This window comes from Boleophthalmus pectinirostris, unplaced genomic scaffold, assembly GCF_026225935.1.
Source record: "Boleophthalmus pectinirostris isolate CB_2022bp ecotype Guang Dong unplaced genomic scaffold, ASM2622593v1 HiC_scaffold_5, whole genome shotgun sequence".
Classification (NCBI taxonomy): Eukaryota; Metazoa; Chordata; class Actinopteri; order Gobiiformes; family Gobiidae; genus Boleophthalmus; species Boleophthalmus pectinirostris.
This window is the reverse complement of record NW_026571404.1, coordinates 25,328,757-25,469,287: the sequence shown is the minus strand read 5'-3', so window position 1 is coordinate 25,469,287 and position 140,531 is coordinate 25,328,757. Positions and strand designations below refer to the sequence as shown.

At 39.3% G+C, this 140,531-nt stretch overlaps 15 protein-coding genes across 22 annotated transcripts in view; 7 read left to right on the top strand and 8 right to left on the bottom strand.

Annotated features, from left to right (window-relative positions):
* Positions 1-16,732, bottom strand: part of LOC110157145 (serine protease HTRA1A-like) — a 28,669-nt gene extending 11,937 nt beyond the window's left edge. Inside the window, exons 1-3 of the mRNA XM_055162630.1 lie at positions 16,152-16,732; positions 11,855-11,954; positions 10,969-11,173 (exon numbers count right to left, since the gene is read on the bottom strand). Coding sequence (XP_055018605.1) covers positions 10,969-11,173; positions 11,855-11,954; positions 16,152-16,617 — 771 coding nt within the window. The 5' untranslated portion in view covers positions 16,618-16,732. The remainder of the gene's footprint in view (positions 1-10,968; positions 11,174-11,854; positions 11,955-16,151) is intronic.
* A 5,723-nt stretch (positions 16,733-22,455) lies between these two features.
* LOC110156942 (pleckstrin homology domain-containing family A member 1-like) lies at positions 22,456-40,926 on the bottom strand. Of its 5 annotated transcripts, XM_055162639.1 has the most exons (14): positions 40,780-40,926; positions 33,979-34,154; positions 32,813-32,869; positions 32,366-32,411; positions 28,407-28,504; positions 28,209-28,340; positions 27,508-27,648; positions 27,358-27,426; positions 26,869-26,933; positions 26,680-26,743; positions 26,509-26,598; positions 25,577-25,650; positions 24,933-25,007; positions 23,830-24,191 (listed from the first exon to the last, which is right to left on the bottom strand). In XM_055162639.1, the coding sequence occupies exons 2-14, from the start codon at positions 34,117-34,119 to the stop codon at positions 23,981-23,983; spliced, it is 1,263 nt and encodes a 420-aa protein (XP_055018614.1). In that variant the 5' UTR covers positions 34,120-34,154; positions 40,780-40,926; the 3' UTR covers positions 23,830-23,980. The 5 variants fall into 5 exon arrangements, with proteins under 5 accessions (XP_020776832.1, XP_020776833.1, XP_055018614.1 ...); XM_020921176.2 differs by lacking the exon at positions 24,933-25,007; XM_055162638.1 differs by lacking the exon at positions 24,933-25,007 and having other exon boundaries at positions 25,610-25,650.
* Positions 40,927-43,138: 2,212 nt separating this feature from the next.
* LOC110157208 (heterogeneous nuclear ribonucleoprotein L-like) lies at positions 43,139-48,066 on the top strand. The gene is made up of 12 exons (XM_055162723.1): positions 43,139-43,248; positions 44,041-44,168; positions 44,241-44,336; positions 44,411-44,500; positions 45,032-45,104; positions 46,373-46,444; positions 46,516-46,733; positions 47,076-47,197; positions 47,274-47,475; positions 47,590-47,647; positions 47,744-47,842; positions 47,920-48,066. Exons 1-12 carry the CDS (start codon positions 43,146-43,148, stop codon positions 47,973-47,975), a joined length of 1,317 nt encoding a protein of 438 aa, XP_055018698.1. The 5' UTR covers positions 43,139-43,145; the 3' UTR covers positions 47,976-48,066.
* Positions 48,067-50,408: 2,342 nt separating this feature from the next.
* cdk1 (cyclin-dependent kinase 1) lies at positions 50,409-53,335 on the top strand. The gene is made up of 8 exons (XM_020921033.2): positions 50,409-50,536; positions 50,752-50,794; positions 51,022-51,178; positions 51,428-51,551; positions 51,707-51,877; positions 51,949-52,112; positions 52,206-52,347; positions 53,115-53,335. The coding sequence occupies exons 2-8, from the start codon at positions 50,758-50,760 to the stop codon at positions 53,229-53,231; spliced, it is 912 nt and encodes a 303-aa protein (XP_020776692.1). The 5' UTR covers positions 50,409-50,536; positions 50,752-50,757; the 3' UTR covers positions 53,232-53,335.
* ctu2 (cytosolic thiouridylase subunit 2 homolog (S. pombe)) lies at positions 53,330-57,228 on the bottom strand. Its single transcript, XM_055162891.1, has 16 exons — positions 57,035-57,228; positions 56,718-56,792; positions 56,558-56,636; positions 56,426-56,485; positions 56,292-56,352; positions 56,107-56,216; positions 55,626-55,861; positions 55,185-55,320; positions 54,977-55,108; positions 54,822-54,913; positions 54,496-54,593; positions 54,166-54,255; positions 53,908-53,977; positions 53,740-53,806; positions 53,560-53,618; positions 53,330-53,493 (listed from the first exon to the last, which is right to left on the bottom strand). Exons 1-16 carry the CDS (start codon positions 57,088-57,090, stop codon positions 53,442-53,444), a joined length of 1,473 nt encoding a protein of 490 aa, XP_055018866.1. The 5' UTR covers positions 57,091-57,228; the 3' UTR covers positions 53,330-53,441.
* A 303-nt stretch (positions 57,229-57,531) lies between these two features.
* LOC110157284 (E3 ubiquitin-protein ligase RNF166) lies at positions 57,532-62,655 on the top strand. Its single transcript, XM_020921575.2, has 6 exons — positions 57,532-58,057; positions 58,445-58,601; positions 58,901-59,013; positions 59,186-59,300; positions 60,716-60,823; positions 60,912-62,655. The coding sequence occupies exons 1-6, from the start codon at positions 57,843-57,845 to the stop codon at positions 60,975-60,977; spliced, it is 774 nt and encodes a 257-aa protein (XP_020777234.1). The 5' UTR covers positions 57,532-57,842; the 3' UTR covers positions 60,978-62,655.
* Positions 62,656-62,818: 163 nt separating this feature from the next.
* Positions 62,819-71,803, top strand: nt5c2a (5'-nucleotidase, cytosolic IIa). Of its 2 annotated transcripts, XM_055162890.1 has the most exons (19): positions 62,819-62,976; positions 63,449-63,562; positions 64,528-64,560; positions 64,796-64,869; positions 65,647-65,764; positions 65,840-65,935; positions 66,472-66,563; positions 66,814-66,871; positions 67,122-67,215; positions 67,291-67,344; positions 67,556-67,639; positions 67,721-67,762; positions 68,321-68,428; positions 68,514-68,580; positions 68,953-69,123; positions 69,204-69,255; positions 69,746-69,806; positions 69,877-70,053; positions 70,866-71,803. In XM_055162890.1, exons 2-19 carry the CDS (start codon positions 63,462-63,464, stop codon positions 71,088-71,090), a joined length of 1,707 nt encoding a protein of 568 aa, XP_055018865.1. In that variant the 5' UTR covers positions 62,819-62,976; positions 63,449-63,461; the 3' UTR covers positions 71,091-71,803. The 2 variants fall into 2 exon arrangements, with proteins under 2 accessions (XP_055018865.1, XP_020777232.1); XM_020921573.2 differs by lacking the exon at positions 64,528-64,560.
* On the bottom strand, positions 71,802-74,388 carry borcs7 (BLOC-1 related complex subunit 7). The gene is made up of 6 exons (XM_020921577.2): positions 74,180-74,388; positions 73,167-73,319; positions 72,795-72,857; positions 72,633-72,676; positions 72,532-72,552; positions 71,802-72,463 (listed from the first exon to the last, which is right to left on the bottom strand). Exons 2-6 carry the CDS (start codon positions 73,299-73,301, stop codon positions 72,412-72,414), a joined length of 315 nt encoding a protein of 104 aa, XP_020777236.1. The 5' UTR covers positions 73,302-73,319; positions 74,180-74,388; the 3' UTR covers positions 71,802-72,411.
* Positions 74,389-75,716: 1,328 nt separating this feature from the next.
* Positions 75,717-79,502, top strand: LOC110156961 (steroid 17-alpha-hydroxylase/17,20 lyase). The gene is made up of 8 exons (XM_020921194.2): positions 75,717-76,022; positions 76,287-76,425; positions 76,844-77,079; positions 77,471-77,557; positions 77,659-77,877; positions 77,963-78,132; positions 78,584-78,687; positions 79,225-79,502. Exons 1-8 carry the CDS (start codon positions 75,717-75,719, stop codon positions 79,500-79,502), a joined length of 1,539 nt encoding a protein of 512 aa, XP_020776853.1.
* A 2,602-nt stretch (positions 79,503-82,104) lies between these two features.
* Positions 82,105-101,321, bottom strand: fbxw4 (F-box and WD repeat domain containing 4). Of its 2 annotated transcripts, XM_020921228.2 has the most exons (9): positions 101,014-101,321; positions 100,592-100,687; positions 99,717-99,902; positions 98,863-98,995; positions 97,005-97,090; positions 88,893-88,958; positions 85,676-85,816; positions 83,918-84,059; positions 82,105-83,726 (listed from the first exon to the last, which is right to left on the bottom strand). In XM_020921228.2, exons 1-9 carry the CDS (start codon positions 101,196-101,198, stop codon positions 83,592-83,594), a joined length of 1,170 nt encoding a protein of 389 aa, XP_020776887.1. In that variant the 5' UTR covers positions 101,199-101,321; the 3' UTR covers positions 82,105-83,591. The 2 variants fall into 2 exon arrangements, with proteins under 2 accessions (XP_020776887.1, XP_055018599.1); XM_055162624.1 differs by lacking the exons at positions 82,105-83,726; positions 83,918-84,059 and adding an exon at positions 84,093-85,321.
* Positions 101,322-105,044: 3,723 nt separating this feature from the next.
* Positions 105,045-119,057, bottom strand: fgf8a (fibroblast growth factor 8a). 2 transcript variants are annotated; one of them, XM_055162407.1, is made up of 5 exons: positions 108,474-119,057; positions 108,340-108,376; positions 107,754-107,901; positions 107,205-107,311; positions 105,045-106,336 (listed from the first exon to the last, which is right to left on the bottom strand). In XM_055162407.1, the coding sequence occupies exons 1-5, from the start codon at positions 108,503-108,505 to the stop codon at positions 106,052-106,054; spliced, it is 609 nt and encodes a 202-aa protein (XP_055018382.1). In that variant the 5' UTR covers positions 108,506-119,057; the 3' UTR covers positions 105,045-106,051. The 2 variants fall into 2 exon arrangements, with proteins under 2 accessions (XP_055018382.1, XP_020776952.1); XM_020921293.2 differs by having other exon boundaries at positions 105,046-106,336; positions 107,754-107,934.
* Positions 119,058-119,205: 148 nt separating this feature from the next.
* On the bottom strand, positions 119,206-124,604 carry galm (galactose mutarotase). The gene is made up of 9 exons (XM_020921344.2): positions 124,446-124,604; positions 123,754-123,943; positions 122,914-123,068; positions 122,637-122,750; positions 122,461-122,553; positions 120,425-120,506; positions 120,048-120,198; positions 119,782-119,956; positions 119,206-119,384 (listed from the first exon to the last, which is right to left on the bottom strand). The coding sequence occupies exons 2-9, from the start codon at positions 123,941-123,943 to the stop codon at positions 119,307-119,309; spliced, it is 1,038 nt and encodes a 345-aa protein (XP_020777003.2). The 5' UTR covers positions 124,446-124,604; the 3' UTR covers positions 119,206-119,306.
* A 374-nt stretch (positions 124,605-124,978) lies between these two features.
* On the bottom strand, positions 124,979-128,618 carry si:dkey-191g9.5 (rap1 GTPase-GDP dissociation stimulator 1). The gene is made up of 12 exons (XM_055162406.1): positions 128,496-128,618; positions 128,265-128,390; positions 127,250-127,378; positions 126,958-127,083; positions 126,614-126,757; positions 126,366-126,497; positions 126,084-126,218; positions 125,885-126,010; positions 125,644-125,783; positions 125,453-125,579; positions 125,242-125,370; positions 124,979-125,123 (listed from the first exon to the last, which is right to left on the bottom strand). Exons 1-12 carry the CDS (start codon positions 128,506-128,508, stop codon positions 124,996-124,998), a joined length of 1,455 nt encoding a protein of 484 aa, XP_055018381.1. The 5' UTR covers positions 128,509-128,618; the 3' UTR covers positions 124,979-124,995.
* A 6,415-nt stretch (positions 128,619-135,033) lies between these two features.
* On the top strand, positions 135,034-138,403 carry chchd1 (coiled-coil-helix-coiled-coil-helix domain containing 1). Its single transcript, XM_020921542.2, has 3 exons — positions 135,034-135,315; positions 135,637-135,755; positions 138,143-138,403. Exons 1-3 carry the CDS (start codon positions 135,180-135,182, stop codon positions 138,251-138,253), a joined length of 366 nt encoding a protein of 121 aa, XP_020777201.1. The 5' UTR covers positions 135,034-135,179; the 3' UTR covers positions 138,254-138,403.
* A 1,402-nt stretch (positions 138,404-139,805) lies between these two features.
* si:ch211-51a6.2 (neurotrypsin) overlaps positions 139,806-140,531 on the top strand; it is a 9,358-nt gene continuing 8,632 nt past the window's right edge. The window contains exon 1 of the mRNA XM_020921367.2: positions 139,806-139,953. Coding sequence (XP_020777026.2) covers positions 139,873-139,953 — 81 coding nt within the window. The 5' untranslated portion in view covers positions 139,806-139,872. The remainder of the gene's footprint in view (positions 139,954-140,531) is intronic.

The window sequence follows — 140,531 nt, the reverse complement described above, 5'->3', positions numbered from 1 at the left end:
ACCCTCATGTAGACATGAAAAAAGTCCTATATTCTGGGCACTGAAGTTGGTAAATCTAAGCCAATGTGTACACTGTCATATTTTAGATTCAAAGAAGAATAGAAGAGACAGACTCTTACAGTCAAAGAGACACTGAGCCACTCTGGTCAGCTTAGTAAAGTGGCCTAAAAAGCTAAAGTCTTAACTCAGTCACTTATACTCTCCAGTTTCCTTCACTTTCCCACTTCAAAGCAGGGAACACTTAAAAGGTTTCGCCAGTGGATTTCCTGAGTTGTATATATGTTAGTGATCTCGGATGGCTTTGCAGATAAAAAGGTGCAGGACTGAACTTGCTCCTAGACAACTTCAGCTGTATCAGAAGATCAAGCCAAGAAGAGATAATGTATGTGTATGTGTGTGTATGTATGAGCTATATAGAACAAAGTCACTTATCTGTTGAAACACTGTGTGAATTAGTATGGGTTTGCAAATACACTGTGCACAGCAACTCTGCATGCAATACAACATAATCACATTAATATATTCAGATAGCAGTGCCACTGGAAGGAACAGATGTGTTTTGTAAATGATATAGCTGATATAGTTGAGATCAATACCGAGATACTAATAAATACTTAAACTAGATTCAAAACCAGAAATATCGTTACTGACAAAATCACATAAATAATGCAAAACTTTCCTTAAAGATCCATAAAGTTTTTTTTCTGGTAGAGAGTCCATCAACTGCTTGTCTAATGAAAATGATTTGCTGAACTGTTCCAAAGTATGAACTATGAACTATATTAAATTTATTCAATTTCAGGATTTTTTATAGTTAAAAGAAACTTGGAGATTGCAAAGTGTTGTGTCGAAACATTGTGGAACATTTTATGAAAAACTGCATCTCCACAGAGAAAAAAAGTTTCAGTGCCTCCACCTAAAAACGTAACACACCTTTAATAGTTTCAGAATACCATTAATATATCAGAACTAGAAAAAGACCAACAGTATATATATATATATATATATATACTGCCATTGCTCTAAAATTTGCTGGATCATATATCAACTTCTAAATATTGTTTCAGTTGATATCCTGCTTGGACATATTGATGAAATTAGTGGTCAGTTGGCCTAGAAAGTCTTTTATTTAGAGAAAGTTGTTCTGTTGTTACTTGAGAGATAAATAACAGCCACATGACACATGTGGATCACTTTTATCTTTGTTTTAAGAAAATAAATGCTGTTTTCAGTCTCTGCACTGGTATCAGTTTATAAAGCTACAGAATCAGAATTGGTATCAGAACTGAAAAAAAAAAAACGCTGGATCGCTGCATCCCTAGTCATTATTATGTATCATCTAATACAGCTGGATTTACATTTCTTTACATGCGATTTGTGCAAAGACTGGGTTACATTTTATTATTTTTTTCACATTTCACTCATTGTCCTTGGATTTTATGGTAAGCAGTAAATTCATTTAAAAAAAATCATAACGCAATTTTACTGGTGGCACTCCCTCCAATAAAACACACTTAATCAAACCACAGCCATTGTCAACACATCTTTGCAATCCACTGATTTGCTCCTCAGCATGGGTAACATCAACAAATGAGAATCACACAGAGTCAGCCGTATCCTTAGTGACACCAGTGCGGAAGTCAATATAGCTTCCATATGCTGTTGTGGAGGTCTTGCTGGCTATAAGAGCTAACACATGTCTCCAGCCTCATGGTGTGTACGTTACACCAGAGAAGCACGAGAGTTTGAGGGAAGACTCGTGGGCGACTTGGCTCTCAGTAACTGACCGCAGCACTTTGAACCACACGTTTCATGCCAATGCCATGAGGTCTTACTAGAAACATTCCCTTTACCTGATCTGAACAATATGCTTTAGAGTAATGGAATTGTATGAAACTATGACCCAGAAATGACAATAACATTTATTCATATATATTTTACTAGTCAGAGGAGGCTTGCTGATCTAGTCTAGACTGTTTTAAAGGGGCTTGTGTAACTTTTGTGGTGGAGGGTCCGTCAAATGCTTTTTTCCATGGAGATGTTATTTCTTTGCCTTTTGCCTGGTATTAAACCTTTTTATCTTCATGGAGATCAAACCAGTCCAAGTTGGAGGTCAGATCTGTGGAAAGGCAATCCCTTTCAGAGTCAGAATGCCTGTTCTTCTAGGTATTTTTGAGCTATAAATCCAGCTGTAATTAAATAAATGTAAAGTAGATTTGTTTAATGCCATACTGTGGAATATTCCATCCAGAGCATTTCCATAGAAACAAGCATGTGATGGACCCCCAGCCAAAAAGTTACATAGTGCACCTTTCATATGAGGATACCTAAAGCAGATTTGAAAGTGGGTATAGATTTAGCATTCCACAGTGTTATTATAAATTATCTCTAAAGCTAACTGCCAAGCCTTAATTTGAACATTGAGGGTTGGCCTGGATACAATGAACAATTAGATGAATGGGATTTTCAGTAGATAAGGCAATTATACAATTAAAAACTTAACTGGCAGTCGATGTAATTCTAGGTTTAACGGTGCCAAGATGCTGGGTGTGATCATACTTGGAGATCGTAACATTTAGGCTGAGGAGCAAAAGGTCAAGTTGTATTTTATGTATTTTACGCTTTTATGTATTTAACGAGAGACGATATCCAAGTAACTGTATACAAAGGGTATGAGAGCACTATCAAGAAGGTCAAATTGGGTTTGTGTTTTTAAAATGTTAATTCTCATATACATTTTCATACACATTTTCTGTGTTATTAGTTCGTATGACTAATGGTGCATTTTAAAGGTGCACTACTTTTCTGGTGGAGGGTCTGCAAACTGATAGTCTCGATGGAGATGTTATTGCTTTGCTTGGAAAGTTTCAGATGTCAGATGATGCTACCAGACAAAATTACGAATTAGGTCTCTGGAGAGGCAACCCCACTCACAGTAAGAATACAAGTTTTTGAATGTATTTTTGAGCACCAACATCCATAATTGAACAAATGTAAGAAACATAAGTCTAATGTCATACTGTGAAACATGCAAAGCAATAGCACCGAAACAAGCAGATGGTGAACCTTCTACCAGAAAAGTTACACAGTGCACCTTTAAGTGTAGCCTAACTTGAATGGTTTAATCCTGGTTCAGAGACAGTTTTGAGATCCTCCTCCAAGTGAATGAAATATGCTTTTAAGAGATTTGCAGATGATTGCCTTCGGTTATACAAATTATGTTGAGAGCTTGGTATGTAGGTCATATTTTAACAGTAAAAAAAGTCTATGTTTCTTTCCTTTTTATTGCTAAATTAATGTTAACAGGCAGGATGAGTCACCTTATGCGTCCAATATGGTTTCCTGTAACAAAGACACAGTTTGTCTCTGCGTTGCCCATCACCACTGAAAATTAACGGCCTCAAACCATTTTTTCTCTGGGACGCCTGCCTGACGCTGGTTTGGACGAGTCAGCTATTGGCATATGTCTGATGAGTGGAGCTCTGTGGGGAAAAGAAATTAATGTGTGGGCTAAATTGTTAATTCATTTGAGGAGAAACTCTGACTTTATTATGAAAATATTTTTGTTTTATATGTTAAACCTATTATTTAAAGGTCCTGTGCCCATTTTTTCCCTCATGTATTTGAGCAGTTTGTCTTGCTCTAGTACAGATATAAGGTATATATTGTGTATAGTTTTTATTGGCCGATAATCATTGTGTTAGCATGCTAGTTGTTGTTAGCTTCACTGTCATGGCAAAACTTTGCTTCTGCGAGTTGTGAAAAGTGCTTCTAATCTCATTGCTGTGAATGGAGCTCAACAGTGATAGCTCGCTCAAGTACCGGAAGTAAAATTTCCATCCATTTTCCCCACAGACCTTTCAAAAAATTAAAATAAGAGTTCAAAGACATAATAGACACTAAGAAGCTAACTGCTGACCAATATCCATAACACAGTTGTTTAAGTCTAAAAACACTGTTGTGTAACACTGTAAAATGTAATATTTCACAAAGTTTTGAAACTTTACAGTTTCAAGCTTCAAAAACAAACTTTAAATACAATTATTGGTCTTGTAGTCATTAGTTATCACATAACTGATAAGCTCTGAGCAGGGTTTCAGACTCTTAATATTTTATTTAATATTTATTTTTATTTATTTATTTATTTATTTTTAAGGAAAGTCTGAGTGGTCACTGTTGAGCTCTGTAACACGATGCTCAGAATGCTTAAGGTAAGTCTGGCATAACACTGCACCACTGCAAATAGTTTAAAATGAACTAGTTCTGTTTTTCATGTTTTTAAAGTAGCACAAATCAGGTACAGCGCCTGTAATTTAGCAGTGTGATATACTGTTGAAGAAAATATACACAAACTGCAATAAATAAACAGCGGAATGAATGTAGTTTGTGTCTAATGAATCATAGATGTTATGTATTCAATCCTCCACAACTCAAATCTAATTGTAGAATGGAAAAATAACCAAAAAATTCTCAACTAGTGCTAAGAAAATGTAGCCACGATAAACACTGGCCCCCAAAAATATTGTTCGACTTAACATATACTGAACAATAAATCCATATAGTAATTATCATGACAGGCCTATGCTACAGTCATCCTTGAAGCAAAGAAGAAAGGATATTAATAATTTCCATTTGTTTCCTGGCCTATACTTTCCCTTCATCCCATGTCTGTGCAAGAAAACTGGTTCCCATGCCTGAAGATGCAGTTTAATGGAAACAAGCCAAAGAAAATACACACTCTCTCCTCTCTCCTTGTTGGGTCAAAAGGCACATTTCGTTGGCCTACATTTGTGCTTGCATTTTGTAATCGAGTGGGACAGCCAGCAGTGTGAGCCAGAAGGCATGCTTAGTGTTAGCTTTGTGAGAAATTACGTCAGATACTGTACATATACTAGATTACAAGTATTTACTCAGAAGCAGAGGATTATACTGAGATTTTAAAGCGCCCATATTGTGCTTTTTTGTGATCTATGTTATAATGTTGTTTCCTCATCAAAAACATACCTGGAGTTGTGTTTTGTTTCATTCACACATGTTTAACACACAAATTCTGCATATTTAGGCTGAGTTCTTCTCTCAAACAGAAAACACTCTGTCCCACCTTGTGATGTCATGTGTTAATCCCGGAAGTGCTCCACTGTGTAAACTGCATACAACTTCAGCCAAATTAAAGCTCTGGAGTTGCTCTACTGAATAAAAGGTAAACGGTAGCTGTTAACTTGAAAACTACCACTACATGACATCACAAGTTGGGACAGAGCATTTTGATCTTTGGAGATGTAGACTAAGAATTAAGAGTTACTCAAACATGTGTGAATGAAACAAAACATAACTCTGTTTTTGATGAGGTAACATTGTAACACTGCTATAAGCTCACAAGAGTCTTTTTTTTAATTTTGTTTTCTCAGAGTGGGAGGCACATTAGAAATAGGAGTTAATCTGTGCTATCCATATAATTCATGTAGTGATCCTATAGCAAAATAGGAATGCATAAACAACTTCAAGATAAATCAAATACAGTTATTGTTTATACATTGTTATTAATCAGTTAAAATGTAAACTAATTAAAATGTTTGAAAGACACATGCTTTTGAGTGTTTTTTTGTTTTGTTTCCTTTTTGCCTCACATCTTCCGACATAGTAAACAACACCACGGTTGACTCACATGCATTCATCATCATATCCAGGCCTAACATGTGTTCCACACCGAGGGGCCCATGAAACCAAGGTCCCCACAACCTCCAGATACTGTCATAAAATGATTCAGTATCATATGGAAATTTTCTCCCGTTGTAAATCGGAGAGTTTTGAAGTTGTTTCCAAGACATTATGACTTCTTCTGTGGCTCCAAGGGTCAGCGTGATCATGTCTATTTCAAACTCCTTCCAGGTTAGAGTTTCCAATTCTCCTCTGAGTGAAAGAGACTGTGGCCAGATCATGAGAAGCAGAGAGAGGTTAATGTAGGTCTGTCACGATAATTACTGTATCGATTTATGTTTCAATATAAGAAAAAAGACACAATATTTGGGGGGGCAATATTTATAGTGGGTAATTTTTCAGTGGACTACTGCGAAATTTTTGAAGATGTAAAAGGTTGATTTACTAACATCTATGACTCATTACAGATGCAAAGTTCTAGTGTTTCCAGCTGCTCTGTATTTATTGCAGCTCAGTATTGTAGATTTAGACTAGTTTTTGTGGTTTAAAGGTGCACTGTGTAATTTTTCTGGTCTGGTGGAAAGTCTCCATGGAGATATTACTGTTGTGCCCTGAATATTTCACAGTATGGAAATAAACTTGGTGATCACAATGGAGAAAGGTTAATGGTCAGATCTATGGAGAAATAAGCCTGCAACTGGTAAGAATTAATGTTTTTTACACTATTTTTGAGCTATAAAACACCTCTAATTGAACAAGTGCATCCAAGATATGTTTAATGCCCTACTGTAGAACATTCCAGACAAAGCAATAACTTACGAGAAAAGCAAGTTACACAATGCACCTTTAAATCTGCTTCAGGGTTATTGTGTAATTGGCATACATTAACTTCAATATTATTGTTATCGTCTATATTTACTTCAGCAATATATCACGCTTCACCTTGTTACCGTGGTGACAGGCCTAGGTTAATAAAAGGCCAACCGAATGCTTACTCAAGACCAGAGCTATCACAACCGCACAGTGAACCCGTTAGCTTATTAGCTCATTGACATATGGATCAATTTTCCACGCCTGGACCGCGACTATGTCCTCTGTTCTCCTCTTCTATGCACGGGGACGAGGGAGAGCAGCTCTTTCCTCTTGGGCCCTGCTCCTCTGAAGTCCCAGCTGCTGTGGATGGATTAATGCGTTCCCCAGAGCTGAAGGGTGGACTATAACTATAACTGCTACCAGTAGACTCCACTTTCACACACAGGCACAATACAAAGGAACCCATAATCCTAACCTCACCACTTTCCCACTCATAAAACACATAATTGTTTGTGAATTGTTGCGAATTCACTTGTTGTGCAACTATTCCAGTTCCATGATGTTGCTATTTTATTTTGGTGAGAGTGAGTATAAAAAAATGCATCTATAAATAAACCCATACACCATAAAATCAAATTGCTCTTTTTCATCCTTTTGCCATTTTTAGGGCCCATACTAGGCTATTTTCTGATATAATACGTTATAATGGTGTTTCCTCATCACAAACATACCTGCAGTTGTGTCACATTTCATTCACACGTTTTTAACACACAAATCCTGTATGTTTAGAGTGAGTTCTCTGAAACAGAAAAGACTCTGTTCCACCTTGTGATGTCGTGGTAATACGGGAAGCATTCTGTTGTGTTTTTAAATTCCACACACCTTCACTAGAACGATTTGGAAAATTTCAGCCCTGGAATTATCAATCTCCACTGAACAAAAGGTAAAAGGTAGCTGTTAACTGAAAACTACTGCTTCATCACAAAGTGGAACAAAGCATTTTAAGCTTTGGAGATATAGATAGACTGATAATAAAGGATTACTCAAACATGTTTGAATGAAACAAAACACAACTGTGGGTAGGTTTTTGATGAGGTAACAACATTATATCATGGTTTAAAGAGTGAATTTTGCACAATATAGGACCTTTAATATCCAATAACTATCCAAATCCCCTAAGTAGTTCTTTTTCATGTAAAAACGCAGCAATTTGTGCATGTGAGCTATGGCTCTATGATACAGTGTGGTAATGGTCTAAGTTCATGGTATGCACACAGAAATTAAAAACATGAACAGATATAAAACACAATATTTCAAGTATTTTTGGACATTTGAAATAAGTTCGTTAATACATAGCTATCAGTGAATTCATTTTTTTCAAAGGTTCATAACACAATTTTCACAACTCTTTCGTGTGTGGGGTAATAAAATGTTACAACCCTGGAGCTGCCTGTACTTTCCCTCCAAATCCAAAATGACAACGTTAGCTTGCGTTAAGTTCTACCCTCTCATTATAAACCACTCTTCTTCTCATTTCCCTTCATATTAGCCCTCACTAGTCACACGTGTCTTCCACTTCCGCACGGCAACCAAATGATCCTGCTCCAAAAACGTCTTCACTAGCAGAGTTTGTCTATCAGCTACTGGGCGTCCTCATCGACCCACTGCATTTTATTAACTATCAACATCTGGAGTTGTGTTTTGTTTCATTCACACATGATTAGCACACAAATCCTGCATATTTAGGCTGAGTTCTTCCCTCAAATGGAAAACACTCTGTTCCAGCTTATGATCTTATGTGGTAATAAAAAAGTGCCCCACTGTGTTTTTAAATTTCATGCACCTTCACTACAATAATTTTGATTATTTCAGCCCTGGAGTTGCCATTCTCTGCTAAACTAAAAGTAAAAGGTAGCTGTTGTCTTGAAAACTACCACTTCATGACATCACAAAATGGAACAGAGCATTTTGAGCTTTGAAGATGAGGAGACTAATAATAAAGGATTACTCAAACATGTGCAAATGAAACAAAACTCAGGGTATGTTTTTGATGAGGTAACAGTATTTTAACATTTCTTAAAGCTAACAAGAGTTAATTTGGTGTAATATAGTGCCTTTAAGCACTGAGCCACTTTATGACATTCACCTGTTGTTTACAAAACAACAAATGCACCCCATAGCACTAAAATTAACAAGACACTCATGCCATGTTAGCTTAATACTGTCCATATGGGAAAAATCTCTGCAATTGCACAAACAAAGTCACATTTGCCGTGAGCATGCCAGTGACTGAAGCCTATTCCAGCAACTATAGGTCTCAAGTTAGACACTGTACACAATGTACATAATCATAGGTTCTTATACAACCATTCAGTTTCAAGTCACCAATAGAGAGAGAAGTAACACGAGAACACACAAACTTCACCCAGTGAGACCTCTGCATCCAAACAATTCAATCATAGGGTATGTTTCTGGTCTAAATCATAGACTGTATATATAAATGGATAATGCTAACTCGCCGGCTGCCACATTCTGAATAAGAAGTGTTCATGGTGACACTTCTGACTCCATGAACTCTGTTTCCAATTGACTTTACATTGAAAAATTGTCTCCCCTCTCTCTGTAACTGCTGCTGCGAGCCTCATCATTTTGGTCTTAAAATGTTCATATTAACCCGCTCTACATGATCCTGGTGTTTTTATTTTGCTACTTTGTATGTAAATAAATTCCTCTGCATATATGGACCTGGCTCTAAATTCGCCCCATTGCTGTTATCATTGTGAGCTTCACTTGACTGGAGCCTATGCTAGCACTATGGGTGACGTCACTCTTAAGTCCACTTCTTTATACAGTCTATGGCCTAAATACAACTTTATGGTACATAATGATTCAATAATACAGAAAAACTGGTATACTTTTTGTGCCAAGTCTTTACAAATTGCTGTATACCTAATAAAGGCATATTATTTGCTGTAGCACACTCAGAATCAAAAGAGTTATGAAAAAGTCAATTTCTAACCAAAAGCTTTGAAGTGAGCATGCATTACAAACAAGCACAAGGAAACCCCACTACATGAATACTAAGCTATCATCAGCTCAGAAAACAGTCTCTATGATAGGATGCACAAAAACAAAGCGTCTGTCACTGCTCTTTTCCGCACTCTTCTCCCACATTGTATCTGGGAACAAAACCTGAATGTTTCTAAAGTCCTTTCAGAAGCTCCTGTCTTTGTGAGTTACCTCGCGCTGCTGTCATGAGCATCTATTCAGCCGTGTCACTCATCCATGAGTGAGAGCACCATAATGTCCCATAATGCACTTGGCACTCGAGTCACTCCCAGTCAATGAGGCCTGGCTCCACGCTCACATTCCTTCAGAAGACTGGTGGCGGAGATCAACTGGAATGAGTGTCTCCCTGGATCAGTGTATGAGTTGATGTGAAAGAAGTACAAATAGGAACGTGGCCAGTGTTTAATGAAGCAGGGGGAACGGCGATGCTTCAGTGGCTCTGAGTTTTGATACAGGCGTCAGTGGTGCATGGGAGAAAAGCCATGTAAGATCAGTGTCATGTCACTGGTTTGTTTTTCTTTACTTAGAAGGATGTGAACAGGCAAGTCAGCTGTCATTAAAGGTCTCATGTGGCTGCACCTGCAGTCTCACTACAGGTTTATAGACAAGCCATATAATCCTCAAGATTTAAGGATCTTTCAAGGAAGATCCCACTTGTCACTGTTGTTGAGATGAGAGGTTTTGGTTGACCAATTCAAAATTTGAGCAAGAAACATTACAGCTATCATTATAGGACATATAGGACTCGATTTTGAGACATTTAATTGTTAAAATTAGAAAAGAGATTTGACATCAGACAATAAGTCATGCACAGGTTCAATCCTGTCTGAGTCGAATATTGGAATTTAATTTAACCTGAAGTACATGGATTAACCAAGTTGCCAAAACGAGATGATTTGTATGATGCCTTGATGCAGAACTTTAAAGGTGCATTGTGTAATTTTAATGATGGAGGGTCCATCAAATGTTTTTCTCCATAGAGATGTTATTGCTTCATCTGGAATGTTTCGCACTATGATATTAAACATTTCAATCTTCATGGAGAACAAACCAAACCAAGTTAAAGGTCAGATCTGTAGAGAGGCAACCCCGCTCATAGTCAGAATACCTGTTTTTCTTGGCATTTTTGAGCTATAAAACCAACTGTAATTGAATAAATGTAAGGCAGAGCCATTTAACATTATACTGTGGTGTGGAACATTCCAGGAAGAGCAATGACAATCCATAAAAACAAGCCAGTGATGGACCCCCAACAAAAAAGTTACATAGTGCACCGTAGTGGATAGTAGTAGTAGTGAAATAGTGTCATGACTGAGCTCTTAAAAAGACTGCATCCTAAGATAGTTAAAAGGCTAATTTTTTTTTTCATAACACATCAATTTAATTAAACTGTCTGAGTTTCTGCATAATAAAAAGAAACTGACTAACCGGTGCATCGATCTTAATGAGTGCGATGTCCGATTTCTCATCTACATCTTTGATCTTCGCATCGTAGGAGGCCCCACTCTTCAGCTCCACCTTCACTCGATGCTTATTGGCCACCACATGCGCATTGGTCACGATCTGTCCATCTTCTGAAACCACAAACCCAGATCCACTGGCCACTGCCACCTCCCGTTTGGAATAGGTCATTCTGCAAAGAGAAGTATAGGGTTGGAATAGAAAAATGCATTCTCACTCCGTAATTTCAACAGTTTAGTGCAATTTGAAAAATCTGGAGTACAAGCATTTGAACACATCATGCTCAGCTAATAATAAATCGCAAAAGTGAGAGAACTTTGCAGGTGATAAAACAGGAAATGAAAAAGTTTTTAAAGGTGCATTGTGCAACTTTTCTGGTAGAGGGTCCATCACCTGCTTGTCTTCATGGAGATGTTATTACTTTGTCCAGAATGTTCCACAGTAGGGATTATCTATCTCAACGGAGACAACTATAGGCTACATTACAGGTCTGATCTGTGGAGAAGGGACCCTATTCAAAGAGAAAACGATTGTATCTTTGAGCAATAAAAACACTCATAATGAATAAATGCTAGATAGCTGTGTCTAAAGTCATACCATGGAACATATCAAAGCACATAACATCTGCATGGAGACAAGCAGGTGACAGATGCTCCACCAGAGAAGTTGCCTTTAAAAGACTGCAATGAATGAAGGTGCTTTACCAGCTGGAGTGGTCTGGCTACACACACACACACGCACACGGGCGCACACACACAAACACACACACACACCAGCTGTAAATGTTGTGTTTCTATTCATTAGCTTTTGCACTTGGACATCATCAAACACACAGGTGCTAAACGACTCTTACTTGCGGTAAAGTTCAATGTGAACCACAGAAGGTGCAATTTTCTCCACCACGTCAGCGATGAAGTTGTACTTGTGTCTTGGGCTGTCTGGATTGTCCTGGGCTGGAAATAAATATACAACGCACAGAAATAGTTAGCTGTGAGAGTGGGAAGAGAAAGCAAAAACCTTAAGTATATGACGTTCTGTCTTGTATCAAAACAACAGGGAAAAGAGGAAAGATGACAGCTTGTGTGTATGGGAAAGTTAGCATCATACATAACCCAAGCCACATCACACACAGCTAAACTCTGACCCTAATTCAGTTATTTAGTGAGTCTAGGCAAATGTTTAAAGGTTTTAAAACACTATTATGTCCAATGATGAAATATTGGCCATAATTACCCACCCTTTCTCTGGGGACAAGTCAGGAAATGTTGACTTATTTCATTGCTAATTAAATCATATGCAGAAATCAGATCAGCCCAAACTGTAAATCACCAGGCACTGTTCCAACTTCATTCATTGAGTTTATATTACTTGGACTGTACACGAAAGACTTTGAATTGGCTCAAAACCTAGTTAAATGCAAAAAAGAAAATGGCTGTATCACAGAAAGCTTCTGATGTACGTCTTAGTATACCCTTTAGTATTACTTGGCGTATGTTACAATATGCATACCAGTATAGTTCTCACATCTTAAATGCCTTGGTTTTAATACAAAGTGAGTCTTCGTAATAGGGACAGTGCAGTGGAAGAATAAGCAGTGGAAGAAGTACATATAGTCACAGCAGCAGAAATGATAGAAAAAAGCCAGAAAGACATGTAATCCTGAGGATAACAGAAATTGTTGTGGAGAGATTTTCCGCTTGAGTTGCAGCTAAGCTAAGTTAAGCATGGAATGAGCACCATCATGCCATAACGAATGCCTCTAAATTATACTGTAAAAGAGACAGTTTCTGAGCCTTGAGGGGAAAATTCGTGTATTCACTGGTCACCCAGTCAATGATGACTCTATGTTTCTGTCCAATCAGCAGTGGCTGTATCAGTCTACGGTTCCCAAGGCCAAAACATGAGATAGAGATTGCCTGGATGGACTTTCTGTACTGTCACAGGTGCCCTGTCCACAGTCCTATCACATAGGCCTGTTACAATAACAATTTTTCAAGTGCGATACATTGTTGAAGAAAATATAGGTGATAAATGATAATATTAAAACCAAATTATAAAGCAGAATTATCCCTCAAAATATATTCTAGAGGAGAGGATTAAATAAGGTCAATATTGAATAAAGTCATAAACGTATTGCTGTTTTACTTGTGAATGTGACATAAAGTCTTACATATTATTCCATCTTACACTCAGTATTTGGTCTAGAGTCAGTCAGATGCTGAAGCTCTCCTCCAGATTCTGAACAATCTCCCCCACAAGGGTCTTTTTTTTCCTCATTTTTCCCATACATACTTCCTGCTGTTTTTCTGGCAACCACAAACGGATGTAATTCTCATTTTTCTCTCAGAAGAAAAAAAAACTCAACTCAAGAGTTTGGGCTTTTTGTCTGATGCATGTGCTATAAGCATTTAAATAGTTTGAATACAGTTGTGTAATTATTTAACACAATACTGGTCAATAATTATGTATGCATTACTTATTAGTAATTACAAATAATTTCTGAAATTTCTCTCCAATGTTTGTCTGAAAATAAAAGAGAACATTTGATCTATTCAGACTAGACATAGATAAACTGGGCAGTTCAATTCAGAACTTTAGCTTCAAAATGTTTTGCTGTCATTGTAACCACAGTTTCAGGAGGTATAAGTCTTGCTGACTTACCAAACTAAATGGAAACACATCAGGGGAATATCAAAATTTCCTGCACATGTGCACAATTCTTTGCCATTTTTGTCTTGCAAACTCATGTCTCATCTTCTATGAGGGAACTTTCTCAAGCAAGTTTTTATATATTAATGGACATTTATAAATGACAGTTTATTTAGTACTTCACCGTTAGTTATTTATTATTACTGTATACTGCTATGCCCCTTGCTGAGTGTGGCTTTACTGTTGATACTGACCCATTTGAAACCAATCCCATCTCAAAGTCACAGTCACACTTGACCTAATTTTCCTAGTCCAGACATAAATGACATCATGAGAAGTGCAGAACCATGTGTTTTCGTAATGCCTTACAAAATGGGGAGTCTGTTTTTCCTTGCAGTCCTGTCTAAACCTATAGCCCTAATCACTAGTCACTACTGTAGGCAGCTTTGTCCACTAACAGCTCACACTGGGGCCGAATGAAACACGACGCGTTTTATTGCCCATAATGGAAATTTTCAGCAGGCAAATCAATGGCGTTTTGCAGACGTGGTAATTTCTTGCCAGGATGTGTGACTTGGGTTGCTTACATGAGTGACTAACAAATGCAGCAAATACTGTCAATCCAGTGCATTGCTAATATACACGTTAACCTCAAAATATGGGTTTGGTGTTTTTGCTGTCTCCGGCCTGTTGTGAACTGTCTTCCTACTGAAAAGGAATTGTGGTTTTGAATCAGAGCCAAAGATGTGACTGTTAAAGGGTGATTTATAGATGACAACAGAAGGAGAAAAGAAGAGTGGAGATCACAGTAGAAAGTAGTACATATTGAAGTTCCAAGCCTTGAGGAGAAATATTGAAACCTGAATGAACAGGTGTTGGGTTGGATTCATTCAGAGGATGAAGGGCCAGAAGATAGATCATTCTCAGGTGGAGGAGTTAAATGAAATCCCCCACAAGATACTGGCCCAAACATCGTACTGGTGAATACATACTGATAAAACTTTACCCTACAAACCTAAGAGCAAAGTACATAAAGTTACACTTAAAAAAAAACAGCCTTGTTACTAATACTATTTAATTTGGCTATTATTATACCTGTGAGAACTTAGGACCCATATCACGATATTTTCTGATCTATGTTATAATGTTGTTTCCTCATCAAAAACATGCCTGGAGTTTTATTTTATTTAATTCACTAATGTTTAACGCACAAACCTGCATATATAGAGTTCTTCTCTCAAACAGAAAAACACTCCCTTCCACCTTGTGATGTTATGTGGTGATGCAAGAAGAACTAGAATCATTTGGATAATCTCAGCCCTGGAATTTCCCATCTCTACTGATCTAAAGGTAAAAGTTAGCTGTTAACTTGAAAACTACCACTACATGACATCACAAGGTGGAACAGAGCATTTTGAGCTTAAGACATGTAGACAGACTAATCAGACTAACAATAGAGGGTTACTCAAACATGTGTGAAAACAAACAACTCCACAAAACACAACTCCACGTATGTTTTTGGTGAGATAACAGCATTCTAACTCAGCTTAAAGCTCACAAGAGTCAATTTTGTGTATTAGAGGACCTTTAAGAATATTGCCACTTTGAAAAAAACTTCCTCAAATGGAAGTAAGAGCAGTTAAAACACTACTGCCAATTTTAAACAACTGTAATTACTGCCACAGCCACATGTCTTCTAATAGAATTAGGCTACTTTTTCCTGTCCCAGAGTGTGAAGATTTTGGTTTACGTGTTCTACTCAAATTGTAAAAACTAATTTAAGTCTTGGTATTAACTTGATGTTATTTAACATATAGTATGTAATCATTTTCATAGCTAGAATCAGTGCTATTAATATTCAATTACAAAAATGAATCTTTGTTTTGCTACAGAATACTTAACCAAATCACTGCCCCGTGACTTATAAATTAACCAGTGGCCCAATTGGAGTTTCCAATTTGGACTGTAGAAAAATTATTGGTCTTATCAAGTCTAACTGTGAGTCGAAAATAAAACCATTGGGACAGCTGTCAATAGAGCCTCTTGTTTTCCAGACACAAGGGCATTGTTGTCAGTGCTGCAGCTGTATGGAGTGTGAAACCAAATGGGAATTTTAAAGGGGTCACGGTCAAGGAGTGATGGAAAGTCAAGGTGGGTCTCAAAGGCAGTTTTATAGACATGCTTCAATGGCTCAAACTGTTCAGGCCAAAAGATGAAATCAAACGGTTTCCACAGACTCTTCCACACTGACAGTGATACAGGGCTATGAATTTGATTTGTGAAATATTTGATTCATAACTAGGCGACATCTTTTGCAGCAGAGTTTTGTTAAAATCGTTAAAACATGAGAGTAACTTTAGAATACGTGGTTATTGTCAGGTATATAGTCATTAGATTTTGAATACTTTTTGGCTCTACTCTTACTGGATGGTTTTAACAGGCTGCTTGGCAGGTACCCTTTGCTGTCATTTCAGGCATAGCGCTGTACGGCATGACCTCACCTTTACCGCAGGCTCCTCTCTGGATGAAGAGGACAGGTGGCTGCTGGAGCTTCTGCGCTCGGTAACTGACTTTCTTCAGCTCGCAGATATTCCGGTAGGACACTCCGTCGCTTCCACAGACAGGCTCCGTGGTTTTGCACACACAGAGTCCGCTCTTGCTTCTCCTTCTGACCGTAGAGGTGAAAGACACGCCGCCCCCAGGCACGGAGCACTCCAGACCTTCTCCACACACCGGGTCTCCCAGTTTACCACTGCCGCCGCAAGACTCGCCTTCCCCGGACGCACACACCTGGCAGCAGCCGCATGCGTCCAGAGTGTGCCCCGTGGAGCAGTCTGCCGCTATCCGGGGACACATGGACTTATCGCAGCGAGCGGGACATCCGATAACAAAGCGGTTGGTAGTTTGTCCATCAGACGGGAGAGAAAGAAAAGCTACAATAGCACAGAAAAGTGACCGGGTCAGCATGACTACAGCTAATCAAAAGATCATATAAAGTAAATATGTAAGTGGGGAATAAGTAGTGAAGTGCTCGCTGCCTGGCTGCAGTGCAGAGGGATGAGAGAGCTCAGTAGTGCAGAAAGGGTAGTGAGTCCAGCAGAAGCATTTTACTCGTCTCCACTTTACGTGGGCTGGCGCGCATCAGCACAGTGTGCGTGCGAACAACGACAACAAGGCGCGTGATTGGTCCGGTTCTGTGACGAGGCAACGTGGAGCACGAGCATGCAAAAATAAATAAAAAGGCAGGGATAGAGTGTAGACCTGCTGTGCATACTCTGACATATCATTGACTGCAATTTTATATGTTGATAGGCAATCAGGGTCGTGTCTGACTTCATGTGTGGGCCCTGCACACGTTGCTTCTTAACGATCCAGAGATGGCTACCTATTACCATGTCCATGCCAGAACCTTATTTCACAAGCAAAGCAAAGCAAAAATAAAAAATAAAATAAAATAATAATTAATGTATTATTAATAATAAGTATACTTAATTTTAGTACGAATGTTAATTAAAAAAAAAAAAAAACAATAAACAAACAATTCATAATGATCCATTCTTAATGTAGTCAAAAAAAACATTGCATTATTTGGACATCTGGTGTTTTCTTGATGATAAAGGTTTTTTTCTGGACATGCAGGCTATAAACAAATGGACTATATTTTGTATTCACAGTGCTGTATTTATTGATTAATTAGAAGTAAACTATTAGTCAGTTTGTAACATTTAGCCTATAAAGTAAAGCATAGTCTATATAAAATCCTATAAAATGGATATTATAAATAGATATTATATAGGCTATAGGCAGCTGTACATGAGCCCGCCTAGCAGTAAATGGTGCCCTATACGTTCCGCCTATGCCACTATAATTGAGCACACTGCTCTGAATTACAATTATGCTTGGTTAAATAGCAAACATAATTATAACCTTAAATGAATGCTTTAAATATTTTTTAATCATATAGCTCATGCTAACCATCCCATAACTCTTGTCTTGCATGACTAACCTAAATTCCTATATCAGCCATGTTCACCTCAGGACACCTCTGTCCTGTGTGAACAAATAGTCCTTTGAAAACGTGTGTTAGTTTTCGCTGAGAAACCTTCTGCAGTTGCCTCTCTCATGTGAACTTAAGGTCAGATCCATCTTAGGTGTGTGTGGCTGACTCATTTAAAGCTGCAGATGCCTTTCCCTGCTGTAATCATCACGACCAATTAGAAACAATAAAACAGTAGTGCTGTTTATACACTGCAGAGTCCTATGTGTCCTGCAGGCCTCTTTCCAGCATGGGTTTTACTGCCCATATGCATTAGTCATAGCTGGAATGGCATTCAGCTTAGCTGTGGACATGAAGCTAATTAGAAAACTCGGTTATGGAAAAACTAGTGGTTTAACTTCAGACCAAAGAGAGTTAATGCAGCATGTTTACACTGCCCAATTTGTTTTAGAGACAAATAACTGTAACATAATTCAATTTATCTATTTTAATTTGTTGCCGTTCAGCAAATGAGATTGGATAAAGATAATCTCACATTGTCCCAATGTAAATCAACTGTCCAAAGTGGAAAGTGTATTTTTATTGACATAATAAGAACATCACTATCATTGTTATAATGTTGTCTAACGGCTACAAAATCAAAACCAAATCATCGTGGTTTTGATTTTGCAGAGGGTTAGTTCTAATGCTGTAAGAATGTTGTAATCTCACTTTTACAAAAATAAATATTTAACTATGCAATTCCTTTAACAAAATGTAGTCAAAGTCTTAAGTTTGAATCCAATAAGCATTGCTGACACTACTGGTGCTAAGGGAGACTTCACAGTTATGTGACTTTTACTTAACTATTGGTGAAGAGGTGAACAATCAGGCCCTGTTAAGTTTACACGTCTGCAGTGAGCTGTTAAAATACGTCCATAAAACGTCTGGAGACAAAGTAATTGATTATGGGACAGGGCAATTTAAGTGACTCTTGCTTTAAATGCAGTTGCTGAAAAGAGTGGATATTAACTTAGGCACCCTGGGATGCTCAGAGTAACAGGAAGCAGAGCCCAGGCTGAGAGTTTGCCACTTCAGCAAACAGAAGCAAGCTGTGTTTTCATGGATAATACCAGGGTGTAAAAGGTTTCTGTCTTTATGAACAGAGTGAGTGAATAAATCAGAATGAGATGTTTCTGTGGAGCATTGGGACACCAGGAGGGAAATGGTGGGAAAGTATGTGGATGATCAACCAGAGGAACACCCATTCTGAGGCTGAGGCCTGAGTGCAGCAGAGATGAGCTGCTATAAAAGGTCTGTGATCTCTGGAGCTCTGCTGTGTCTGAGGCCTGAGAACCATAACCAGACTGGTTTCCACAGTTCAGTCCTAATGAGAGGCTGCAGCACAGTGTGCCAGTCTGTGTGACTGTAGAGAGAGCAAAGTACAGTTACACAAGTGAATGAAAATATAAATAAAACATTCATCAATAAGCCTGGCTGAAAGTGATTAAATCCCCACACACATTATAAAAGGGCAATGTTGGGAAGGTTACTTTTAAAATGTATTCCCTTACAGATTACAGATTACAGATTATAGATTACATACCCCAAAATGTAGTTTGTAAAGTAATCCATTAAATTACTTAAAGTGAGTAATGTAATCTGATTACTTTGGATTACTTGATATTGTCATGCTTTTTAAAACAACGTGAATGTAGCAACCACATCCTCAAAATTCTTGTTTGTTCTCTTCAAATTGTCTGTTGAGCCCAAATCTCTATGAATAAGCAACTGTTTGCTGTAGAGAAGCAAAGACAAGGATATTTTAACATAAGATGTTTTGTCTGCTAAAAGAAAATAACAAGATCAGTTTTCCTTAACCAGATTAAAAAATATTATTGATAGAGAAATTATGTTTATATCAGATCACCTTAAATTATTAAAGTCTAACCTACTGTTAGGTGTCATATTGTTTATACCTGGTTTAGTCCTGGTTTTAGTCCTGGTTTAGTCCTGGTTTTAGTCCTGGTTTAGTCCTGAATTTAGACCTGGTTTAGTCCTGATTTTAGTCCTGGTTTAGTCCTGATTTTAGACCTGGTTTAGTTCTGGTTTAGTCCTGGTTTAGTCTAGTCCTGATTTTAGACCTGGTTAGTTCTGGTTTAGTCCTGGTTTAGACCTGGTTTAGTCCTAGTTTAGTCCTGGACTGGTTTAGTCCTGGTTTTAGAGGCTCACAGGAGGGAGCGCGATCTACGCAGCGTACACGAGAAAATATGGTCCGCACGCGGCGCACGGGAGCACGTCGGTGTCCGCGCAGTAACTACGGAAGGAGACGTGACCCGCGTGTTCTCAGGCTGATGACGATGATGAAGGTGTGTGTTTGTGTGCGTCCCCTCGTGTGGCAGGTGACTATAGGACAGTAGTGCAGATATCATGAGCCTATGCAGTTTATTTATATACACTGTTGGGCAAGTTACTTTAAAACTGTAATGCGTTATTTATTAGTTATTACTGTCATTTCAAAGTAATTCGTTACATTACAATATTACTGCATTTAAAATGTAAGGCATTACATTACTATTGCATTACTTTAAGTTACTCTCACCAAAATAACTGCGAAAAAGCTGAACTTTTGAGCCGTATATGGACTGAACCAGGACTAAACAAGGTCTAAACCAGGACTAAACCAGAGCTGAACCAGGACTAAACCAGGACTATAACAGGACTAACCTCAGACTGATTCCAGGACTGAAGAGGAGGACTAAACCAGAACTGAACTAGGACTAAAACAGGACTCACTGTCAGGATGGGCTCGAAGGTGACCGCAGGAGAAAGGACCGGCTTTGCTCCGCACCTCATGGAGGTAAAAGCTGCTGTCGCCTGATCGCTCTTTATGGACCCTGCTGCTCAGGCTCACGGTCCTGATTTCAGCAACTATTTGCGGGTACAAGACCCGGTGCAAAACTCTGCTACAGCACGTAACTTCTACCTTCCTTCAACGTGTCCAGAAGTCCAACTTTTTGTGCAATGGTTTGCATCGTCCTCTGTCTTTTGGGTGCGAGCGCAGGAGACTTTGTCGGTGCAGAACATTTCGTCAACGTTGTGGATTTTGTCGGAGAGAAAACTTGCAGACATACAGCACTTCAGAAGCACACTGCTAGAGATTGAACATTTATTTAAATTTGGCAGCTGAACATATTCTGTACTGTACTGTTCAGGAGACAGGAGTCCCTTAACCGATCAGGACACAGCGGGAGGAACGCAATACGTGTTCATACACTAAAAACAAAAGGCATGCAAAATTGCACAAAAAAAAAATTCTAAAAAATCAGCGAAACAGCGAGACCGCGAAAAGTGAATCGCGTTAGAGCGAGGGACGACTGTAAGCCAGGTCTAAACCAGAAGTGACTCAGGTCTAAACCAGGTCTAAACAGCGTAGAGTTCTGGGTCGGTCCTTTCACCCGCGGTTAACTGAAGGTCTATCCGACCGCGTCTGCCACTTTTTAAACCCCATGAAAAAAGCATTTACACTCGTCTTATTGTAATGGAGGAACCAAGACAAAATACGCATTCATACAATGTCAAAAAAAACAGGGGCATGCAAAATTGCACAAAAAATAAAAAATAAATAAAAATCTGCGAGACAGCGAAAAGTGAACTGCGATAGAGGGAGGGACGAGTGTAAACCAGGTCTAAACCAGAACTGACCCAGGTCTAAACCAGGTCTAAACAGCGTGGAGTTCTTTGTCAGTCCTTTCGCCCGCGGTTACCTGAAGGTCTATGAGGGCGCATCTCCGGCGTTTCACCGCTGCTGATATCGAGGTGATTTTAGCGAATTTGTATGAAGAAAAACCCACCACTTCAATCCAGGTTAAAAAAACACTGTAACGCGCGTTACTCACATTTGTATCGAGTAAAATATTACTATTTTTTCCCCTGTAATGCCTTACATTACTGCGTTACAGCAAAAAGTAATTACTGCATTACTGTAATTCGTTACTTTTATAACGCGTTACTCCCAACACTGCTCCTGGTGCATGACAAAGCCTAACCACACTTGGTAAGAGATTACACGGCGCACACTGATGAAGACATTGGTACCATTTGTCTGGACACCCATGCTCCCTGACCTGACCTATATCCTAAAGAACGCATCTGGGCCGTTTGGGCCCTTCTGTGCTAAACTGGACCAATGTGACACCTCAGAATCCCCAGCGGTCTCATCTGACACAAGCTTCTCTATTGTAAGGAAGCATAGAGGGACCATACAAACAACTGAGCAGCATTTTGGGCTGATGGGATGAAATTTCATTAGAGTTGCTGATATATTGTTTTCTCTGATTTTGGGGCTTCTTCAAATTTAGTCCCCAGTGAAGATTTAGTTTTAATTTTCAGACAATGTAGACAACGATTCAAATATAACTTCAAGGTTTTGGCTCAAATTAAATCTCCTTTGAAATTTTGTGCCTTTTCCCTGCCTGCCCAGCCAGTCCCTGTGGTTTTGGTTTGTAATATATGTGAAAAGCAATATATACACTGATTGAAATAGCATAAAGAAAAGCGTACAATGTCAAAATGTGGACCATAATCTTCATTATAAAAACATCTAAAAATCTTGGCGCCCATAAAATGGGGAGGAAAGAAAAAAAAACTCACCACAAGGGGGCAGAGGAGGTCAGAATGAGATAAACTGTTTAGACTGAGAGCCATTTTAAGCAGTAAATGGCACCGTGATTGTAGTCCTGTCCTGGGCACTTTGGTAATGTCTCGTTTTGTGTCCACAGTCTGCTTGGGCTCTGAGACAGTGTTTAGTTCAATACAGCAAACGGTGACACATTTGCAGTGTTTATTTCTTTCAAGTCATCCATAAAATAAATAGACACAGATCCAAAGAATGACATCAGATTGGACAGAGATGCTGTTGCGTAGCTTTGATTATTTAGTTAAAGAAAAGCAGACGCTAAAATGATAAAACAAAGAGAAATTCAGTGGGACAAATGAAGCTGCCTGCTACTGGGTAAACAGTGAATAAAAAGTAAAAGTACACAATGTTAATTTCCACACATCTTACAAGGTAACAAAAAGTGGTATATTTATACAACACACATTTGATTGAGCATAACTATTAGGTTGTACAAAAAAACCAAAAAAAAACCATTAGCTTCCATCATTTATCTGTATCTATTCTGTACAAGTTCAAAAAGGCTACAAGGATGTTTGTTTTGCAGAGCATTTTCACATCTCTACCACCAGAGGACAAAAACGCCAAGGTGTATGCTACTTTACACACTTACACACACTGTTGTTTTAAATATTAAGATACTGTTGGCATTTTTATTCACACGCAGAAAGTGTACTCTCTATTACTCTGTCAGACCTGACTTAATGACTTTTAATTAGCACTGAAAAACAACTGCTGGTCAGAATTTTATGTGGAGCCCCAGTTAGGCCTGTCACGATGACAAATGTTGAAGTGTAATATACTGCTTAAGTAAATGTAGACGATAAATGATAATATTAAAACCAAACCATAAAGCAAAATTATCCACAATAAACTATTCTAAATGTGCAGTATTGTTCAAAAACATGACCTGCAACTAAATAGGAGAATACCAAAATACCAGAATGTAATACTTTAAATTGTGTAGTTTTAGTTCATAATTCAACCATCTACATCTCAAATCTTATCATACTGCTGAAAAATTCCCTCTAGTACAAATTAAAATGATAAATATTGACTCCCAAAAATTATTGTTCCATCCATTATATACTGAACGATAAGTCAATATAGTATTTATCGTGACAGGCCTACAAACAGCATATTAGTGGGGTGGTATGTGTGTGTTTGTGGCAACTTGCATAAAAATACATTAGGTCCCTCTATTTCACAAAGAATAAGTGGATTATTAAAATATCCCTTAATGGAAAACGTGGTTTAAAAGTCTCTGGAGCACATGAATTGTTTAAGAGATTTTTGTTTGTGCTAAAACAAAATACAATGATGCACTGAATTCCCATGGCACATGTAAATAAAAGATTAAAACAACATTAAGTAGGGTAATAAATACACTGTTTTCAACATAGAGGACAGGCAAAGTGATGAGTGGGTTGCACAGTTCAGATGCTTTTCTTGAGGACTTTCCAAATGGAGTATAGTGTACAGTTCAAAATATACGCACCAGTAATTCAATAGGTAAAGACTCTGCTACAAGGCTCAGACCAGACTCACGGGCAGGTCAGCGTCATCGAGATTTAAGGGAAGTTCAGGCATTATGGGCTCAAAGCTGCTCCTCCGTCGCCATGGTGACTCCTCACATTCGGCGGTTACTGTGGTAGAGGTGGTGGATGATTGGCAGGTCACTTTGCTAGGTGCGTCTCTTGCAGGGACAGGCGCGCTGGCACATGGCTGGGCCGAGGCAGCAGGCTCATGAAGTGCTCGCTGTCCCAGGCCAGGCTGTGGGCGTGACCCCCAGTCTGGGAAACATGGTGGCACGGCAGATATGGGCGAGCGAGGGAGGGGGGGGCCCGCGGGTGTACGGTAGAATGCAGTGGTGCGGCCGCTGTTTTCCTAAATATGAAATAACACACATCAGTCAAAGGGGAAAGGGGTAAAACAAACTCTGTCCTGAAATGAAAGACTACAGACTTGGGTTAGCACCAGCGTCAAAGGCCTGACGGGCTTTAGTAGTGCTGATTCTGAAGCCTGAAGTGGAGACAGTTGGAGGTGAAGAGGTTAGCGGAGGAGGAGATGGTGCTAGCAGTGGTAGTAACAGTAGAAGTAGAAGCAGAATTATTAGAGGTAGTAATAGGAGTAGTTGTAGTGTGTCAGCAGGTTTTAGGATTGGATTCTCAAAAGGTTGCAATGGTCGTAAGAAGCAGTGGTGGATTGATGCGTGCTCATCATTTCACAGCTTTTCATTGTCACATTTTAATCTCTGAAACAGAAAACAGCATGCCACACAGAAAAAAAGAAGTAGAGCAGAGGCACAGATGCAGTGGTTAGTAAACTTGTGTTGGTTAAACAACATGTTATGCATTTTTAGAATCATATCATATCTTTCTTTTTTTCACTTTGCAGTCAATATTGATGACTGTGGCAAAAGTTAGTTACCGAGACAAGTATGAGAATAAAAGAACTGCCGTTCATAATCTGACTTATGATGTAATATTTGCTACACAATATACACCTTGCTACACAAGGTAAATTTTTTCCATTCCATTTTACCATGCATTTCAAAGGTATTGCACACAAGGCCATAATAAGTTCAGGTATTTAACAAGTGTAAAGAATGAGAAGAGAGAAACATACAGACTGCGGAGAGGAGGAAGGAGGAGAGATAAGCAGGATGTCACACATCTAAGACAGGTACACAGCTGCAGCAGACTGCAGAGACAGGGCACCACACAGAAGACACATGGACAGGTCAGACACAGGTTAACATTTATACAATGCTTCAATGGCCATGCAAAACGTAAAACTCATATGCGCTTTTAGATCTTGCTGTTGCTATGATGGGAAAATGATATGGGTGAAGTAACAATGCTTTAAGAATAAAGGCACATTTTGTCCGATGTTGAAGATAATTCTGCATTGAGCATCAGCATGACTGGACTCTTTGAAATATACTTGATTTATAGAGGGCTTTTGTCACACACAAAAGTGTATAAATCAAGCACCCCTTTGTTACTAATGCGAAAAGAACAGAGAGAATATTCCCATCAAAATGTAAGCAGAGAATGGTAATGCATTGGGGCAATGATGAAGAAACTGAAGCCACAGGAGAGGTGGGGGAGCACATTTGTGGTTATCACAGCCAAAGTCAGGGTGGTTATTGGAAATAGGAGCATCAGATGTGCATCTGATTGGCTCATATTGTCTGTACAGCCACAGCAGAGTCAGCGAGTGGGAAAGGTGGGCTTTAGTTTAAAGGGGTCTCAGAGTTGCTGACATACGTGCTGCTGCACTCCCCGATTCGGGACGTATACCTCTGTAAACAGGGGTTCGACAGCCGTCTGGCCTGCCGCATCTGCAACAACACAGTGCAAAGCAGGATTAGAGCCGGTGTCCGCCCATCAGAGGAGAAGGAGGGGGAAGACTGGGACAATGACACAGAGAAAAGAGTCCAACTGAGGAAGAAGGTGAGGAGAGAGAGGAGAGACAAGCCAGAAGTGGAGAAGAAGCCACTGATAAACACCTGTGAAGGTGAAGGCCAGGTGTTCAGTGGTATCTGCAGTCAGTACTGTTGCATCAGTGCACATTATAGGCTACTACTGGTTTGACCCATGGAGGCAAAATAAGACAAATGTTGATCTACAGTGTGAGTGATGAATAAAATACACTACAAACCAAAGACAGTGAGGTGAGTGAAAACTGGCCATAGAGACACAAACATGCAGACTCTGGCTGATTAGATCCAACTCGAACTATATTATAATCTGTGTGCTTCTTCATTAAACCTCATTTTCAGACATTCAGCAGATATACAGACACGTTTAGTTGTGCTCTACTGCTTTTGTCACTTCCATTTGTCCAGAATTACACTAAGTAATATTGGACAAAATACAAAAATAAATAAACATAACATTGACAGACACTGGATCAATTTTGTTCACAGGGCTGAGAGTGTTTCAGGTTGTGATCCCGCATGTCTTGATAATGTGCTAATGTACAATACCACAGTAGTCCTAAAGTAGTGTTCCCAGATCATAGACAGTTATAGTCTATGGTTCAGACCCATCAGAGCGTGACAACAAGGAAGAACATCAGTGTTTGCTGAACCAAACATGGCAAGAATGTGTTAGATAAACAAATTATACTTGGATTGTATTTGGGGAGTAGAACTCATGAATTGTAATGACAAGTCTGTAAGCATTTTAATACATACTGTTGCAGCAGATCTTCCAGGTCCTCTTTGGGCTACAATAGCCCCTGACACAGCCTTGATCCAGCTATGCATCTCCTCTGGACTGTCAGCCTGAAGAAGTACAGATAAAAAAAATAAAATAAAATATTCATTAATATTTAAAATAATTTGACCAGTTTACCAAGATCCTACCTGTATGTAAAAAGTCCTAGTTGTGGTGACGACTTCAAACAGATTATCTCGCATCATGATATCACTACAGTGAAGAAGGAAAAAGTTATCTTGTCACAGTTCAGACCAGGTTAAATCAAAGCGCAACAACAATATGCCAAACAAAAGGCATTCATGCACAATAAGAATCTGTTAAGACATGTTTAATACCTCTGTTTACACTCTTGGACTTTGTGAACTTCTTTTAGTGGAATCATTCGGAGGGGTTCCTTTTCCTAACAATACAATACACATTTTGATTTACAACATACAGCATGAGCCAGGACATGCATTATATCTGTATTACTAGAAACAAGCTAAATCTAGGTTTACTATAATGATCTTGTCATTTGACATTACAAACAGTTTTGTGTGTCTTTGGACTCAGATTATAGTATAGCCAACATGGTTAGAGGCATCACAGGAGAGCACTGAGTCGGATGTCCTGCACAATGAAGGACAGTCTGTGTTAAGACTCAAAGAGGCCAAGAAGGCCAACCAGACATGCAAAGACATGTATTGTGAATGCAAAGAATTCCACTGAATTAAACCTGTCGCAGCTTGCATACACTAGATTAACGTGAATTGCTTCTGAACATATTTCAACACAAACTGAAAATTAAGTTAAATTGAAAAAAAAAAAAAAATTTGCATTATTACCAAGTCAGATTTAAAGTAGCTCATAGCATTTTCTTCCAGGAGGAAGTAGCGTCTTTTCCAGTTTCTCATCTGGAACGTAATAACAAGACATGAATGTATTCAAAAGTACAGACCTAAACACACAGGAATTATTAGTTTTCAGTATTGTACCACAGCTCCTTGCTTCACACAGTATCCAGATTTGATGACTGTGTGTTCCTGAGAAGGCCTCCCCAGGAAGTACGGCAGCTGGCTGTGGGAGCGCTGCATGGCCTCGCGGTCGCCTTTTTCTGCTCCATCTGCCCCTTCCTGCTGGAGAAATATTCAGCCCACCACATTAATACCACTGTTCTACACAAAGTTTTATTTTTACATAAATAGACAAGACTAAGATTTTGAACTGCAATTGCGTAATTTATGAAAATCTAAGGCAAGCTCTTTTAACCATGTAATCAGCATTTGATAGACACACTGTACAATCGGTGTACTGCAATAATCAATATTTCACTTGAAGTTCAACAATCTGCAATCTTTATTTTAAAAGGTATAGTGTGTAACTTTCTGGATGCCATGGAAATATACAGTTAAAACCATACACATACACAAGCTCATAGCCAAATGACAAACCTATTTTTGTTGAGTATCTTTGGCAAAAAAAAAGTTACATGCTGTTGCTGTACTTGTTAACTTCTACTTGTACAACAGTGAGTACGTTTTCTTGCCATACCATAAATTAGTACCCAAAAAAGATTCAGGGTGAGAAATAAATACAGTATCACCAAATAAAGCATCACATTATACCAGGTTTCTGTAGTTACACTCCTATTGGCTAGAGATCTAGTTATTTAAAAAGAAGAAAGTCTTTTTTTTACTTGTGTCTGTGTAACTATGGGGACTCCTCCGATGATCTCTGTCCTATATGAGACTTGTTTCTTGGTTCCTACAACATCTGGCAAGCTTCTCTGGTTCTCTGAGTTGTGTTGGGCATCAGACGACTTTGGCACCTGAAAATATGGGCACACATAATGATACTTATGTTTGTATGTACTAGTATATATGTGTGCACTCACAGTGATCTTGGTAGCTTTGTTCAGAGCATTGACCCAGTCCACCAGGTCCTGCTGATCATTGGCTTGAAGGAAGAACTTCCTCATTCCAGCATTGATCACTAACAGATTGCAAAACAGAAGAGAACATCCGTTTTAAATTAATCTAAAATAGGCAACGTTTTAGCGTCATGGAGAGGTTTGTGGCTTTTCAAAGTTGATATCAGTTGACAGAAAGTGTATTGTATGCAACATGTAACCTCACTGTTTGACATAAATCGGTTGCTTTCAGTGTTGGGGAGGAACTGAATACATGTACCTAAAATAGGGATTCTGAATTCTAATTTTCTTTTTTTTTTAATTTGGTAGCATTCCGTTACTTTCCTAAAAATCAAAGAAAAAGATGGCACTACTTAAGCACACAAGTTTGAATTCAAAACTGTGAAAAAATAGAAAACACTGCTCTTGTGGTGAGAGCATATGTGATCTTTTTTTCTTCTCCAAATTAGTGATAGGAAATGCAGAACAAACAGCGAAACAAAAGAATTGTTTTTAATCACATTTTATAGTGTATTGTTCTTATACAATGCAGCTTGGTGTATCCCAAGTATTCAGTAATCTGACTGGACCACTTAACAGGACACTTACCAAAATATATGTGAATGCAGGTATTCAGTATTCTGCAACTAAATACATTTTCAAAATATTCCTCCCATCACTGGTTGCGTTCACGTAACATCACAACATTTTGGAATGAAAATTTTAAATGGAGGTGGAGGGCAGGTCAGAAATATATGAGAATTTGATATGCAACAGTTACATTGTAGATATGTTGACCTGCAATCTTTAATTAATAGTAATCCATACAAAACAAAAACTTAAAAAGTTCTTCTCTTTTTGTCAGTGTCTTATTTTTACACAATAGCTTCAGAAATTGGTACCATTATTCAGCTCTGAAGAAGTGATAACTATTGAGTGAAAAGACATTAGGGCCCTTATCACGCCATTTTCAAATCTATGTGAAAATGTAGTTTTCTCATCAAAAGTATACCTGGAGTTGTGCTATGTTTTATTCACAAATGTTTAACACACAATTATAATTATAATTTTATATAATATATATATATATAATTATTATCATTATATTTAGTTCTTCTCTCAAACAGAAAACACTTTAGAAAACCTCCATACACCTTTAACTCGGATCATTTGTATGATTTCAGCCCATGATTTGCCAATCTCTACTGAACTAAAAGGTAAAGGGTAGCTTTTAACTTGAAAGATACTGCTTCATAACATCACAAGGTGAAAGAGCGTATTTTGAGCTTTGGAGATGTAAACCGACTAACAAAGAGAAACGTGTGTGAATGAATCAAAACTTGATAGTATGTTTTTGATGAGGTAACAACATTCTAAGATGGCACACAAGCTCACAAGAGTCAATTTATTTATTACATATGCTGCCTGCACTCTGTATGAAATTACATTATCATCAAATTCTAAAACATGACCACCCACATTAGACTAGATTGCCACACCAGAATCTTAACTACTCCGTAATATGACTTTGGTTGCACTAAATGTTTCTACATTTGCACACTCATGTTGCACGCCCCCTGAATAAGAGCAACAAGATGAACGTAGATCTTTAGTCAGACAAAGAATATGTAAGGGTGAGACACTCTTCAGATGTCTCAGTTTTAGAAGCTTAAACCGCCTCTGTGTCTTCATCATTTCCTGTCAATGCTGTGGGAATACACAACATGAAACGATGACATGTAAATCTGGTGGGAGTGAGCTGCATATATGACTAAACGCATCGCTCGTGGTACAGTGGAGCTCATTCTTCTGTGTCCTGACTGTGTGTCTGGTGGGTGGGCACATGAAAAAGCGCTTTTTGAAATACTGTAATAGTCTAGTCTCATTAGAAACACCACTGGAAGTATTTTGTTGATATTTTTTGTGTTTAGTTAAAGTGCATTTCACAGATCAAAGGTCCTATATTACACAAAATGGATTCTTGTGAGCTTTAATCTACGTTATAATGCTGTTACCTCATCAAAAACGTACCTGGAGTTGTTTTTTTGTTTCATTCACATCCTTCACACCTTTTATAAGTTTTTGCTAGGGATGTAACAATAACCGAAATATCATGATATCATATTGTCAAAGTTCTCACAATAATATCGTGGACCATCACAATATATCAAATTACAAGTCACTTTGCTTAAATTAAGAGTTATGGTGCAGCGACAGCTAAAAAAAAGACAGCGGGAACTACATAGACCATGATTCTTTGCTCCATTTCAGTGCAGACTACAAGAAGAAATAACAGTTCTAAGCACTTTTAAGTCTTAGTTCTTTAGATTAAGTCTTAAAAGTAGCATATTAACAAAAAATATTACAATAAATATCGTACTGTGAGATGTATATTGTGAAAATATCATACCGAGAGATATGGATATCATTACATCTCTAATTGTGAGCCTCCCCACCATATCATGAGCTTTCCCACCATATTGCAATAAATATCGTACCGTGAGGTTCATACCGTGACAATATTGTATCGTGAGACTTGGATATCGTTACACCCCTAGTTTGTACACAAGTGGTAGTCTTCATGTTAACAACTACCTTTTATTTTTAGTTCAGTGGAGATTGAGAATTCCAGGGCTGAAATTATTAAAGTTTATGGAGTTTAAAAACACAGTAAAGCATTTTGTATTGCTACATGACATCATCACAAGGTGGAACAGAGTGTTTTTTGCTTGGTAGAGAAACTCACCCTAAATATTCTGGGTTGATGCGTGAATGAAACAAAGGACAACTCCAGGTATATTTTTGATGAGGAAACGTACAACAATAGAACATAGATCAGAAAATAGCGTAATATGGGCCCTTTAATATAATTTCCTAATTATTACAATGTTTGATGGGATAATACCTGTGGTAAATATTCAACATAATTTTACATCAGGGAAGTCATAGTGATGAAAAGTAAAAGCAAAAAGTTGTAAAATATAGGAAATAGCTGTGGCTTCTAAAGAGAAATCCCATTTCGATGTCATCAGCTGTCATTAATCCCATCCAAAATGCAGAGACAATTTATGTGCAATGAAGGCATTTTTCTGAGAATTGAAACATTTATTTAACAAAAGAAATGTGTTGTCATTTAGTTTTATTTGTCAAATCATAACTATTGTGTAATTTAGGCAAGTTTTGGCCCTTGATATCATTATGGATGCTAGGTAACATACCTCTACGCATGCCATATTAGCTGCCTGTGCCCAATCAGAAAGTCAAATATAACCTTCACTAAAATTACAAAACAAAAAGGACTAGGTAAAACAAATAAATCAATAAAAATTAACCCTTTTTAAGTGTCTGTACTAGAGTGTTGTGAAGTGAACTCAGGATAGTGGATGCATACGTTAGGAAGCATTACAACAATGCTGCTGCACAACTGTGGCCTCTTGTCTTGTGACTGCCATTCTTGTTATTAAATGTTTATCTCGTAAATTAAAACAAGCTCCATATTATGCAATTGTATCATTGCTTATGAATTCTAGTCACAATTTGCTGCTAAAATGTTTTTCTAAAGGTCCACTGTGAAACGTTTTTGGTGCAGGGTCCATCAAATGCTTTTCTTGGAGATGTTATTGCTTTGTCTGAAATGTTTCACAGTATGGTATTAAACTTTTCTATCTCCATGGAGACCAAACTAGGCCAAACTGCAGGTCAGATCTGTGAAGAGGCAACACAGTTCACAGTCAGAATGCCTGTTTTTATATTTTTGAGCTATAAAACCACCTATAATTAAATACATTTAAGGTAGAGCTGTTTAATGTCATACTGTGGAACATTCCAAGCAGAGCATAGACATATTCATAGAAACAAGGAAGTGACAGTCCCCAACCAAAAAGACAATGCGCCTTTAAAAAAATATCACCTTTACTGTAACATGAATATTTTGGGGATCTTACCAAAGCAGAATTCTGCCTTGGGCCTCAGCTTAGTGGCATCGCTGACCTGACAGAGAAAGTAAAGAGTTAGAAACACAGCAAAGGATTATATTACACTAGGGCTGCACAATATTGGTAAGTATGTTAAAAGATTCTGTTCAAATGCACATTGTAAAAACTCCAAAAGCTGTATCATGTGAGCAAAGACTGAAATATGAACTGATAAAACAATGTAAGAATCCCAAGAATCTCAGAACATTTTTGTAGAGGTCTAAACTACAGGTATAACGTGATTTTTCTGTTCTGACAGGATACTCTGTTCTTTGGAAAGGACATTCTATTAAATAACTGCAGTTGTTGGTATTTTATGATCCAACTTGCCTATTGAAATTTCCAACTTCGATTTGATTGTGATGTTGTGCAGCCCTATATTTATTACACCATAACCAACGCCATTCACTCCTTTACCTTGGAGATGTATGTGAGTTTGAGGGACCCAACACACGCCGCTCCCACAGGCAAGTTCTAGAAGACAAAAAATATGTTAATAAAACAAATTAATTCAAGCTAGAAAAGAGTTTGAATTGAATAATGCATCTTAATATTCAAAGAAAGCTTTTAGATGTGCACTACATTTGGTTTGGACTTTCAGACAAGCTTACTTTTACAAATATAAAATTAACTCTAAAAAGTAAATATTAGTACTTTATTCTACCCTAATTGTACCACTACAACTTCATATTTGGTGAAAGTAGAGGCAGATTTAAAGGTGCATTGTGTAACTTTTCTGGTGGAGGGTGCATCAAATGCTTTTCTCTGTGGAGATATTATTGCTTTGTATGGAATGTTTCACAGTATGGCATTAAGCCTATCTATCTTCATGGAGATGAAACAAGACCAAGTTACAGGTCAGATCTGTTGAGAGGCCATTCACAGTCAAAATGCCTATTTTGGTAGGTATTTTTGAGCTAAAAAAAAACTAACAACAACACCTGTAATAACCACCTTTAATAAATGTAAGGTAGAGCTGTTTAATGTCATACTGTGGAACATTCCAGGCAGAACAATGACATCACCATAGAAACAGGCAGGTGACAAATCTCCAACCAGAAAGTTACACAGTGCACCTGTAACTAAATTCACTTTTATAATCTATAAAAGCAACAAACATTAATTATGTTAACAATCTCCAGAGTACTTTGTTTCTAAAAACTTCAGGTAAGCGCATATTACTACATTTAAATATTATTAAATGAAGTACAGGGAACAAGCAACAGTGACAGTCAACTGCAAAAAATAAAAAAAACTGTACAAGGTTAATGAACACAAGAACAGTGAATGAATAAATCTTTTTTTTTTCTTTTAAACTTTGTATTTTTTCCAATTTTGAAATTATGTGAACAAAAACAAAAATAGACAAAAACAAACAAACAAACAAAAAAAAAAACCTACCACACCCCACCCCTCTCTTCATACTCACACAAAAAACACAAACGACAAATGTCAGTCAGGTCCAGTCCTATCAAAATGTTCAATAAAGGTGTCCAGGTGAATGAATAAATCTACTCAAGTGTTCATTGCATCAGTTTGACCTTTAATTAAAACTTGATGAGACCTTTGTCATTTGAATCTACCTGTGGGTTGTCCATGAACCAGACCAGGCTCCCCTGTTGTGTGTCCAGTATGAAGTAGCGACGCAGGAACTTGCCACTGTTCTCATTTTCCTCGATGTCCAGGAAACCACAGATGCGGTTCTGCCGGTCCACGTAAGGCATGGGTGGGTGTGGGGGGCTCTGACCGCAAACTATTCCTAAAGTCAAAATGGAGAGATTAGTTATGGCAGAAAGAATATTATTGACATGTTAACTGTATTGCATCTTTTGTGAGGTTTGGGCAATTCGTATAGGTTAAAACCATAGACTGTATAAAGAAGTGGACTAAGGAAGAGTGAGTCACCCATAACATTCAGATCTAGTCAAATGAAACTTACGAGGCTAGCAGTTATAAGAGTGAATTTTGGATCTGATCTGATCTGAATTTGGATCTGAGTTCTATATTAGAATTGGATCTTTTGGGATCTTTTAGGATTGGATCTTTTGGATCTGAGTTCTATATTAGGAATAGAAATGTATTTACAGACAAAACAGCTAAATAAAAACACCAGCATCATGTAGAGCGGGTTAATACAAACATTTTTAAGATGGTAAGCTATGTCAGTTTATATAGAGTCCATGGTTAAAACTAATTTAACCATATTATCAACACCTAAAGGGTCACTTTTAAATCAATAATCAGGAACATTTCAGGTATAACATAAAGACAAAACTGAAAGTAAAGTGCATTCAGTTTTTAGTTTCTTCTGTTGGTGGGTTTCAGATGGCAACACAGTGGTATATATGCTAATATGATTTAATATAGACAGGGGGCAGCTAAACTGAAATATTGTTCAAATAAGTTCTTGGCTCTAGTCACTGATAGAAATGAGCAGGTTCAGCATTTGTGAATTTACCTTTTGGATTTTTTATGGTCAAGTATGTTGTTACCAATAGAAGAAAGTGGCCCTTACCCCCCATCTAAAAGTATGACATCATCACAATCAAGAATCTGAAAACCACCAACTGGGGTTACATAGAGTTGCTCGTGCATGCATTCTTATGTTGCTCTATGCCAGTGCTTCTCAAATAGTGGGGCGCGCCCCCCAAGGGGGGCGCGTTTGACCTCGGGGAGCATGCTTTTTTATTTTTTTATTTTTATTTTTTTTTACTGTCTTAAGGGCCGTTCGCACCAAAGCGTCAAAAAACGCCTTGTCGCCTCTATTTGGAGCCTTTGCATTTTGAGTTTAGACGCCCCCGACGCGCATCTTTGACGCCGTGGACGAACGGGACAAAAATACTTGACGCGCGTCCGTTGCCCTGGAAACAAGAGCCCGGTCCCGCTCTTTTCCCGAAACAATGTCAGACCAGACTGAGAGAGTGTTTTTATGACATAAAACATCAAAGGAGGAGATCGGGTCGACGACTGGGGCGTGTTTATATTTACACTCCGCTAATGACACTGGATCAGTCCCGGTCTAGTCCTGGTCTAATACCGGTCTAGTCCGGTCTAGTCCTTGTTTAGTCTCGGTCTAGTCTCGGTCTAGTCCTTGTTTAGTCTCGGTCTAGTCCTGGTTTGGTCCTGGTCCGGTCCTGGTGTAGTCCTCGCGATCGGCTCGGTGATTGTGGCGTATATATTTATTCTCCGTTCATGTTTGTGGTTCTCGTTCTGGTTCTCGGGTCTTTCTTCCTGGTAATAACGTCGATGCGTCACTGGATACTCGTCCCTGATTGATTGACGCGGCGCGTCTGACGCGAAAAGTTCAGCATTTTCAACTTCTTGACGCTGACGCCTTGGACGCGCGTCTTGGCCGCTGACGCCAAAACGCTGAAGACGCGCTGCGCTGACGCCAGATTCGCGCCGCGCTGACGCCGAAAACGCGCCGCAAAAACGCAGGACGCTCTAGTCGCGCGTCCACATAGACTTTACATAGAAAGTGGACGCTTTGACGCTTTGGTCTGAACGGGCCTTTAGAATAAAGTGCAATTGCACTTCCACTACATTAGGGGGCAGTGGCGCTCTCATTGGCAGAGTGTGCGCAGGGAGCATTCGCTCGGTGGTGTAGGAGTTTTGTTTGCACTGCGCATGCGCGCTTTGCACACAGCACAGAGTTTGAGTATGAAGTGTAGACACGAAGTGTAGCAGACCCTCAAGTGACACCATGAAAAAATATTTAACAGGGATGAGAAGACAGACGGGGAGAGACGGAGATAAAGAGACAAACGAAAATCTACCGAAAGCTAAGACGAGGAAATATGACGAAGCGTATGTAGCGCTTGGCTTCACTGTGACTACGGTGGGAGACGAGGAAAGACCGGTGTGCTTACTGTGTCTAAAAATGTTGGCAGCCGACAGCATGAAGCCCAATAAATTAAGGCGTCACTTAAATACATTACACCCCAATCACTCTGATAAGCCGCGAGTTTTTTCAGCGAAAACGTGCCGAATATTGCCGACAATCATCCCGCTTTGTGACTGCTACTTCAGTAAACCAGCGAGCGTTGTTGGCGTCATAGAAGGTGGCAGTGTTACGCACAGGTGCACTTATAACAATTTTATAGACAAATGATACTATCTATAGTCACGCGGGGGGGGCGCGAGATGTTTTATTCGTCCTAGGGGGGGCATGACAGAAAATAATTGAGAAGCACTGCTCTATGCCAATGTCTGACCATATGCCAAATGACAACACAGCCCATTTCTATTTATAAATGCTTTCTCTGTTTCCATTTTGCCACATCATCCCCTCTTCTTTCACCTACAAAACTGCTTGCTTTGTGTCTCTCTACCTCTATCTGTCCCTGTATGCCATGATTCTCCCTTTCTCTCCCTGCCTGTCTGTGCCACCTCCCCCCTGCCCCTGAGATCCCATTTGGCAAGCCTCTGGCCGGCCCCCTCTATCTCCTCCTCCTGCCCTCACAGCTGAGCATCCTCTGAAGCTCTTTCAGTGCAAAAGGCTACTAAAACAAGACTCAAATTCATCCCAAAAAGGCCAGTCATCACCATTACAGCGTATCAACATGTAGGCTTGTCACAAAAAATGCTATATCGACTTATTGTTCAATATATGAAAGATGGAACAATATATTTTGGGGCTCAATATTTATTGTGAGTACATCTTATTTGCAATAGTGGGGAGATCTTAGACAGTGTTTCAATACTATGATCTGAGCTGTTGGCTGCAGAATAAATAACTTCTCTGGCTAATTATTGGTTTCTTCTGCTATTTATATGTTGCAGCTTAGGCCTTATAATGATACTGTCTATTTAAAGATGGTTTACAGGGATTATCCTGCTTTGTGTCAGTGGCATAAAGTGGCTTCAGTATTAATGTTTATAGCAGTAGTTGATGAACTGTAGCAGAGTCATTCCATGCCATTTCACCAAATGGCCCATGCACTTCGATCTCAAAAATGTTTGAAAATTGAAGGAGCTTCATAAAATACATATGCTTGGTACCATATGAAAGGTCTTGTTCTGGTCTTTCAAACAAAAATTATTCAAAAATTTTTCATCACTACCCACATGCCATAAATTACATGTGAAAATCGGACCATGTTGCGTTTTCTTGTTTTTAACAGGACCCTCACACATAACCTATTTCAAATTTTCAACATTTGGTGATTTCTTTTAACAGTCCTAGTACATACCTTGATTCTCAAAAAAATGTAGGGGTCTATTACACCTACAGGTAGGTTTACAAAGGGGCTAAAAATGGTACGCCATGGAAATTAACGAATCTTTTTCATTTTTAAGTTCATATAAAATGACAATGAGTTGAGATACCAAACTTTCGATAGATGTTATTTGAACACAGAGTAGAGGAGCACAAGCCTACAAAGTTCAGCCCTCTGTGTGTGATAGGGCTGAGAAAAAATGACAAAAATGACACGATTTTGGGCCCGTAAATTGACACATACTCCCCTCATAAAATGAGCTATAACTTAAAAAGTATTGATTGAAAATGACTAAAAATTCACAGGGTTGGTACATGATAGTAAGGGACCAGCTGGTAATTTTTTCAAATAAAAAAAAAAACATGATGCGTGAGATTTTTGGGAAATTTTATGAAATGGCGTGGAATGACCCAGCAGTGAAATATATAGTATAGTGGTTGAAAATTTGTTATCATGTAGGCCAATCAACTGATACTGTGATACTAGCAGTGAAAGATGGTACATTTATACACACTGCATGATAATCCACTTTCAATCAAACCAAAGGAGTGAGAACATAGATGATATCCATTTTTAATTGGCATATCTTCAGAATAACATGCATATGTTTAATACCACTGGTTTAAGGACTACTTCCTTAATTCAGTGCATGTTTATGCTCATTTAAATTATAGAAAACAGTTAAAGAGGGGGTATTATGCAAAATATTTTTTTAAGCTTTCTACCATGTTATAATGTTGTTCCCTCAGCAAAAATATGTCTGTTATAGATGAATGCATGTTTGAGTATTTTAGATCTCTCCTGGGCCCTTACGGTTAGCTGAGAGATTCTGTGTAATGCTCTGCCCACAAGCCTACACCAATTTTCCCACACAGCAATTCACCATAAATATACAAAAACATGATGCAAAACCAAACACAGCAACTTTAGGGGGAGTGACTTAGCACAGAGAGCAAAAGGAGGGAAGACTCAGAGCGTGGAATGTTGTTTTCGGTGAAGATAGCATTTTCAAAACAATAAAATGTAATATGGTGATCTAAAAATGTTATGCAGCCAGTAGCAAGCCCCACTAAACCCTCTAGAAAGCTGCATTTGCTCACTACATTGCTGTAATCTGCAGTGAGTTGATTCATGTACAAGCTAGATTGTTATTCCTGTCATGTTGAGAAGAAGTAAAAATTTGTGAGTGAGAACGTCTGCTGGTAAGGCCAGATAAAGGCGCTCTTTCTGCAGGCCTCTGTGTGGGTGGATCGGGCAAGGATGGGACAAAAGGGCTGCTTGTTGTTGTGTATGGACTCTGGGTTGAGAGCAGTACTGTCCTGGGACATCCTATATAACACATAGGCACGTTAATGCTCTGTCAAAAGCAGCTCTCTCCATAATGTACAAATACACATGATTGTACATTTCAGTGCTGACATGGTTCTGGCACCAATCTATTCTAGTGGTAAAAGGTCACACATTCAATGCAGTCAAAGCATTTTACATCAAGAGACATTTCACTCATTCACAGATACACCAGTGTAAACAGAGACTGGGGGCAAGAAGGCTTAACTGACAGCAATGGCCTGAGGGAGCTAAGATCAAACCGCCACCCCAGTGGATCTGCCCACTCTACCAACAGTGGCTGATTATTATAAATGTGATTTCTGGACCTTCCTTCCTTGAATCCTAAAATGACATACAAATTACAAAATATGATGAGCATAATCAAAGGGACCCTAATTTATTTTTTTTATTTTAGTGTTTATACAACATTTTAATAGTCTTATAACTCAAAAAGTTTTATGATATTCAGATTTAGACTTTACACTTTTAACTGCAGCCAATGTTTATGCCAGGAGTGTCATTCAAACCACCAACCATCAGAGGGCGAACACTAAACCAACTGAGGTGCAGGCACCCCATTATCAAAAATAGATGGCTTTTAGGACAGGCAGAGAGCTAAAAATATTCAACTACATATAAAACATTAATTAATTATTATTCACAAATATACACAATATTTTGTACAGTTTAAGAATCCCAAGCCTATCAAAACTAAGGGTACAGAGGGTGGTGATTTACTATGGAACCCCAATTGCAGAAAAGATGAGCAGATGTTGCTCCTTGGAATAAACATTAGTTCAGCACACTTGATCTCTAATGGATAAGAATACAGAGTCCAGCTGTGTACAGGCCAGTGAGTGAAATACATTACTTATTTGTTCACTACTCGGTAAATGTAGGTTACACTTTGCCATGTGAATACGTACATAGTTTGTCTGGTTGGTAGAGTACATTGTTACAGTGTCAGGTTACTTTCACACTGCATGATTATTAGGATCACATATCAGCACGTTAGCTTTGTCAGCTGTTGACAATAGTTACATGGCCCCACTTCATGGTGTGAATGTACTGGCACTCATTAATTTATTAGTCAGTCCAGTGGCCATAGTTTACTATAACATTAAGGATGTATTATTACAAATCAAGTCTACATACAAAGTATAATGTAGCAAGATAAAAGTCTAATCTTGAGTTTAGAAAGTGTTGCTCTAAAATATAAGGGCACTGTGTCCATCTGCTTGGGGTTCTGCCTGTCATCACGTGCAGACAACTGGCTTCACAGTGGACAGGCCATAAAACAGAAAGGGCCAGCTGGCCATCATGATGGTACAGAATCTCAACTCATCAACAACTCTTCAAATACTAAAGTGATTAGACGCCACAACAACAGTGTTAATATATGTCAGTTAATAGCCCATATGTGTCCAAGGTTTTAAATGCACTTAAACAAAATATCGGGCATGTCAGTTTACAAGTCAGTACCATGAAGTATAGTACCACACAGTTAGCAGCATCAGTCTTATGAGCTGCTAGCCCACTGCCAAAGAGAAGGACGAATGCTAAACACTGGCGGACTAAATACTGGGTCAGTGTTCCTTTACAGAATAAACTAATCATTTGGGCCATTTAAAACATGGACACGAGTTATTTACTACCATAAACTAGTTGTTACGCCCCATTTCAAGTGTTCAGACAAACCATTTAAGTTGAGTTAACGCTAAGCTAACACCGCGCTGATGCTCATTGCGACCTAATATTTACAGGCTTTCACTGTAAACGCAGCGGTACGTATCACTGTTTAATAAGTGCTTTTTAAACGGCCCGTATCAGACTTACCCAACTCCTGCCTTTTCGGAGATATATGTGCTTTGAGGTGCGCAGCCCTCAGCCCATCTCCACCATGATCCCGAGCTCACACAGCAGCGCTCGGCTCAGCCTGGTGCGCCCTGCTGGTGGGTGTGAAGCACAGCTCGTCTATGCTACAGATGTTTAACTTCATCTGACTCTTTTACTTATGTTTTAGTTAAGACTTATATGTGTGACTGTGTGCGTAAAATGTGAATGTGGAGAGAAAACGTAGCGTAAAAATACTGCAAAGTATAATTCTAGAAATAAGCCCACCCTCTATTGACTGGATCCTTTCGCCTGCCCTATGTATGGAAGTAGATCCATGGCCCTATGCCATCAGACCATAGACTATGCACCAGACTTTAATTAATCTTCTTGAAGCGGGATTAGGGTGCTATTTGTGATTTTAATTGAGCATGTCCGCGTGTAGCCTAGTGAGAGGTCTTCGTGTATTTTCTGTAACTCAAAGTAGGTCTATAGTTTTGGACATATGGAAAGTGTGCTTTGCGCCATCTAGTGTGTGTATACTGTCTCGTCGAGCCCGTCGCCACAGATGAACCAATCTGCACATTTTTAGATAAATTAGTCCTGCCGAAATGCCACAAAATCAAGAAAGGGCTGGAGTCTGGAATATCCAGACCTACCACTGCACATTTTCTCCATTCTTGTGGCCCAAAATGTTCCCTGGCCATAATAGTCTTAATGGTCTTCGTTGGGGCCTCTAGGAAGGTGTCCAGGTGGCGGATGGGATAAGTCCGCCCGTCACTGAGGAGCAGCAGCTCTACTCTGAGTTCATCTTTAGTCAATGGATAGCCCTGTTTGGCCTATTGGATATGGGTACGTATGACAGCCATAAGTCTATTGTATTCTTATTTTGTATTCTTATTTTTTTATATGCCTACATATATTCTAATGCACCGTGATGCATGCTTTATTTCAGGTCAAAGTAAGCTATTAGTTTGAATTCTTGAGAAAAGCTAATGGGATGCCTGATACAGGACTACCTTTCACGCTCAAGATAACATGTAGGCAGTAGGCCTTTTTACGACAGTGCGCATCCATCATTCTGCTCCATAATTCTGCTGCAGAACGTGCTTTTGTTGACGCATTTCCTCTGACCAATTAAATTACAGTTTTGTGGGATTCGACAATGGACTAACCAACCAGAATTGGAGGCGGGAGTCATTTGGCGCACTCAGACCCACGCACGCAAAATCACAGGCGTTTTTCATACAGCAGTTGTCGGAATTTGGATCATACAGACAGGTGGCGGTCAGCATTCAGTGTGGAGATAACATAAAGGCAGAGCAGTTTGGTCGAATCCTGCATTTACTGATATGAAGGTGTGAGTGGGCCCAGGTCCCGGCGCATCAGCATGTCCAAGGTGGACTTAGCCGTTGAATATGAGCACGCAGAATACGCCAGGCCCTCAAAACGGCTTAAGACCGAACGGTATGAAAAGCGAGATAGAGCAGCCAGAGATGGGGAGAAGGATGGAGAGGAGCTGGAGGAGGGGGAGGATTCTGACTCCGGCTCTGCGCCCGCTACCGTGGAGACTGCAGCAGACGGCCGGGGCCGCTGGACAGCTACCCCTCGTGGAGCAACGCACAAGGTGACAATATGCATCACGTTCACATGACATCACTGTTTGCTCTGTGTAGGGGCACGTGTTCATGTCCACGATGTATTGGAATGAAGAAGAACAGAGGTAGCAGGATAGACTCAGAGCCAGCAGGGACATATCACAATATTCTTATCTTATGATTTCCAACCATCATTAGACACCCTGAAAGAGAAGCCAGCATATGTTGGCCTTATAGATTTATTTTGGTTAAAGTAAATTGTTTATTTACTACATCCTTGATTGTAGGATAATGGAGAAGACTTGCACCGCCTCTCTCCTAGTCCCGTGGTCCATGTCAGGGGGTTGTGTGAGGCCGTGGTGGAGGCAGACCTTATTGATGCCCTGCAGAAGTTTGGCTCCATATGGTGAGTGTCAACACCAACAAATGTCATGTGGTCATAAAGCAGTATATACAAAAATTATAAGTATTATATACAAAAATATGATAGGAAATAAAGGAGTATATACACAAAAAGTCATGGTATAAACATTTAAGTTTTTTATGCTTCCTGTAGTAGCCTATTGAGTGACCCATTTTTTTTTATACTGGAGCTACTTATTTTTATATTTTACTTACAAATCTATTTAGTAACCTATGTGTAGACTTTTAGCTTGACGGTATCAGACAATAACTATGTGAAGTTCTAATACTGTGTCCATAAAAACTAAGCTGCTATTAGTTTGTAAATCGTGAAAGCACCAATGTGGTTATTTATGTAACAGCTATGTGATGATGATGCCATTCAAACGCCAGGCCCTGGTGGAATTCTCTGATGTGGAGAGTGCTAACCAATGTGTATCCTGTGGAGCCAAGAAAACAGTGTACATTGCAGGTGAGTTTTTAGTTTCCTAAGTAAGATTATCAACCTAAAACTAAAGCTGTAAACACCAGACACAGAGCACTCATTTTAATTCATGCAAATTTTGAGACATCCATGAATGCAATATTATATATTAGGGAGTTAAATGAAAACAACTGGACTTACTTCGCTTGTTTTAAGCCAACATTTTGCTACCACCTAGATGAGGTTCAGGGCTTGTGTAGGTGACTGAGACGTGGATGGTGACGTTTTAGTGGCGTTACCAAAAAAGACTCAGGGCATCCTTTGTACAGCTCTGTCCCAGGTATGAGAAAGGTGGAAGCGCAGTCCTTTGTGTCTGTATAGGGCCGTATCGAAGATTTTCCATGCATGGCCTCTTTCACCCTCTTTCAAACTACCAAGACTCTGTGATTTATTTATTTGATAGGGACACTGTATATATTAATAAACATTTGTAATTACAGTGTAAATATACACACAGCAGTTACACAGAGACATAACACAGAACAGTAAAAGGACAGACTTTCACAGACTTGGTTATCTTTCATCCACAGTTAAAGATGCAGTTTGAATGTAGATAGAGATGTACTTTCTCTTATTGTAAGTGGTGCCATCCCACTCACAATATTTAGTTTTATAAAGTTCTTTAAAGGAGGAAGAGCAAAAGAAGTGTGAGTCACAGTCACCTACACAAGCCCTGATGAAGCTGTCTGGTTGGTAGCGAAACACTCACTTCAAAACAGCTTAGTCCAGTTGTTTTTGTTGAGCTTGCTAATAACAGTGTTCATTTTGTACTTTTATTAGGTCAGCAAGCTTATTTTAACTACTCCACATCCAAGAGAATTACCAGACCAACCAATGCAGATGACCCAAGCAGTGGAAACAAAGTCCTGCTCCTTTCTATTCAGAACCCTCTGTACCCCATCACCACGGTAACAAGACTACCACACTTTCTCCACAGTGTGACGTGTTGGTATTGGACTGTTTCTGCTTTCACTTTGCAGGATGTCTTGTACAAAGTGTGCAATCCAATAGGAAATGTGCTCCGAATTGTCATTTTTAAAAGGAACGGGATCCAGGCTATGGTGGAATATCCTTCTGTAGCAGAAATTTGTGTGTGGGTGTGTTGGAGAATACAGAGACATCTCCTTGACTGCAACATTTCAGGTTTGAGTCGGTACAGTGTGCACAGAAAGTTAAGGCAGCACTGAATGGAGCAGATATATATGCAGGCTGTTGTACCCTCAAGATTGAGTATGCACGGGTGAGTAGAGGTAGCTGTTACAGAAATAAATCAGTTTGCAGTGCTGTGGGAATTCTCTTGTCTAGGCCTGTCACAATAATTACTATATTGACTTATGGTTCAGTATATGACAGATGGAACAATAATTTTGGTGGGACAGTATTTATTGTGTGTGCCTTCTCTTTTTTTCTGCAATATGATAAGAATTGAACTGAAGGTTGAATTGTGAACTAAATATATTATATAATATATAATAATATGACTTTAACTAATAATATTATAAACTAATTACTCAAGCATTGCTTTCGACTGTTTATTTGGAGCAGCTAAACAATATTTAACAATGATAGATTTAAGGTACTGCAGTGTTATAGTTTGGTTTCAGCATTATTGTTTATTCTCTCTATTCACTTCACCAATATATCACACTTCAAAATGACAGGCCTACTCTTGTCTTCATCAAATAGTTGTTTACATAAATGTTCTAAATAACCTCACCTCTGCTGAAATAATTTCCATTTCTGCTTTTTCATTTGTTATTTTGTGTCCCAGCCAACACGTTTGAATGTAATCAAGAATGACAATGAGAGCTGGGATTACACAAAACCCTACCTGGTCAGAAGAGGTAAGTAAGTCTTTGTGGATATAGAACAATGTTGTGTCAAACCCAGACTCCTGCACCTCTGTCCTTCTCCAATCAAACACTCTCATCAGTTAGCCCCAAACCACTCACCAGCAGCCTGCGTTCACCCCTGCTGTCCCAAGCTTTACAGACAAGATCCTGCCTCAGACTGTCCCACTCGCAACTGCCCCAACACCCTGGGCCTCTGTAGTCTATTAGGTGGCACGTTTTGTATGCAGTTTCAAAATATCAAATTTAACTCTGCAACACGCTTACAAGTAAAATCCGTTTTAACGACTCCTCGGTCTCCACTTTGTCAGGACGCAGTTTGAGTGACAGCAGCTGAAAAATGGCTGCAGTTCAGTGGAGTATGCGTCAAAAGTGTTACAGGTAATGTCTGCTTCTTTGTTGCCACCGCCATCGACATTTTTTACAGTATAAATCTGACAGTATTACGCATTATATTTTATTTTTGACACACACAGGTGAGCATCACAAAGTAATTATTCCACTACTTCCTAAACTGAGATGAAGCAAAACAGTCCCCTTTTGGTTATCTGTATGTACTGGCAGTTTTTATGTTCCGTTTTATTTTTGTTTAACTTCTATCATAACATAATTTTTTTTGGACTTCTAAAACACTTTCAGTCTTTTTAATTTACTTATGTTTAATGGAACAAACAGGGGGCATATGTTGATAAAAGGCAAAGCACACATGTCCCACTCTGGGCCACCAGAGGACAGTCAAAATCCCAATAGTGAGTGTGTATTGACACTTTACATGCCATAATCCAGGTGACGGTTTATCTATCCAGCACTGTTTTTGTCCCTCGACATCCCTAGTGAGGATTGAATGGAGTATAGTATTCCTTTTTGAAAACAACTACAAGTATGGGAATCCTAACAAATGATCTCATATGAAAAGGAGAGGAGAAAATTATTACCAACATTAAAAGTTTGAAGATTGAGCGAAACTAATCCATGTGTATGACAAATACAAATAGTAAAGATTAATGCTATAAATGCCAACCCACCCAAAGATAAAACGGTGCACATTCATGCCTGCTATTGCTTTTACTCCTGGATTCTAAAATTATAATCATTTCAATTCCAGTGTTACTGGCCCCTGACAGGGAAACTGTGACCTTATGATGAGAGAGTTTTGGGGAATACATTCTGCTTGAAATTAATCTCTACTCAACTACTTTTGACAGACTCCCTTAAGTGTAGGTCTAATTCTATGTTTACTGACTTGCTATTGTGTTTTACAGAACGTGGAAAGGGTCGACAACGACAGGCCATATTAGGAGAACACCCGTTATCCTACAGTGATAGTAGTTATGGTAAAAATGGTACATTTGAATTCTTACCTGTGTTATATGAACCTATGATTGTGAAAAGTCTATTTGTGCAGGTCCACTAGGCTCTCTGTTGCCTCTGCCCAGTAATGGTAGATACAAGCTCACTCCAGTGGATGTTCCAGATATGGTGTCTTACCCTCTGCCTCAGACATCCAGCCTGTTCTCTGGTCAGCCCCCCAGTTCAGTTGCCATGGTGAGCGGATTGCATCCGACTAAAATGAACTGTACGCGTATCTTTAACCTCTTCTGCCTTTATGGAAACATTGAAAAGGTAAGTGTGGATTTCAGTATTATCTTACAATTACCATGTGAATATTATTGGATAGTCTAACCAACTTTTTAAAGGCTATTGTGCTTAGGGCAAAAATAAAATCTGATTATATTATATCATCATGATTTAGCTTTTAAAATGCAGCTTCATGTTCAACATAGACACCTTTTCCCACTCATACCTATCTATCAGCATCTAATATGCTCAGGTGGATTAAACCAATCATAGCAAAGTGCGAATTCTGGCACAACATACTAACTGCATGAATGCAAATCATGATATTGTCATATTTCCCACCCCTTGATTTGAAGTGAACATGTTCTGTGTGTATTATCACTGTAGGTGAAGTTTATGAAGAGTGTTCCTGGGACTGCACTGGTTGAGATGGGAGATGAGTATGCTGTCGACAGAGCCATCACTCATCTTAATAGCATTAAAGTGTTTGGCAAAAGACTCAATGTCTGGTAATACACTTTACTTTTTGTAAATTTATCTGAAAAGATTGGGTAAGCTAATATGGTATAATATGGTTGTGAACAGTGTGTCAAAGCAGCATGCAGTTATCCCGAGTCAGGTCTTTGAACTGGAGGACAACAGCAGCAGCTACAAGGATTTTGCAATGACTCGAAACAATCGCTTCAGCAGTGTTGGACAGGCCTCCAAGAACATCATCCAGCCTCCGTCTGCTGTGCTGCACTACTACAACGTTCCCCCATGCATCTCCCAGGACTACCTACTCAAGGTCTGCACCGCAGTCTTGATGTAGTTTAGTTGGGACACATTTTTCTGTAGACAGAGCTGTTACTGTTGCAGTGTAATAAGTTGTTACAATCCTCCTCTATTATTGCTATTCCAGCTCTGTACCGAGCACAGTGTGCCATGCTTTGTTAAATTCAAGGTCTTTGATGCCAAACGTAAGTGTCACATAAGCGTAAAATTATAGGGTTGTAGATTTGTTCAAATAAATGTGAACAAATTTGCATTTTCCTAAATGAGTTTCTCTGTTTCAGCTTCTTCTAAAACCATATCAGGACTGTTGGAATTTGAGAGTAAAACTGATGCAGTGGAGGCGCTTACCGTGCTCAACCATTACCAGATCAGGATTCCCAGTGAGCCACACACACACACACAACTTGTATAGTAGTCAGACTTTATTACCATGTAATTATTAAAAAATGTGTTTCAGATGGCTCTAATCCCTACACCCTGAAGCTGTGTTTTTCCACTTCATCTCATCTGTAATGAGCAGACCATAATTATCTGTATCATGGATCACAGGTATGCAGCCAGCTGAACTGATGAAACTGGAAACTAAGTCCACATTAGAGACATTTATGCTGAGTAAAATTATTTGAATCTCTTACATTTTACAATTTCCTTTAACAAGAGTACAATCCTGTATTGGCCTTGAAGTCAAGTTTGAGAGGTGTTTCCCAGTTTTAAAAAATTACCCTGACTCAAACGGTTTCAATCATGCTTTTAATGTACCATCTGTTATTAGGTTGGCCGACATGCCATTGTTTTCTCACATGTCACCACTAGATGCTATCTACATCTACAAGAAGATCAGAGAACATAGGTGAGCTTTGGCAAAAGCCAGGTGAGGGGGAATAGGCTTTACATCTGCCATTTACTGTTGAAAAAACAATCTACCAAACTCCCGGATGGTTGCTTTAAAGGTTCACACTTAGTTTGGCCCTGGTTGCAGCCAGTTTAGCCTTGTTCTACAGTAGTCCTGGTTTGATTCTGGCTGTTTCCCCAGTAAATTCTGTATTTAATCCTCATTTAATTCCAAATATCAATTTTGTGCAAGTGTGAACATACCATTAGATTAAACCAGACAAAGGACTGTGGAAACATAGGGGTTCTCAACATTCTTGAAAAGAAGAATGAATGATATAGTAGATTGTGTTTTTTTCCCCACAAAGCTATACTTCTATATGTTGCTATGCTTTACAACAAAAATCTCTAATGGCTATTAAAACTATTGAAATCATTCTATTGTTTAGGGCAGTGGTTCTCAGCCTTTTTCTTTCGCAACCCCCATAATAACAACTGAAGGCTAATGTCTGATTTTACATTCAGGACATAGGCTTAGATAAAATAATATAGCAGGCCAACTAATATGAACATTTAAATTACCACTGCAAATTTTACTGTAGACTAATTGCAGTCATCGTCAATTTTTCCCCATGTCATCCAGGCACACCCTGAAATCATTTCCCGACCTGACCAGGATGAACCCAGGCTGAGAACCACTGTTCTAATGATGTGCAGTTAGCCTTAATGCACTTTTAACTAAAGGACAAACAATGTCTGATTGTTATGTCTAATTGTTGTGTGGTGTAGAAATCTGACTTTATTTCATTATTCTTTTTTTTGTAACAGAGCTACACCTTCCTGTGGTTTTATATATATATATATATATATATATATATATATATATATATATATATATATATATATATATATATATATATATATATATATATATATATATTTTTTTTTTTTTTTTTTTTTTTTTTTTTTTTTTTTTACATATAGGATCCCTAGCTGCTATAATTTCAGTATTAAAATCTCATAGGCATACAGTTGTCCCAAAGGTCAGACAATCGTTCTTTGACTTTTAAAGTTTGAATTGTGTGAATTGTGTATATGGGTATGGTATATGTGTGATTTTAACCAATGTAAACACACACACACACACACAGTATAACACACAGTATAATCTATCACACCATGTTACATCTGCTGTATTACAACTACTGTGCACTACTGTTGCTATTTTCGCTGTAAATGTGTAATGTGTAATATAATAAAGCCTCTACTGCGCTGCTTAATTTCTGCCCTGCTTTGCGTAATTTCTAAACAACTAGATTAAAATCTAAAAAGCTTTCTAACAATAAAAATAACCTTTATATATATAGATGCAATAACTATAATACAGCCAAGTGAATCTACCTGTCTGTCAGTGAGTGTCTTTGTCTTTTGAACATATTAGCCTATGCAAAGTGAAAAACAAATGTTATCTTAAACGGGAGATTATTTATTAACAAGAACCACAGGCGGGTTTCCTCGTCAAGAGGCCCAGATGCTTTTTTGTTGTTGTTTATACAGGCAGCAGAGGGCGCACTTTACTGCAATCATGCCGCAACATACTTACTGTATCTGCTACTGTGTTGCTTATATCTGTGTTGCTTGTATAGTTGTTTGCACGTTTTACTTGCCTTTAATTAATATGTATATTTTTATTTGTCACATGATGTAGATCATAGATGTAGACCAGTGAATGCGGAGGAGAAAACAGGGTCAACTTCATTAAAATCTGTGAATGCGTCACGAGGAATCATGTGGATAGATAAGCAAATTTACAAAAGCAACGAGGAATCGTTTGATGTTTCACGTTTGCGAGATTAAAAGGATTAGCTTTCCGATATCATGAGGAATGTTGTGTTAGGCTGTATGGACTGTGGGCGTGTGTTTTTTTTACAGTTTATGGCTGTACCTTTTCTAAGTGTATCGTTTATTGACAGTAACAATCACGTATTTTAACATGTAAGTTTAAAAAAAAAAAAATGTCCGGCGCTCTTTCTCCCGCTCAGTTCACGTGACTATATCCTGCGCTCTGATTGGAGGATTTTAAAAACATAGAGGCTGCTGATTGGTCCGTTTTGAACCACTGCAGTAATGCGGTTCTTTCAAAACGTTCAGTAACATTGTTCAGTGGCTGTGACAGACCCACAGTCAAGCTCCGATCCACCCGACAGATCTCTACAAATACGACTGGGCTGTTTGGTCTTTCCGTAAGTGTACTTACAGCTATTGAACAAGCTTCAGTAAACAATTAGTCTGTAGTCTTTGCATTAGCAGATAAATGGAGTTGTTTTCTATCGGTAAAAGACCATTGCTCATATGTTAGCAGGCGTTAGGCTAACGTAGTGATCACAGATCGTTATGTGCTTTTGCTCTCGCCGTTTTACTGTACATAAAAAAGATCTTTTTTGTTTGTTTGTTTCAGACAACGATGGAGAATTACTTAAAGATAGAAAAAATTGGTGAAGGTATGTCTAGTTAAATCATTGTGTACTTTGTGGAACACTTCTTGGGTGTGCATTTGTGTAACATTACTTGAACAAGTGAATATTCCCATGACAGTAGTCTATTTTATAATTTCTGTCCAGATATTTTGAACCGCTTTAAGAACAAGGCACATATTCAGTTGCCTCAAAAAGAGAAAATATGCAGCCTTTTAGATCGGCCTCAGTTGAAAAGTCCTGGGTTTCCACAGGTACATATGGAGTGGTATACAAGGGTAAAAACAAAGCCACCGGACAAGTTGTGGCCATGAAGAAGATCCGCCTGGAGAGTGAGGATGAAGGGGTCCCCAGCACTGCTGTCAGAGAGGTGGCCCTTCTGCAGGAGCTGAAGCACCCTAATGTAGTCAGGTATGTGAAGCAACATTAATATCATTATCATTGGAGAGAACTGTCTGTGGGATCCAAAACCAAGATAAAGTTTAAGTTATTCACAGAAAATTATATGAACTGAATGAAAATAGACAATTCAAATTAAAAGAAATGGATTGTGTATCTGAAGATATTTTACTTTTAAAATTTGATACTGGGTATCAATAAATGCAGCAGAGTTCGAGCCAGATTCACTCAAGCAAACAAAATCATGTTAACTGTTCACAGGCTGCTTGATGTTCTAATGCAAGAGTCTCGTCTCTACCTCATCTTTGAATTCCTATCTATGGACTTAAAGAAGTACCTTGACTCTATACCATCAGGACAATACATGGACTGCATGCTTGTTAAGGTATGGTTTTACTCAACTATTTGGTCTAACATTTAAGTTTGGTTTATTCTGAATTTTCAGGAGGTTATACATCAAATTTGAAGCCAATTAATAGCCCTACCTGTTTTACTTTTTGTTAATCTGGTCTTGTCCCTGTGTTCTGTTTTTTGCAACAGAGTTACCTTTACCAGATTCTAGAGGGAATCTACTTTTGTCACTGTCGACGGGTTCTTCACAGGGACCTAAAACCACAGAACCTCCTCATTGACAACAAGGGAGTTATTAAACTGGCCGACTTTGGTTTGGCACGGGCTTTTGGGGTTCCTGTTAGAGTTTACACACATGAGGTTGGAAAGGCTCTGGCACTATGCTTATTTGTGAAAAGAAAATGCTCTGTAGTTACCATTTGTTTTAACAGGTGGTGACACTATGGTACAGGGCTCCAGAGGTTCTCCTGGGGTCTGCTCGATACTCGACCCCTGTGGATGTGTGGAGCACAGGCACCATTTTTGCAGAACTTGCAACAAAGAAACCTCTCTTCCATGGAGACTCTGAAATAGACCAGCTCTTCAGGATCTTCAGGTACTAAAGGCCAATGTTTAGTACCAAGTGAAACTACTGACCACAAACATACTATTAACACTGATGTCTGTTTTGTTTTCGGGTTTTTTCCAGAACTTTAGGGACCCCCAACAATGAAGTGTGGCCAGAAGTGGAGAGCCTACCCGACTACAAGAATACATTTCCCAAATGGAAACCAGGCAGCCTAGCATCAATGGTGAAAAACCTGGACAAGAATGGTTTAGACCTGCTCTCCGTAAGTATTAAAAATACCATTAACTTACCACGAGTCTACTTGCATAACTAGGTTGGCAAGTTGTACACATAATATTGCAGTATCCATTTGTAACACACTGCTCTCATTTAAGTAGAGCAGCAAGCAAGGCACAATGGACAATGTGTCAGCAGGTTGATTTCTTAGTTTAGTTTAGTAGTATCAGACAATAGACTTACCTTGATATAGAATTACCTTGACATGTTTCATCTTTCCTATATTGTGCAATAGAGATAAGGAATAATCTGTTTATTTTATTAGAATAATTCAGTTGATCATCTTATCTATTAAGGCTGTTTTTTCTTCTGCACTCTGATTGTGGATTGTAGTGTGTGTATACTGCAGACAAATGCAAAAACCTGTATTTAATCAAATTAGCTCACCACTAATTCATAGTGCTCTGAAGTGAATTTCAAACTGTGTAGAAAGTATGCATGTATTGAGGTACTACAGTACCACATTAATTGTTAAAACAATAAAACTGGCTCTGAACTAGCATTCAAAGACAGAAATAAAGTGATCACATTCAGTAAATGTTTAATTTAGCAGATTTTCTGTTTACTTTATTACAGCAATACATGGCGGCGTTGCAGCCAGAGAATGATAGCTGTTCTTTGGCACACAATTTAAGAAAGTTTTGTTTATTAAAAGAATAGCCAATGTAAATTTGAACTGCATTGTTTGGAAAACTATTTGCACTAGTCTTTAATTACTGATTTACTCTATTGACTACACAATGTTTGCCCCAGAAAATGCTGATCTACAACCCCCCAAAGAGGATTTCTGCTCGGGAAGCCATGACGCACCCATATTTTGACGACTTGGACAAATCCACTCTACCTGCTGCCAGTATCAACAAAATGTAAATAATTAATACTGACATTGCATCTTATTCTATTGTGCAATTTAATCTTGTAAATACTTATGTGTGAACATTTAACTTGTCTTTAATAAAAATGGCACATTGTGACTGACTGAATTTTTATTACCATAAAAATATAACCAGATTTATTCTTTCATATATTATAGTCCTAAATAATGCAACACATGAACACTCTTGCATAGTTGACATTTGTTCATGCCGTTTCATCCAGTAAGAAATTGCTGATCTCTGCTCTCATCTGAGACCTACAGACAAATGTCAGTTTTATTTTCAAGGCAACAGTGGAGAGTTTTGTTCCAGTTAGGGCTTACCTTCGCAATCTCCTCTGGGCACCTGAGATAATGTAACTAGGCAGATGTTCCAATGATGACTGCAGGTGAGAAAGGATTTTAAGGTTAAGGAGAATAACTAAAATGCTAACGAGCAGCAAAATACTGCCTTGATCTATACTCAACCCCCTAAAAAACAGTTACAGATCCTTTTCCACTTACCATATCTTTGATAGTTAACTGACAACTGTAACACAGTAGGGTCTTGAGCTCCACTGCCTCCAATTTGCTGCAGTAACGCAAATGCATTTAATGTACAATTATTTACAAATTAAAGGTCTTCACTTTAATTATACTTCCTATACACTTTACTTATACAGCTACTATTACCTCAAAGATGAGCAGCAGCTTCCATCTCCATGACATTGACCAGAGCAATCTGCACCAGACTTGTTTGTATCTGCACAGACCCAAAACAGGCCTTATTGTTACTTCTTTTAGCTGACTTTATGTTCTCCACACATGACCAGACTAAAACTACCACTAGGGGTCAGCAATTTAATTCCTGTTTATTCATAGGCTTCATTCAATATTTTTCTCAATACCTGGCATGATTTTAAAATTCAGATAAACAGAACTGAACTGTACCATATTTGAGAGTTGTTAGGCAGTCATCTGGGCGTTTGTTCTGTGAAAGCTGCTGTGATATCAATGTTGCTTGGAAAGCTGAAGCATTTTCTAAAGGGAAAGGAAAGGAAAAACAAGCTACACCATTAGGGTCATATAGAGTAAATGTACTGTTAACCACTGTTACTGATACTTAGGTTCTGTTTACCATTAAAAAAAATTGAATTCACCAACATTATTATACTGCTTTTTTGCTCTAGATACTGATTAATACTGAAAATGAGGGTTAACTGTAAGTCCAGTGTTTACCGCCCCCAAACACATTCCAGACCAGTTGTACAGAGGCCTCACCTGCAGAAGTGTCCAGGGCACACAGACACAGCACACACCTGGGACTGTCCTCCACAGCAGAGGGAGCCATACAGGCCGTCTGCAGCTTCTCACTGGTCCTGTTACAACAGTTCATAGATTATTGTGCACTGGAACTGACCCTTTGGGTATATATTAGCAATATATTAAACCTCCAATTTTGGCAGACATTTTAAGATAATAAGATAAATGCAACAAAATGTATCAAATCTAGGTTTGATCCCATACTTTGTTTAGTACCATAAACAAAATAACATTATTGCAGATTGAGGCATACATAAGAGCAATTGTGTGAATTTTGTGCTGACCTGTAGATGGTACTGACAGTGGAGGGAAAATCTGTCTGAAGTTTGGTCACAAAACTCTCCGTTAGTCTCTGGATACTGTCCTTGTCTGAGGTCTGTAAAATTTTTATTTTAATTATCGATAACTTGATATGTCAGTTGCTGTGTTTAAACTGTACCTTAGAGTCTAGGCCTGAGATGAACACATAGGGAACATTAAATAAGTGATTGTAGTAAGCGATTTCCTTTGCCGAGTAGTCCCTCATTGGCCTCACTGCTATGACATCACCGTAGCGAGAGTCTGAAAAGCCCTGTTTGAACACCGACATTTTAAATGTTTTAAAGTGTTATTTCAGCGTTACTGTTACACAAGAACATCCTCCCAACCGTGTCAAGAGCTGCCTGTGCCCCTCGGCCCAGAGAGATGCTGCTCAACAACTTAACAGCCAGTCTGGTGCAATGGTCCCCCAACATCAGTTTACTGTATCCCTCTGTGCGAGCCATGTGCAACAACAAGTGCTGCCTGTGGACACAGCAAAAACAAAAACACTCACAAACACAGTTGTATTCCTCACAAATGAGTGTCCAAACATCTTATTCACTTATGTATATGTACCCCACTCCAGACATTTTCTGCTCAGATCCTTCCTCACCACAGCACTTTGATAAAGAACCCACATTATTGCCCTGTACCTCTCAATCTCACTGTCACTCCTTCCATCATTTATGAACAAATTCCTATGATACTTAAATTCCTCTGTTTGAGGCAGGAGCTCACCACTGACCTGAAGACATTTGACTTTCACCTGAAAAAACACTGGTCCTGACCTTAACATGCTGAGCAGCTCCTCCCGGGCTGTGTGCGTTTTCACTGAAGTCATGAGTTGCTGCAGCTGGAGCGTGTGGGCTTTATTGACATCAGCTGGTTCCTTCTGCTGGCACGAAGGCTGAATGGCACAACTCTTGTTCTGATCAAACTCCCCCACAGCCACTTTGTATGAGCTTGCACTGTTTGACTTGGACACGTGGAGCTGCTGTAAAACTGATATGGGTAGCTCTAAAACCTACGAAAAACACATTAATTGATTTTTGGTTTATTTTACATAAGGTAAATAAATATTTTTTGTTTGGTATTATTTATTTAAGGTTTTAGTGTTTCACTGCATGTTGTGTTAAGTAATTGCCCATTCATCATTAGAATGGAAAAGGAAATGCTCCAGAGTCTTCTAATGTCAACTACAATACACATCAATGATGCTGTAGTACCAACAAATATGCATTTGTAAAGATACAAGAAGGAGCCACTTACCTGTTCCAAAGGAACAATGTGAAAAGGAAATCCAGTGGATTCAAAAAGAGCCTTTATGTCAGTGTTTATCTTGTGACGATCCTCCAGGGAACACCCAGTCACAGCACCCTCTGAACACACACATACAGTCTATAATTACAACTATACTGTATTTACTACAATTAAACTTAGAATATAACATTTACCATCAATAAAAACAATCCCTGGAGTAAACCTGAGCTTCTTGTGAGCATTTACACTTAGGCCCTGGAAAATATTAATAATAAATAAATATAACAGAACTGATCACAAGAAAATGACAGCCTGATTCAAGTATTACCTGCTGAACCTGATGAAGCATTGAGCATGATGAAGGGCCTCCTGACACAGCCAAGAGAACCTGACAAAATCAAATATACACTGTTCAGGCACTGAAACAACATATGCCTTTACACTGTACAAAACAACATACCCTTTCCCCAGGAAAAATTATTCTGTTTTTGCCCAGCATGGCTCTAAATTTGTGAATGAAGTATTCATGGAAACAACCCCTAGAAATAAAGAAGAAACAATTTAGTCCTCTCTCAACATAAAAATTACATCACCAAATAAGGGTTTCCACCAGTTCTTACCTGCAATAGGGATCTCCAACTCTGAGAAGAACAGCTGCAGGGTGTACCTTGCATTTCACACACTCCTTTGAAATACTACAAGATGATACGGATATATATTAGGACAATATATAAAGATCACAATCTCGCCGTATTTATTCTGATGTTCTAAGTACCATCATTATTACTACAATGTCAGTAAAATGGTTTTCATTGTCCTCTACGTCCCACACAGTTTTCACATTTTGGTGAAGTTTTGTGATGAGGCCACATTTGTTCACTAAGCTTCATTTTCCCATCCCTTGTCATACCCACAGATGTACAGTCTATGGTCATACCTTGGAGGATCCGCAGATCTAATGTCTCCGCTGTAGTCTTGATCAACCTGACACATGACAAACAAGCTCTGTTATAAAACACACACACAAAAACCGCAAAAGCACAGATTTTATAATAAATCTAGCATGGGACCCTAGTCAAAGCACACTGCTGACGGCCATGACAGCACCACTCTTTTCTTATGGAGGTTGAGGATGTGCTATAGCGCCACCCTTAGATTCGGATGACAACAATCACACGGTCTGGTAATAAAATGTGTGTTTTCAATTATTAATCAGAAACAATAAAGTATAATGAAATATATATTTTATTATAATTATGTGATATTACCCCTTAAAATAAAATATTTTCTCTGGAAACAGCTCAAAACGCCACAAGCCAACACTTGGTTCCCCGGGATTGTAGTTTTCTAACGCAAAATGTAGCTTTTTGACATTGATGACGGACTACAGTGCCCAAAAGGCAGTGCGTGCTCATTTGTTTCTACCCTTCGTCTCTGATATAACATGTATCTGGATGTTGGTAAGCCGAAGTATGTCGTTCATCCATATGATTTATAATGAGAGGGTGATTTTCTCAGCGCCGCGCGCATTCACGGACTAGTCACTGCCTGATGTTTACTTCTCTGGCGCGTCTTTGTTCGCTAACGTGAAGTGATGCTGTGGCTTTTGAAGACTCATTTTAACATCATCTACAGTGTTAGCTCGACTGCTGTCACAGTGACAGCGCGGAATAAGCCCTAGCTTTAGCCATTTAGCTGAAAGAAGAGTGGTCTCATTTGGTTCACTGTACTCTGGCTTCTTCGTGATGGCGATGTTTCGGAGCTTTGTTTCCGCCAGCAGCCAGCTCCGCCGTCCGCAGCAGCCTCAGCCCGGACCCGGACCTGGACCGGGACCAGGACTCGGGCCGGCTCCGTGCTCTGGGTCAGTGGTTCCTGTCGAGAACATTGAGAGTCAGTTCTCCTGTCCTATCTGCTTGGAAGTCTACCACAAACCTGTCAGCATCGCTAACTGTGCTCACACGTACGTATCCTCCTCAGTTTGTGTTGTTGTTTAGTACGCGTACGCGATTGTGAACACGTTTACATTGAAAGCTACTACATTATATGCTGCACTTGATTACGGCCTGATTTCTGTCCTGCACTTTTTGTAACCATTGTAAATCTCCACTCATTGTTATGGAGATATATGAGATGTTTTTGCTTACACCTGCTGCATTGAACCAATGTATAATAAAGTATAAATCGAGCTTTTTTTCTTTCTTTTTTTTTTACCCAAAACTCAGAGCCTTCCTGACCTGTTTGTTTGCATCTTATCTTTTCTAGTGTCACTCTTGCTGCAAGGAACAAATTAACATTTTGAAATCATGGCAATCCTACCACTTGGTAAATATATTGTGTTCTTGTGCAGCTTCTGTGCGGAGTGCCTCCAGCCCTGCCTTCAAGTCACCTCTCCCCTCTGTCCTCTCTGTCGCGTCCCCTTTGACCCTAAGAAGGTTGAGCGTTCATCTGTTGTGGAGAAACAACTGTCCTCCTTCAAAGCTCCTTGCCGTGGTTGCCGCAAGAAGGTACTGCCCCTGACTTACAAGAATACCATATAAACTATAATATCATGAACTGGAAACAAAAGGGATGTAAGATTTTGATTTTTTTAGTTAACAGACTTATTTCTTCCCATAATAACTGCCTAGATGCAGATCCACAACTTTTGTTCATCAGACAATGAAATAGTCTTTACCCAAACATGTTATCTGACCAGACAAAACAACATGGTGAGGATTCAATAGTGCAAAGAGTAGTAATTATAGCTTTGCACCCTGTACATGACTTAAAATGTACTCACATGACAGAAAATGTGTGTTTGTAGGTGGCTCTGGTTAAGATGAAGTCCCATATTGCATCGTGTTCTAAAGTTCAAGAACAGATTGCTAACTGCCCCAAGTTTGTTCCTGTTCTTCCCACTTCACAGCCCATACCAAGGTGAGTATACACGAAAACAGAAGTCTAGAGTCTATAAGTGTATGTAAACCATGCGCACATATGTAATCAAATAATCAAATAGTTTTTAAGTGACTGCTTTCTATAGTTATATTGTTGCTATGATACTAACCATTAATTAACACTGATTTGGTGATGTGTTCACTTTTCACAGCAATATTCCAAACCGCTCTACATTTGTGTGTCCGTTCTGTGGAACCAGGAACTTGGACCAGCAAGAGTTGGTCAAGCACTGTATGGAGAACCATCGAAATGACCCTAACAAAGTGGTAAGAGCTAGCCTAGTTATCCCTCTGATGTCTTCCTTACATACTTGGAGTTAGACAAATTTGTTGCTCCATAAGGGAAATTATTTGGACACTGTAGCTCACACATCACAATATATTATAATAACAAAGAGCAAAAATGTAAATGGTAATAATATCTTCTAAATATGTTGCAAAAATAGCAAGAGACAGGTGTCAAATAAGGCATAATTATATAAATGTATACGTACAAGTAAAAATTAAAAATAGAAATATAGTAATACAAAGATATATCAGCTATATACAAGAGGTAGTAAGGAAAAGAAAGATGATGTGATGATTGACAGGAGAAGGTTATAATTACACAAGGGTGAGTTCTACAGTTGTATGGACTATGGTATGAATGTCGTCCTGTGTCACTTACTGTTTGAGTGGAGCTCAAGAAGCCTGTTGGAGAATGAGCTCCTCTGTTCCTCTGCAGTCATATTTTATAAAGGAAAAAGTCAGTTTGTTGCTACTTTCCAAATGTTTTAAAGTTTCTCTGGTACCTTTGGAACTGGTGCACACATCACATTTCACTCTTACCTGTACAGAAAAGTTTGGGTTTTTTTCTCTACAGAAAAGGTTACGTTCATTTTCTATAATTTGATGGTGACATAATTTCTGATGGTGGGCAGGGGCCAATATCACTTTTTGAATGACAGTTTCATGAGGATAGGCCCAGTAATCACAGAGCTATTATATATACCAGAACATATTTGCAATCTGCAATTTGCAATTCCACCTTAGAATTCTAACCTAAAAAAAAAATAGCAGCAAACAACTAAAAGCTAGAGATGCAGTGAATATAACGTAATGATTTATGATGAATTGTTTTTGATTACTGAATACAATAAATATTCTTTAAATATTATGTGAAAAATAATCACATAAACCCAAACCCCAGTGCTCCAGTTACTGTCTGAACATTTTTGTTCAACACTTCCTGTATGATCTAATTTCTTTAGTTGTTTAATTCTGTACTTCTCCAAGATCTAGATCAGGTGACTCCAACCAGTAGCTCTCCTTCCCTAAGTAGCTTGCTAAGGGATTTCTGAAATATTTGTACTGTGCTAAATAACTAAAATATGATTAATTAAATGCCTATCACCAATGTAAATAATTTGATACTTAACTTTGTGCACTAATAAATGTATAATATTTGATGTTTTATAGACATCTAACTGTACCCCTCTAAGGCTGTGGCTGTTATATATGCTCAGTTTCTAGTGACCGCCAAAAATAGAAGCTCTCTAGCATTTTCATTTTGTAAAGGTAGTGTACCAGAGGAAAAACGTTGGAGACCCCTGCCTTAGACTGTGGTCCTTAGGAACCTTAACCAAATGAACAACTATTCTTAAAGATTTGGATAATTATTTGTTCACATGTGTTGTGTACAGGTTTGTCCTGTGTGCTCTGCGATGCCATGGGGAGATCCCACTTACAAAAGCTCAAACTTTCTTCAGCATCTGCTTCACAGACACAAGTTCTCCTATGACACCTTTGTTGTAAGTGCCTTGTTTCCTTTGCTTAGCCTGTTGTGTAATAGTGTTTGTAATATGAGCCCATTAAGATTCTGTTTGTATCTGTCTGCAGGATTATAGCATTGATGAAGAGTCCGCTCTGCAGGCAGCTTTGGCCCTGTCCCTTGCTGAAAACTGATATTGTCTTCATCAGGCTCTCATTACAGAGCTAAGCTTTTGGACTCGCCGGACGTTTCCAAAATTGTGTCAAGTTGGACTCCATCAATGGCCTCTTCACTGCCCGAAGCTTTAGGTCACTGATCGTCTAAAGTCTCTCACAGCATGCAAAATGACCCATTAGCTCACACTCTTATGAAAACTCATCTGTTTGGGATTGGTCAAAAGCCATTTGACAAAATATAATTATATAATAACAATAAGAGTGATTCCTTCAAAGAACTCTGTGAAAGATGTGTAAACAACAAACACTTTTTCAAGTGAATATGCAACATAAACAATGCTAACTTTCAAAGTGGTTACTTTGGCAATACAAGCTACAGTAAGAGTAGCGTGTCAGTGGTATTCATAGTTTATACTTCATTAAATCTCTGTCCTTGCCCACACGTGAAGCAGGAGGACTGACCTTGCCATAGTCATTATCACTGAATGCAAATAATCTCATCAGACTTTGTGAACGCAATAACATACATTGCCACGTTGCTCTTCACTTAACCCACTTTTTATCCTTGTGAATATTTGCACTTTTTATATTAGACTGACATCATTGTGACAAACCTTGAGTGTTGAAAGTGAGTGTCCACCTTTCACGTACCTTAGTATTTTTATGATACATCCGTCAAATAAAATGGATACAAGATATCTATTTTTTTGAAAAATTATTACTTTTCACACCACTGGAGGTGGTGACTACCGTATTTGCAACTTTCTGAGGACATTGTGTTTCTGTAAATACTTGAAATGCCGTCACACATCACATGAACAGGCTGAAGTGACAGAGGTGTAGGACCTGTTTGAACAGGCGGCAGTATACACTTGGTTGTAAACGTTGGGTTTGCACTTTGTATTTTTTATTTTTATTTTTTGTTCATTTTAAAGTGTATGGAAATATTGTAAATTGCTTAAGACATCATTGTCCTCTGGTTGGATTGTTTTATGGAATGCATGTGCCATTCCAGATTTGCTCTTTGCGACTAGAACAGGTTCTGTGATGTGGGTTAAAAATTCAGAATTGGGAAAAAAAAAGAATTGATGTTTTGGAAAACCCTCTTCAGACCTTTGCCCAAGACTGCCTGTCTGTGGGTTATTACATTTGTATGTAAGTTATTTAAACTGTACAGGTTTTACTCCACAAATCCTGGTTTTGCATTACAGGCCCTACATTTTGTGTTTTTTGTTGTTTTGGATTTTTCTGTCAAACTTACTTTTTTCCCATAATAGTTTGTGTAGTCCCTGTGCAATGTCTTTTAAGGACTGCCCCATGACAAACTGAACTTGCTGCTGTCTTTTAAAAGTTGAATTTTGAGTTTATCTTATTCAATTCACATCTTAACATTTGGAGTATATGTTATAACACTTGTAATGCCAGTTACTACAGAGGGAGTTGATTTAGTCTGTTGCATTAAAACTTGTAGCACAACATTTTATGTTATTTTTGTTACATAATGTAAGCATACTAAACTTATGAAACAATTGCTTAATGACTGCTTTATTCAGAAGAGCCTCTATTCCCTTTGTGTTATTTTATCACTGTGTTATTTTAGGATATAGGCCTATTCATAGTTGTACTTGGAGGAAATCTAATTGGACATTTCGAATATATGATGTCATGCTATGATATTAAAGTATGGTGTACTCTATTTTTATCTGATGTTGGTCTGTGATGTGGGGCCAAGAGCTGTCAAAATGCTTTTGGGTGCAGGTTTTTAATAATTTAAAAACGACACATCTATAAACAGTTCTAAACTTAAATTCAGAGAGAGCTCTATAACAGATCAACTTTTTGTTATGTTGTATTACTCCAGATCTGAAGAGGTCGCTACAGTGGGCTAATGTTTTGCAAATGTGTAGATTCAGCAAGAATCTGAGTCCCCAAGGAATCCATCTGTCTGCTCTACAGTAAACAGCGCACACAAGTCACACAGAAGATTGTACGGCTCCATCGAGGCGCCTGCATTCATGTGAGTAAAATACTGCTATTATAAGAGCGACTCTTGGCTGTGTTTGTATCGTTACACACATATAGAGGATGACTGGTCAGATCTTAAATACTTCCAAATGGTCACTGAACTAGACTGAGTGCCTCGTGCGTCAATGGTTTGGTCACGTCAGTCAATGGGCAATGTTGACTGGTAGTAAATGATGAATTACTTTATTTTGTAGGTGTGTTTGATTTTTAAATTGACCCTAAATTAGTCCCTGAATATGGTGTGTCTACCTACATGATAGGAATCAAGGAAGAATATTTAATTAAGGTTAAGGTATAACCTACACAACTAGATATTTGGCACGATGATTATTTAGACCTGTAGATGTTCATTTAAGGAAACAAGAAGCCTTATATACTCTTTCCAAACGCACCACCACCGCCTGTCACCCTGATACAATAACACTTATGCACTGTCTCACATTCCTACTTCTCATATTTTCTAGAGACTATTTAACAATGACCACATCATGGAGCGACCGCTTGCAGAACTACGCCGACCTGCCTGCCAACATGGATGGAGTAGCTCTGAAGAAGTATACGCGTGAGGCCCACCACAGGTCTGTTGTCCTCCTTTGGTGATTGAATCTGCCCACATCACACCAACACAGGGCGACCACCTGTCATTCTTGGTTGTCCTGCACCCCCCTTCCCACCAGAGAATGACATATGTCATATTTTAGCTGCTTACACTGCTCATTAAATTGTTGCAATAGAAAATTACATGCAGTAGATGCATTCTCTTTATAAAATGTAAAATATACTTACTCCAAAAGCATATTCAGTGTATGCTAAAAAATAGCCTTCTACTTAGTGAATTAGAACATTTTATTTAAAAGTTTCAATCTCTGCCTCTCTACTATGTCTGACCAAACCTATGGCATTTTGGGGTGAGTATATAGAAAATGTATAGTATAATAGCGTAACAGTTTTATAAGAAAAATATCTATTAGGATGCCCATCTTATTGTCAGAGTACACAATCCCAATGTCCTCATACCTTTTAATAGCTTTTGAGAAATACATTGGACATATACTCACATGGGGTAATTGGAACAGCTTAACATGAATATGGAATTGTTTTAATGCTTGGTAGTGTAGAGATCTTGGGTCTATTAACTTCTTGGGTTCTTTTAAAATACAATACAGTAGGAGATGTTTTTGCCTTGTTAACATGTTTCACCTGCTAGCTGCAAGCCATCTTCTGCTGTATTGTCTTTAAAAAGAACCCCAAGAGTTAATGTACAAAAGAAGACAAAGTTAATGTTTTAGAATCTTAGTTTCAGTTGTTTGTCATAGAAAGTCATAATGCTGAAACCGGAAGTGTGGTGCAACAGGAAACCAGACTCACAACATGTCTCTTTTATCATTGTAGAATCCACATGTTACTTTGTGTTTAGGTACCGCAAATGATACTATTAACAATGTGCCCAAAGAGTGTTACTCATTACGGCTTTCCTTCCTGATCGCCCCAATTTGCTAAAATATATGTTGTAGTAAACAGCTGTGTATTCTGTGTTAAAAAGCTTTCCACGGGAGCTGGCTCATCCAGCCATGAGGTATGCCAGCCTTTCTTGTTTATGTTGTCACTGAAGCTTATGTACTTGTTTGTGAGTGCGAACCTCACCTCCATGGAACCCTTTGACACATGGACATGTCATAAAACATCTCACATGTTCATTTCATCCCTTAAACTGGTGTGGTTGGAAGATGGGTTTGATATGACATCTTATCTTATTGTAGAAAAAGTGACTTCAGTTTTCCTTTTTATGACATTATGTTGACTGTTTGTAGAGTGTTTGTGAACAGAAGCTTGGCTATGGAGAAGATCAAGTGTTTTGGTTTTGACATGGACTATACTCTTGCAGGTGAGGTTACTTTAACTGTAAATGTAATTTCTTCCACTGGTACTTCATGTGACCTTCAGTCAAGTCTTGAATTTGAAACAGTAACACGTTTGGTTGTGATGTAGACTTTCAGTTATTGCAGACCTTACACTTGTCTCCAATACTGAGCATTGGTTATTTAAAGGGCCCATATTATGTTATTTTCTGAGCTATGTTATAATGTCGTTTCCTCATCAAAAACATACCTGTTTAATTCACACATGTTTAACACACAAACTGTGCATATTTAGGCTGAGTTATTCTATCAAACAGAAAACATTTTGTTCCACCTTGTGATGTCTTAGGAATCTTAGGATGTCTTAGGAATACAGGAAGTGCTGTTTTTAAATTCCATACAAGTTCATTAGAATCATTTGGATAATTTCAGTCTTGGAAATGTCAATCTTTACTGAACAAAAGGTAAAAGGTAGATGTGAACATGAAACTTCATGACATCACAAGGTGGAACAGAGCATTTTGAGATTTTGAGATATAGACAGACTAATAAGAAACGGTTACTCAAACAAAACACAACTCCAGGTACATTTTTCATGAGATGACAACGTTCTAACATAATTAATAACTCACAAGTCACTTTTGTGTGATATAGGACCTTTAAATAATAAGATATTTCATAAGATACTTTCAGTGTTTGATGAGGACATTACCTTTAAATATTTTCAGCCAGTAGGAGACATATAAGTCAGCTTTATGCACATACCTAACTCACTGACAACTAAGGATGTGTCTTCTGTGCAGTATACAAGTCCCCTGAGTATGAGTCATTGGGATTTGACCTGACTGTGGAGCGTCTTGTCTCCATTGGATATCCTCAAGAATTACTAAATTTTGTCTATGACCCTACCTTTCCTACCAGGTGAGAATGTGAAGTGACTTCAGTCAACCATATGAGTATTTTTGCATGCATGATGTTAACTACACTGTGTTTCAGGGGCTTGGTTTTTGACACCTACTATGGAAACCTGCTCAAAGTGGATGCTTATGGCAATATCCTCGTCTGTGTGCATGGATTCAACTTCATAAGGGGGTACTTTATATATATTTTTTACATTCTTTATTTAAACTCCTTGCAAATAAGACTAGATGTAACTAATGTTGCCCCATTAAAGTTATTAAAGTGTTGGATTGGTAATTGTAGCTAGGTGATTATTTGTATGTCTATCATACTTAAAGATGCACTGTGTAACATTTCTAGTGGAGGGTCCGTCACCTGCTTGTCTCCATGGAAATATTATTGCTTTCTCTAGAATGTCCACAGCAGACTAAACCTTTCTATCACAAGGGAGACCTGCAAGTTACAGCACTATACTACATTACAGTTCAGATCTGTGGAGAGTCGCCCCTATTCACAGAACGAATTATTGATTTTTTTTTAGCAATAGAAACACCAGTAATGATTAAATGCTAGCTGGATAAGTTTAATGTCATGCCATGGAACACTTCAGGTAAAGCAAGAAAATATCCAGGGAAACAAGATGTAGCGAACCCTCCACCAGAAAAGCTGCACAATGCATTTTTCAATCCAAATATTCAAATCTGACAGTCCCAAAATGTTCCTTGCAGACCAGACATCAGAGAGATGTATCCTAACAAGTTCATACAGCGTGGAGACACTGATCGCTTCTACATCCTCAACACACTTTTCAACCTCCCTGGTAAAATGATAATAAGAATAATAATACTTTTTTTTCATATTGCACTTTACATTTGAAAAACAAATCTCAAAGTGCTACAGTCAGTTTAAAATCACATATTATATCAACAATAAAACACATCTGAAAGTCGCACCATGCTTTGGAATAGGTCAGTTATTATTGGACTTTTTTGTTTTGTTGCGTTGTTCACATTTTGTTGTAATCTGGACTGTATAATTTATCAGTAATATCCAATGTTATCTTCCTACAGAGACCTACCTCTTTGCCTGTTTGGTGGACTTCTTTAGCAACTGCTCCAGATACTCCAGGTGCTCCACACTCAGTCAAAATTATAGTTCCTACAAATTTTAAATGGAACCAACTTAAAAATTAACCAAAAATCATATGAAACAAAAATGAAGCCCCTATATTTTGATTGTAATCCCATGTCTTTGTTATTTTTTGCCCATGAACTGACACAGAGAACATTGGCTTTTTAAAAACTGATTCCTAACTGTGAAAAGGTGTAAGGGTTCATGTTATGTTCTAACTCTTTTTGTTATTTGTTATTTTTTTAAGCTGTGAAACTGGCTTTAAAGATGGAGACCTTTTCATGTCATTCAAGAGCATGTTCCAGGATGTTCGAGACGCTGTGGATTGGGTTCATTTCAAGGTAACCCTTATTTTCAAGGTTTTCTGCTTCACTGCTGACACTAAATTCACTTGAGATGGGCATGTTTTGTCACAGGGATCGTTAAAAGAGAAGACTGTTGAAAACCTGGAGAAGTATGTGGTCAAAGATGTAAGTTCACATGCCTGTGACGCAAGAGGATTGTAAACAGTGCAAATTACAGTCCCCTCTAGCCACAATAAAAAGCATACCGAAACCAAAATAACATAATAATCAGTCTGTGCTTTGAAAAATTCACAAAACTCTGATAAATCTTATTAAAACACATTATAAATAGGTCAGCTTTTCCTTTTTGTAACAAATGTTTTTTTACACCACAAAGCCAAAGCTTCCTCTTCTCCTGAGTCGCATGAATGAAGTCGCTAAAGTTTTTCTGGCCACCAACAGTGATTACAAATATACAGAGGTAGGACACTCAACAGTTTACAAATGCTACATAACACTGTACAGTTCTTTAATGCTATTCTATGATTTTGTTTTTTAACAGAAAATTATGACATATCTTTTTGACTTTCCTCACGGACCAAAGGTAAGTTTGACCTGATGAGTGGGCTAATAAACTTAACACTCAATACCTGCAATAAATAGCTTCTGTATGTTTGGGTCAAGAGTTAAAATATTCAAGAATACTCATGACAAAACAAATCAAATAAAAAAATACATTAATATATGAAAAGCGCTTACTGTAATTGCTTGTTTAAAGTTAAAAGCCATACTGTGGAATGCTCTGTTTAGCACTTTGTATCAGAAGAAGATACATTGTTAATAAACCGGGAAACATTGCGACCATCGGTTAGGCAAATGCTTATCTGTTGGAGGGTTACTTCACTTTACTCAAATGGAGCTCAATAATGACCACTGGCTCTGGTTCTGGACTTACATTTTCCATACATTTTCCCATAGAAATTAGTACCAGAACTGGGGTGGACAGTCACCGTTGAGCTCCACTCTTACAGTTTGTAACGTGTGGATGACTGTGTTATCCATCATAAAATATTTTAATATTTATTTGACATTCCTGAATCAAATCTGTATATGTACAACAGAACAAAAAAAAGCATCTTATTCATATTTTTGTCCTGCTCAGCCAGGGACTCCACACAGGCCTTGGCAGTCATATTTTGATTTGATCTTGGTGGATGCTCGCAAACCTTTGTTTTTTGGAGAGGGGACAGTGCTGCGCCAAGTGGACACAGTGAGTGGCTCAACAAAACAACCACTTTAGACCATTCATTCCGTGGACAGTTTATATAACTGAGTGTGTTTCATGTTTCAAAAAGGCTTCAGGTCGTCTAAAGATTGGAACATACACCGGGCCACTGCAGCATGGCATTGTCTACTCTGGAGGTACAGATTTCAACATAATCTTGAAATGGTCAAGTGACATTAACAGTTTTCACTCGGTACAAATAGCAAGAGATGATTATATAAACCATAAGTCATGTTTATAATAATCACTGTCAACACATGTAGAGTGCCATAAAGTCATGAAAAATTCACTTTAGGTCATGAATAAGTAATGGAAATCAAGTCAAGTCAAGTGAAAACGAGTGGGCGCTCTGGGTTATGATGGACAGAAGCTTGTAATTAAGCTATGCATGCAAAGACCATGAAACAAAGCCTGGAGATAAAAACAATTCAAAAGTTACTAAGCTGTCAATAAAGCTAAAGTAGGACTAGTGGGGCCACTCTTATCTGAGTGCTGTTTTTATCATCCAGGTTCCTCAGACATTGTGTGTGACCTACTGGGAGCCAAAGGAAAGGACATTATTTACATTGGAGACCATATTTTCGGTGATATTCTCAAATCTAAGAAGCGCCAAGGCTGGAGGACCTTCCTGGTGATCCCAGAGCTTGCCCAGGAGCTTCATGTTTGGACAGACAAAAGCTGTAAGTCAAAGAACACCATTGCTTTTTTGTATTTTGTACCTTTGTATGTGCCTGGGGTGATGCCACTTTCTTTTTAACAGCTATATTTGAAGAGCTTCAATCTCTGGATTGCTTCCTCGCTGATCTTTACAAGTGAGTGTCTTTCCACAATGGAGATCGGTTATGTCCAGTTAGGCCTGTCATGATAATTAATATATTGACTTATCATTCAGTATATGAAAGCTGGTACAATGTATTTTGTGTGTACATTTTCTTTGTAAAAGTGGAGATACAGGGTATTTTTGTTGTAATACAATTACATTTGAGCTGTAGAGGGTAGAATGAGTGACTTCCATGGCAAATTATTATCACATTCTGTTATTTGCTGCAGCTCATGCCTCTTGAATGATACTGTCTATTTAAAAATGGTTTATACACACGCACACACACGATATTATAAAGTATAAAATATAAAGTACAGTAGTTTAAATATTATAATTTATCACAGCATATTTGTAGCAATACATCACAGTTAAAAATGTGTTATCCTGACAGGCTTACACCCAGTACTGACACAGTACTTTGTTTTTTAAATTGATTCAGATGTCATATTCATACAGCTTAATTGTGTTTATGTGCATAGACATTTGGATAGCAGCAGTAATGAACGTCCAGACATCAGCTCTCTTCAGAGACGCATTAAGGTATGAAATCTTAACTCCAGTTTTATTTATTAGTAGATGTTGTGTAACGTCTTATCTTTGTCTTTACCAGAAAGTGACTCATGACATGGACATGTGCTACGGAATGATGGGCAGTCTGTTTCGCAGTGGATCCAGACAGACCCTATTTGCATCTCAAGTTATGCGCTATGCCGATCTATATGCAGCCTCCTTCATCAATCTGCTGTATTATCCCTTCAGTTATCTGTTCAGAGCAGCACACGTATTGGTGAGCACACTGGCATAATTTTTCATAAAAAATTGGTAACATAATATTTCACTGATCCTGATATTGTCCTGGTACTTAGAAAGCCAAATAAGTTCTTGTTGTGATAGGTTTGCGAACCGCTGCTCAAGGAAGTCCAAAGCAGTTTAAAGCCCCATATTACACTGTTTTCTATATCATAATGTTGCTTCCTTATCACAAACATACCTGGAGGTGTATTTTGTTTTATTCACTTTCATTCATGGTGAACACACAAGCCCTGCATATTTAGGCTGGAATTGCCCATTTCTACTGAACTAAAGGTGAAAGTTAGCTGTTAACTTGAAAACTACTGCTTCATGACCTCATAAGGTGGAACAGAGCATTTTGATGTTTGATTTTGAACCACAACTCACCAACCACGCCTCTAATTTCCCAGAAGCCTATATGTAGCAGCCTTTCCCATCATCCCAGTTTGTCTCGGCTAACTCGACCCCACCCTCCCATCCCCTATTTTGTCTTTCAGTCATAAGACCCCTACAAGGGGGGTCCCGTTCCGGCTGGGCCAATTGTAGATTGAGAAGGAGTCCCCACCCATAGTCTCAACCCAGCCATCTCTACCCCGCTTCGTACATTATCAATAAACTTCTTACATCCTTGTTGGCTTGGTCCTAGCTAGTGAATCAAGGGTTACTCAAACATTTGTAAAGGAAACAAAACACACCTCCAGGTATATTTTTGATGAGGCAACAACATTATAACATGACTCAAAGCTCAAAGTCAATTTTGTGGAATATAGGACCTTAACTCTTATTTTGAATTTGACACGCGCCCAGATGCCTCACGAATCAACAGTGGAGCACACCCACGTCAGCATCATGGACACAGAGTCTCCCCTCGCCACAAGAAACCGCCATGAGTTGGACCTACGTGAGGAGTGTAAGCGGCACCAGTTGACCCGCTCCATCAGTGAAATCCAGCCTCCGCACTTCTTCCCCACGGCACCCCAAGAAATTACACACTGTCATGATGAAGACGATGACGAGGAAGAAGAAGAGTAGATAGCTGAAAGCATTATTATTGAACTATAACCATCCATTAAAATGAACTTTCTTGCCCTGATATGAGGCAGCAATGGCATGTGCAGTATTTTCGTGCTGTTTCTATGTGCCATATCCACTGTATCTACTGTGACAGTGTGTCATTTCACACATCTGTAAGTTCATATTTCTTTTACATGTAAGTTTTTTATGTCTAAAAATAAGGCAAAGAAGTTAATTTCTGTTTCAAACAAACCTTTTTACAATTTTTGTTTGAATTTTTAAATAATTTCACTATTTATTTTTATTGGTCCATGTTACTCTCTTTGCAAAGTAAAACTATTGTTATGCAGAGAATGTCACATGCTGTACTATTTGCACATTGCATTGTACGTGTACATATCTGTTACTTGACCTATGTCTCTATTTCGCCACAGTCGCCGCTACTGTTTCTGTAAAAGAGGTCTTGAAATGTCTGTATTTTTTGCCAAAAACCTAGATGAAAATAACTGCTTTAAAATACTGTACTTCTCGTATGTGTTGTTGCAATAATTTTGCACCCTGTCTGCAGTCCTTAGATTTTGCTCTTGGCATTGTGCTTGATAAGATCACTGAATGAATGTAGCTAGGGGCATCATGCTAACCTTTAGCCATTAAGCTGCTTCGGTTACTGTTTGTGCTGCTGAACTGTCTTACTCCTGACTGATGTGAAGAGAATAAATAAGCTTAAAATATCATTGTCTTCTTGAATTTTTTAAGTGTGCCTTTCTATTTGTACTGTCTCAGCTCATGTGCCTATTGCCATAGTGCAACAGTACAGTACAAGTCAAATAAAAAAGAAAACATTTTGACATAAAAATGAATTTGATCTGTGTACAGTTTGAATGTATATCAGACAGAGGCAGGCAGCAGTCTGTCCCTGGATAGGATCCTGAGACCTTGACTTTGTGATAAGACACAGTGATTTCATAAGAACATTATTTTGACTCAAGGACAATGAGTTGATGAGAGTCTGAGGGTGGAATTTCTCAAAGCCTCCATCGTGCTCAGAGCAGTCACGTAAAGCACGTGCAGTGATGGCTCACAGCACAGGGACCTCAGGGACACGCTGGAGGTCAGGCAGCTGCCAGGCCTTCAGGCTGCAGATAACACTGTTCTTCTGGTCTTCATTAACTATACTGCTTCGATTACTTTATTTTATCAGTTAATTGAAACTGAAGACTAGCCAGTTCCAAACAACCTTAACAAAATGTATAACCACATCATCAATATAAAGTTCTTTGAGAACAGCGTCCTTTAAGTCCAACTTTTGATGAGCTTCTTTGATTCTTAGTGTTGGGACTCACTTTAACAGGTGCCGCAGTTGGTCCTGCAGATTTTTGGAGTGCTCCACACTGAAGAGACCGGACACTTTATTAAAGCACTATGTTGGCTGACAGAGGACAGTGGTGTTCAGACTTACTTTTTCTGGATTGCCTCTTGCCTGGGGGAGAAAAACACAAAGTAGTGCGTTTAGTGAAAACCCTTTATGAAAACACATTTATGAATGTGAATAATACTTACTGGTATTGCAGATGTGTGGTGATGATGGACATTTTTCTTAGGCTCTGAGAGAAGAAAATCGCATTGCAGATAAACACATTGAAAATAGGCAATTAATACAACAAAAGAAAGGAAAATAGTTATGTGACCTCTTGTATAAAAGACCTTTACACTGATACTCACATCTTCAGAGTGCAGGATAGCATCCTCCTGAATTACCATATTACGTGCTGCCTGTCCCAGGAGCTAGACAGAAAACATCTGCAGTCAGTACACTTAAAAGAAGTCTGAGAGAGATTCAGTTCTATGCCTTTTTTCTACCACACCATTTCCACAGTGTTACAATTATTGAATATGTGTGAATCGAGCTCTCAGACGGGAGTCTCCAAAATTAAAATCCAAACATGATAAAATCACATTCTTTATATTACCTCCCTAATGTGAATGAACATATGCAAAAGCAACCAAAAACTAAAAAGGGAAACAACTTGCTAACGATACCACCGACATGAAACACTATCGCCACGGCCCTGCACCAGACCCACACGCACTCACCTCCTGACTGCGCGAGCCTTTGAGCACCTGGCGGGTCAGGGCCATCACATCGCCGCTACATGAGCCCACTTTGTCTGACAGTAAACCTTTAACAGACTGACCGAACCGCGGCTGGGGATCAGCAGAGGCCATCATGCGCAGGTTCTACGTGGTCTGAGCAGTGACAAAAAGACAAAACGTCAACAAACGTCTTCTTCGGTTAAAACATAAGGTCGACCAAACTGTGTGTTAATGAACTAGCGCCACCAGTGGAATTCTCTTGAATTTCGTTTTTATTCTTTGTTCTGTTTTTTGTTTTTTTCTCAGTAGTTTTAAGTGTTATGGAAGATAATTTGTTTCATCGGATTTTGAATTTTAAATGCCGCTGAATTTGTGCCTTTGAATGTTTTAACTCTGAAAAAACATGTTTGAATTATTTTTATTCTGAATTTTAGTTGCTGAGATTTTAAGTGTACATTTTCAAAGTATTTGAATATATTTGTGCTGAATAGAGTGTAAAATTTGCAGTGAAAAAATTCACAAGAAAATTCCAAGATGCCAAAGCCGAAGCAATCGATCCAAAGTGATCCGGTCTAATTTAGTAACAAGCAGGAAATGGTGTAGTGAGCCAGTCTGATTGGTCAGAATTACCCTGATAGATTATCTTCTGACTCCCACTTGGACCTCGGATTTGATGTCACGAGCTTGAAGCGTATTATTGTTTTGCGTGTTGGACTATGTGGATTATGATTATGACTATTCCCTCATCTTATGAAAATACTGCCACTTTAATTTATTTAATTTTTGAAATTTGCACTTCATTTTATGCTATAATTTCTCTTCCGTTACAACCTTAGGGACATTAACGCCAGTTAAATCAAGTATTTATTCAACATTGGTGCACCCACAACACCAACTACAATACCCACAGGCAGTGATACAAACGTAGTAAGGTATTGCAGTAATACCAGTGACTGAAATTGTCATTTAAACCACCACAGTGTCAAAACACAATGGAAAAAGTTCATACTTACATGTCACAATGGGCGTAGCCATCTTGGGTTCTGACTTGGAATCCTTGCTCGGTCTACTTTTTCCACCACAGAGGTCCAAATCGTACTGTCCCAGGAAAAGGGGGCGAGTCACGCGTCACTAAGCAACTTCCTCAGAAAACAGATTCAGAAGAATAATCGAACACAGGGTTAGCCTCATCAAAACCATATCTCTTTTACTTCTTAAGTGTAAACCCCTCCCACAAATGAGAAAGGCCTGTAGGAAATAACCTCTATCCTCCTCACTCATTTATGATCTGTTGCTTCTGCCTTGGCATCTTGGATCTTTGTTGTGAAATTTTTTACTGCGAATTTTACACTCTGAATTTTAACTTTTGAATTTGAGGGCTTGAAAATACCTGTGCTGAATATTTAAAACTTGAAATTTTTATTTTGAATTTGAAATATACTGAAAAAGTATACTTACAATTTAAGCAACTAAAATTCTGAATAAAAATAATTCAGTTATTTTTTTCACATTTAAAAAATTCTAAGTGAGAAATTCAGCTGTATTTAAAATTCAAAATCTGATGGAACAAATTATCTTAAATAATGTGGGCCCTTTGAAAAATTTAACAATATAAAGCTTGCGCCTGCACTCAAGGACTAGTTAGATTAGATTTTAAATACAAAGTAAAATTGGCTCTTTTACTTATGTATTTAAAATCTATCTAACTAGTCCCTAGGTCTCACAAACCTCTAGGCACATCACTAGTATTCATATGTAATAATTATTTGGCCACCAGCAAAGCTTTAGAGCAGATAGAAATGTGAAGCATAGTGAACCACCGTTGGGCAGCCAATCAGCCCTCACCCCAAAGCGCCATATAACTCACATGGCTCATAGCAGAAGTTTGCAATATATAAAATGATTTCTAATTATATGGAGATGGTGTCTGTCTAATTTTAGTCACAAAGTTCTGCTTTTACCATACACGTTATTAGGTTCTTTTTTCAGACCAAAACTTTGTTTTCGTACCTGACAGTTTCGACTGCTCACTGACGGTCTTCCTCAGAGAGGTCAAGTGACGTCTCTGAGGTATGAGGTTAGGTATGAAAACATACTCTTGGTCTGAAAAAAGAGCCTAATAACATAAATTATCGGAAGACTCCACTGGACTTTTATAATACATGTTCTGGGAAAAAGCATAGACTTGAAAAAATTGGGTATTTCAGCTTTAAATCACAACATTTAGTAGCCTACTTCACCCGCTGTGAAAAATTATTGCTTTCTTTGTTTGCTGCCAATGTTTGTTGTTGTTTATTCTATTCTTTTTTGTTATTCTGTTGCACACACTCAACATTTTTGATTCTTTGTGTTTGCTGCCAAATGCTTACTGACTCCTAGGCTTTTTGTTTTGGAGAGATTCATGAAGTCCACGACACATCCAGTGAAGCTTATCTTGTTTAATTTGGCTCAGCCTTAAATATTCTGACTCAAGGATGTGACATTGAAGGAGGTGTATAAAAGAGAGAGTGTGTAGAACTGGGTGCAGCTTTGTGATGTGACACTGGTACCATGACTCTTTTCTGGTGTTTGCTTGCCATTGTGTTCTTGAGCCTGGCAGCACTGTTAGCGCTCTGGACATCTCGAGGCACTTCCCTGGAACCTCCACAGCTCCCATCTCTGCCACTGATCGGCAGCCTACTCAGCCTTGGAGGCACACACCCTCCACATATTCTCTTCAAGAAGCTGCAGGCCAAGTATGGGGCCATATACTCGCTGAAGTTGGGCTCCAATAAGGTCATTGTGGTCAACCATCACACACACGCCAAGGAGGTTCTGCTCAAGAAGGGCAAGGTATTTGCTGGAAGACCTCGAACCGTGAGTACATCATATTCATTTACTGACTTAGTACTAATTATGTCTGTTTGGTACCATAAATATTAAAGTTTCTTTTTTTCCACTTTGGTTTAGACTTTCTTTTTTATAGTTTCTTATTTAAATTGATGCAAAGAATTAATATTTTATTCAGTTTACCACACAGTTGCATTCACTTTTATTTCATTTCATTCATACTGCATTCTTTTTTTTATTATTATTATTATCTACTGTTTCAAGCTTAATGCATGTCTTAACTATTGACAGGTGACCACAGATGTACTGACCAGAAATGGGAAGGACATTGCATTTGGGGACTATAGTGACACCTGGAGATTCCACAGAAAAATCGTGCACGGAGCTTTATGTATGTTTGGAGAAGGCTCAGCTTCCATCGAGAGCATCAGTGAGTGAACTTTTTTCTTGTGGTTGTTTAAATGTATGTTGATGTTTTAACTAATCTGTACTGCTGTCTTTGTCAGTACTCCCTTGAAAAGTAAATAATCTCAATGGGACATTACTGGTTAAATAAAGGTTAATAAAAAAATTTAATCATGATAGAAATCTAATTTTATTTAGAACAGTAATGACTATTGAACTATCTTCTGCATCACTATGATATCAGGAGGTCTTTAAGATTGCTTAGTTCCTTCAGCTCCTCATGTGGTCCTGGTTGGACGTTGCTGAATATGTTCACGTCTATCTAAACTACATCCTTCTGTCTTCAGAGTTGGATGCTTTGTGGTTTGGTTTAAAATATAGTCTCACTGTGAGTGCTATATGTGTGTCCTATATGTGCTCATATTATGTGTGTGTTTGTGCAGTTTGCGCAGAGGCCCAGTCCCTCTGTACGCTACTGTCAGAGGCGTCTGCAGCTGGCCTGTCTCTGGACCTCTCTCCTGAACTCACTCGAGCTGTCACAAACGTCATCTGCACCCTGTGTTTCCACTCATCGTACAGCCGCGGGGACCCTGAGTTTGAAACTATGTTGCGCTATAGCCAGGGCATTGTGGATACTGTGGCTAAAGACAGTCTGGTGGACATCTTCCCTTGGTTACAGGTATTTCTACATGAAAACATTTTCCCAGTCAAAAGCCTTGAAGTTCTGGTGCCCTCTAGAGAACACACCAGTCCAGCCCCATTAAAATCCCATCAATATAACTTGAAACATGTACATGGGTGTGAAAACATTTGTATACTGATACTGTTTATTATAAGAAATTGGAAAGAAAGAAAGAAAGAAATACATTGATTGATTTGAGCTCATATTTTCCTGTAGCAGTCTAAAATTACAAAACTATAACAAGCAAATTATTTTTATTGGAAGTAGGAAATTAAAAGTAATGGTGATATGTTCACTCAAGAAAACACCGGTTCTATCTTAAAGAGAAAACAAATATATTTAAAAATCTAGTTTGGATGGGACCACATAGTAACATTTTGTGTTGCAGATGTTTCCCAACAAAGATCTGCATATCCTCAAACATTGTGTGTCTATCAGAGACCAGCTCCTTCAGAAGAAATATGACGAGCACAAGGTGAGTGACCACTCACTGTAAAATCTCACAGAATCTCTGAGGACATGGATAAATGACTGAACTGCTTGGGAGTAAAATAGAAGATATTTTATCTGTGGTAGGCAGACTACAGTGACCATGTACAGAGGGACCTGCTGGATGCGCTGATCCGGGCCAAGCGGAGTGCAGAAAATAACAACACCACAGAGCTGAGCCTGGGACCAGGGGCCTTCACTGATGACCATTTGCTCATGACAGTGGGAGACATTTTTGGGGCTGGAGTGGAGACCACCACTACAGTGCTCAAGTGGGCTGTGGCTTACCTCATCCACCATCCTCAGGTCTGTTGTCACTTGGTTACTATGGGAGGTATTTAAGAATATAATATAAATGTATAAGTAGTTTGTGACCATACACTGTGTGCAGGTGCAGAAGCAGATTCAGGAGGAGCTGGACCACAGGGTGGGGCTAGAGAGGGCCCCTCAGCTCAGGGACAGGGGCAGCCTTCCGTACCTGGAGGCCACCATCAGAGAGGTGCTGCGCATTCGCCCTGTGGCTCCTCTGTTCATCCCACATGTGGCACTCAGCAACACCAGGTTGAAACAACCACATTTATATTTTTACTAGTCATTCACAATCTACATCTTCATCATATCAATGAATTGAAATCAGCAACAGGATTTAAAAAGGCATACATGTAACAGATGTTTGTATGGACTTTTTGTATGTTTGAACACCTTTTATTTAATATTCTAAACGTGGGTGCAGGGACTTTAGCTCTATAAGATTCAATTTCTTCTCATAGAGTGACATCTAGTGTTCAGACAATTAACTACTTAAGAGCACATACAATTTAAATACAAATATTTTAAACATACACAATCAATTCAGCCATCAATCTCTACTTTTTATGTCAAAATAAAATATCAGTTAAGGATACTCATGATTTGGCAAGGCTAGAAGACTTGAAAAATCACAGACATTGCTTTAAATTGTAAATAAGAAACCAAAAAAATTGATGAAAGATGATGTGACATGATTTCACAGCATTGGAGACTTCAGTGTGACAAAAGGCACTCGCGTGGTGGTTAACCTGTGGTCTCTGCATCATGACCCAAAAGAATGGCCCAACCCGGACAGCTTTGAGCCTGGTATGTACAGTAAGAATGCTCACCAACTTCATTTTTCTGGTGCAGGGTCTGGCCTTGTGTGGAGGTACCCATTTGTCTCCATGGAGATAGACAAGTTTAATGTCATATTGTGGAAAATTTCAGCCAAATGACATCTTCATGGAGACAAGAAGATAATGGACCCTTCACCTGAAGGTGCATGGTGCACCCTTAATTCTTAGGTGTAGAAGGCAAAAGATACGCTAGGTATAATTATTGTTAATATCCAGACTTTTGAACCCATAGTACTGTAGTATATATAATATATATTTATATATATATATATATATATATATATATATATATATATATATATATATATATATATATATATATATATATATATATATTTTTTTTTTTTTTTTTTTTTTTTAATATTTATTTATTTATTTATTTATTTTTGACTTAGACGAACTTGATCCACAGGGGGAAAAGTGGCCCTTGAACTCATCATATTGTAGAATCTGAAATTCGCCAGCACACTCATGTATACTCACCTTTTTGTCTTTGTGCTCACAGCTCGCTTCTTGAACAATGATGGCAGTGGGCTGGTCATTCCCTCTCCTAGTTATTTGCCCTTCGGAGCAGGTCTCAGGGTGTGTCTGGGTGAGGCTCTGGCCAAGATGGAGCTGTTTCTGTTCCTGTCTACCATGCTGCAGCGCTTCACTCTGTCTGTGCGCCCTGGAGATCCCCTGCCCAATTTAGAAGGCAAATTTGGGGTAGTACTCCAGCCCACCAAGTACTTTGTAAGCGCCCTGCCACGTCCATGCTGGGACAGATATAAGAGCCTGGATTAAGTGATTATTTTTTAAGTCATTATGAAGTCATTATTATTGTATTTTCAGATTCTACAATGTGATGATGTCACACTCCCAGATGGGGGCAAGAGCCAGATTTTCCTGTTAAACCTGATATTTTCAGTTATTGACTAAACCCAAAAACTCACTGTATTACAACTGTATTAATACTGGCCTATAAAATTCTGTGATCATCTGAAACCTAGCAATACATACTTATTTTAATATTGTGCACCTCCAATTTCTGAAGCACTTATATGTAACAAAGTGCTGCACAAAGAAACTAATTATATTAATAACTGTTAACTATTAGTTAAATGAGCACAATGCAAGTACCATTGTATTGTGTTATCTCTGAAATGGTTTATTTTCTCTGTTTAGTGAGATGAAACTATGTCATTTTATTCTATGATTGTATGCATTTTGTTTTTTGTACAATGTCAAAGAAGTATTTTTTGATAAAGACTATGGAAATGTGTACAGATATATTTGAAGTACTGAATACTTTTACAGTTTGATTATACAAAAGAAAGAAATCGCAATTAATTTCAACACTTCTCTAATTTACAGAGTTATTTGATGACTACAAACACTATTATTTTGTGAAATAAATGATTGAACTGTTTGAAAAGTTGGGTTCCTTGCTCATAAATAGTCTCTGCATTTCAGATGGAATTTCGTGTAGCCTATTGATATCATAGATTCACAAACTTCACAAACTGCCACTTGCTTGATGTGATACAAATATTTCCCACCCAATCAAATATTTACAAAAATATGAAATGCTGTCAAAAATACTTTAACTGTATCTAAATACTGAGAGCTTACCAACATAGAGCTTCAGGTGAGTTATTAATTAATTAAGCATTGCATTTATATAGCACCTTTCAAGATACCCAAAGCGCTTTACAGATCATTCACTCACTCAAAACTCAGTGGTGGTAAGCTACTATTGTAGCCACAGCTGCCCTGGGGCAGACTGACAGAAGCAAGGCTGCCTATCTGCACCTTCAGCCACTCCAACCACCACCATCACTCACACAAACACCACTTTCATGGCAATGTGGGTGAAGTGTCTTGCCTATGGACACGTCGTCAGTTTTTGCCACTGGCACTCCACTGTGGCATCTGGAATTCCCAACCATGGCCCATTTATCGGAATATGTTACAAAATACATTTTAATGCAGGTGCTGTAACTAAACACATTTTCAAAGTATTCTTCCCATCACTGTTCCCTCACAGCATGTCTAGTTCTCTGCAGTGGTAGAAGAATTACTAAATTTTGTAACTTATGTAGAAGTATTCGAGCAAAAGAATATTCAAGTACAACTTTTTATGCAATACTTTTACCTAAGTAAAACTATTAAAGCATCTGTTTAAAAATGTACTTCAAGAGTGAAAGGTTTTTTGCTTAGATCCTACAAAGCTTCAAATGTAGTGATTTTATTAAAGATTTGTGGTGAACAGAAATAACTGAATACATGTTTTTTTTCTAACAGTTTTTATTTGTATATTTTTGTTTGCTTAGACTATGAATGTGTTAAAAATAACCCCCTCAGCCTTTCCTGCAGGTCTCAAACAATAATGAACAAAATACTTTTACTTTTCAGTCCAGTTAAAAAAATGTTTTACAGTAGAAAGTACAAATACCTGCTCTCAAATGTATTAAAGTAAAAAGTATCCACTATAAAATGTACTCAAGTAAACTACAGATATTTAAAATTTACACTTAAATATGGTATTTTGGTACTTTGGTGCACTGATTTTTTGGTGATGATTTTGCTGCTACAAAGCCAGAAAGCCTGCTGTGAATGCACAGATTTTCGCGGGGGCCTCTGTTCCCACTTGCCACTCTCACTGGGGCTGGTCTGACCTGTGTAGCTTCAGAAAATTCAGCCAAAAAGAAAATGCATTGTTCTGGCTGGAATTTGTGCTTGTTCAAAACCTTTCATGACTTCTTCTATGGACACCACTTTGCCTTCACTTATTCAGGGCTGCTCAGAAAGTCAATGGGCCCTTACATCCCAGTTTGACAAGTCAGGAGGATACACACTAATCCCCTTAATCTGGCCTTTCTCCAACTCCCAGCCACAGGCCCACAGGTCCGCACTGACAAATCCATCCCAGGGACAATAGGATTAAGAGCGGACTCCACAGTGACACAGGTATCCACTGACTGATGTGTAAAGGCCACTCTCTCCGCTGTGTGCTTGTCTGCTAAGGGTGTGTGGGTGGCTGTTTAGTACATTGTGGGGAATAAAATCTGTATTAGCTCGACTGACATGGGTTTTTTCTTGACCACTGCAAATACTGTTTAGAATCCACAGAAACAGATGGTCAGTGAGGTTTGCCGATAATTTTAGGCTGATATATAGGGCCGCTTTAGATTATTTTATCCAAATTATGTAATTTAAATTTACCAAAAACTCACCCACAGCCCCTTTTTCACTACAAACACTTAAGAGAGCAGTATATCACATTTAGTACAGTTATCTCTTTGTGTTAAAGTGCTACAATATCGGAGTGAGCTGGAAATTTAAGGCTGATAGCTGATACACTAAAATAGTCCAAACAGTCCTAGCCCAAATACCTGACAACCGATCAGTAATCTACAAACACATTTAATTCATTGGTTAAAGTTATAGGATCCATCTCCATGAAATTAATGCAAGTCAATGCAAGATCCCATAAAACAGGTAAACCCAAAAGGTGTATGTGCGTCTTTGTGTGTGTCTGTGTGCGTGTGGGGGCTTACTGTTAATGTGATTGGTAATGTTACTATGGAGATATGAAGACAAGGAAACAAAACAAAAGACTTCACATACAGAACCACAATCTGATTATTCACAATTATTGTAACATCACAATTTAACTGCCTGTGCATTTGTACAAAAAAGAAACAAAAAAAACAAAACAAAACTGAAAATCAATAGAAAGATATTATTTTGAATTCATACTGGAACAATATGATGTAATAATTTAAATGTTTTACAACTTTGTAACATGTCTACTGAATAGAGGTCATTTTATTAAGCCAAGTGAAAAGGGGAAGCACTAATTAAAATGGGTATTAAAATAAATATGTTGGTAGGGTAGAAGAGGAAACAGTGCGGCAAGAGCTGGATTAGAAGCTGACATGTGTGGCTTAGGTCTCTGTGCAGGTGCAGGTGTGTGAGTAAACCCAAACAGAAATGATGTGGCTCTGTCAGGACCCTAAGCTCTTTAAAACTTCAAAGAGACGAAGGATTCATTTTTTACAGTTAGGCACACCAGCTTTTTAAAAAAAAAAAAATGAATACTTTTTTTTAAAATCACAAACTGGAAGACTTGTCTTGATATTTTTAAATGATAAAAGTTATCTAAAGCCCTATGCCCTGGTATATATTTTATTGAGAAAATTGCAAATACATTTTTTGAGTCATTAATTACATTCCTCATTATGATTCGGTCAATTAACAGTGGTCTGCCCTTTACAACCAGTAGAGGGAAGCATAACATCATGAAATCGCCCTCCTAATGGTCGTCTCAAAAACAGCCTGAGAGTAGTGTCAGTTCAACTGCCACAGTTGGACTGGCTATTTGCTCAAGTAAAAGAAAACAGGCAAAAAGAATTAAAGTCAAAAGATCACACATGTAATAAACTTTATGAATATATTCAAAATATGTGTGACGATATTCTTCTTTACTTGAAAGATTCATAAATAATTATTAAAAATTCAACTGCTTGTACAATCTAAGAAAAGCACTGTAAAAAAAAAACATCTTTAAATTCACAAAAGTGAATTTCATTCATTCACTTACATTCTTTTTCCTGCTCCTGAGTGTCTTCCTCATGTGACGTAAATTACTGAAGAACCAACTCACTAACCTCCGGTGTTTCATCTTCTGATCCATATTTCCTCTGCATGTATAGCTGACACTATAAATCTCATTAAAACACATTTTTGTCAGTATAAAAACATATCTAGACCTTTTAGGATCTCAAAATCTTCTGTAACTGCACAGGGGTTTGGACTGAGAGCAGTGACTTCACAGATCCTTTGAATGATGGGACATGACTCCAGTAACACGCCTTAAACAGTTTTTTGCTAGGAGCTAAAGCCAGGACTCAATCTAAAGTCCAGGGAGTGCAGGCTGGTGGCCAGGGCAGCAAACAGATGAGAGCTGTTGAAGCGAAGGCAGTAGACTGGGCTGCTGGGGCGCTGGGCACTCAGCTCATACACCTGCACACAAGAGTCACTGGTCACACACTCACTGTGACAACTGCTCCTTGTGAAGTGCTTAGAGAAGTTAAGTTAGCCTTAAAGGGACCTGTTATGACAGACAGATTGATTGTTTACAGCTAAGTGACCCCAAAAGTGTCAAATAAATGTATAAAACAAATTGACGAGGTCACCTCCCATCCTGAACTTACCTGCAAACAATGGCTTTGCCGTTTGTCCCACAAACGCACCACACCATAGTACGAGGAGCCGCTGGCCATCATGTGGTTGCCATCAGTCTGCAAGCAGTACAGTGCACTGTCATGAGGCTCCTCCCACTCCATCACGCACTTCCTGCCAAGACAAGTCTTACTAAGCACATACAAATGTATGTACAATACCACCATCTGAGTCTTCTCTCAGTCCTCATTTCATCCCACGACCTAGTCTGCACCTCGGACTGACACTTGCGCATTTAGACAAGCTGCAAAAATGACTTTTGCGTAAAAAGCTTCTTTAGTAAAAAGCCTTTATTAGCAGAAAATGTTTATTAAAACCCTTACTAAGAGGTTTATAGACATTTGTGATAAAGGTTACTTATAAGAAACACAAACCCTCAGTTTTTAATGTCATGAAGACTTTCAGACTTTGCTGAACCAAAATGGTCTTTTCACATTCACAAAATCTTACTGAGGAACATGCTTGAGATTCCCACAATGAATAAATCTTTTCCAGCTGTGTTTTTTAAAACATAAAACTATAGATATTGTCATTGATCCTCCATTAGCACAGATTCATCAATAAGAAATGGGAGTACCACTGAGGCAGACGGCAGGGGAGCGGAGCACACACACACAAACGCACACACGGCCAAAACCAGACAGAATAGAAGGAGATTCAAATTTCAATTGTAAAGGTCAAATGTTGCCTATTACAACACAAAGTCTACGATTAGTTAGAATATAATATTTTACATAGTACATAACAGTGGAAACATCAATGTATGTTTGCAAGGACAACAGAAATTATATATGGAAAGTTGTTAAAGAGACATAAACAATTACAAGTAATTAGAGCAGCCATAGTTCTAATGAGCAACAAATAGAAATTGAAGATTTTGCATAAGATTAAAACAAACATGTAATTAACTATAATACACGAATACACACCAAACACCTCACATTTGTGTCTGACCTTGTGCCTTCTGAGTCTGTTTAATTTAGACCAGATCAATTATTAATATCTTAAGAGGGACCCCCTTGCTAACCTGCACTGAGCGAACCCCCGAGAGCTATCCGCTAATCACATCAAATTTGTCTTACTTCACTGGTTCTTCAGACCAGTAAAAATGTGCTGTTATTGTCTCCGTCAACAGTGATATTTATGGTTATTGTGGTTATGGTTATAGTGTTTAAAGAATTGATAATTTGCACAATTTCTTTTGAAAATATCTTTTCATTTTCAATGTTACTGATGATCATCTGTGAAGGTCAAGTTTGCCACGGTCATGCTTTCAGTTAACGTTAGGCAAGGAAAAGTGAGGAGCAGGGTTGCACGGAGATTCTGTGTGATGACCGTAGTTTTGCGAGGATTCAAGTGGTTCTGAAGGCGGAGGCCTTAAATATAAAGAAACACTGAAATAGTATTATCACAAATTGTAATTTTTTACATGTCTGTACTAACTTGCTGCAATCCCTGTTGTTCAGTTGTACATAGCCTTTGTACATTTCTGTAACATCAACCTGCCATGATTTCTGCTGATGGAAATTACCCCAACGGTATATTTACATTTATTTTAACATTCATTAATAAACACTGGTCCCCCTATTCGTAACTAAATTAATAATAAAACCAAATTAAAATTTCTTCTGTTCTGTATTGCTTTATTTAATTTGTGTAATTGATTATCCTTCCAAGTCCAGGTGTTTTTAGATAAAACACACAATAAAAGAAAATAAACTTAGGCCTACCGTGTGCTGAGACGGAGGTCCCACAGGCGGATGTACGTATCATAGCCACATGTCAGGAGCTGAAAGGGAGTCTCAAAGACGATGTCCAGGACCCCGGCTCCACGTCGAAAATCTGAGCCCAGGCTGCACACACACTCCAGCCTAGGAATACAACAGTGGTTTAACTGGATGGCAGTTCAGTGTCATACAGAATGTATGTCTCCAGCTCATCTGATTTTAAGGGCCTCAATCTAGATACTGGCTCAAATCACTTTACACACTGTACCTGTTTTGTAAAAACATTGTGCATGTAGGTGGTGATCTGTTTAGTGCAAACTAAACTAAGATGTTTATTATTAATTTTCTCCTAAAATAGAAGTAATATTTTTTATTTTTCATTTCATTCTTTCAATTCTTTTTTTTTTTTTTTGGAAAGAGGCCTATCTGGAGGACTGAGTGATTACCCAAAAATTCTATACCAATACTGTATTTTGCATGCATTTTTCTGCAGTGCTGCTTTTTGAATGACAACTTATAATAAAAAAAACTGAATGAAAACTGTGCAGCACTGCGGCCCAAAGTTGAAATGTTCACAGCATCACAATACAAAATATTGCAGTATTAAAATAAACCTTTTTCCCAAGCCAAGAATGAATGAGGGACCCCCTCCCCTCACTAATACTTGTGAGCCTTGTGTGAAGCAAGTCCTGGTCTAATGTGGCATGTCACTCACAGTCTGGCCCTGTGCAGGACCATGGCCTTGTGATCACAGCTTTGTCCAGTTAGTCTCTTGATTATTGGAGAATAACCTCCAGTCAGCAGGGCACATTATTGCAGAATAACTGTCTCTTTGTTGCCATTTAATACCCTTCATGAGCGTGACTGTGTAGAGCTCAGGACCATTTGATACCTGCCCCGTAGCAACCATTTAGAGAGGCTCTTTGGCCTTGGCGACTGCGCTGCCATGTGTTCAAACTGGTGCCCAACCCCTTTACCCTGCAGCTCAATCCCTAGGCTGGAGCTGGTAATCCCCCTCCGCACCACAGGGGGTCTTCTTATTACACTGCAGCTCGCCCCACAGGACGCCTGATTGGGTGAAAGCTTCATCAGCACAAGGCTCTCATGATGAGGCCAGTCCAAAGAGGTTCAGTCTGTGTGGGGCAGTGGACCATTGTTGTTGTGGACACAACAGCATCCTCAACAGCTGGGAGGTGGGCTTCATCCCAGGTAACTATCACCACATAAAGTGCAGCCAGTCAATGTGTATAATCCAACTACCAAATCAAATACTTGTGTCATTTTGTGGATGCACATTAGTAAAAGCAACGAAAACTCTCTGAAGAATAGGAGGAAATTATGTTAAAGATATTTGCCCTGTCCCTTCCTACAATGGACCAACAGATATCAACTCCATTGGCCCTTCCAGTCACCAACAACTGCTCACTATACATATTCATACAAAGCGAGGTGAGTGAAGTGTCTTGCCCAAAGATACAACAACAGTATGAACTGGTCAAAGCATGTTTCAAACCACTGGCCTTTGGGTTGGTGCATCAGCGGCTAAAATGTATAATGAGTAATTGCAATTTTTCTTACAATGTTCAAGTAAAAAATTAAATAACACTTTTTTAAAAGAATATACTGCCTTAAATTAAATTTTTAGATTTTTAGAATTTTGTGAATGAAGCCTTAATATCAACATCTTTTACATGTGCTCATTAACATGTATTGGGTTGGTAGTATATTCCTTATTTCCATTTCACATGATATTCCAGCTTTATTAAAGACAGGGGGCGTTCTAACATTTTTGTCATGTTAAATAGATTCATAAAGAAACTTTGACACAAATCTGAGCTCTGGCATGATCATGCACATATGGGAAGGGTGCTGACCTTGTTAAACAGCCTAATAGAGCTATAAGTGGAGCCCAGCTAAGCTGTGCATGTAAACAGAGTGAGAGAGCGCAGTCTCATTAGATGTCCTCATGGCTGAGCCTGGAACAAACGGAGAGATTTGTGAAGATGATCAGACGGAGGGCAGTGGGGGGGCACAGAGGGCAGTGGGGGGCACAGACTCATTGAACGTTAAAAAGGGTCTCTGCTGCGTGACACACCAAGTCAGGACTAACTCTGAAATAAGCCTGTTGGGACGCTCGGCAGGACAGACACCAGCTTGGGGCCACACACACAACCTACCATTAATAAATTGGTAAAAATGGCACTTAGCCCGAAGCCAGAAGAAACACAGTGACTGTTTTGTGATGGGGTGACTGATGGAGCCCGGGATGCACTGACAGGTCTTCTTGTCAAAAGCCGGCAGACAGGTAAAGAAAAGGCCCCTGCTGAGGTTTTGAGTCCTAAAACAAACTGAGGGCCCAAGTATGGACCCCTGCACATCTAGCCAATTAAGAGAGCCCCTGTGAGGGTAGCAGGAATGTGGCTCCATCCAACAAAGAGGCTGGCACACCACAACAATGAGCACCTTTAAAATGTCACACACACATTTGACTGCTATAAGACAATACCTCTGCAATTTGTAGAACAGAGTAAGGCAGACATTTGGGGTGACCCTTTCATGGCAGGAATGTTAGAAATCTTGTCCAACATCACAAATGAAACCAAGACCTGATCTGGAGTACGGTGGCTACCTGATGTCTTTTCAAATTTTAAACAAGGACATAGTATGCACGTGTAGGGCAGTACAAAGGCAAAGTCACAGGGACTCTTATAGGAGAATTTCCCAAACCAACTTTTTAAGGTAACTTCACCAGTTCTGTAACTGCTGGCAGTTATATTCAAGGATCAAATTAAGATCACGAGCAGCAGTTACAGGAGCAATTTTGGAGCCATTTCCATACTACAAATAGGAATTTATTTATGTACAAAAGAGCGAAATAAAAACACCAGGATCATGTAGTGCAGGTTAATATGAACATTTTAAGACAAAAATGGCAAGGCCCACTGCAGCAGTTACAGAGAGAGGGGGACAATTTTCCCATGTTAAGTCAATTAGAAGCAGAGACGATGGAGAAGCATGCCCATGAACATTTCACCCATGACTAGCGGGTTAGCCATGTCCATTTATACAGTCTATGGTAAACAACATGGTGTTTAACACTGAGCTTCTCCGTGTCCCTCTTATGGTCAGTTATGGGGTGTGTGCAAAGTTAACGCACATCCTTGTGTTGCAAAAGAAATTCTATTGTGACACATGAATCCCTGTAATCTGAGATTCTTACCTTTCTATAGTCCAAATGTGAAGAGGAGAGGGGGTCCGACAACATGCAGTGCCCACGGCGAAGGAGCTGTAACAGACAAAAAGGTTTCAACTATATTATAAAGTTGTTGTTTTTTTCATCGTCATTAATCTAAGTTTTATTTTGAGTAAATCATGTATATATGAGTAATCCTGCATTATCCTGCATCTGAGGCTTGAGTGGTCAAAAAATGTCTTTTTTCACCTACCCTCTATCTTTGCTCTCTTCATTATTCTATACATAATATAATTAAATATATATAATTCACATATAATTCAATCACAATTACATATAACAATAATAATGTATATGTATAATAAAAAATGTATAAGTATAACAATAATATATATATAATTCAATCACAAAGGTCACTTTAATACAGCAAGTTTATGGATCTAATCCCTAACAAATAAGGACAAGGTGTAACATTTTTGAAGTTTTGTTTTGGATATTTTATTACAAAATGTGAAAGTCACACCAGAAAAGATCATGTAAAGGGTATCTGAAGGAAACCACTGTAAAAGGTTTTGACCTAGGTATTCACAATTATTAATATCAATATCCAGCAGACTAAAATTCAGTTTGGGTAGTTCTTTGATCCAGCTCTTCTGCTGATATTCCAGCCTATGACAGACGAGAAATCCTCTGCTCTCTTGAATTCCATACCCAGCCTGCACAGACGCAGCAGGAGTCTGTGAGGAGAACTATGATTGGAGCAGCGTGATCAGAGCATATAAAGTCAGTCACTCCATTGACCGTAGTGACGGCTTTTAAGTGGAGGTGTGTGTGATGACTGACTGCCATTCCCAGAGACAGCTGGGGGTCCAGAAAAAGCAGGAGCACTGTGGGGTTGGGTGAGCAGGGTGGGGTGTCCACCACTGGCCTGGGGTGTGGTGATTCTTTTAGGCAGAGCACAGACAGTGTGCACCTACAGGGACAATGGATGGGGGAGGACCACTTCTACACGCATGAGAAAAAGAACTGTACCAGATTTTTACCTCCGCCAAGGAGGTTATGTTTTTGCCGGCGTTTGTCTGTTTGTGTTTGTTTGTTTGTTTGTTTGTCTTTTAGCAACATAACTCAAAAAGTTATGGACCGATTTTGATGAAATTTTCAGGATTTGTTGGAAATGTGAAAAGGAAGAACTGATTTCATTTTCGGGGTGATCCGGAAGAAATCCTGGATTCTGGATCACCTTGAAATTTTAGTTAAAGGTTGTATGGAGGATTTTTTTTTGTTTCAAGTTGTCAATGATAGCATTATAGAGGTGCAGTAGCCTTGTAATTATTATGACCAAAAAAAAGAGAATAAAAATTCATCAACTCTGGACGTGGTGGGGCCAGCTAAACATTTGCCAATAGATAACGACACTGCCTCGTTATCTGTTAGCTGACAGGCTGTCAATCAATCTCCCTACGTTTCTAGCGTAACTGACTTGCCTGCGCGCCGCCGGTACGTGGTTTACGTACGCCTGTCACGCAGTCCACAGACGCAAGCCGCACAGACGCTGTTTACTCCACCAACGCAACAGTTCTTAGCGGCTTTTTTTGACCTATATCTTCCTCGCAGTTAGCACAAAGTTTGTTGCAATGGCAGACAAGAATCCAGGAGCAGTTAGCCGCAAAAGATAGTCCGTTTTTGAGGTCGCTGAAAGAAGACAAGGGGAAAAGCAGCGAAGCCAAACTAAGGTGATTCTTATAGATTCATTCCAGCGATGGCGTGACTGAAGCAGACGCAGGGTCTAAAGACTGACGCATTGGTCGCCAAATTACTCCTGGACAGGTCATTTCTGCTTATTATGAAAACGTACTTTATTTCCAAGAGCTAGTCAAACGTTTTTCAGGACACGAAAGCGATATCCTATGTCTGAAATTTTCAGTGCAAAGAAAGAGTCCGCTTGCTGCTGCGTGTTGTAGCTAGTTCATTCGCACGGAATCTCCGCGCAACCTTCTCTGCACCCCTTTCCTGCTCCTGTCCCCGCTGCCCGTTCCGCTCTTCCCCCTGCTCCTCGCTTCTCCGGGCACGGAATCTCCGTGCACCGCTCCCCTCTCCTCTCTCCTCTCCTCTCTCCCTGCTCCGCTCTTCTCCCTGCTCCTCACTTCTCGTCCGCGAATGAAATGTCCGCACACCCGCTCCCCCCGCTCCTCACTTCTCCACCTTGCCTAACCAACACTGTAGTTAGTTGTTTACAAGTCATGTGCAGCCCACCGGCTGTAAACAAACCTGTTTCTGGTGTAAAGAGGAGGCGGGAGGAGGCGTTTCTACGTAGGGAGCTGTAGGGGACGGGGGGTGGTTTCACACATGCGCAACATTTGAAAAAGGACAAACAGTCGCTGGATTTCTCGTTCCTTGGAAAATCCTCTATACAACCTTTAACATTGTGGTAAATGGGGCCAAAAACGTTGTTTCTCAATATCTCGGTTAATTATTGACCAAACCCCATGAAATTTGACTCAGGGATGGACAATGGGATCCTCTTTCATATTCCAAAGGCTGATCCGGATCTGATCCAGAAGACTGATTTTATCGCAATTTATATAAAAAATGGGGGTAGTCCTTGGTGGAGGTCTGTGCTCTCTGAGTGCTTTTCTAGTTTAAATCTGTGACAGGAAAACATGCTTTAATAAGCATTTATAGAAGACAGATGTCACATCCGAGTTAGAGAAGGGACTATCTACACCAGTAGTTAAGATTGTGTGTAAAATTATCTTGTAAAATTATCTTGGATCTTTATGCATAAAACAGTCAGATGCTCCTTAGTGCAGGTGATCATTTACCAAACAGGTAAAGGATCTTGCCATTGTGGTGTTCTAGATTCTGCTTCAGTGAGTTAAAACAACAAAACGCACTGCACCTCATTGTTTAATCCTAATAATAAAATGCATATAGTGGGAAGCATATTGGTGTGATGGCGTCATCAGAACAGAGCTGTGGTGAACTGCCCTGGGACTCCCACACTCAGACAGCTGTCAGACCTGTTCAGCAGTGTGGGCCATTGGCAAGCCCTTAGTAATTAGTGTTGGGTAAACTCATTTATGGCCCAAATGGGTCAGCCAGGCCTGGGCTGAGTATGCTCTGTAGGTGACCTCTGACCTCTCTGACAAGATACAATAGGGTTACGCTCACACTCAATATCTGCACCTTATTACTCTCCATTACTCACATTACTCACTCATCAGTGGCCAGTCACTCGCAGAGGCAGTTTGTGGGACACAAGTCCCACAATAAAAGAGTAGTCCCACTGATGTCACCTTCTTCCTCTGAAGCCTGGCTTGTAGTGAGATTATAGCAGCTAGGTCAGGACTAATCATTAGCAGGCAGCTAACCCTTGCTCTCATTTGAGTAACCTCATCAAGTGCATGCACAATGTGAGAACTGATGTGCCAGGGTCACGCAAATTTAGATATGGAGTAAAAAAAACAGTTTTAGATGTTTAGAACTGTGTTTAGAATATTGTGAATAGGATGGTCTAAAAATGTATGAAAATTGCTTACATATTCCTGAATGATATCAGGTCTAAGTATTAAAACAGAAAAGTTGAATTAAAAAGTTTAAATAAAAAAGACAGCATTTAGTCTTGGTCCATTTCCATAATACAATCTCAAAAGGTCTGGGTTAATTTGTCACACTACTCTCTGATCTTTGTGCTTGACTTGTTTCTACTTTGTAAAATTGGTGTTATGTGTTCTCTTTACAAGTCAAAGCTTAAAGACACCACATGAGCCCTTTCACATGAAGCCTTGCACTGGCAAACCTCTGAATGGACACAAACATGCAGATTCCCGTCATACATTCACACTGTTCTGCATGGGTACACACTGGTGGCCCCTGTTTTCCCATTGCCACCCCCGGAGCCCTTTTGGTGCTGTTTGTGTGTGTGCTGTGCAGGGTCACCGTACATTCTTTTAACTCCTGCTTATGTTGAGCAGTCATTTGAAACAAGCCAGGCATGGTTCAGGAATTGTATATTAATTAAATAATAGTTTTAGCTAAGATCAAGAGCATTTGTTCATTTAATATTCATTAGAAGAAAAACACATGTCAATTTTTGTGTTATAGCATAATCTTATAATTTGGACATAATCAGAAACAAGGAGTAAGTTTAATATTTCATTGCATTCTCAAGATTTGGTCTTGCACTTTAGATTTCAACAATCAAATAAACGAAGAAACTGAGCACAATTTAAAACAAAATGAGCAGGAACTACTGTGCATAGTTCTGCCAGAGGCAGACCTTATATATTCAATGAAACGTTATTGCTGGTCACACGCACACAGAGAGAGCTGAGGACCAGCTTTATACTCTGGGCATCCTCCGTGTAAAACCCATTTGAGATCATGCATTCTGAGCAGTATTCTATATTCTTAGAAAAATAGAAGTTTGTTATCAATGTAATTATGCCCACTCTCAAGTTCAGGACTTGACTGATCACTCAGCAAATCATAGTAAAAAGATATTCTTTTCCACAAACAATTTCCAGAAGTTTCTCTATGTAAAATCATGTATTGAGCTAAGGTGCACTGATTAAAATGTATTTAAGACTAAAATATATACATATTCTAAAAAGAGTAGTGTATGTGGCAACAGATTCTATTAGATAAAAAAAAGTTAAGAGCGCATATGGATACGATAGAGGATTCAGATTTAAATTAATAAAATATACCAATATTATTTTGCACATCCACATCTCTGCACAATGTTAACTAATCAAAGTATGTATAAGGCGCCTGTGTGAGGCGTGAGACACCTGTCCGCGTGTGCGTGGCTTCTGGGTGTGTGGTTGTGTCTGTCCGTTTGTGTGGAATGTAAGGTGTATGTTGTAATGAGGGGGTTCGGACAGACCTGTGATTATTCCTGCCTCCTGTGGTGGAGCTCCTCTGGCTCTGTGGGCCCTGGCCTGTATTTAGTGTGTGGGAATGCAAATTCTGCCCCTTATTGCTTCATTGTTGGAGCTCTGTTCCTTTCTTTCTTTTTTAACTAAGTGAATTCTTGACTCCAGAGCAGCGGGGATGGCTCGGACATGGCTCTAGTCTTTCAATTGGGGAGTGGTGAAGGGGACGGGGCGAAAGTGGAGTGTGGCCAGTGACGGCAGTGCAGTCTGAGCACTGGGTGGCTCCAGTGCAGTCTCCCTGTACTTTGATACTAGGGTCAAAGGTCACCCTCCCTGGAGGTTGTGAGAAAAAAGCAAATTTGGGATGGTTTATCCAACAATCATTTTCTTCTTTTGGAAATGCTGAAAAGCGCTTTTGGCCCCAGCAATGTCTTTGTAGTTGTGCTTGAGGAGTTCTAGACAAAACAATTCCAAACCCACCCCCAAGCTTTCTTTGGGGGGCTTCTCCCTTCAGTGGGTTCGGGCCCCCGTCCTTCACAGCACAAGTCACTATTTTATAAGACTGCTAAAGCAAATACTTCAACATCTAATCAGATTTGTGTAGACCATGGGACAGTGTTTCATTCCAATGGTTTTGCTAGCTTTCTAGACAGTTCATTTATTAACAGATAACTTCGGTCATTAGGACTTAATATTTTGTTCCAAGTACGTCCAAAAGGTGCCCCAAATATATATATTTTTTTCCCTTTCTGTTCATAGCGCCACAGTGACACGGTAAAATGTTGAGGTTTACAGCATAGGACAAAAAAAACACAATTTAACGTTTTTAAAAACTCAACGCTATACTTATTAACATTGTGTCAGTGGAATTAGGACTACAATAGTATACTTACAGACATTATCACAACTATGTAACTGCTGCAAGCGAGCTCAATATTTTAGATCACAGTTGCTCACTGCAGAACTTTGGCTGAAGTAATACCCAAGGACTCTTCTCACTAAGGGGGTTTCCCACACTGACATGACCATCAAATATTTATCTTGAAAAAAATAATGTTTTCACCGAATTATGGAGAATGAATATTCACCTTAAGAATATGTTATGATATAATGCAGAATTACTGTATGTCAATACATTTAAGGGGCACAACCAATAAAAAAAAAAAAAATCATGTGGCAGAATAAAAAATATATGTGTATATTAAATAAAATGTGTCAGTTGTAATATACAATGAAACAGTTAATTGATCCATGGCAACTAATCAATTACTGTAATAATCATCAACTAATTTAGTAATGGAATAATCATGTTCTGCACTATACACAGATTCTAAAACGGTCCTATTTCTCAGTAATCAATAAAAAAAAGGAATAATGGAAAAATTAATTACCAAAATAATCCAGTTTCATAATTATAAAACATAGTGCTACAAATCAGAGTTCTGGTTCAGGAGAGAGCAGAGAGTGGGTGGCCTCTTGTCAGCAGCCTTGGCCTTTAAAAACAGCCACAACAACCTTCTCTATAACACCACGAGGATTCCCCATGAAACAAACACACTGATAACAGTCTGTCTCACTGCATTGGACCACATCAAAAAGGACTAAAACTGAAAATAATGAATGAGTTTTGATTCAAATTATTCTTTACTAGCATCAGACAGTGCATATTACTACAATATGGGCTGGGCAATATGACAAAAACAAATAAAAAATTCATATTGATTGATCACCATCAGTTTTGAACATAACGTGCTCATGACAGGTTTCATGTTTTTCTAATTATTATCACTTGGTTTGGTGGGATAGTACTCATTTCTCATAGTTATACATCCGTTAAGTAGCAGTTTATGGGAAGAAAGTTGAGAAGAAAAATAAAAATACAGGATGGTAGTATTCCATTTTGGAACTGCTACTTTATCTAATCAACATAGAAAATTCCAACCAAAATGCAGGGACAATTTCCACATTTTCTGACAGATTAAACTTCCATTTAACAAAACAAGACACACTTAATCATTGCCATCAACACAAAAAGTCCAAACTGCTACAATGATTGTGAGATGTCATATTATGATTTAGTTAGTAGCACCATAATGATCAACCTACAGCGAAATCCTTAATTTTCTTTTATACCCATTGTCTAATACAATGGCATTCTGAGCTCAGTTTTATGATAAACTTTCTGAATGTTAAAGTAAAGTGACAGTTAATGTGACAAACAGCGGGACACTTTAAATTTAGGTAATTTCTTACTGTAGATTGAACAAAAAACTTGAATTTGAATTTATTTTGAGAAAATTTGGGGCTTCTGCAGAGTATAGTTGAAGTATTTTGCCTTTCCTATTTTTGCACATCTTTCTCCAATTTCAGTGTTCCACTGTATGATAATCAGTGCAGAATTTTAGGAATAAAAAGCATTTTAGCATATTACGTATGTAGCAGCATTGTATTAAAAGAAGACATTTCCTGATGCCATTGTAAAATAAAAATGTATATATTTTGGAAGGTAACAATTGGAATTGTTGTTTTAATTGTTTTATTATTAGTCAGCTAAATTATTATTAATATGGAACTAAAACAAAAATGGTAACCCTAATATGCTAACCCAATACCTTATATGATCCACCACATGACATTTGTCCCTCAGAGCAACAAATGTTTTGAGGTAGAGCATGACAGATTCCTAAAGTCTTTCGAGCTTGGCCTTATGCTGGGACCAAATGGTGACATTCCAGAGCAAATAAAACTTCCTTCTGGTCTGCCATACGAAGCAATACAACCGCAGAGGTTTGTGTGTGTTATTCCCACCTTCAAACAAAATCTGCATCATGGTTGTATTGCAAGCAATAGTGATACTTTGCAGTGACATCATGCCAGGGGTGTTCTACATGTATCTGTATGGCAGTATGTTCAGAAGTTACCATGGTGACAAAATTCACACATTAGCAAACATTGTAAAAAATGTTTTAAGAACTTAAGAAATCTAAAGAAAAAACTAAACAAAATGGATTTAAACAAAACATTTTCAGGAGTCCATGATCAATATGGGAGTTGAGATGTTTGATTTTCAACAAAAAGGTGACAGTGACTAACTGAAAAACTGTTGGCTAATGCAAGCTAGCTAAATTGTGTTACAAAAAAAAAAGTCAGATTGAAGTCTTTAAACAGAACAGTGCATGTGTGTAATGTGTGTAGCATTACACCCCCAGGGAATGTTGATGGCATCAGCTGCAAAGAATCAACTGAGTGGAAATAGACTTACCTGACAGAAGGATCAATGGCAATAGACCAGACTCTGTCAAAAGTGGAAATGGTTTCCTTAGAAGAGCTTGAGGTCAATGTCCAAACCTTCAACATAGAGACAGTCATTGGTAGGGATTTGCTGCCAATCTGACTACTCTTACCATAAAGAATATAATGTCCTATAAAAAAAAATCATAAGTCTGGACTAGAGTAAGATGGCAAAACAAAAGACGGGCTGTGTTTTTGTTTTGGTCTGTTCTAAAATACAAGCACGCTCCATAGTAGCTCACTTGAAGAACCCTTACCCACCATTCTTGCATGTACTTAAGATACACTAGTTTTAGGCAGGACCATGCATAGACATTGTGAGGGGGCAAATGCTTAATCATGAAAAAACCCTCTGTATCACTCGAAATGATCCATACTGTTTGTAGCCTATGTAAAAATGGGTTATATGATGATGAAAATCTATGGTAATTGTGGGTAGGTGATATTATGATTCAGTTTTCCTTCACCTTCTTGTCTTCCTCCAACTGGTCAGTCTTGGTCATGCTCCCTGTCTTAACGGTATTAAGATACTAAATTTAAATGAACTGTGATTAGTGCTGTCAATAGATTGAAAAAATAAATAAAATCACATTAATCAAACTTTTGAAATATGCTTGCTCACAAATCATTGCATTATCATGAATCTGTGTGGCCAGTTTTGGTTAAATGTACATCAACTACAAAAAGGCTTTCTTTAAGAAAGCAAATTTGTTGTGCATCTCAGTGACATTTGCATTTGAGTTGTATATCATTAGCTGTGCTGCTCATAACACTGAAATAAAACCATATGGTAAAAAATTTTATTCAATCAAGATTTTTATTTGTGAATTCTAAACTGTTGTCAGACTATTTCATTCATCTATATATGATGATTAGGTGTTTTATTTCACTTGCAGTATTGTGCCCTTCTCTTAAAGCATACACCAAGTCCAGGACCAACACATAAGCACTGCAGAGCTCTATTGGCTTACAGCATCTTTGAAAGTGGTCACTATTTTAATACTTTAAACACCTGTGTTGACCAAGGGGGCACCAAGGGGCACTTACAAAGGCCTAGTACCACCTGGGCAATCAAGTTCAGCCTCTTTTCCATTGGGGCTCCCTTGAAGCGAGCCTGTTGGTGCGCCCACCTCCACTCGAGTTTCCATGCTCCAGGCAAGGCTTTCCTACATGAGAAAATGGCATCACCCAAATATAACTAATGTTTTCTAAATTAATAAAACCTAAACTGTACCTTAATTATATATTTAGTCATAAGGCCTCAGAGGTCTCACCAATTCACAGAAAAACATTTAGTAATTCTAAGTGGTGAGACATGGCTAAAGCTGTACAAGCTGCCATCACTGGAAATACATCAGCTTATCACAAGATCAAGTTAGTTTTATTTGTTTGTATCTGCCAAGTCTGCATTCTCCCTTGACCAATAATTTCTCAGTACTTATTACTTATTAGCTCTGCACCAACGTGAGTCAGACCCCTCTGGGGCCTCTATTACCCTTCAGGGTCCTCTTCAGACTTTAGACAGTGGAGACTCTCTGACCGTACCAACTCACACAAGTGAACCAATGGAAATGAGGCTTTAGTCATTAAGTTTTTATACTTTTCCTTTTTTTAGTTAATTGTTTATAACATAATTCAAATTAACAGTGCAAAATAAAAAGGTAAATATGTGTCTTATACCATTATAAAAACCTACACATTTATACATGAATATTACTTGACAATAAACATTACATAAATATTAAATATGACATCTATTCTTAATTAAATACATGGTTTTAACATGTAATTAACTGTGTTGTGTAAAGGTCTCGGTGTTCCTCACTGACCTTGACGGTTGTATCTCTGGATCCACTGATAATGAGCTCATCTCTGGAATCCAGACAGTTGATTTCCTGGCTGTGCCCTGGCAGCTTGGTCTGAGCACCACTTCTCCTGCTGTGGACCACAATAGTCCCATCGCTGAAACACATAAGGATCTCAGGATATACAGTACAGTATACAGATATCAGTAACAGGATTATCATTCCACTAGTAGGGCATCTAGTAATCCAACTGAAAGTATAACTGGACAAAGTATTTATTAGAAGGACATTCTGTTACTGCATGTACCAGCGGTGATTTTTTTATTATCTTGGTTTCCTATAGTATTACTTAATTTCTGTGTATACAATACCTGTGTTGGCTGTATTAATCACGGGGTGTAATTGTTTAAAAAAACAGCAGATGGCACTAGGCCCACATCTGCAGGCACAATTAAAAAAGACTGTAGCATGCTAAAAACCAAGGGGTTTCTCAGTGGGATAGAATTTGGAAACAGTAGGCCAAAGCAATGGGTCACCTGACCAAATCATAAATACAAATGGAAAGTGTCAATAAGCATCCTCAAGTTTCATTTATCTAAATCTAAAGGTTGCCATGTGACTCATATGTCAAACCCAAAAGATGCATTATCTCTTTAGCAGGTCTATTTTATCCAGGCATAGGCTAGTTTTGTGAAACCATACTTTTACAAAATGTGTATGTTAATGAAATTGCTTATGATGTCATTTGTGTCAGTAATCGGTAAAGCAGCTTTTGCACAGTGAGTGATTTTGTTTTCATAATATTTGATAAATTATACAATAATTTACTATTTAAAAAAGTTTAAAATAATAATAATAAAATAAAACTTCTGACTTACCTTCCACTGCTGATTAAATATGAGTTGTTGAGAACAAAGCGACACACATCCCCATTGTGACCAGAATAGATTTGAAATGGCTGGCTGAGAATCTTCTTGGCATTTTGGTGCACTCTGTGAGCTCGGATCTCTGCTGCCTGGGACAGAAACAGTATATTCCCATCGATCTGCAGCCATGGCAACAGGCTGAGGGTCAGAAAGAGAACACACATACATCATAATAGATGGATTATAGAGCATATCACATATTAAAGTCTGCATTTCATTACAGAGTACACTTATTGGGCAATGACACTGGCTCAGTGGTTAAAGCAGTGACACTTCATCCACCTTGCCTAGTAAGTGGTGTGCATGTGTGATTGGTGGAGGTCGGAGGGGTCGATGATGCAGATTGGCAGCCTTGCTTGTGTCAGTCTGCCTCAGGGCAGCGGTGGCTAGAATATTAGCTTACTACCACAAAGTATGGAGTGAATGAATAATGACTACAGCTTTAGAAGCTTCAACAGCCCTGTAAAAAGCATTACTAGTGTAAGTTTATTAATATTGCGAGCATGCATTTGATTTATCCCACTACACCCTTGACTCTTGGTATCTTACACCATCAAAGGATAGGCAATTTGAGCACTAAAATTGTTAGAGTGGAGTTAAGATGTATGGATTTTAAAACATAGAGGAGCACTTTCTGGGTCATCACCAAATTAAATATGCAGAATTGTTGAAACATACTGAAATGGAACTTAATAAAACATGCTTTTTAAATTATTTTCTTGAATACAAAACAGGTAAAATCACCAATTCTATAACAACATCTGTGTTTTTGGACAGATGAAGTGAGTTGAGGGGATCCCCATCAATACCCTACAGGGCAGACTTACTTTTTTCTCCATCTGATAAGTACGTCCTTGGTGCAGAGCCCACTGGACCAGTTCTGAGCAGTCCTCACTCTCTCCTTAAGTGGAATTTTTGGGTATCTGCAAAACACAATAACGACTATGATGTAATTCATGTTTACAGTGAATAATGTGGTAGTAATAGAAATAACAGAGCATATCGTAGGATCTGGAATTATTGTATTACAAGTGTATCGTTGGTGCAGGAAAATAAAGGCGAATTCAGATCCAGGAGGAAGATATGCAGGGGAGGAGGATATATATGCAAAGAAGCAGAGCCCATGGTGACCACAGACAGTATAAAGGATAGTCTATGGGCTGGACTGAAATAGAACAGGTAGCAGCTAACATTAGTGCGCTAGCAAATGCCACATGTGTAAGACGCTACAACCTACAACAAAACTCACAGATCTGATCCATTCCGACGAATCCCAGTGTTTAGGAACTGTTTGGCAACATTCTTCCACACATTGTCACGGTTAACAAAACTGTAGGCAGATTTACAAACTTGCGAGAATCGACTGAGAGATCTGTGGTCCAAGTAAGCCAGGATGTGGTACAGGACGTCGTCAGGCAATTGAAATAGGAGCATGGCGACCCACCGCCGCTATCCACAACCACGCACCGCGGCGGCTGCTCATTTTAGCAAAGTGTTCATTAGAACGAAAAACTTGATTTGCAGGAAGCAAGCACAGGAAGCCATTACGCTACTGCATTTTGCGGAGCGACGTAGAAAACGTAATGACGTACGCAATCCATGTAACTCTGGTCCAGGTCATAGATTATAAACTTTAGGCTACTATTATTTATTTTTTATTTGTTTATTTACTTATTTGTTTTGGTTATCAACTCAAGTCTATCGGCCTATGCTTCGAGTATCTTCACGGTAAGCGCGTTGCCTTTTGAGACCATAGACTCTCTATGCTTGAACCCCAGTGGCGTATCTAGGGGTCCCAGTCCAGGTGTTAGGGCCCCAAAATGACGATGCACCGCCTTCACCTGGTGGCTTTCACAGGGTGTAGATACAGGCTATGATAGAACCCTACAGTAGGTTAGGCCTACCCCATAGACTGTCCATTGGCCTATACTAAATAAAACTAAGTTATGTGGACTAGTGAGTGCAAATTCATTTCACTTAAAAAAGGTCCTATATTATGCAAAATGTATTATTTGGTCATGTTAGAATGTCATTACCTCCTCAAAAACAAAGTCAGAGTTGTGTTTTGTTTCGTTCATGCTGAGTAATCCTGCACTGTTAGGCAGTTTACATCTCAAAACCTCAAAATAAAGTTTTTCTTTTTTTTTTTTGTCTCAATTAATCTGATTTATTAGTGAAAAGGTATATAGGTTAAAAGCACAGAGGAACACTTCCTGTATCACCACTCAGTGACATCACAAAGTGAAATAGTGAGTTTGAATTTGAGAGAAGAACAACCTAAGTATGCTAGATTTTTATGTTGAACATGTATGAATTAAACAAATGAAGGAGGACTATCGGTCAGCCTCAAAGAAATTCTGACAAACTGTCCAACACCTCAGGAGAGGAAAGCAGTGCTTCACCAACACTGTTTACAGTGCAGGGGGAGAGCTGTTGACCTTGACTGGAGATGTTGTCAGATGCTACAAGGAATACTTTGAGGATCTTCTCAATCCTCCTGTCACATCTTCCAAGAGGAAGCAGAGGCCGTAGGATCCATCCTGAATTTTTAAGTCTCTGGATGTTGTGGGGCTATCTTGGCTATCTTCTATGGCAGTCAGGGACAGTAACTCTGGACTGGCAGACAGGGGTGGTGCTCCCTCTGTTTAAGAACTACAACTACAGGGAAATTACACAGACTCCCCAGTCTATTCCAGAGGATTGGAGATTAGAATATGATCGAATGTCAAGATCCAGATCCAGGAGGAGCAGTGTGGTTTTCATCCCAGTCGTGGAACACTAGACCAGCTCTACACTCTCCACTGGGTGCTCGAAGGTTCATGGGAGTTTGCCCAACTAGTCCACATGTGCTTTGTGGATCTGGAGAAGGCATTCGACCATGTCCCTCGTGGTGTCCTGTGGGGGGAGCAGAAGCTGTATTCGCATTGCCAGCAGTAAGTCAGACCTGTTCCCGGTGTATGTTGGACTCCACCAGGGCTCACCTTTGTCACTGTTCATTATTTATATGGACAGGATTTCTAGACACAGCCAGGGCTCAGAGGGGGTCCGGTTTGGGGACCACAGGATCTCATCTCTGCTGTTTGCAGATGATGTCCTGATCCAGGACCTGCAATGTGCACTGGGACGATTTGCAGTCGAGTGTGAAGCAGCTGGGATGAAGATCAGCTCCTCCAAATCTGAGGCCATGGTTCTTGACCAGAAAAAAGTTGCCCTCTCCGGGTGGGCGGAGAGTCCTTTCCTCAAGTGGAAGAGTTCAAGTATCTCCGGGTCTCGGGTTCACGAGTGAGGGAGGATGGAGCGTGAGATTGACAGGTGAATCGGTGCAGCACCTGCAGTGATGCAGTTGCTGTATCGGACCATTGTGGTGAAGAAGGAGCTGAGTTGTAAGGGAAAGTGCTTGATTTACCTGTCAATCTACGTTCCTACCCTCATCTATGGTTATGAGCTTTAGACAATGACCGAAAGGACAAAATTGCAGATACAAGCAGCTGAAATTTGTTTGCTCCACCAAGTGGCCTTTAGAGACACGGTGAGGAGCTCACTCACACAGGGGAGCTTGGAGTAAAGCCACTGCTCCTCCACATTGAGAGGAGCCAGTTGAGGGGGCTTGGGCATGTCCTACCGGGAGGAGGCCCCAGGGAAGACCCAGAACACGCTGGAGGGACTGTGTCTCTGGGCTGGCCTGGGAATGCCTCGGGATCCCCCTGGAAGAACTCGAGGAAGTGTGTGTGTGGAAATGGAAATCTGGGCCTCCCTGTTCAGACTGCTACCTCTCCAACACGGCCCTGGATGAAGTGGAAGAAAATGGTTGACTGAACAAGGTATGCTTTTGATGAGGATACAACATTATATCATAGAATTTAGCTAGTGATAAAGACAGATAAATTAGCAAATTTGTGGGGCTAGCCTAGGTGTCCAACAAACATGATCACCTTCAATATTTCATATAATTTTTTTAAATTGTACCTTATCGTGACATCATAGCTCCTGCCTCCATTTTTAACTGATTCAAGTTCAAGGCTAACTCAAGATCAACCAATCTTATTATCTTAATGTGTGAAACTTTGTATCAGGCAAAGCTCATAGAATATGAGGCCCATTGATACAAATCCTTACACTGTCCACAGTTTAGCTCATTATTATAAACTGGCTGTGTTGAAAATGAGGCATGACAACCAAAAGTCAATTAACCTTGTGACATTTAATGAGATACTTACACTTTGGCCTGAGCAGCATCAGTCTGCTGTTCACTCATTCTGACTCACCCTGCCACAGCTCCTGGATGGACCCCCACCGCTCTTTGATCAGTTGAGCACAGCACACACAATGCCAATATGCAGATAGTTTTTCTTCTTTCTTCATTGAAGACCACTCACTTGTTCAGAGCATGCACTCCCAAAGGGCCGTGTCTCTCATATAAGAATGTCCAAAAAATAATTTATGGTTGGTTAAAAGGAAGAAGAGGCCTGACATGTAGGCTACCATGTAAAGCTGCTTTTGATCTTTGCAGCAATAAGATTACTGTGACCTGCAAACACACAAGCCTACACTAATTATATGTACAAACATCAAAAACATATCAAATTGTATTTTGCTAATCCAATATTTACTCACAGCATTGTTGGCCTTTCTCATGACAGACATAATTAAGAAGGTTATGTTGGAGTAAAACAGTGTTTAACCTTCCAGAGTCAAAGCACACTTTTTTTCTGGAAAAGAACTCCTAAAAAGTGACACCTAAGAAATTGGTACATATAATTTCTGTGTGTCACTGAATCTAATTAGGATTTGGCTGTTGTGGTTGCTTTGGTTACTATTCTGGTTCAGAGCACTCTAAAAATTAGAAAATTATACATTTAAATAAAATGATTGAATAGATATAAATTCACAGAGTAAGTGAGTAAGTTAAAGTTTTCAAATGCCACTGTACACATTTATCCAGATGTTGTATTTTAATCAACACTGACTGTTTACTTATAGCATAATTGCAAATACCAGGCACAGTTTTTGGTATATACATTTAAAATAAAATACAAAAAAGACTGATAAGTTTATTTTCCACATTAATGTATTGTTCAGTCAGGCTGGAGGTGGAGACCCACAGCCAACAGAATACACTGGACTGCCATTACACTGAATGATAAAGGGAAAAGAAAGGCAGAATGGTTGGAGGACATTTCATTGACACGCAGTTTACCTAAAGGGCCAATTGTGGTTATTGACGCCTGCATAGGGCACTGCAAAGCCACTAGGGGGCCCCAAAGCTGAGGAGCGTTCTCTCCTTAGCGCCTTCATTTTTATTGTTTTACTTTTTTTAAGTCTTGGATTTTTATTTTAGTTTTGCTTCCCCGTTTAATGTAATTTTTAATTAATTTTGGGATTAAAACAATAGTCAATATGAGAGACAATAAATGCCTCAATAGTGATCTGGTTCTGAAAATGGCACACAGTGGTTGAAAATCAAAGGTTCATGTGCAAAGAATGTGTAAATAAATAAAAAACTAGAGAGATTCTGTCTTCCTCTCAGAAGTGAGAGATGACACATGGCATTTATATCAAACCAGACTTTAATATCACTTTTCTATTGTACATTTTACACATTATAAATAAATATTTCATACATAATTTTACAGCTTTTCAAATAAAAATATATTTTATATGTATAAAAACAACATACAATCAGTAACACACAAAGGGGGTAAGAGTTGTTTAGCTGCCACAATAGTTCATAATGAGCTTGCTGCCTGCGTGCTCAGTTTCACTTCTTTATCAGTACATGTAGTCCTCATTCAAACATTTAAACATGAAAGAATGAACTGTGTGAATCATTGGAGTGACCTGACTGTATCAGCATCTACACTTACATTCACACAATAACCCTCGTGCAGGTCAGGGACTATTGCTATAAGGAAATACTCTGAGTGCACTATTTTAAATCCAACTTAAAAAAATAGAGTGGTCACTGATGTGACTAAGCAGTGGTTCTTTATACACAAGTAAAGGCTGCAGTGTGCAACTCTGAGAACAGACTGAGACCAAGCGCCCCATGTTGAGAACAATATGAACCTGCACAGAGACCCTTTGAGTCTGCTGCAGCACTGTCAGCACGTCCCTGATACTACTGAACAGTGTGCACATGTCCATCTTTGGTCTCAGAGCAAGTCTGTCCAAAATACAAAAATATAATTCTTTAGAGTTTACATCTCTGGCATTAGTAGAAAAGCTACAGTGTATAAGCTGATGCTCAGTAGAAAGGCCTGTGTGAAGATGGGACATTGTCTTTGGTGTCAGCGCCCGGATGAGTATCGCGTGCGTTTAGTCCTGGTGTTGAAGGGGTAGTGGATGAAGTCAAAGGGTCGGTGGTGAACAGGTTGTGGGTGCTGGTGCCCTTTGGGGAGCCTCTTCATGAAATGGACTTCACGCTGGTGTTGCCTGGTGCGGGAACCTTTGCGGGGCCGACCTCTCCGTGTGAATGCCATATACCAGCTTTCATAGCACGCATTCCTCAGCGCTGTGTAGTTGTTCTCCAGAACAATCTCAGTGAAGATGCAGTCACGACCCTGGCCATTTTTCTGTAAGTGAAGTCACAAATGATGAGTCCAGCAGCCTGTGTGGGCCAACCCACAGCACATCTCTAAACATGTGCTGCAGTCATTACAGCCAAGACAAACTGCCAAAACCAGCATCTCATAACAAAGTTCAGAGCTTTTGTTTCTATAGATAATTATGCTTCTTTCAGAGTAACTCATCATGAGCACATCCCTTTACTTCAGTTTCAATAAGTAAATTGTCAGACCCTGTTAGAATATTATTGCACTACTGCTATGGCAAAGAGTCCCCGTGGTACAGCTCAAAACTGCAATTTCTAGCCATTTTTTCTGCATCTGTTCTGTAGACACAATGAAACTTTAGCACAAAATACCACATTTCATCAATTTGTGTGCCAATAAGTTATTACAACCTTTAAAGTATGATCTAAATATTAACTGTTCAAGTGAAGTATGATTAGATATCAGTGCAAGTGCAATGCACTGCAGCAGCAGGCCACTGTTAGATGCACTGTGTGGAAAAGCTCTGTGGATAAAAATAGTGGTGACACGCAGGACCAGGCCAGACCAGGCTCCGGGCAGATGGTGGCCCAGGCAGGGAGCCGCTGGGTGGGGTTAGCTCACACCGGGCCTCACATTCTTTCATCATACAACCTTACCACACACTGACTGCTAGAATCAAACACGGTTGTTGCAAAAGTGTGATTTTTTTCTTTCAAATGTCTGTGCTAATGTGAGTGCAAATATCATAATGGTGAACACTGTCTAAGCAATGCTTTACTTTTACCCATAGGCAAATTTTGTAATTTGTCATTATAGAGAGAGCTGATCCCACATTCATGCATAACCCAAAACATTTGTAAAGTTATGAAAAACTGTTGAGCTTGCATACCTTGCCAATGAGTTTGCCCTTCTTGTTCATACAAATGTAGAAGCCCGTTTCTGCTCCTTTGATTCGGACTCGGCTGCCAAATGTGTCAGTCTCCACTATAAGTTTTGCTAAAAACACAAAAGAACAGACATTAGATAACTTTATTATTGCTAAACATCAGGTCCAACCCTAAAATCCCAATAAAGGAGAAACAATGATTATATGAGCACTGGGAAGGACTATAGCATTTAGGATGATATCTTCAATATTTAAGTGTGAATTTTTTTTATTTTTTTTTAAGTCCAAAATATGTAGTCTGGCATCTGAAATAATGCTTCTTTAGACTTTATTTTTACTATTTTTGCTTAAGGATAACTGTTATTTATTGTTGCATAATATATCAGCCCTAAAAAGTAGGCCTAAATCTGGGGCATCCGTCTGTTCTGTGCTTCACAGATGCTCAGTGACCACAGCCTTCAGCTGCAACAAGGGCACATTGACCATCACAGCACCTCCTGGCCTTGGGCCCTATAGTGAGGGTCAGTGTAGGCGCGTGTGCTGCGGCCTTACCGTGCACGTCTCCGTCCTCGGCCATAGCGTTGATCTTCTTGTTGGGCAGGACCTGCACGTGCTTGCCGCTGGTGCGGCTGTAGAGCTGGTACATGCGAATGAGTCTGCGGCTCACACGGTCCGTCACCCGGCTCTGCTCACTCACGTGCTGCGTGAAATTAGGCGGGGACTGATTGGTTACCTGTCAGAAATTAGACGGCACCGCATGAGTATCTGTTTCTAACAAAGCGCTGAGCGCTTCTGTAACGTGGGTAAAGTAACAACTGACCAAAAATAACTGCCGCTCTCGCGCAGAACATAATGTAATTTAGAGGATCAAGACATTTAATCTATGCTTAAAAAATGTGTAAAGTTTTAATTTGCACTCTGTAGTTAGGCTATATTCACTTAGCTCTGACCTATTTTTCATTGAAATTGTGTTTTACATGTTTAATCATAAAAAAATGAATGCTTAAATCCCCATGTAATTATATTTGACTGAAAGGTGGATTAATTCTGATTAGTTAGCCTACTATGGACTGAATAAATATCCTGTAGAATCAAAATCTTAACATGCATAATATAGCGAAATAGATTAAAAACTTACTTGTGCGTAATAGCAGAACGTCAGGAAATGCACCAACCTGCGGATAACGAGAAGAGCGGCTTAAGTCAGGTGTTCAAGAAGACAACATCTAAAACAAGTGGACCGGACCAAGCCGGCAGCGGAGCGTCACTTACAGATGCCGAAAAGTATACGTAGGGACCATCATCTTACGCTCCTTCTGAGATCCTGTAGACGCAATTAAACTTCCCACAAATCCAAAAGCCTAACAGAAAAGCGCCAGGACTGTCCGATTAGGACCTGTTCCGAGTCACGCAGTCCATCACTGTATCTCCTGTCCGCTCAAGTCCCAGTCCGGACGGTGTCCAGGTGCTGTAGTCCGTGCACTGTTTGCCTACACTGTCTGCGCTATCCCTCCGTGGTGCGCACTCGTCTCTGTTCTCTCACATCTATCCCGCGTCAGATTCACACCCCCGGTTAAAATGGCAGGTCGCAGCACTAAGAACAGGCCCCCTTTTTCTGTAGAACAAAAGCAGACACCCCCACCCTCCCCGCCCTCCCATGACCTCTCAAATGGTCTTTACCTGTGGTGCAGAGTGAGCCGTGCGCACAAGGCCAGAATCACTTTAAATCAGATATTAATTAAACTAGCGTTAACAAACCTCATTAGCCATACTGGCACCACTTCAGCAGCCACCGGGAAACCACAACGTCCCATCAGCACTCTACTCGTTTGGTGCGCATAACAGTGCATAGCTATTTACCTTAGCCCTCTACGTTGTTCGACACTCTGTTATTTATTAGAAAACGAATATTATATTTGTTCAGATCAACATGACCTGAAAGACAGATTAAGAGTTAATGCGCACTCAGTAGACCATTTAGTCTATTATGCCATTACGCACAGGCGTTTGATTGCGCACGCGACTGATTGATTTGGGTGAACCATTAATTATTCGTCAGTATCGATCATAATAAAAGAATTGCTGTCTTATGAGATCTCACAGAAACTCAACAAGAAAAAAGAATTGTGATCTGTACACTGCATGACATTAACAATTGTTTCAGGTGGGATTAAAACTCCACAGATTTAAGGCCGAGTTTGTAAGATTGTGCCTTGAGGTTTAGACCCAAGTGTGACTAATGGCTGATCAGTATGAGCTCACAATATTAGATCAGTGACTTAGAACAGAGAAACACATAGGGACTTTCATGACCAAATCAACCAAAATCTATACATATCTGGGCTTCAGCAAAGGTTTTCTCTCTTGGTGTGTGCTCCCCCAGACTCAGAAGCCCTAAGTCTAACTGCGCTTTTCTGCAAGTCCAATTCTTGTGCCCTAAGAGCACTTTTTGCCCTCTGTGAGCTTTTCCTTTAGGCCTGGGAATGGGCATCCATCAGTAACTCCACAGGAGGCAGTGCCCTGCCCCTTTTAATAGTGTGCTTACATACAGCCCTTATGTTATCTACAATGACAGAATTTTAAATCCAAAATCGCTTTTAAATCTATTTTTTATTAACTGTTTGTGACAGTGTAATGTTTTGATTTACACACAAATGAGAATTGTTAAGCACTGTTGGTTCATCATTATATCAGACATAATGGGCAGGTTTTACATTTGGTTTCAGAATTATCACTATTTATAATGCCATAACACAAGGCTGACCATAAATAACAAGGACTGCAAAAACATTTTGAATGTGTAACAATAAGGATAATAAACCCATTGCATTTTTATGTTGTGATAACATTTTAACACTCCATCTTACAGCAGCAGACATTAAGGCAGTAAGGCCAATGGAAAACATCATTAATCATATTATGCTATGCCCTGTTCTAATCAGAGGGATATTAGTGATTCAGTGCTTTATAGTTTAACAACTAAATGCAAAACCCCAAACATCAAAAATCAATTGATCTGCATCAGCCCCTACCATTTTAGCTGGGTGACAGGCAGATTTCACTATTGATCACTGTGAATGTGAACTATTTAAGCGTGTGTGCATGATTCTGAAGCTCTGATTATGATATGTGAGTGCCCCTGACAATGTCCATATCCATCTGATTACTGATTATTCTGATGGACATTTCTTGTAAACGATGCATTACCTTTAACCATTTCCATCATTGTTGGTCTACAGTTGTGTGTTTTAAATTACTTTAACACAAGGTTATTTCAAAGGCAGTGTGTAATGGCTATAGCACATGCTGTTCACACAAGAGTGAGCGGTTCTCCAGCAGGACAAGAGGAAAGGAGAGAAAGACATGGTCCTCCCCTGTTATAAGACCAGCATGGACTGCTGTCTTCACGGCTTACTTAGATTGTTTTTGTATTATCAGGACAGACATTACAAACCCACTTCAACTGGACCAATAAAACTATTGTTTACTGTTTACTTATAAAATAATGAGGGAGACTCATAGATGTACTGTTTTTTCTGCTCTCACTTTAATATCAGTGCAAATGCTCCCGATTCTCTGACATATTTCTCTTGGTTTCTTGTTTGTTTTCAGTTTGATCTACTTCTCATTGTGTCATAACAGCAGCAAGCTTAAATAGTGTGCTTTGGGGATGGACCCTTTAGTGACTTGCTTGAGTAAATGTTGCACTTACAGTGTAATATGGGTTGTAGTGAGGGCCACCAAATGATCCATGTGATGTGGGACAAGCAGTCTCTCTGACAGGAGCTGTCACAGGCATAGCAGGGGGGTCCAGATCAATCAAGCGTCTCCCTCCCGCCGCCAATCACATCCATTTACCACGGATACAAGTGCTCCTCCAGACAGGTGCATGTTTCTGTTTAGCATGTTTTACATGAGGCCAACTACACTACACTGCCCCATACACACACCTACATTTTAGGAAATACAGCCCTGTGTGCTCCTATATGTGATGAAGCTAATGCAGAATCATAATGAAGCCTTCTCACTACAGTACAGCCTAGAGCTCCGAGGGTGAAAGGGCATGGTGGCCCTTTGTTTGACTGCAACAGAATGAATATGTAAAGAAGAAGACATAAATAAAGAGGCCAAAGGCTTCCCACTGAGGCAGCTAAGGACAGAGCCATCCTCCAGCCCCACACGCGGGCTACAGTCCGTCACTGCCCTGTGAGGGAAACAGTAGTTAACAGATCAATCATTCGCTGACTGAGCCCAACAGGGAGGCCATCCATCTACATCCAGGCTACATGCTAATGAGGCTAATGCACACTCGGATCGGCAGGACTCTGTAAGCGTGACCAGAGACACGTTTGTTCGCCTGGGCTTTTCCTCTGTTTTTGGTGCAGGTTGATAGTGAAAACTCTCTACATAGGGAAGTTATAGGAAATGCAAACAATGTAAACTATTTAGGCAGTATAACAATGTTTAAAACTGCAGAATTTATTATGGTAATACAATCTAGTATGTAGGAGTCTAGGTCTACTATATGTATACATAGGGCATGATAAATAAATACTATATCCACTTAGTTTAATACATGACAGATAAAACATTTATTTTGGGGGGTCAATATTTATAATGTGTACCTTTTCACATACTAGTGAGGATTTTTGTTTATTTTTTTCTACAACATGAGAAACATTTGAGCTGTAGAGGGTTGAATTAATAACTTCTAACTAAATACCTGTTGTATTCTGCTTTTTATTTATGAAACTCATTTTTTTTTTTTTGTTCATTTTGAAAAGGTTTTGTAAATAATTGTACTTTATGGTTTGGTTTCAAAATTATCATCTATTGTCTACATTTACTTCAGCACTTCAAAGTTTGTTATTGTGACAGACTTATGTACACATATAATACTTGAACAATAAGCAAACTTTAGGCTTCATGAGATCTTGTACCGACCACTTGGACAGTTCAATGATTTGCCTATACAAACGTCTCCTCTCCAAACATTGTGATCAAGGTACAAATGACACTAGTTAAGTTACGTAGTCCAGTTTCTTTAGTTCAGAACACACACACATAACCTTAAAACCTTCCTATGACATATTTTTATTGATAAACTTTTTTCCACTGTCTGAGAGGTAGGAATTCTCGTGCATACTACACATACTTGAAATAGCTTCTGCTGACTTGTTTTTGCCGAGTCGGAAATACTGCTCAAATGAGTGGTCCTGAGGTGCAGCTGTGGACAGAGGTTTTCTCACATGCACCTCACAGTCTCCGAGCACAACACAAGTCTCCTCTCACTCCACAACCCAAACAGGTTCTGAAAGGGAAGCATATAGGTCCATGTTCTGACTCCAACTGACCACACTGCAGCATCACCTCCCCTTGGCCCTCACTCCCTCCTGTCCTGGACTATGGCCTGCTAACTCTCCTCACTGACACTCTAATCTTCATGGCTGTGGTGGCAAACTCATTACATCCAGGCTTTGCTGAGAACAAATTACAATGAGATGAATTTACTTTTCGGCGCTAAAAAACAATGGTTGGATCTAAGGCGCTGGAGCCAGAACAAAGAGCAGGACAACAGGAAGACAAACATCCAAATCAAAATTATGGCAGTTACGATTTTGCAAAACCACCGTTAACAGTTATGTCAAGTGTGGATATCTGTAGTGAAATTAAATTATTAAAGGTGCACTATGTAACTTTTTGGATGTGGGTATGTCACCTGTTTGTTTCTATGGATATGTCACTGCGCTGCTGAGAATGTTCCACAGTATGACATTAAGCAGCTCTACCTTACATGTATTCAATTACAGTTTTATAGCTCAAAAATACCTAGAAAAACAGGTATTCTGACTGTGAGCGGGATTGCCTCTCCACAGATTTAACCTGTAAATTGGTGTGGTTTGGTCTCCATGAAGATAGAAAGGTTTAATGCCATACTGTGTAACATTACAGACAAAGCAATTGCATCTCATGAAGAAAAGCATTAAAACACTTCAAACCGACCTTCCACCAGAAAAGTTACACAATGAACCTTTAAAGTTCCTGTGGGTAATTACGATTAGTCTAATACAGGGGTGTCCAAAGTATGCCCGGGGACCAAATGGAGCCCTCAGTCTTACGTATATTTATCTCCCTGCAGATTTGGACGATCAAAGCCAGTATTTTTTACTGCAAATTAAAATGTTCTATCATTGTATTATCATATTACATTGTGATTAGTCCTGGAATTAGTGCTCCAAGACTTAAAGGTGTTGTGGCTCTGTAAAATATATGCATCTGAAAGGCTTTTTGTATTGAACACCAGTCTAAGGCCCTTCGCTACATGATGTTGTATTTGTTTGTTGTAGATGTTCGTATTTGTTTCTTTGTGAAAAACGTTTGGACACTGCTGGGCTAGATGAACCGACCCTAATGCAGTGAGAAACCAACTGTGTGGAATTTTTCGAAAGGTTTTTATTCCATACTCTTCACTTTTCTCTTTTACATGACAAATCTCAATTGCATAGAATTGTATGCTATGCAGTGTTCATACATTCACTTTTCTCTCAGTCCCAAATATGATAACATATTTGACCTGTGTCACCCTCAGACTGGTTGGAGTTAAAGTGTGGCCGAGGCTCAAATCACAGGTTATGGCAGGTCCGTTCGGCTTTGACCACACTGCTACCTTCAATCACAGTGCTATAACCACACAATTACCGTGTCCCTGTACATCCAACATCTGCAACATCCAAAACAACTGTCCTGTCAGAACTCCCGTCACACTGACCCAGGAGGACATGTGGACAACTGCCACATGAAACTAGAACAGTGATGAGGATGCTGGAAAAATACTATATAAATGCTACTGGAACATTTTGGACAGGGCACTCTGAGATCTTGGTGACATAATGTCAATGGTCCTATATTTATATATTAAATATAAATGTACTAAACTAAACAGTAACTATGTAGACGTGTGGCAGAAGGGCTGAACCAACACAAGCATTGGTGCAACACGGGAAAATGGTCTCTTGGCTAATTCAGGCTTTTTCACTCAGGTTTATTCATGTGTTTTATGAAAGTACGCAGTCAAATAAATTCATCAAATCTATTCTAACAAATGCTCATAAGCAATTTTCTGTAAAACATGGGCTATTGTAATCTGTTACTGAGCTATAATAATGATTATCAAAGAATTTGCATGGGAGCCACAGTAAAACAGGCCCAGGTCTGACTTAGGGTGAGACACTGCAGGATAAAAGGAAAAAAATCTAAAATTTTGAGATTCTTGTGTAGTTTACATTCATAAATGTAAGAAAGACAGGTATTACTGGTTTTCATTAGGTCATGCTTTCATGTACAAGCATCTTGTCAAACTGATAAAAACTGCATTGTTATTGCATATAAATCTGCCTGGTTTTGCTCTATTTTGTTGACATATTAGATACAAAAAGTATCAAACTAGATAATACTGTAAATCTGTAGTGTTACCCTAACTGCAAAAGTGTTTGGTGTTGTGTGTTTGGTTTTCATAGCTCTTCTACAACTTGGTTTCATTACAAAGGGGTAATAAACATGCTTTTCAGCTTTTGTTAGGCCTATCATGGTGCATGTGTAGTGCCAGGGAGTTTTGTGTATTAGCAAAGTTAAGTAAGCTTCTCGTGGTCCTCTAAGCATAGTTTAGGATCCTATAGGGGCTAAACTGGGGTTACTACAGGGAAATGGCTTTATTGTTATTCGTAAGAAGTGGACAATCAGGCCTCCCTTTGGAGTTGTCTCGGGGGATCCACTATTACAGGTAGTTGTGAACTGTCGCTACTTGTTGAGATGAGGAGCTATACAATGAACAGCTCCAGGGCACAATGACTTCAAATGAGTTTCAAGGTAAACCTCTGGAGCAGAAGAAAAGGCTGCTCGGTGAAGACTCTGTGTATTGACCTGTGTATTGGTCCTGCACTTTTTCAATGTGAGAGTTGTAAATGAACAGCCCCGTGACATGTCTGTGTGAGCTCAGCAGTGTGGGATGGGACAGAGGATAAAGACTGCCTTCTGGCCTCTGTCCACCTGCTTCTCCTACCCATACTCTGTTTAGTCTATCACTCATAGCAGCTACCATGAGTCACCAGTGCCCTCTAGTGTTACAATCCAACCAGGGCTGTTTGCATGTCTAATATTGAAGTAACTGTCAACCAACTGAATAATTTGATAACTGTTTTCTGGACTATACACAAGCTTCACCAAAGAAAGTGCATTTAGTGTTTTAATGCTTTTTTTAGAACTATTTTGGTCAAACTTACTGAAATCTAAACCTTTTGCGAAATAAACATCTAATTAGTTAATCAGAGATAATAAATGCTGATTGATTAGCAAAATGATTGTTGCCCTAGATTCAACCACAATACATAACATATACAAGATAAGACTAGATGAGAGCACATCAGACCACATCAGACCAGATAAGGAGTCATCTTATGGCAACTCATCTTTATCAACGCACTGAAGTGACTACACAATTCATATGTTATATTAGTTAATTTGTTTATTTTCTTTGGTCAGTTAACATAATTGTGAATTATATTACAATGATTTAACACAGAAATTAAGTTATTCTACAGACCAAAGAGATTGAGGATGAAGTTTAACACGTATTTTGTTTAACCCTATTAGCATATAGAATAGAATACAAGATGACAGAAAATCTATATGCTTTCAGAAATTGTACAGAGTTGCAAAGCGTTAAAGATTCCCTGCTAGCCAAACCATTATAAACTTTCCTAAAAGAGTTCTTTGAGAGGCAGCAGGTGGAAAAACTCCCTAACATGTTCACATTGTGGAATGACAGGCTGCAATCAACATATCAGTGCCTTTAAAGATGTGAGTATTGCAGCAACTGTCGTAATGCTTATTGGGGCCAGTGCTGCCATCATCCAGAAAAGTGTCTGTAACCCAGAGACATCTCCATTAACATTTAAAACAAGTGAGACTGACCCCTCACCCTGCTCCCCAAAAAAGGCCTGCCACAATGCGTTGCAATTTTTTAAAATATATATTGTGTTCATTAGTTAATGGGCCCATATTATGCTATTGTTTGACACTGTTATAATGTAGTTTCCTAGCCAAAAAGACACCGTGAGTTGAGTTTTATTTCATTCACATGTTTAACACACAAACCCTGTGTATTTAGGCTGCATCCTTTTCTAAAACAGAAAACACTCCACCTTACCAGTTCCACCTTGTGATGTTATGTGGTAGTACAGAAAGTGCTCCACCCTGTTGTTGAACTTCCATACAAGTTCACTAGAATAGTTTGGATGATTTTAGCCCTGGAATTGCCAATCTCTTCTGAAATAAAGGTAACCGTTAACTTGAAAACTACAGCTTCATGACATCACAAAGTGGAACAGAGCATTTAGAGCTTTGGAGATGCAGACAGACTAATAATAGTTACAACCCAAACCCAATACATAACCTCAAATCATATCATATAAGTCTACATAAAGGAACTCTGCTACACTTATTTTCTACCTAAGTTCTATTATTTACGCCATCTTATTTCATGTATTTTTTCAACTGAATATTATACTATTATTCCGACACTATTACTTCTGTTGTTTTTTCTTTCCACTATAGAGTGTACATGTTTCTGGTTTGATAAATTTTTAAACCTAAATGTAAAACTAAATTTTTAAAATAGAAATACAATCCTTTGAAAGAATAAAGTCAAAGTCACCACAGTCCTTACAAGAAAGAAAAGAGTTTGCGCACCACTGGCACATCCATTTTCACAATGCTGTCTGTGTGGCGACATGGTGCTAAAGCATAAAGAATAGTGCTGCTCATAAGTGGCTCTGTAAAGAAATGCTTATGACCTGTAGCAAGGAAGTGTTACATTCATCAGCTATTTGCCAAAACATGAACACAACAGGTACCAGAGGTCACTGAAGGGCAGTTATCCCCAGACCACTCACCCAATCCACCCTCAGTAGTTATCTGCAAAACTACTGTAAATACTAATGTACTGTAACTATGAAGCTCAGGGCACAAAACTGAAGAACACTGGACAAACTGCTCTCCATCATGGATACTTCTGCTCACCCTCTGCACCAGACTATAGCAGGACAGAGGAGCTCATTCTCAAGGCTCCAGTTACACTCAAACAGCGAGAGACACAGGACTACATTCATACCAAACTCCATACAACTGTACAAAAACTCACTTTTATGTAATAGATAACCCTCTGACATGTCAATCACTACTTCATCTTTGCTCGGTTTCTCCTTACCCACCTCTTGTATATAGCTGATATATATTTGTATTACTGGATTTCTATATTTAATTTTTGTTTTTACATATACATTTATATAATTATGCATTATATGACAACAGTCTCTTGCTATTTTTGCTACTTCTTTAGAATGTATTATTGTCATGTATATTTTTGCTTTTTGTTATTATATTTAGTGATGATGTGTGAGCTACAATGTCCAAATAATTTCCCTTGTGGATCAATAAAGTTTGTCTTAAGTCTAGCAGAAGCAGAAACACTTCATAGTTGATGTAACAGAATGCTGCTCTGAACCTAAAGCAAATCAGGAGGTGAGTTTCCCATCACCTTTTCATATTGTTTGACACCTCCTGTTAACCATTACGTGTCTGCTACAGACAGCAGTGACACTACTGTCTTAATACTTTGTTTGGAAAAGCCTGTAATAAAACAGAGCATCTCCTAATCAAATGTGTGATGTCTTTTGTCCAGAGGGGATTTTTAAGGTTCTTCTACTGTCCACAAAAAGACAATAAACGAGAACAATAAAGCAGCAACAAACACAGAGAAAACATTCAAGAATGAATGGCTGTGCTTCACAAACTATCTGCAACAACAATGCTCACACTCAGAAAACAGAGAAACTGCAATTGGCCAAATTCTGAAATGTGTAACAATGTTAAAGTGTCGATCAAATGTTACAAAAAAAAAAAAAGAAAAAAGGTGGGTGCTTCTTGAGCTTGGACAGAGTAGGGGCAGGTGCCAGGTCAGGTACTAAGTTGGGAAAAAAAATGCTCCTGTTGTAATAAAAGACACATTTTTACCACACAGGGCAGACAATGTCAACTTAGCTCTGATATTTTATGGCCAACATGTATGTGTGACAGATATCAAATAAATGTAATCATTTATATAATGAACCACTCTGCATTAACAAAGTACACAGCTGTTTCTTTGCCAGACTTTGAGATCTCCGAGTAGCCACATGAGGAGCAGCAAACTTTTATGTTTGACATAACATTGCTAACATTGTACTTAAGAGTCTAAACAATGTATCATTTCATTTGGTCAAGTAAATAGTTAGACTAAAAGTAAAATAAAATATGGTCCAATTGGAGTCACCAATGTTTTCGTTTATTATCAGACCTCTGTTTTTATCAGACCTTGAATGTTTCGGCTGCACTCTCCTCTTGCTTGGGCAAATGAACATTTATGAAGAAAGAAATAATATGAGCTTTCCACTGGTTTGAAAAATACCACCTACAACTTCATTATTCAACATGGATCAATAGTTTAAATACTAGATTGACACAATTTCTGATTGGAGCATTGAGCATGTGACACTATTGTTAACTTTGTGTGGATGTTTAGAGATCCCAGTACCAAACAATTTTCTGCAATTACAATTTTGCTAAATTTCCTGGTCAAAAATGAGGTTTCGTTGTGAAGAAGGAGAGTCTAAGGAGATGGGGTTTTCTAGGACACTTATCCATTTGCTTGTTTTCTATGAATGTCAGTTTATCTGTCAACGAGAAAATGTCCATTTCACTGTGAATGAGCCTAAGAGCCTAATGAGCCTAAGAGGCAACTGCTACTGTGATTTCGAGCTTTACAAAAATGTATATATTTATTTGAATTAGTAATCAGAATCTTGGCCTAATAATATTACACTATGTTTTCCCCAAACCCCAGGATGTCAAGAGGCAGACTTCCAATCCCTAACACAAGATAAGGTATAAATAGTGTACAAGTCAAATCTCAGCAAGATTCACAGATATTTTATTTGGTACACTGAAGAGTATTAGTACAGTATTAGTAAGTAATGTTTTATGCCACTAGTATTGTCTGGGATGTAGATGTCAGCAGGTAGTGAATGTGTAGCGAGTCACATGGCGGTACAGTTCACCAGGATGGAGCACGCAGTTAGGAAATGAGGTCTGAAGACAGAGACATGACAATGCATCACCAAAACCCACCTCAGACAATTAAAACATTTGTTAAAAACATAACAAACAGAAAACATATTGAACATTCAGTATGAGTAGAAGAGTACACAAAGTCTTTATATTATAATTGAAAATGTTTATAATTTCTTTTAACACCAACACTAACACTGCAGCTCAACTAACCACAGTCTACAAACTCTAGCTAACACATTCCTGGCACCTATTAGCCCAAAATTATAAGAGAAAGAGTGGAGGTGGACTGAAAATAGTCATGTTCATTTGGGATAAAACTGCAACAACACTAAAGCTCTTAGCTTAATGGGATAGAGAAAGAAAAGGTAAATGTCTCAGACAAAACATACTGAAAAACAGATCTACAGAATGGTACCTGGTTGATAGCATCAGGCCAGTTTTGTGTCTCCAGACAGAAGGAGCAGTGTTTGCCATACGTGACCCCATCCTTCCCAGTTATAGAACCATCTAGATAGTTAGCAGTGTAAAACTGCACACCTGGTTGGCTGGTGGACACCTCCAAGACTCGGCCACTAGGCGGGTGACACACCCTGTGAGGAGCCCAGTGTTCAGTGGGACAGTAGAGCACACGTAAGTGCACAACGACCTCACCATACCAGCCATACTGGAAAAGAGGCTTACCTGGCAGCTGGCCTCTCTGCCCAGGGCTCATCACGTGAACACAAGCAGAAGTTATGGTCAAACCCAGGTTCTGGAACCATCTTCAGCCTTGGACCAAGAAAAACTGGCCTTCTGAGGTCAAAGGGAGTACCTTCCACTGCTCTGATCTCCCCTGAAGAAATAAGATAATGGGCAAACAATCTCGCCATCAACAATTAGAAACTGGCCAAATGGTGATGTGTGGGCTTAATAGATGTTTGATAGATAGAAAAAATAATACAAGACCCGCAGGGTGGAAATAAACCCGACTTGGTCAACAATGCCCTCATGAGTGCCAAATATGAATCGGTTAAATAGTTCATTTTAATCATAAAGGTGTTTTATATGCCTAAAGTTACCTGTGGGGATGGAGGTGTTATCCATTGGCAGGTAGCACTCTGCACTGATGGACACTTCATGGTCGTAGACATTATCAGCATTCTGGATATCAACAGAGAAAAGATCATCTCATCTTCTCATTCAAAACAAGTGTCTGATATTCCAATTCAGTTTAAACAGGAACCATTTGACTTTTCAGCATGGTAATCCACAATGAGACTGCTAGGGTTCATATTTTGACTATTCTTAAAATTGCCAGGGTAGCCAGCATGAGCACTTATACTATGAAAGAATTTTTGTCATAAGAGGGTTGGTCTTTTATTGATCAATACACATAAATAATAATACATACATAATAAAGCCTACATACATGTTTAATAAACAAGCCCCCGAGATACATGAACTCCTCCACCTGAGGCAAGGACTCTCCACCCACTCAGAGAGGGCAAGCCACCTTTTTCCAGACAAGAACCATGGCCTTGGACTTGGAAGAGTTGATCCTCATCCCAGCCGCTTCACACTCGGCTGCAAACCACCCCAGTGCACATTGCAGGTCCTGGCGTGATGAAGCCAACAGGACAAGATCATCTGCAAACAGCAGAAAGGAGATCCTGTGGTCCCCAAACCGGACCCCATCTGGCCCCTGACTGAGCCTAGAAATTCTGTCCATATAAATAATGAACAGAACCGGCGATAAGGGGCAGCCCTGGTGGAGTCCATCATGCACTGGGAACAGGTCTGACTTACTGCCGGCAATGCGAACACAGCTCCTGCTCCGGTTATACATGGACTGGACAGCCATTAGAAAAGGCCCCCAGAGCCCATACTCCCAGAGCACCCCCCATAGGACACCATGAGTCGGTTGAATGCCTTCTCCAGATTCACAAAGCACATGTGGACTGGTTGGGCAAACTCCCATAAACCCTCGAGCACCTGATGGAGAGAGTAAAGTTGATCCAATGTTCCACGGCCAGGACGAAAACCACATTGCTCCTCCTGGATCCGAGATTGGACTATTGGCCAGATTCTCCTCTCCAGTACCCTGGCATAGACCTTACCGGGGAGGCTGAGGAGTGTGATTCACCTGTAGTTGGAACACACTCCCTCCCTTCCATCCCCTTCTTATACAGAGGGACCACCCTGGTTTGCCAGTCCAGAGGTACTGTCCCCGACCACCATGCGATGTAGCAGAGGTGTGTCAGCCAAGACAGCCCCACAACATCCAGAGACTTGATACACTCAGGACAGATCTCATCGTCCCCCAGAGCCTTGTCCCCCATGAGTTTGCCAACCACCTCAGTGACTTCAGCCAGGGTGATGGGCGAGTCCGCCTCGGAGTTCCCAGCCTTGGCTTCCTCTTCGGAAAACATGACGGAGGGATTAAGGAGATCCTCAAAGTATTCCTTCCACCGCCCCACAACAGCTCTCCCCCCGCACTGTAAATAGTGTTGGTGAAGCACTGCTTCCCCCTCCTGAGGCGCCAAACGGTTTGCCAGAATCTCTTTGAGGCCATCCAATAGAGTCGAAAAGCGAAGCTCTCGATTTACTGGTCAGTCTTCTTTCCTACCCTCACCTATGGTCATGAGTTCTGGGTAGAGACCGAAAGGACAAGATCGCGGATACAAGCAGCCGAAATGAGTTTCATCTGCAGGGTGGCTGGGCGCTCCCTTAGAGATAGGGTGAGGAGCTCAGTCACACGGGAGGAGCTCGGAGTAGAGCTGCTACTCCTCCGCGTCGAGAGGAGTAAGTTGAGGTGGCTCGGGCATCTGTTCCGGATGCCTCCTGGGCGCCGTTCTGGGCATGTCCCACCGGGAGGAGGCCCCGGGACATGCTGGACACGCTCTCGGCTGGCCTGGGAACGACTTGGGGTCCCCCCGGAGGAGCTGGGGGACGTGTCTCAGGTGAAGGAAGTCTGGGAGTCCCTACTGAGACTGCTGTCCCCACAACCCGACCACACATAAGCGGAAGAAAATGGATGGATGAATGTTTAATAAAATTATGCGAATAAACCCTTGAAGTAAAATTGCCGTCTAACTGGATTAGTCTGCCAAATCACCTGTCCGGCCAGGTTAAAGTAAGAGTGGTTGGTGAGGTTGACTGGAGTGTTTTTTGTCGACTTTGCTTCATACTCAGCACTCAGTGTTTCTCCCTGGAGAAAAAAAACAACAACAAAAAAGCATGTTTGATATACACAACCACAAGGTGTAGGCTGAGATTTCTGTTTGGGCTTACCTGTAGCAGGTATGTGAGTGTGACCTCCACCTCTCCAGGATAGCCCTGGTCTCCATCAGGGCTGGTGTGGCTCAGCTGCACTCCTCCTTCCACAGGTAAAGCCTTCCATACAGCCTGTATGTACAAAATCTGTTTAGAATCATACACATCAAAGCACACAGAAGCAATGGAAAATAGTATATAATAATAACAATCTTGAAAAACATAACACTGAATAGTTCAGTTATACCAATATGTCGGATTTTATTCAAAGAAAAAACTCGGTGAATGTAGTTACCTTGTTGAACCCCACAAGCCCTCCATGAAGTGCATTTGGTCCATTGTTGATGTCCAATTGATATTCTTTGCCATCGAGTACAAAGCATCCTTTAGCGATTCTGTTGGCTACACGGCCGACCACAGCTCCCACGTAACGCTTGTCTGACAGATATCCTGGGAAAATACATACATACATACATACATACATACATACACGTATACAAGTATAATACACATAGAATTTAACATAAAGAAGTTCACTGGTATAATTACTAACTACTCTATGTAAGTAATAGTACATTTTGTAGCACCAAACTCTGAGTCCAGTGCTTATGGCAAACTCTCTCCAGAAGAGGACACAAGATAAAAAGTTATTGATACTGAATGATCAGGCACTGAACACAGTGCATAAACAATAATTGTTGTATGACTGGTATACTGCCGTACAGAACTACGAAAAGTTTTTGGTAACATTTTATGGAACACATATCAGTGGTAGTTGTTATGGTAATTTGTGGTTTTAATGTATTAAAGGATGGTATATTTATCAAGCACTTATTAATGCATATTAAGATAATAGTAAAAATTATGTCTATTAACATAAATATAAGGCAAAAACTATAAAACTAATTAAATAGTGCTTTGACAGTAAGATAATGAATAATAAAATATTGACTATAACTTAAAAAAAAAAAAAAAGATGTTAAATATAGGTCTATATAGACTTGAGACTGAATATGAATAGAAATGATCTGGAATGATCTTAGAATCACCAGATCTTTTTGTTAGCTGTAATCTGTGGTCCCTATACTACAGTGTTACAGTCAGTGTGCATGTGTCTGTAGCATCATCATCTCACCCTGAAGGTCAGGGTATCCCAGCACCACATCAGCCCACTCCTGGTCTCTCCCTCTGCACAGCACAGACCTGAGTGTAGCCCCCAGAGTCAGTATCTCCACCTTCACTTGAGGGGATTCCACACGCCACAGGTGCACAGTCCCCTGCCCCGGGACCTCACCCCACGGCTGCTGTGTTACAACTGTCACCATCTGTCAAACAAAACACACGGCTTCCATTTAAATTAAACACGCTTAATTTGGAGAAAACAAAACACCAAAAAGGAGAGCGAATCTATCTATGATGGAGAAAGCTCAAATAAGGTCAGATGAACTGTATGATGTGCACACATCCACCTATCTATCCTGATATGACCTGCGCTTTTAGGTGAAAAGCCTTTAGTATATCGACCCCGGAAGTTGGAGACTGCTTAACTATTATTTTACTAAAATTCACAAAACGAGCGAATGTTCAAGTTTGAAAATCAACGTCGAGAAAAATATTTTCTACGTGTAGGCTGCCTCGTCCCTTTGAGTTTCACACTCTTAACACGGACGGTAAAATAAAAGTGGTTTTCCATTTTTGTTGATAATTGACCTGTATAGACTGTTGACAAACTAAGTTACGTTAAGTGAGAAGTCTCTTGCTTCTTCACAGTGATCTACACGCTTCTGTGTCTTATTATTAAGTTATTTATTGCAGTAGTTCTTTTACCCTTTGTTTAGAATCCTCCGCAGCTGTGAGGGCGACAGTCTCGGCGGTGTGCCCAGCTCTAGCTGCGGCTGCACGAGACTGGCTGATGTGGCTCACGCGCACAGATCTTCTTAAGCAAGTTTTGTCTGTCGAGTCTGTCACTTTTTCACCGAGGCAGAACCAGAACCATGGGCTGAGCAAATGTTTCTACCGCTCCCTGTTGGAGTGGAAGAATAAACGGTGCTGCGGCTGTTCAACATATACCATGAATCAACCACACAATCGGCACATAAATAATGCAATAACTATAGCTGGAAAATATATATATGCAAGGCTTAGCTGTAATAACGTTATGATTAAGAGAAAGTCATTTTGCTTGGCCTTTTACATCATAGCTTTATTTTTTATTAATAATAAGTCATATATGCAACATTTACAGTCATTTATTTTGGATAATAAGACTAGCATTGACATTGATATTGCAGTTTGTAAACACCTCAGTAAATACATGTGCATCTACCATAGACAGTCTATGGCATCTACACCTTGTGCTTGTGTCTCTTCCTTTGGTTCAAATACTGCCACCTAGTGTTTGCAGTAAGGCTTCTGCCTGTGAAGCCACCTTACTGCTGCTGTGACTGGTTAACTGATTCAGACTCTCTTGGATATGCACAGAGTTCAGGTCCTCCTTCATTGCACCTATAGACAAAAAAGTACAAAAAACTGTGAGTAGAACTATACTTTTAATCCTTTTACTGGGTGCTAAAAACTACACATAGAATGATATGAGTCATGATTGAAAAAGTTATGTTTGTACCAGAGTTAGCCAGGCTGCAGATGAGCCCTAAACTGTTGAACTTGACCTCCACAGCACCAGCTGGGTCCTCCAGAGTAGTCTTTAATACAGGCAACAGTGAAGCTTCACGGATGGGTCCCTTCATGGACTCTGCATGTTAGAAATACATTTAAAGTTCAATAACCTGTTAAAATACATTATATAAATGTGGCAGTTGTAAACACAACTTCACCAATATCAATGGCAGCTGCAATGGCCAGAGCAACCAGAGCCTCATTCTGCATGATGACATGTTCACTTGTTGCCATGGTAATAAGGTGCTTTATCCCATGTGCATGGGCAATGGCACCAACTACTTCCTGTAGTCACAGAAAGAGTCAGAACACATGAATCATGAAGGCACCTGTCTATTATGAGACGTACAGGACTACGACTATGGCGGATCAGCGCAGCTAGGAGTCGACTGGCCTCCCCTCTGACGCCTGCATGGTCTTTAGCTTCACACCACTCCATCACCCGAGTAAGAAGCACACTGTCTTTGCCCATGAGCAAGGCAGCATCCTCTGAAGGACAACATAAATAGGACAGACTGGTCAATTAAGACATTTAAAGGAGCTTCTTCTATACAAAAATGTGATAATATTATAATAATGTTATACTTCACCTTGTCCATCAACCATCATCCTCAGTGTACCCAGTAATTTGAACTGTACTGGGGGCATGTCAGAACGTAGCAGGCTCTTTATCCTCTCTGTAACTCCATCCTGCAGCATTCGCACTTTGTTGGTGGCTACAACAACAATGAGTGATTATTTTTGTATTGGTATTTTACATATTAATATTGATGTGAATGACAGCAGTACCAGGAATGGCCAAGTTTCTGAGCGCACTGAGCCCAGCGTGCTGCACAGACACGTCACCCTCGTCCACGTGCTGCTCCAGCAGTGTCAGGAGGTGATGCACCACCCCCAGCTCCAGCATCTTCACACAGTTACAGTCTGAGACAAGACCCAGGACACCCTCACACATCCTCAAATCAAAAACAGGCGAATTCTCCACTATCAAATCTTCAGTGAGACTCATATAGATGAATAAATAGCATTTATTTATGTTCAGATATGAATGCTACACAAAACTGATCTCACCGTTGCGAGCAAAATTTGCAATAGCCAAAGCTCCTGACAGTTGCAGCTGAGTGTTAGGGCTCTGCAGCCACATCAGCACGTCCTGGTACACTACTCCTAAGCCCTCTCCAAAACACTTCTGCATTGACTCATCTGAAAACACAAAATGGTTAACCATGGATATTGTCCTGTTGCTCTGTTTTGGTTTGTTTCATCCAGTCAAAATCAAGTTACGTACATATAGCTTGTTTTGACATGGAAGCACTCACCTCCTAACAGCAGGGAGACAATGAGGTTGGAGGCAATTTTGATGCTGCAGAGGTCATGGGGGTCTGACTCCCCCTGTAGAGCCCAGATCATCTGTGAAAGAGCTTCTGGTACCCCAGACTCTGCAAACTGCAGTTTCAGAGTCTCTGTCCACAAAAAGCAAGACAAAGGATTTCAGATGATTCAGATAAAACAATATTTAATATTTCTTCTGTCACCCCCATCTGGAGTGGAAGAGCAAGAATGTTGCATATTTGACTCAAAATCTTACGGAGACATGTTCCAGGGAGACAAAACTGTGATTGTGATTCAATCCTGTCTCTCTCAGTTGTAATCAAATCCTTACCACTTTCTCCCAGAGAGCCAAGGATTTCCAGAATGACATGTCGGCGCTCTGCATCAGGGGACCGCTTTAACTGTGACGTCAGAACATTCGCCACGTCCAGAGAGGCCAACGCTGCCCTTGCAGAATCTGCACACAAACAATATGGAACAATAATGTTGCTGTCTCAGTAAATTACAAAACAGTACTAAAACAGTACTCCTGTAGTTCATTTTTATAATGTGCCTGCAATACACTGTCATCAAACATTTATGCAAACGTGTACATGAAACAGCATACATACATACATACATACCTAGATCGGCAAGGTTACACAGGGCCAGAAGGCAGACGTTGATCAGGGGGTCGTTCTCTGGATACTGTCTCATGATGGACAGGAGCCTGGGGATCACACTGCTCTGGACCAGCTGCTCCTGCTGTTGGGCTACACAACAGTCATCCTGTTATTGCCACTCTCAAAATTATTTTTCAGCCTAAATCATTGTGACTTTATTACAATTAATTTATGCAGATGTACACAGAGATAGATTTCAAGATCTTAAAAATGCCTTCAGGTGATCTGAGAGTTCACATTAAATCAGTCATTCCTCTTATGACAGAGCCTGACCTCAAGAGGAGCATGCAGTAGGAAAAGTGTCATATTTGAGCCTTAAACAGACAGGCTTTCATTTAATATCATAAAAATAGCATATTGTCACAGGGATCAGATAAAAACTCTATTTTAATCCTTAAGTCATTCAACCCTACCATGAACACCTGATCATTAGTAAACCTTTTAACACAGATAAAATCTGAATCCATTATCCATTATTATTGAATCCGTCCATACAAATTTACATTGATTTACAGATTAAAACTTCCATCTATTTAATCTGAATGAGAATATTTTCTCACAGGACACCAAGATATACTGTAGAATATGAAGGAAATCCATCCTGGAGTTTAGACTTTTAAAGATGGATCATGTAACTTTTTTGATGGCAGGCCCTGTCTGCTTGTCTCCATGGAGATCTTATTGCTTTGCCCAGAATGTTCCACAGTAAGTCATTGAACTGGTGACACCATGAAGCCAAGATGGTCAGATCTTTAGAGAGGTGACCCCACTCACACAATGAGAATGCATTTTAGCAATAAAAAAAATAATAATAATGCTACACTGAGGAACAATTCAGGAACAGACAAGCCCTCCTCCAGAAATGCTACATGGTGTACCTTTAAGCACACAAATTGTGTAGAGGACAACTATATGTTGTGTGCTTGTTATCTCAGCTGATTAGATTCATGCAGTGTCTGGCTAGGCTACACTTTACCATTATCAAAGCAGATGCGTCCAATGGCACGACCAGTATTCAGTAGCATTTCTTGGTTGTCACTGTAGAGATAGGGCAGCAGCTCCTTCACCAGACCAGCCTGAATGAATGGCTCTCTCACAGCCGCTAGAACAGAGGTATTTAGGAGACACTGACTAAGTTTATCACTTACCATTAAAAGACAAGACCGTTAAAAATATGCAGCATATTTGTAATGTCACCAGTAGTTACCTTCACGGGCCATTTCCGCAATCACCAGTGCCACCTGGCAGCTCAGGGAGCTTTTAGTCCTCAAAGTCTGGGCCAGAGTGGGCAGAATCCCACTTCTGCAGATCTGCACGGCAGCCCCTTCCTCTGAGGAAGACAGTACACTTACTCTTAAGGCTATCTGTTGTTTTTCCATCTCACTGTTTCCCAATATACAAGCTAAACCAAACATGGAGGATGGCACAGTGTTCTGTGTCCCATTTACTTTAAAACACAATTGCTGCGAGTTATTATTATGTAAAAATAAATTATGTATATGTAAAAATATAACAAAGCAGAAGTTTATTAAGCTTTGTGATCATTTACATTTAAATAGTTTCAATTAAATGTTTTCAGGAATTAAAACTGGTAAATGGTACATTTTACTGAAGTAGTATATCTAATATATTGTGCACCTATTCTAGTGCATAAAGACTGAGATAGAGGAGCTCTTACTTTTGTCCAGGAGGGCCTGCAGAAGTGTGTCCAGATGTGGCTGGAGCTCCTCTTCAATGAGCTCTGTGCTCACGCTGATGGCCTTCAGCGCCTCACTCAAGGAGTCTGCAAGTCACACACACCTCTCAGTCTGGGTGTAATACCTCATTCATACAGGATGGTCCATCACAGCAGAGTTCAATATACAGAGCTGGGCCCTGCAGGCAGCTCTGAGGGACAGGTCTGGGGCATGTAAGGAGTGTGTGTGGGTGCGTTTTTGAATGTGCCATTCCTAAAACGGTATTATTACGGTCGTTTTTTAACAGGCACTAACAGAACAGTGCGTGCTAATCACCTCAGGTAATCCGCACTAAGTCTATTGAAAATAGCCAAGTTGACGCTTAGTACAAGCGAGCAATGTAGCCCCAGTGTGTGGGTTACCCGCAGCCTCCTGTCGCACTGCTCCCCCTTCCACCTCTTTTACTCATATTGAGAGGCTGCTAGTATAATACGCGCCCAGTCTCCTGCCTTTGGAGAGCGTAAACGGGAACAGATGCCGCGCATAGGCCTAGGAGGAGTCACTCCTTCGGTATGGTCAACTCTGGACACGCACCTGTGTCTGCGCCGGTATCCGCCATGGCTTTGGCTTGGCCAGGTTCTGGTCAGTGCTGATGCTTTCAGACCCGCCCTGGTCCGGGGTACAGCGCGCTGTGCACACCTACAACAACCGATGCTTACCGGTGTGGCTCTGCTTCATCCCAGCCCCCGCTCACGATAACTGCGCCTGCGCTTGTCAGAGGGCCATTTATTAATGAGGATTAAGAAATGCGCGAAATCGTCGTGGTGAGGATATGGCTGTATCTGCAGTTATTTCTGACAGATTTCTTACAACACCATACACAACAAATATTAGTAAACCTAAATTTGTATTTGTAGGAGTTTACTACAGACTCCTATAGGCCTAGGCCTAAGTGTGCATTTTAGTTTGAATGAAATATTACCTAACTTCGCTGCAAACCACTGGATCATTGTTTTATGTCATCAAACCAATAGCAATGCTCATTACTTTTTTTTTTAAAGCAGCTCATCTGACACATGATCTGTGCAGTCGAGCACTATTGCTTCCAGCGGATGGCGCTCAAATCCTAAGGATGATGTGTGTGTTTTGGGGTGTTTGTAGCTTGTGAGGGTTTGTGAGTTCATGCACAGGGAGCAAGCCCACGCTGCCATCAGATATTGAAAATTTCTTAGAATTCACTTGTCTAAAATTGCTTGTAAAATACTTTCACTGACAGTCTTATCAGGAGACAGTGCTGCGGTTACATGTTTACCTTAATCGTATCTGATTTCTGGACCTTTAATTTCAGATTATTTAAATGGCATGCAAACGGCAGAATCTGATTTTAGTAAGAATGACCATCAGAAGGAAATCTGTTGATTGTGCTGCTTACATGTCATTTTAATAGTCAGTTAACTACAAAAATGTGATAATAAACATGGTCTGAGTGCACACAGTGCATGTAACCACAGGGACTTGTTTGAAATGTTTGTCACCATTACAAACCCATGCTCAGACACATCAACAGCCACAGACATTGGCACAGAGAACTCTATAAAACTCTTAAGTAAACCAGAATGTGTCTTGACCCGATCCACTCTCAAAAGGAGACACTGACAGACATATAGTGTTATCAGAACGGATGGCACTGGCACACTCACTTTAGGCGATAGCTTCACCAAGATTATGCCTAAAAAATCATGGATAAAAGGGACATTAAAACAAATCACAATACAACAGACATGAGGCCTGAGCTCCAGTGGTGCATGAAGTGCTCAATTTATTAAATTTAAGTAACACATAAAAAAATCTGTAATGTAAAAGTATTTAAGTACCCGTTTAAAAAACTGTTTCACACAGATTTAAGTGTTGTTCATTTATTAGAGTGTTAAATGTAGTGATATTGATACTGATATTAAAATTATACAGACTTTTCATCAACAGTGTCAATACCATTCAATTCTTATTTTTTCTAATGAATTTGTTTATTTATTTGTGTTTTCTGAAAGCTGAAGCTTGAACTCAAACCTTTAGTCAGGATGAACATGGTAATAATAACCCCTAAAATCATATGAAAAGTATTTTTTACATTTCAGTCCAATTAAAATATGTAATAGGGTTCAAATACAGTAGATATCCCAGTGCTCTCAGATGTAGTAATGTAAAAGTAAAAAGTATCCACTGTAAAATGTAAAGTAAACACCAACAAAATTTTACATTAGTACAATACTTTACTTGTACTTCGTTACCTTCCACCATTGCTGAGCTATGTATGTAGCTTATATAGACCTATGTTCCTGTGGATTAGTAAGGCTTGGTGTATCAATATATGAGCAAAAAAACATTTTTTTTTCCTGAATTTGAACAGTGTACATCCATACCATACTCCATACATCTATACAACAACTTAAACATAGCCCTATGTCCTTTCATATCATCTTTGTACTGTTTTTAATTATGACCTCCTGTATATAGCTGACATATATATATGTGTGTGTGTGTGTGTGTGTGTATGTGTGTGTGCATGTGTGTGCGTGTGTGTAGCTACTTATTTAGAATTGATTACCACCATTTATGTTTTTTGTCTTTGTTATTATATTGTGTCCAAATAATTTCCCTTGTGGATCAATAGTTTGTCTAAGTCTAAGTTTAAGAGCAATTTTGTGAGTGTTGAATAGCAGTGTAGTCTACAGCCATGCAAAGTCAGACAGAGAGAGGTGAGGAAGTCAGGGTGAGCTTGAGGCTGTCAGATGATCTCATTAAAATAAACTGAGGCAGGTTGTGCTGACACATCACTGAACATGTCTGACTCCGACCAGTGTCAGGACATGTCTTGCATTCTCCCATATGTCACCATCTGCAGCAGTGAGCAAGAGCTTCACCATTTAGTCTGGAAAGTCAAATCCATACAGCCAGTGCATAGAGAGATCTTAAAATAAGCCTAAAATGTAAACAAATTGTGTCAGTCACCTTAATTCCTGAGTGTAAATGGTCATTCACATGTGAGGCAGCTCTGAGTTGAGGAGAGGGGGAATGTGCTGCATGTTGGTACTCTGAGAAAAATGTTAAACTAAAAACAACAAACCCAGTCCAGTTCTCATACTGGTTAATCTACGAAAATAACATCAATCAAAGAATTTAGGTGGTGTTATTATAAGGACAAATAGTGTTTATTACGTTATTACGCAAAATTGACTTGGAGTTGTGGTTTGTTTCAGTCACACTGTTGAGTAATCCTGCATTATTATTCTGTCCACATCTCTAAAGGTCAAAATGCTCTGTTCCACCTTGTGATGTCATACATAGTTTTAAAGTTAACAGCTATTTTTATCCTCATTTGAGCTGCTTATTATTAGCATTTGAGGCTAGCTAGCGAGCTAGTGAAGGAGCTAGCTGTGGACATTTGAGATGCTACAAATTTTTACATCATATGTAGCAGCAAATGTGTCAGAAGACCTTCAGAGGAAAAACTCAAATGACCACTAGGGACTATTGGATCGTGTGAAATAAAGAGTTTGTTTTTCTCGTATCCATGGAGACTGTGCAAGAAGCTAGCTAATTAGTTAGCTATAACATTTGAGATGCTACAGGCTTTTTACATCACGTGGCGACAAATGTGGTAGAGGATCTTCCAGAGGAAACACTTTGAGGGAATGGACCATTTCATCACCAACGGAAACATCAGACTGGAGTAACAGGGAAATGCAAGACGGAGGCGCGCATAGACACAGTGGCTTGAAGCTCCTGCAACTGGCAGCTGTGAGCTCCCATCAAAAAGGGACCTAGAATCCTCTGTTCAACTTCTCTGTGTCCTAGACTCAGCAGAGATCAATCTCCAAGTGTTGATACTTTGATACTGAGCTAACTTTTAACACCATCTGGCCAGAAAGAGTGATCTTAGCTGGAACTGTAACATGTGAGCTGATTTGTAAGGATTAAATAATGGGAAGCATTGTGTTACACTGTTTTAATGCATTGACAAAGGGTTACAGTGTACAGTGTAAAACAGTTTTGTCATACCTGTGGTTGAAAATAAAACATCTAAAATTGGACCAGGTTCCTGAAAATGTTTAAATCATAGACTGTATGTTTAAATCCATTTTTTATTGGCTGTGTTTGCTAATGTGTGCATTGTGTCCCAATGTTAACTGCTGAACCTTCCACCATAAACATACATCCAGTACAGCCCCAGCGTGATATCACTGCAAAGTATTAATTGTCTTCCATGGAGAACACCCCCTCCTTGAACCACCACCACCCCTCCAAGTGGTGGAGGGGTTTGAGTGTCCGAAAGATGCCGAGAGCTATGCTGCTGGGGGTTTTATGCCCCTGGTAGGGCAAAGCAAACAGGTCCTGGGGGACGGGTCAGACTAAGAGCAGTTGAGAAGGCCCTTATGATGACAACAAGAACAAGACCAGTTACGTTGCCCAGATTGGCGTCACCGGGGCCTCACCCTGAAGCCAGAACTGGGTTGGAAGCGTGACAGTGAGCGTCTGGTGGCCGGATCTCCCCCCACAGGGTCTAGCTGGGCACAGCTCCAACAAGTGATGTGGGGCCATCCTCCCATGGACCCACCACCCATGGGAGGATCCGTAAGGGGCTGGTGTGAAGAGGTCTGGGCGGCAGTCGAAGGTGGGATCCTCGACGACTGGATCTCTGAACATGGAAACTGGGGACATGGAATGTCACCTCACTGGGTTGAGCGTTACCAACTAGATATAGTCGGCCTCACCTCCACGCACATTCTCTGGAACCCAAATCTTGAGGGGATGGAATCTCCATTTCTCTGGTGTTGCCCGCGGGAAGCAGTGGCGAGTCTGATCACCACCTGGTTGTGAGTTGGGTCTGCTGGCGGGGGAGGAAGTCAGAAAGACCTGGCAGACCCAAGCATATCATGAGGGTCTGTTGGGAATGTCTGGCAGAGCCCTCTGTCAGGAGGACCTTCAACTCACACCTCCAGGAGAGCTTCTCCCAGGGAGGCTGGGGACATGGAGTCCACGTGGGCTTTGTTCTCGGCCTCTATTGTCGATGCAGCTGCTCATAGTTGTAGTCGTAAGGTCTGTGGTGCCTGTCGCAGCAGCAATTCCCAAACCAGATGGTGAACACCAGAAGTAAGAGATGGATGGTACCCATCAGCTACCTAGGGAGTCCCATGCCTGACGGGTACCGGCAGGCCAAGCGTGCTGCAGTCCAGGCTGTCACAGAGGAGGAGTTCGGAGAGGCCATGGATGAGGACTCAGACCTGTTCTCAGTGCATGTTGCACTCGCCAGGGCTGCCCTTTGTCACCAGTTCTGTTCATTAGATTTATGGACAAAATTTGTAGGTGCAGTCAGGGGCCAGAGGGGGTCCGGTTTGGGGACCACAGGATCTCATCTCTGCTGTTTGCAGATGATGAGCCTAATGGCTCCATCAAACCAGGACTTGCAGCATGCGCTAGGGCAGTTTGCAGCCGAGTATGAAATGGCTGGGATGAAATCCGAGGCCATGGTTCTTGATCGGAAAAAGGTGACTTGCCCTCTCCAGGTGGGTGGAGCAGCAGTGACGCGGTTGCTGTATCAAACTGTTGTGGTGAAGAGGGAGCTGAGCCTGAAAGGCAAAGCTCTCGATTTACTGATCAATCTACATGCCTCGGGGGCCCGCCAGAGGAGCCGGAGGAAGGGTCCAGGGTGAAGGAAGTCTGGGAGTTCTTGCTTAGACTGCTGCCCCCAGATAAGAGGAAGAAAATGGATGAATGGATGGAAGGAAGGAGAGAGCCTTCTGGAAGACATATGTACAGAACATAGACAACCACTGGGAGACCCCTTGCAGTACTTCTCTGGAGGCCCGGCCACTCTGGGACAACTTGGGTAGCCTCTTGGATGTATAATAAGCACAGACTGTATAATAGAAGTATATATACAGTCTATGATAATAAGACCTTCTTATAATACTTGAGTAATCTATACCAGTCGGGGCGGGTCCATGTATCTAAAAGAGCAGGTCTGATGGTCTGATGTCGTTGATTTTCAAGCTTTTTGCGACAGGTTGTTTCGCTTTACGGTACAACATGGCGCTGCCCTGAAGGACGAGACTGTTTTGTGCTAAGGGCTCGGAGGAGTAGTACCAGAGGTGGACAAAACAGTGTGTTCTGCTCTGCTTGGACCCCTGCATGCGACGCGTACCTTTTCCCGTAATATGGCGAACCAGTCGGTGTCGATCCAGGAAAAAGTTAGCCGTCTACTGAGCAGGCAGAACGGCAAACCCGTGCTCCGCCCGAACCGGCCGCTCAGCCTGAGGGATGCCGTGGCCAACCGCAAGCCCCAAAAAGGAGGTAACAATAATATAAATAACTATATAAAATACATTTGAGGGCATAAATATCGCTTTATTTTAGTCATAGTCTGACATCCAACAATGCCTATGCCTATGTAGGCTATGTGATTATATACTAAAGCATAATGATCATAAATAATTATAATGATAATAATGTAAATTATAAAGCATTATGTTTCATTCATACATAAAGATGATCGATTTGTGTAGAACTGCTTCTGTCCTGTGAGCATCGTGGATCAGGCCGTAAATCAGAACTGTTCTTTTTAAGACATTTTCAATGACATTACTAACATTATTTGTACATTTTGACCTGCAGAGGCCACGTGCATCACAGAAATGTCGCAGATGATGGCCTGTTGGAAGCAGCACAATTTTGTAGAGGATTTGTGTTCCAGTGAAATGCAGAACTTCTACTCCTGTGTGCAAAAAGCTCAAGTGAGTCCCTCAGCATACCACATTGGATTTGAATGCACACATTAGAACTGATTTATGCAGTGTTACATTTAGGGGTGTCAAATTATCGCGTTAATTGCGATTAATTAATTACAGTCATATTTAGCGCGTTATGTTTTTTAATCGCGTTAATCTCATTTTTAATCTCTAACTTTACTGTTTCTGTATGCGAGTTGCTTTATTATTAAACCTGTTTTTATGTGTTGTTGGGACAACAGCACACACACACAAAAACACATTTATACATTTTTTTTTCGGTAATTCCACTCATTGTCGGAAACCCACACAAAACGCGCGCAGTAAGAGCGATGTAAACGTCACGTTGGCGGCGTCAGTCGCACAATGGACGAGGTCGAAGAGCCAGTAGAACAGAGTCCGCAGTGCACAGGTAAAAACGCATTCGTGTCTTGGAAATTATTCTCCCGACATGAAATATAAAAGAAAATAACAAATATACGCCTACAACTTAAATGTCACTGGTGAAAACAACATGCATAGGCTCATGATGTCTGCACTACTGTCCTATAGTGACCTGCCACATGAGGGGACACGCACACAAACACACACAAACACACACAAACACACACCTTCATCATCGTCATTAACCTGAGAACGCGCGGAACACGTTTCCTTTCGTAGACACTGCGTGGACGCCGACGTGCTCCCGTGAGCCGCGTGTGGACCGTGTTTTCTCGCTACGCTGCGTAAACCGTGCTTCCTCCTGTGCGCCTCTAAACCAGAACTAACACCAAGACTAAAACCAGGACTAATCCAATCCAGGACTAAACCAGGTCTAAACCAGAACTAAAACCGGAACTTAAACCAGGTCTAAACCAGGTCTAAACCAGGACTAAACCAGGACTAAACCAGGTCTAAACCAGGTCTAAACCAGGTCTTAACCAGGACTAAACCAGGACTAAACCAGAACTAACACCAGGACTAAAACCAGGATTAACCCATTCCAGGACTAAACTAGGACTAAAGTAAGACTAAAGCAGGTCTAAACCAGGTCTAAACCAGGACTAAAACAAGGACTAAAACCAGTGATCTCATATATAAAGCATTTCTCTATCAATAATATTTTTAACATGGTTAAGGAAAGACTGGACTTTTTATTGTCTTTAAGTAGACAAAAGTTATTATGTTCAGATTTCCTCGTCTTTGCTACTTTACAGCAAACAGTTTCTTATTCATGGAGACTTGGGCTCAACAGCCAAATTGGAGAGATTTGTTGAACAATAAATGACTTTATAAAGTCACTTTTTTAAATCTATATCAGTCTTTTGATCTGCCACAATAATGTAATAATGAATTTAAATGAAAATACCTAAAATTGAAGGCTTTTCTCAGCAATTTTTAGGTGAGATTAAAATGAGGTTAATTAGATTAATTAATTACAGGTCATAATTAATTAATCTCTCAATTATTTAATCGCATGACAGCACTAGTTACATTCACAAATCAGATGTGGGGTATGCTTCCTGTTAGGACTAAATGACCACACGTTTGGGAGGATTACAATTAGTAGTTTAATTAACAAAGACTCCCTCTGCTCTGAGTGAGGTTCTGAGCATCATTAGTTTTGACTTCAGTCTACATACATTTCCAACATTTTTGCCTGACCTTTATGTATAGATTTCTATTCTGTTTGGGTGAAATCCCTACTTACTTCATCAACATGTTTTAGAATGCAGTACTACTTCCTGTATTCTAAAGCTTTTTTCTCCATTAATTTTCACTTAATTGGCTCTACACACAGCAGCATGCTCGCTATCACTGTGTCTCAATGCTAATAAAATTGTAAAACATTAAATAAGCAACCCATTAAAATTCTATTCAATTAAAGTAAAGCCTACAACATTATTTTTAAATGTTGAATACTTCAGTTTATAATTTAATTTTAATATTTATATGCTTCAAAATTAGCATTAACTCTGAGACACAAAAGTCTCTCTAAACATAGATGTGAAGGATTCATTTGATTTGTGTAGTTTTTAACATGTCAGCAGCATCCTTCCGCAGTGCCCTGTTCACTGCATTATCTTTAAATATTTATTCATTGTTACATTAATCTCCAAACACTTTATTGAGAAAGCTGGACAAGAAATAGAGAACAGTGAGGTTATGGAGCACTATTCTGCATAGAGGTTATTGGTGTAAAACTATGAAATAGATTTACCATTATCACTTACTTCTAGCTGATTTAATTTAATAAAATTATTTTAGTTAATTAGTAAATTTGCAGAAATTTACAAATTCTTCTTTGTTTTACTTTATTATATTTCTGTTTTCCAATGTAAAAACTAAATGCATATTAATCAAGTGATTTTCTTTTTTTAATATTAATTCTATTGTCTTTGTTATTTTAGGCTGCTATGAAAAATAAAACAGCTGGAGTTGGTCAGGACGAAGGACGTTTGCTTCCTAAACAAGCCACAACACTGCTCAAGAGATTTCCCAACCGTAGAACTGAGATTTGACCCTTTCCCATTTAAGTTTATGGAGTTTTATTGCATCAACATCACAACACGGACTTGTCCTGGAAACTGGTTGTGGGCCAGCTTTTGAAAATATCTGTTTGAAATGTATATTAAATGCTCATGAATAAATTATTATGTTTTGGTTTTGAAGTTTTGCTATTTTATGTACTGACTCCTGTTACATTGTGAATGAAAAACAGATGAAAACCTTCTCTGTCCCTCAAGTATTGAAGGAACATGAACATAATTGAACATGAATAAAAATAGAGAGAGAGAGTATAATATAATTCATGGTAGCCAAAATGTTAGATTTTTGGTTCAAATCTTTTTGAACTAAAAACCTTTTGAAATGTGAAATAGGAATATAATCTGATAACATTTTCTCCTTTTTAAGTTGATATAAATGTTCAGTCTTGGAAACACATCTCTTTTTTGAAACAGACCTTGGGTTTCTGTGATACAGCTTAGTAAAGCCTTATTTACAGTCTATCTTGCTGAAGTGTTGACATGGGCATAATGACATTTCCGTGCAGAGGTACTTTCATGTTTTGTCTAGGCCACAGGAAGTAGTTAGTGTTTGCACTGAGCTACTGTTTGTGTGTCCATCATTAACACAAACATTTCCCTCCTGGATTCACTTCCTCCCCAGTGTCCAGAGCAGACCTATTCCTGCACTCGATGTACAGCATCAGTGGTAGATATGGATGTGTAATACCGCACCATTTGAGTCTGAAGAGCTTCAACTACATGTAAACATTTGAAATGATTGTTTGCAGAATGCTCACATCTTTTCGGACTGGTGAATATACGGTCCCATATTAAGTATATTGAATATTGTATTGATATGTACTGGAACTTCCCCAACAAAAAATTTACTACTCGAGACAGTTACAGTTCATTATCAGTGTTGCTTTTCTAGTTAATAGTCAAATGGGAGTGTCCTTTATTATAGTGACACTTCATGGTTATTTTTTCTTCGGTATAGATTTTCCTATTTTCTTTTCTTTTTTTTAAGGTCCTATATTACACAGAACACTCCTGTGAGGTTTAGGCCATGTTATAATGCTGTTACCAAATACAAAAACAAAAACTGTTTTTTTTTTTCATTTACACTTTAGTGTAATTCTTTATTATTAGTCTGCCTACATTTCCAGTGTAGGCAGACTGGAAATGTAATGCTCTTTTCCACCTTGTGATGTCATGAATTTATAGTTTTCAAGTTAACAGCTGCCTTTTACCTTTTGTTTAGTTAAGACTGGCAGTTCCTGGGCTGAAATGATCGAAGTGACTGGGTCAGCCTAGATATGTAGTATGTAACATGTGTGAATAAAGCAAAACACAACTCCATGTTTGTGATGAGGAAACATTATATCACAGTTCTTTAAGTAAAACGTGGTTGTAAAATCGTTAATCTGAACAAATTAACAAGTAGTTTCGCCTTCAGACGTAAGGAGGTTAAAGTTTGTTTGACGCATGGGTGCTGAGGGTGTGAGGGATTCTCGCCAACCGCGCGTCATTTTTATTTTTGCTCCTCAGCGGACGCTTGTGCAAAGAAGCTTTGCGGGAACATGGCTCGTGCGAGACCGTCGGGACTCGGATGAGATGGTTCCCACAGCACTATGGAGCAGACCCGTGCCGTATTCATGTGGATCTGTGCGCTCTGGTGCTGTCTCCTGTTGCTCGTGAGCGTGCGCGCGGAGGTAAGAGCGCTTCCACGCAGGCTAAAGCATTTAGTCCTGCGCGCCTGACAAGAGCTGGGTTTGTCATGTGCCCCACTGCTCCAGATTTAGATTCGTCTTGGCAGAGTTCGGAATTGCTGCTTGGTAGCTAATATCACCGGCCTCAAGCGTTATGCGGCCTATAGCTTTTTCTATATCTCTGTTGCCTTATAGTAAATCCGCTTAAGAAGATATTTTTTCCTGCACACTGCCATGCCGGACTTCCAGTCACTTTGATATCAACATAAATATGGAGGCACCTGAGGAAGAAGTGTATCGGAACATGTGATTTTAATGGAAATATTGTGGTATTGTCACACTGAATGTCATGTGTTGTTTTGAGAAGTCTGGTCAAGAAACATAATTGTTTTGTTCATCATTCGTTTTAATAGTCAATTTGTAGACACGCTTATGAGTCTGAATGCAACATTTTTATTTTGGGTTTTGAGAAGTTTGGAAGCAAAAATATATTTCGCTAAATCCACAGAATACATCCTTCACAACATATCCTGCTTTTATATTTTTGCACATATGAGGGAAAGATACTTTATTGATCAATA

Coding starts and splice junctions, on each gene's coding strand:
- galm (XM_020921344.2), bottom strand. CDS start 123,943: ATGGTGACAGTTGTAACACAGCAGCCGTGGGGTGAGGTCCCGGGGCAG. Junction 122,554..122,636: donor CACTCACATACCTGCTACAG/GTAAGCCCAAAC, acceptor TTTTTTCTCCAG/GGAGAAACACTGAGTGCTGA. Junction 120,507..122,460: donor ACTTTAACCTGGCCGGACAG/GTGATTTGGCAG, acceptor GTTGATATCCAG/AATGCTGATAATGTCTACGA.
- LOC110156942 (XM_055162639.1), bottom strand. CDS start 34,119: ATGCCTTACGTGGACCGGCAGAACCGCATCTGTGGTTTCCTGGACATC. Junction 32,870..33,978: donor GGTTCATGGACAACCCACAG/GTAGATTCAAAT, acceptor TTTGTCTTCTAG/AACTTGCCTGTGGGAGCGGC. Junction 25,008..25,576: donor ATCGGGGAGTGCAGCAGCAC/GTATGTCAGCAA, acceptor CTGTCTCTGCAG/TCTGCTGCAGCTGTGTACCT.
- fgf8a (XM_020921293.2), bottom strand. CDS start 108,505: ATGATGGTCCCTACGTATACTTTTCGGCATCT. Junction 108,377..108,473: donor ACGTATACTTTTCGGCATCT/GTAAGTGACGCT, acceptor CGTTATCCGCAG/GTTGGTGCATTTCCTGACGT. Junction 106,337..107,204: donor AGGGCAAACTCATTGGCAAG/GTATGCAAGCTC, acceptor CTTCACTTACAG/AAAAATGGCCAGGGTCGTGA.
- cdk1 (XM_020921033.2), top strand. CDS start 50,758: ATGGAGAATTACTTAAAGATAGAAAAAATTGGTGAAG. Junction 50,795..51,021: donor GATAGAAAAAATTGGTGAAG/GTATGTCTAGTT, acceptor GGGTTTCCACAG/GTACATATGGAGTGGTATAC. Junction 51,878..51,948: donor TTAGAGTTTACACACATGAG/GTTGGAAAGGCT, acceptor TTGTTTTAACAG/GTGGTGACACTATGGTACAG.
- LOC110157284 (XM_020921575.2), top strand. CDS start 57,843: ATGGCGATGTTTCGGAGCTTTGTTTCCGCCAGCAGCCAGCTCCGCCGT. Junction 58,058..58,444: donor ATCGCTAACTGTGCTCACAC/GTACGTATCCTC, acceptor GTTCTTGTGCAG/CTTCTGTGCGGAGTGCCTCC. Junction 59,301..60,715: donor GAAATGACCCTAACAAAGTG/GTAAGAGCTAGC, acceptor TGTTGTGTACAG/GTTTGTCCTGTGTGCTCTGC.
- borcs7 (XM_020921577.2), bottom strand. CDS start 73,301: ATGATGGCCTCTGCTGATCCCCAGCCGCGGTTCGGTCAGTCTGTTAAA. Junction 72,858..73,166: donor AAGGCTCGCGCAGTCAGGAG/GTGAGTGCGTGT, acceptor TTTTCTGTCTAG/CTCCTGGGACAGGCAGCACG. Junction 72,677..72,794: donor CTATCCTGCACTCTGAAGAT/GTGAGTATCAGT, acceptor TTCTTCTCTCAG/AGCCTAAGAAAAATGTCCAT.
- nt5c2a (XM_055162890.1), top strand. CDS start 63,462: ATGACCACATCATGGAGCGACCGCTTGCAGAACTACGCCGACCTGCCT. Junction 66,872..67,121: donor AACTGCTCCAGATACTCCAG/GTGCTCCACACT, acceptor TATTTTTTTAAG/CTGTGAAACTGGCTTTAAAG. Junction 67,640..67,720: donor GTGATTACAAATATACAGAG/GTAGGACACTCA, acceptor GTTTTTTAACAG/AAAATTATGACATATCTTTT.
- chchd1 (XM_020921542.2), top strand. CDS start 135,180: ATGGCGAACCAGTCGGTGTCGATCCAGGAAAAAGTTAGCCGTCTACTG. Junction 135,316..135,636: donor CCGCAAGCCCCAAAAAGGAG/GTAACAATAATA, acceptor TTTGACCTGCAG/AGGCCACGTGCATCACAGAA. Junction 135,756..138,142: donor CCTGTGTGCAAAAAGCTCAA/GTGAGTCCCTCA, acceptor TTGTTATTTTAG/GCTGCTATGAAAAATAAAAC.
- LOC110156961 (XM_020921194.2), top strand. CDS start 75,717: ATGACTCTTTTCTGGTGTTTGCTTGCCATTGTGTTCTTGAGCCTGGCA. Junction 78,133..78,583: donor GTGGCACTCAGCAACACCAG/GTTGAAACAACC, acceptor ATGATTTCACAG/CATTGGAGACTTCAGTGTGA. Junction 78,688..79,224: donor CCCGGACAGCTTTGAGCCTG/GTATGTACAGTA, acceptor TTGTGCTCACAG/CTCGCTTCTTGAACAATGAT.
- fbxw4 (XM_020921228.2), bottom strand. CDS start 101,198: ATGCTCCTATTTCAATTGCCTGACGACGTCCTGTACCACATCCTGGCT. Junction 97,091..98,862: donor CCAGAGATACAACCGTCAAG/GTCAGTGAGGAA, acceptor TCTATGTTGAAG/GTTTGGACATTGACCTCAAG. Junction 85,817..88,892: donor CACATTTGGACTATAGAAAG/GTAAGAATCTCA, acceptor TTGTATTCCTAG/GCTGGAGTGTGTGTGCAGCC.
- si:dkey-191g9.5 (XM_055162406.1), bottom strand. Junction 127,379..128,264: donor ACGCATCTGCTTTGATAATG/GTAAAGTGTAGC, acceptor ACTGTTGTGTAG/CCCAACAGCAGGAGCAGCTG. Junction 127,084..127,249: donor GTGTAACCTTGCCGATCTAG/GTATGTATGTAT, acceptor GTTTGTGTGCAG/ATTCTGCAAGGGCAGCGTTG.
- LOC110157208 (XM_055162723.1), top strand. CDS start 43,146: ATGATGATGCCATTCAAACGCCAGGCCCTGGTGGAATTCTCTGATGTG. Junction 44,501..45,031: donor TCAAGATTGAGTATGCACGG/GTGAGTAGAGGT, acceptor TTTGTGTCCCAG/CCAACACGTTTGAATGTAAT. Junction 47,843..47,919: donor TTACCAGATCAGGATTCCCA/GTGAGCCACACA, acceptor AATGTGTTTCAG/ATGGCTCTAATCCCTACACC.
- ctu2 (XM_055162891.1), bottom strand. CDS start 57,090: ATGTGTCAGGTTGATCAAGACTACAGCGGAGACATTAGATCTGCGGAT. Junction 55,109..55,184: donor CACAGGCAGCTCTTGACACG/GTTGGGAGGATG, acceptor GTGTTCAAACAG/GGCTTTTCAGACTCTCGCTA. Junction 53,807..53,907: donor AGCTGCTGCTCATCTTTGAG/GTAATAGTAGCT, acceptor GCGTTACTGCAG/CAAATTGGAGGCAGTGGAGC.